General features: G+C 38.2%; 9 protein-coding genes and 2 long non-coding RNA genes across 18 annotated transcripts; 4 read left to right on the top strand and 7 right to left on the bottom strand.

Moving 5' to 3' along the window:
- The first annotated feature begins 5,415 nt into the window (after positions 1–5,415).
- Positions 5,416–6,075, top strand: LOC115970367. Its single transcript, XM_031090007.1, has 2 exons — positions 5,416–5,525; positions 5,574–6,075. Exons 1-2 carry the CDS (start codon positions 5,416–5,418, stop codon positions 6,073–6,075), a joined length of 612 nt encoding a protein of 203 aa, XP_030945867.1.
- Positions 6,076–27,877: 21,802 nt separating this feature from the next.
- On the bottom strand, positions 27,878–28,751 carry LOC115972155. The gene has a single exon (XM_031092331.1). The coding sequence runs from the start codon at positions 28,627–28,629 to the stop codon at positions 28,063–28,065; it is 567 nt and encodes a 188-aa protein (XP_030948191.1). The 5' UTR covers positions 28,630–28,751; the 3' UTR covers positions 27,878–28,062.
- A 2,130-nt stretch (positions 28,752–30,881) lies between these two features.
- Positions 30,882–31,683, bottom strand: LOC115971880. Its single transcript, XM_031091981.1, has one exon. The coding sequence runs from the start codon at positions 31,587–31,589 to the stop codon at positions 31,107–31,109; it is 483 nt and encodes a 160-aa protein (XP_030947841.1). The 5' UTR covers positions 31,590–31,683; the 3' UTR covers positions 30,882–31,106.
- A 16,224-nt stretch (positions 31,684–47,907) lies between these two features.
- On the bottom strand, positions 47,908–51,159 carry LOC115970366. The gene is made up of 5 exons (XM_031090006.1): positions 50,734–51,159; positions 49,498–50,628; positions 48,440–49,405; positions 48,084–48,311; positions 47,908–48,012 (listed from the first exon to the last, which is right to left on the bottom strand). Exons 1-5 carry the CDS (start codon positions 51,157–51,159, stop codon positions 47,908–47,910), a joined length of 2,856 nt encoding a protein of 951 aa, XP_030945866.1.
- Positions 51,160–53,600: 2,441 nt separating this feature from the next.
- LOC115971677 (GTP-binding protein SAR1A) lies at positions 53,601–57,043 on the bottom strand. Its single transcript, XM_031091683.1, has 3 exons — positions 56,666–57,043; positions 55,975–56,106; positions 53,601–54,291 (listed from the first exon to the last, which is right to left on the bottom strand). The coding sequence occupies exons 1-3, from the start codon at positions 56,792–56,794 to the stop codon at positions 53,971–53,973; spliced, it is 582 nt and encodes a 193-aa protein (XP_030947543.1). The 5' UTR covers positions 56,795–57,043; the 3' UTR covers positions 53,601–53,970.
- A 6,017-nt stretch (positions 57,044–63,060) lies between these two features.
- Positions 63,061–63,870, top strand: LOC115970365. The gene is made up of 2 exons (XM_031090005.1): positions 63,061–63,518; positions 63,609–63,870. The coding sequence occupies exons 1-2, from the start codon at positions 63,061–63,063 to the stop codon at positions 63,868–63,870; spliced, it is 720 nt and encodes a 239-aa protein (XP_030945865.1).
- Positions 63,871–76,356: 12,486 nt separating this feature from the next.
- Positions 76,357–77,814, bottom strand: LOC115970760 (universal stress protein A-like protein). The gene is made up of 4 exons (XM_031090364.1): positions 77,453–77,814; positions 77,153–77,262; positions 76,798–76,916; positions 76,357–76,652 (listed from the first exon to the last, which is right to left on the bottom strand). Exons 1-4 carry the CDS (start codon positions 77,634–77,636, stop codon positions 76,568–76,570), a joined length of 498 nt encoding a protein of 165 aa, XP_030946224.1. The 5' UTR covers positions 77,637–77,814; the 3' UTR covers positions 76,357–76,567.
- A 10,584-nt stretch (positions 77,815–88,398) lies between these two features.
- Positions 88,399–91,713, top strand: LOC115971907. 2 transcript variants are annotated; one of them, XM_031092009.1, is made up of 7 exons: positions 88,399–88,682; positions 88,902–88,973; positions 89,493–89,563; positions 89,971–90,109; positions 90,789–90,869; positions 90,979–91,089; positions 91,461–91,713. In XM_031092009.1, the coding sequence occupies exons 1-7, from the start codon at positions 88,548–88,550 to the stop codon at positions 91,530–91,532; spliced, it is 681 nt and encodes a 226-aa protein (XP_030947869.1). In that variant the 5' UTR covers positions 88,399–88,547; the 3' UTR covers positions 91,533–91,713. The 2 variants fall into 2 exon arrangements, with proteins under 2 accessions (XP_030947869.1, XP_030947868.1); XM_031092008.1 differs by having other exon boundaries at positions 90,979–91,104; positions 91,464–91,713.
- Positions 91,714–91,859: 146 nt separating this feature from the next.
- On the bottom strand, positions 91,860–102,461 carry LOC115971905 (DNA mismatch repair protein MSH6). Of its 4 annotated transcripts, none has more exons than XM_031092006.1 (21): positions 101,345–102,460; positions 100,731–100,827; positions 100,339–100,441; positions 100,188–100,241; positions 99,993–100,067; positions 99,648–99,716; positions 99,435–99,518; positions 98,764–98,958; positions 97,684–98,234; positions 97,471–97,600; positions 96,468–96,559; positions 96,177–96,355; positions 95,897–96,099; positions 95,683–95,784; positions 95,119–95,281; positions 94,463–94,752; positions 94,248–94,385; positions 93,714–93,799; positions 93,484–93,583; positions 93,091–93,220; positions 91,860–92,558 (listed from the first exon to the last, which is right to left on the bottom strand). In XM_031092006.1, exons 1-21 carry the CDS (start codon positions 102,174–102,176, stop codon positions 92,308–92,310), a joined length of 3,924 nt encoding a protein of 1,307 aa, XP_030947866.1. In that variant the 5' UTR covers positions 102,177–102,460; the 3' UTR covers positions 91,860–92,307. The 4 variants fall into 4 exon arrangements, 2 of the variants coding, with proteins under 2 accessions (XP_030947866.1, XP_030947867.1); XM_031092007.1 differs by having other exon boundaries at positions 93,720–93,799; positions 101,345–102,459; XR_004087361.1 differs by lacking the exons at positions 91,860–92,558; positions 93,091–93,220 and having other exon boundaries at positions 93,494–93,583; positions 93,720–93,799; positions 94,289–94,385; positions 101,345–102,461.
- A 2,052-nt stretch (positions 102,462–104,513) lies between these two features.
- LOC115971904 lies at positions 104,514–109,379 on the top strand. Its single transcript, XR_004087360.1, has 4 exons — positions 104,514–105,099; positions 105,818–105,866; positions 107,390–107,468; positions 109,229–109,379. It is a non-coding gene; the product is annotated as an uncharacterized LOC115971904 (long non-coding RNA).
- A 7,125-nt stretch (positions 109,380–116,504) lies between these two features.
- LOC115971903 lies at positions 116,505–122,902 on the bottom strand. 4 transcript variants are annotated; one of them, XR_004087359.1, is made up of 6 exons: positions 122,785–122,902; positions 121,227–121,382; positions 121,026–121,097; positions 117,551–117,594; positions 116,923–117,031; positions 116,505–116,745 (listed from the first exon to the last, which is right to left on the bottom strand). It is a non-coding gene; the product is annotated as an uncharacterized LOC115971903 (long non-coding RNA). The 4 variants fall into 4 exon arrangements; XR_004087357.1 differs by lacking the exon at positions 122,785–122,902 and adding an exon at positions 121,483–122,773; XR_004087358.1 differs by lacking the exon at positions 122,785–122,902 and adding an exon at positions 121,842–122,773 and having other exon boundaries at positions 121,227–121,568.
- Between the last annotated feature and the right edge of the window lie 20,983 nt (positions 122,903–143,885).

Raw genomic sequence — 143,885 nt, 5'->3', positions numbered from 1 at the left:
CTTGACCTAAAGATCCTTGCGAAGCACACGATCATGAATGAAGTGATAATCTACCTCAATATTCTTCGTTCTGGCATGAAACATAGGGTTGGAAGCAATTGCCAGAGCTAAGACATTGTCACACCAGAGTTTCGGAGGAGTAGAAAGGAAGATGCCTAAATCCTTCAATAATTGGTGCAGCCAACACAATTCCGCAGAGGTGGAAGCAAGAGCACGATACTCGACCTCTATGGAAGACCGAGAGACAGTAAGTTGCTTTTTAGCACTCTATGTAATGCGGCCATACCCTAAGTAAACCAAATAACCAGTTGTGGATCTCTTGTCATAAGGGTCACCAACCCAGTCCGAATCAGAGAAGGCGGAAAGAGAGAGGGGACTTGGTTAAAGGAAGATCCCAAAATCAATTGTGCCATTGAGATATCGAAGAATTCGTTTGGCAGCAATGAGATGAACATCAATGGGCTTAGCCATAAATTGGCAAACTTGATGAACAGTAAAGCTAAGATCAGGTCTCGTAAAAGTCAAATAATGCAAAGATCCCAAAAGGCTTTGAAAAGGATGAGGATCTGATAGGAGTTTCCCCTCATTAGGCACAAGTCTCAAAAAAGGAGTACAAGGAGATTTCGCAGGCTTAGAGGTGAGCATGTTATGCTTTACAAGAAGGTCATGGGCATACTTTGTTTGATTCAGAAACAAACCCTTAGCAGTCCCGGTGATTTGAAGTCCCAGAAAGTAATGGAGATCACCCAAGTCTTTAAGTTCAAAAGCCTAGCTGAGCTCCTTGACCAAAACATTAAGAAATTGGGGATTGTTCCCAGTGAGGACAATGTCATCCACATAAACAAGGAGATAGACCAGGGGTTTGCCATGTCTGAGAATGAAGAGAGAGGAGTTAGCAAGGGAAGCTTGAAATCCCAAGTGAATTAGCTGAGTAGAAAGTCTCTCATACCAAGCTCGAAGAGCCTGCTTCAAGCCATAAAGAGACTAATGAAGTTTACAGAAATAATTAGGATGAATGGGATCAATGTACCCAGGGGGCTGAAGCATGTGAACTTCCTCCTTGAGCACACCATGAAGGAAGGCATTCCTTACATCAAGCTGCCGTAGAGGCCAGTTGAACTGAACTGCCAATGACAAAATTATTCTCACAGTGGGTGGCTTGATCACAAGGCTGAAGGTTTCTTTAACATCAACACCAAACTGTTGGTGAAAGCCTTTAGCAACCAGCCTAGCCTTGTATTTTCTGATAGTGCCATCACTATTGTGTTTAAGCTTAAACACCCATTTGTAGCCAACAACATTTTAAGAGGGGGAAGGAGGGACCAAGGACCAGGTTCCTTGTCTCTTCAAAGCTTTAAACTCCTCGTCCATGGCAGTACACCATTGAGGAAATTGAGTAGCAATCTTGTAAGTGAGTGGCTTAGTCAAGGTATAGTCAATGGGAGAAGGTTTAGCAGCATAGGCCTTGGGTTTGAATATACTTGCCTTTGATCTAGTAACCATAGGATGTGTATTTGTGCAAGGAACAAGAGCAAGGTCAGTTGCGTATGTGGGAGAAATAGGTTCAAAGTCATCTATGGCTGTGGTATAGATAGGATTAGAATCAGATGTGATTGTGGCATGAGCAAGTGTAGGTTCAATGCCGGATGACTCGGGAGCAGGTATAGGGGCAGTAGGTTGTATAGTTAAGGGTGTAGGGATGGATGATGAATATTGTGGGGCAAATGTGGATATAGGGAGTAGTGATTAAGAAGTCTGTGTAGTAGTCATGTGAGGAGATGGTGATATGGATTGACCAAGAGTAGAATTAGAGTGATGTGGTGAAAGCGAAGGAGAAGTAGACATGTGAGGTGTAGAATTAGGTAGTGATGTGCAAGTAGGAGGTGGAGATGTGTGCAACATATAAGATAGCCAAGTAGGAAAGGTACAAAAAGGAGAGTCTTCGGCTAGAATTGAGGAACTAGTGGATAAAGAGGAACTCTCAGCACACAAAAACTCATTTTCATTAAAAAGAACATATCTAGAGATGTAAACCTGTGAGTGATAAGTTCAAGACAAATGTAGCCTTTTGAGAAGGCAAGATAGCTAAGAAAAATACAATGCTTAGTATGAGTTTGTAATTTGTGATCAATGTAAGGTTTAAGTAGAGGGAAGCATGTGCAACCAAAGACTCGAAGGTGAGTAAGATCAGGCATGGAATGAAACAAGAGTTCCCATGGTGATTGATTATGTAGATTAGATGAAGGAAGCCTATTGATGATATGGACTGCAATTGCTACTGAATATGACCAATAAGAAAGAGGTAGTTTTGAAAGAGATAACATAGTGAGAGAACACTCAATTAAGTGTCATGTTTTCTCTCTGCAACTCCATTCTGTTGTGGAGTATGTGGACAAGAAAACTGGTGTATAATGCCTTGTGAGGAGCAAAATTCATTTTAGAAGAAAATTCACCACCTCCATCAGATCTAAAAGTCTTGATTTTGAGATCAAGTTGATTTTCTATAGTTATTTTGAAGTGTTTGAAAATATTAAGAACATTAGAATTGAGTTTGAGCAAATATACCCAAGCAAACTTAGTAAAGTCATCAACAAGCATAAGGTAGTATCTAAAGTCATTAACAGACACAATAAGGGCAGGAACCCAAACATCAACATGAATGAGTTTAAGAGATGCTTTAGATTGAATACCAGATTTAACAAAAGGGAATTGGTGCATTTTGCCACCAAGGCAATGTTTACAATGTGTTACAACTGCATGATTGAACTTGAATACATTTGAAGGTTCAAGATTAGAAATAGCAGAATGTAATACATTGTCATTAGGATGTCCTAGTCTATGGTGCCAAAGCAACCATTTATTAGTCCTATTAACATTGAAACCTAAGGAAGAAGTTGTATGAGCAAACTTAGATGGAGCTTGTGTGAAAACAAAATTTCTTTGAGCAGGATTGAATGAAGAGTGTGTGAAGGCAGGACCTTTGGCTTGAAGTTTTGAGTAGATTGGATAGACTCCATTTTCACTCAAGCCCCTGCAAAAGGAGTTTCCCCGTAGGTATATCCTGGATTTTGAGCTCATTAGCATCAAAGTGACAAGAACAATTATTGTGTAAACAGAATTTGTGCATAGACAAGAGGTTCATAGAAATTTTAGGAACATGTAATACATTCCTAAGTATGAATTTGTGATATTTGGTATGGATAGAGGAATTACCTATGCCATTGATTGGAAGAGCTTGACCATTCCCCACAGTGACCTGATCTGTACCCTTATACTGAGTTGGAGTAGTCAAGTTGTTCAAGTTGGAAGTGAGATGATCAGATGTCCCTAAATTAGCCAACCATGGATCTTAGTTATTGGTGATAGCAGAATTGGAAGCAGTCACCATAGCAGCAAGCGTAGAAGGTGGATTCTTGCCTTGATAGGCAAAATCCATCCTATGGTAGCAATCAAGTGCTAGATGGCCATCTTTTCCACAATTTGGCATATAGGTCTACCAAACTCAGTTCTATAAGCTTGGTTGCTTGACTGAGAATTAGGCTGGTTTTGATACTCACCATTGCTGCTGTATGGGACCGGGCCCTAGGCCCATTGTTTTTAGGGTTCTAGGCTTGTGGTGCCGCACAGGGCAGGGCCCCAAGCCCGTTGGGCCTTGGGCCCTAGCCTTGTGATACAACATATGACCTTGTCCCTCTTGACCTATGGCTATGACCCGGATGCACCCCAAGGCCCAATCTGAGCCCAAAAACCGAAATGAGACCATTATGTCTTAAACGTCAAAAGTGAGCCTCTCCCGATCAACTTTGACCGGGAGTGTGATTGTTCAGAGATATAAGATCTCAGCTTCCTGGTATTGCCTTGGGGAATATCGCTGCCATTTCAGAGGCAGGAACTAGTTCTAATGCCATTACCGTTGTTCCCAACAGAACATCCACTTAGGACTTATGGAATTGGACTCCTATTCACACGATTGAGATCAGGAATTAATCATAACACCTCCACTTATCTCAAGCTATAAATAGGAGAATAAAGTGAGAAATGGGGGTTGGTAATTCTGAAGAGAACAGAGAGAGGAAAGGGAGCAGTTTTGCGATAGAAAATAGAAGGATTTGCAGAACAAGAGTGTGTGCAACTGGGTCTCCGAGCATGGGACTACCCACAGTAGGAAATCCAAAGCCCACAATATAAATAGATTGTGAGCCCAAGTATAGGTGGAGTCCATTAGCCTTATTTTGGGTGTGCACAATTGGCGTCGTCTGTGGGAATCTCCTACGTAGCTGTGGTTCTGCTGAGGCTCACACGGGGAAAATGTCTGATGGGTGGTCAGGGAATTACACTAAGAGCAGTTCTGGGAGATCTTCCCAGTGATCTACTTAGAGAGAAAGAAGGTAAAAGAGGTGTAAAGATAAGGAGCACGAGCAGGAGGAAGAGCAGTCCGGCCTTGGAGAAGGGTCGTATCAGACCCACTGAACAATATCAGGTGCTTCAGGGTGTGGGCACTTTGATGAGAGGGACAAGGAACTTGAACGTTTGCATAGATTGGTGAGAGATTTGGAGTTAGAAGCAAGAGGTAGGCATCGAAGGAGGGATCACAAGGAGCGTGCAGAAGGGTTAGCTAACGTGAGTGGATGTTAAAGAGAAAGGATTAATCCGGTTCCCATCGACATCGAGATCGGCCATAGGAATATGCAGACCGAGACTCGATTTTCTCGAAAAGGCGACGACCCTAAAACGCCACCATGGACGCTATGAGTCGTGCGTTATGAAGAGCTGCTCAATCGCCCTTTCAGGGGACATTGAACGAGCTCCTATGCTGAGCATATTCACCCAGCCTCCATTTAACTCTTATGATGGGAAAACGGATCCAGTATAGCATGTAAGCCATTATATCCAGATGATGTCATTACACACTCATAATGACACGCTGATGTGCAACGTGTTCCCTTCAAGTCTTAGGCCAACTACTTTGAGGTGGTTTAATGGATTGAGGAAAGGCTCTATTCACAGCTTTGCCAAGCTAATCCAAGAGTTCGACGTCCAATTTATGACCTGCAGCCGGTGGATGCGTTGCTATCTTTGAAAATAAGGGCCGGGGAAATCCTCTGTAGTTACACCAGCCGGTACTGGGAGCTGTACAACGAGATCGGCAGGGGCAATGAGAAAATCGTGACAAGCACCTTTCGATTAGGATTGCTCGAGGACTCCGAATTGCAAGACTCGTTGACAAGGAGGCCTCCCGAAGATATGAGGCAATTGATGAGGCGTATTGAAGAGTATAAAAGATTGGAAGATGACCGGCAGCAGAACAAAGGCAAGACTTCGATCATAAGTTAGCCACGGCAAGGGGGTTTTTAGTCAAGACCCCAGAAGGATTTGAGGATTCAGGAGCCAAGCGCTTAGGTGGGGGAAGTGAACATGACATTCAAGGAGTTGGTGCACAGGATTGTAGATCGAATCAAGAATGAGCAGTACTTTCGAAGGCCAAACAAGATGGGAAGGGACCCATCAAGGAGAAATCGGAACATGTACTGTACTTACCATAGAGATAAGGGGCATACCACTGAATAATGTAGGGTGTTGAAAGATCATTTAAAGCAGCTAGTAAAAGCGGGGTATTTGAAAATTTTCGTGGTGGACCCAAGGAATCAAGATGCCGAGCAGGGAACTCAACCCCAGGGGAACCCTCTCCCACCCCCATTGGGAGTGATAGAGGTCATCCACACAGCCTCAAGGGGTACCCTAGTGTCCAAAAGGAGAGGGGTACTAACCGTGGTGCCAATAGAGGGTTGCCTGGGTGAGCAGCCTTCTGAGAAGATGTTGAAGCCTACTCGGGAGCCCATCGCCTTCAATGATGATGACCTGGAAGGAACGATCCAAGCACACGACGATGCCTTGGTGGTCATGGCCCGAATAAATGGCTTTATAGTCAAGAAGGTGTTGATAGATCAAGGGAGTGGTGCTGAAGTGATGTATCCCGACCTATTCAACGGGCTTGGCTTGAAGAATGAGGACTTCTCTAAGTACGATACACCCCTGGTGGGGTTTGATGGTCAAATGGCGATCCTAGAGGGGTAGACTTCACTTCCCGTGAATATGGAAGGAAATGAGGTAATGGTGACTTTTATAGTGGTCGCTTCATTTTCTCCATATACGGTAATCCTTGGAAGGCCATGGATTTATGTGATGGGGGCGGTGCCATCCACTCTCCATTAGAAGGTCAAATTTTGTACCGAGCAAGGTATTGCTATAGTATGGGGAAACCTGCAAGTAGTCAGGCAGTGTTTGGTGGCCGCTGTTAACCAGGAGATTAAACAGAAGGAACCGGCCGAAGAGGTTCCCTTATAGCAATTACAGGAACCCCGGGGGGAGATGGGGGCTAGCGGCGCCAAGGACCTGATAAAAGTAAGGATACTACCGGACAATGATAAAAGTTTCCAGATTGAAGCAAGTATGAAGAACGAGGATAGGGTGGGGATGTTGTTGTTTCTTGTACAGAATGTGGACATATTTGCTTAGAGCCCATACGAGGAGCCCGGGGTAGACCCAGAATTCATTGTTCACAAGCTCAACGTGGACCCATTATTCCCTCCCAAGAAGCAGAAGCCGAGGAGATCAGCTAAGGAGCACATCGAAGTAGTTAGGCAATAGGTCAAGAAGTTGAAAGAGGCAGGGGCAGTAAAGGAGGTTTTTTTCCGAGAGTGGCTAGCAAATACCGTAGTGGTAAAGAAGAAGAACGACAAATGGAGGGTCTGTTTTGATTTTATTGATTTGAACCGAGCATGCCCAAAAGACCCATTCCCCATGCCAAAGATTGATCAATTAGTAGATGCCACGTATGGGCACTCGAGGTTGAGTTTTTTTGGATGCCTTCCAGGGTTATCATCAAATCGCCCTTGCCATCGAGGACCAGGAGAAAACAACTTTCATATCCCCTGATGCCAATTTCCACTATACCGTTTGCCGTTTGGGCTAAAGAATGTTGGAGCCACTTATTAGCAAATAATGACGAGAATGTTCAGAGATAAGATTGGGCGTATAGTGGAGGTGTATATTGTCAATATGGTGGTTAAGAGCAAACGGGAGGCGCAGCATATTGACGATCTTAGAGAGGTGTTCGAAGTGCTCCAGCAACACAAGCTGCGCCTCAATACCGACAAGTGTGTTTCCGAGGTGGGGGCTAGCAAGTTTCTAGGGTACATGATCACTAGCCAAGGAATAGAGGTCAACCTTGATCAGATTGAAGCTGTAGAGCGCCTCAAGCCACCAAGTAATCCAAAGGAAGTCCAAGTACTGATCCGTTTGTTAGCTGCGCTTAATCGGTTTATTTCTAAGTTTGCCGACCGCTGCTGTCCATTCTACTAGCTCTTAAAGAAGTGGAAGGGATTCTAATGGAACGAGGAGTGTGAAAAGGCTTTTCGAGATTTGAAGGAATATTTGGCGCGGGTGCCTATGTTAACGGCCCCAGAACCCAGGGTTGATTTGTTCATGTATCTCTCAGTGTTTGACCACACTGTAAGTGCCGTGCTTCTTAGGGATTAGGGAGTGCAACAACTAGTATATTATGTCAACAAGACCTTGGTTGATGCCGAGACGAGGTACTTACCTCTGGAAAAGTTGGTGTTAGCACTAGTGCATGCCACAAGGAAGCTACCTCATTATTTTCAAACTCACACCATCTATGTACTAACCGAGTATCCCTTGCAATCTTTATTGAAGAGATCCTACTATACGGGCAAAATAGTTAAGTGGGGAACTCAGCTAGGCTCTTTTGACATTAGGTACAGGCTAAGAACTTTGGTGAAGGGTTAGGTTCTGGCTGACTTTGTCGTGGAGTTCTCCCCTAGGAAGGAAATGGAAGTTGTTTGTCATGTGGAGGTTCACCCGTGGAAGGTGTTCGTGGACTATACATCTAGCGCCATGGAGGCTGGGGTCGAAATTGTTATCATTACCCTAGAAGGGATGAGATTAGAGCATTCTTTGAGATTGGGTTTTAGGGCCTCCAACAATGGAGCCGAGTACGAAGCTCTGCTTGCCAGATTAAAGGCTGTTCGGGATATGGGAGCTCTAGAAGTTGAGGTTTATTTAGATTCCTGATTGGTGGTTAATCAGGTGCAAGGCAGTTTTGAAGCTAGGGATCCCTGAATGATAGAGTACTTGCGAGTGGTAAGGCAGGTTATGAACCAATTTTCGAAGGCAAAGGTTATTTAAGTGGCCAGGGGGCAGAATCGACATGTGGACTCACTAGCCACTTTAGTGTCATCACTGACCAAGGAGGTACCACGGTTAATCAAAGTGGAGCTCGTGGCAGAACCAAGTATAAGTGCAAGGATAGATGTTGCAGTAATGGGGACATCCGAACCATGCTGGATGGACCTGACCGTTGACTTTTTGGCCGAGGAACTAGTGCCGGATGACAAAAAGGAAGCTAATCGGATGCACAGGGTAGCTCCTCAGTACTGGTTATCAGCGGACCGTAGGCTGTACTGGAGGTTCTTTGGGGGGTCGTACGTTCTATGCTTGCGCCCCAACATGTTAATGAGCTCTTGATCGAACTCCATGAGGGGGTGTGCGGCAGTTATATTGGGGGATGCTCATTGGCACACCGAGCAATGACCTAGGGATTCTGGTGGCCACAGATGCAAAAGGATGCTGCTGAATATGTGCGGAAATGCGAACAATGTCAAAAGCATGCCCCATTGATCCATCAGCCAGCAAGAAGTTTGAACCCTATCAGTAGCCCATGGCCCTTTGCACAATGGGGGCTAGACATTGTTGGTCCATTCCCCCGGGCTACGGGTAATCGCAAGTTTGTTTTAGTGGCCGTGGACTACTTCACTAAGTGGGCAGAGGCTGAGGCACTGGCTAATATCCGAGACATGGATGTTAAGAAGTTTGTGTGGAGAAACATAGTGACAAGATTTGGGGTGCCGGAGTCCTTAGTGTCTGACAATGGGTTGCAGTTTGATAGCAAAGCCTTTCAAAAAATTTGCAGCGATCTCGGTATCAAGAACAAGTATTCCACACCGGCATATCCGTAAAGTAATAGTCAAGTTGAAGCCACTAACAAAGCAATCGTAGGTAGGTTAAAGAAAAGATTGAAGGGCGCTAAGGATAGGTGGGCTGAGGAGCTACCCAACGTTTTGTGGGCATACCGGATAACTCCTAGAAGATCCATGAGAGAAACTCCATTTTCCCTTACATACAAAGCTGAAGCAGTCATATCGGCTGAGGTGAATTTGTGTAATGCTCGGGTTGCAGGATTCATCCCTGCTGAGAATGATAAATTAATGGTGAAGCATCTGACTAGTTAGAAGAGTGTCGGGAAATGGCTACCATACAACTAGCGGAGTACCAATTGAAGCTTGCCCAGAGGTATAACAGGGATTTGAAGAGGAGAGAATTTAGTGTGGGAGAGTTGGTACTTCGAAGGGCGGTAGGAAACACGCAGGAAAGCTAGCCCCGACCTGGGAGGGACCTTATAAGGTTACTGCCATTGCTGGCGCGACTGCGTACTATCTGGAGAACTTGGATGAAAGACCACTTCCCCGACCATGGAACATTCACAACTTGAAGAAGTTTTATCATTGACCATCAGTACATATGAGTATGAGTTAAGTACAATGTCATATGTATACAATATTGAGCAATATGAGAGCAATGTCTGTCCTTGCAGGTGTATTCATACTCTTGGCTCCATCATTATTAACTTTTATATCCCAGTCAACAAACGCGAATGACATTAAATTTCAAACTATTTTAAAGGCTAAAACCTGCTCCCGGTTCAATCCTAATCACTAAGCAAGTGGAAACCTTATATCGAATTCTTCTAAGGACTAAAACCTACTCCCGGTTCAATCCTAATCACTGAGCAGGTGGAAATCTTATATTAAATTATTCTAAGGACTAAAACCTACTCCTAATTCGATCCTAATCACCGAGCAAATGGAAACCTTATATCAAATTATTGTAAGGGCTGAAACCTGCTCCAGTTTGATCCTAATCACCGAGCAAGTTGAAACCTTATATCAAATTCTTCTAAGGACTAAAACCTGCTCCCGATTCGATCCCAATCACCGAGTAGGTGGAAACCTTATATCAAACTATTCTAGGGGTTTAAGCCTGCGCCCGGTTCGATCCTAATCACCGAGCAGGTGGAAACCTTATATCAAATTATTCTAAGGGCTAAAGCTTGCTCACGGTTCGATCCTAATCGCCGAGCAGGTGGAAACCTCATATCAAACTATTCTAAGGGCTGAAACTTGCCCCCGATTCGCTCCTAATCACTGAGTAAGCGGAATCTTTACGTCAAATTATTCTTAAGTCAAAAACCTGTTCCTCGGGCAGATGGACACCTTATAGTAAATTTACCTAGCAATAAAAATCCTATTTTCGACCAGGCCCAATAACTTATCAAGCGGGAACCTAACATCTAATTTCCTCAAGGACGGAAGCCGAGCATTCATTTTTAACACAAGCATGTGTCAAATTCAACCCTTAATGCTAGGTAGGCGCGAGCTTAGTGCTAATTCTTTTTTCTAGATACAGCAAACCTTTTTCAATTCGGCCCCGGTCACTGTACAAATAAAGATATAGCCTATCTATTCAAAGACAAGCGAGAATAATAATAACAATAATAATAAGGCGCAGCAGGAAAAAAATAACTTAGTAACAATGTGATGATCATTTATAAAAGTAGCTAAAGTAATTGTTTGGTTACTAATCAAATGAAGCAAACGGAAATAAAAGTTAAATAATTGTTCTGTTACCACAGCCCGGTGACTATGGGCAAACCAAACGAATAGAAGGAGAAATCAAACACAAGTAAAATAAATACAAAGGCAAGCTAAAAATTTGAGTATCAGACTGAAGGATCAGTGGGCGGGAACTGAACTCCGTCCTCGGCTTGTCATTCTAAGACATCCTTGATTGGCTGATCGGCGGAAGGTTGTTGGGCTTGTGCGCCTTCGACAGCATTGAGGTTGTTGGTAACCTCGAGATCAACAGTCTCCACATGGGTGTCAATTGTGTGCACCAGCTCCCTCATACTCGGGGTATCTTCTTCATTAAAGCACCAACTTGACTCTGAACGAGGGGAGGAGGAGCCGGGTATGGAATTTGCTCTGGGTTCCTCAATGGGGAATCTTCGGCCACTCCCATTGCTTGCAGTGCTACCAGTCACCCCTCCTCGAACCTATGAAGCTAGGCTTGATGAATAATAGGCTCCACGAAGTTTTCAGCATTCGCGAAGCCTTCATTGTACCACTTTTCCTCGCAGGCTTCAAGGGCCGCTTTCAAGTCAGCGATCTCATTAGCGTAGGCCAAATTTAGGCTTTCTGTCTCTGCCAGTTTAAGCTTTGTGCCCCCCAACCTTACCTCCATCTCGATCAACTTTTTCTCTGCCACCAACCGGGCTTTCTCCACAGACTGCACCTTCTTCTCGGTAGCCTTAGCAGCTTTGCCCTTCTCCTTTACCATGGCAACCACAACGTCCTTGAGAGCCTTCTCCCATTCGGCGACCTCAGCAGTTTCCTTCAACCTTTCGTCAATGACGTGGGTCAGTTGCGCGGCCTGATAATGCAACAGTAACAAGTACCGCCTAGCCAACGATTCCTTAGTCCCACCGAGAAGAAGTGGACATCCTCGGGTAATAGGAGGCCCTGCACCAAGCTCCGGGTGACCTGCCCCCCTTCGCCCTAGGCCCATGTCCTCATGCTGTCAGACAACGGCAGAGACTTGTCACCAAGTTTGAAGGTGGTCTGCCAACCCACCTCGATCTGAGAAGAGGACGCCATGTGGGTCCCAACCTAGGCAGTTGGTTGAGAACTACCAGCCGACTCCCGGATTATGATCCCGCCGGATACTCAGGAAGGAATCCGTAAGGGAGTGTTATTTGGAACTCTGGGTGGTTGGTTGGTAGTGCGTTGCCTTTTTCTAGCACGGCCGGTAAGAGGAGGGGGAGTCAGATCCCTGCCTTGGGGCTGTTAAGGCTGAGCTGTAAGGTGGGTACCGGGCAAAAACCATTTAATGATCATTGTACACTTAGTCACCATCTTGTCACCTTGACCGACCTCTGCTTTCGAAGAATTAACCGACTCGGCTGCTGCTGGCTCAGCTATTTAAATCGAGGCTTCGCGCTCTCCAATGTGTACTTGGACTCTGTAGTCCTGGGATACAAGATCAACTGAGGTATGCCTTACCAGTGCAAGAGAATCCGCGGTGGTATATCGGGGGCCGAGGTCCCGGGTTTCACCAACGGTTAGCTGAGGAGAAAGGAGATTGGCATGCCGTACGTCTATGTACGATAGCAAAGGGTTGTCCAACAACAAAGCTTGCCCAAAAGGCTGCCAAGTAGTGTAGACGGGAGTGCAGCCGAGTATGAGATGCGATGCTCAGAGTTGTTCGTCTGAATTCATAAATATTTCGGACCAAAGCACAAAGTTCAGATCCCTCACGTGCACTACTCTAATGTCCGGCCTAAACCTTCTGCCGTCTATAGCAAAATAATACAAGAAATGGTTAGTGCCTGTACTGACTAACTTCACGCGGTGATAATGGGCAGGGGAGCTTGTTGGCAAGCTAGTTGCCGCTCACCCTAACGTATTCCCCCGCTAACTTTCTGTTAGAATCGGGTAGGTATGAAATAAGTCATACCCATACATCCCTAGCCTTTAAGTAATAGTTAGACTTGAGATTGCCACACAAACCATACTTGAAGTTTATGTCGTGGTGGTTTAACTGTAACCTGTATATCTGATTCAACCTACTGATGCAACTTATGACCAGGTAAAAATTAGGGGGAAGTTGGTCTGGACATAAACCATAAAACCTAAGAGTATTAAGCAAGAGAGGGTTCACGAGAAACCTAACCCCCCCCCCCCTCTAGGATAGCCATCAAAGGGAAGAACACTGTATTAGACCTAGAACGTCGATGGAGAGCGATATCGCCCTCATGGCAATAAGCCACATCCACCTCCCTAGAGATGTTGAAAACCTCTCTAAAGTTAGCTAAGGACGTCTCAGTGGACAAAAGGTGGGAAAATCCCATTCTTAAACTCTAAAGCGAAAGGAAAAAATTGAAATAGGAAGGAGTAGAGAAACTTACTGTGGGCTCTAGGAAGGGGTGATCTTGATTGAAGGATTTGTGCACGGGAGAAGAATGCTGGGTAGAGAGAAAGTTTGGAGAATAGGAAAGCAAAAAGTGATCTGAGGAAGGAACAGGGACTATTTATAGGATGGGAGCATTTAATGGGGGAGAGAGGCGGGAAAAACCTTCTGAACTTTTTTTGTAATCCCCACACGCGCGACCTCGGTTCGCAAACCGCCAAGTTATGATGGCGGTTAATCCTGATAGCCTGGCGTAACGCCCCTTTCTAGAGCACATTAGTGACCATCCTATCCATTCAGTATCTGATGCTTGGGCTTCTCAAGAGATCCCTGGCGCTTGTCATCCTTGATTCGTTCCTAGGATCTTGACACGAATCAAGGGGGGGCTATTGTACAGTCTTGGGCCCATTGTTTTTAGGGTTCTAGGCTTGTGGTGCCGCACAAGGCAAGGCCCCAAGCCCGTTGGGCCTTAGGCCCTAGCCTTGTGATACAACGTATGACCCTATCTTTGTGGACTTATGGCCATGACCCAGATGCACCCCGAGGCTCGATCTGAGCCCAAAAACCGAAATAAAACCATTCTGTCTTAAACGTCAAGAGCAAGCCTCTCCTGATCAACTTTAACCTAATCGAGAGTGTGATTGCCCGGAGATATAAGATCTCGGCTTCCCAGTATTGCCTTAGGGAATATCGCTGCCGAGCAGCATTTCGGAGGCAGGAACCATTTCCAATGCCATTACCACTGTTCCCAACTAAACATCCACTTAGGACTAATGGAATTGGACCCCCATTCACACGAGTGAGATCAGGAATTAATCATAACACCTCCACTTATCTCAAGTTATAAATAGGAGAATAGAGTGAGAAGTGGGGGTTGGCAATTCTGGAGAGAACAGAGAGTGGAAAGGGAGTAGTTCTGTGAAAGAAAAGAGAAGGATTTGAAGAATAAGAGTGTGTGCAACTGGGTCTCCGAGCACAGGACTACCCATAGTAGGAAATCCAAAGCCCACAATATAAATAGATTGTGAGCCTGAGTATAGGTGGAGCTCGTTAACCTTATTTTGGGTGTGCACAGCTGCCATATTTGCCACCACCTCTTCCCCTATTGGATCCATTTCTTCCCCTTCCTCTTCCATTATCTTGATTCTGAGTGTTGCCTCTATTAGACTTAGAGCTAGAAGCAAACATAGCTAGAGATTGAGGAGTAGACTCAATGTTCTCTGTCATAGCCAATTCTTCACTTTGTAACATAATAGAAAGTTGCTCATAAGTGATTGGATAACTCCTAGTTCGTATAGCTGAACAGAAGTGAGAAAAATCCTTTGGTAAACCTCAAAGAACAATACAGATAAGTTCTTCATTATCAACCACAACACCTACAGCAAGAAGCTTGTCTCTTGCAATCTTGATCTTCTGCAAGAACACATTCACAGAATCACTCCCTTTCTTAAGACTTTGCAGCTTAAGCTTCAAATTCAGAATGTTAGCCCTTGAAGTGGAGGTTAACCTTTGCTCCAAAATGTTCCAGACCTCCCTAGAGCTTGTAATTCCAACCACAAGAGAGAAAACTTGTGTTGTCAGTGTGGAATTGATCAAAGACAGTAAAGCCTTATCTTTGATTCTCCAAGCAGAAAACTCAGGATTCATAGTAGAAATGCCTTGATCATCAAACATAAACTGACAAAGCTGTGGCACATTACCATTAATGTGATCAAACAATGAATAAGCTTCGAGAATAGTGACAAGTTGATGCCTTCATGATATATAGTTTGTGTAATCTAGCTTGATTGACATCAGATTTGACATATTAGAAAGGAGTAGTAATGGAGATGGTGGTGGTGGTGTGTGAGTCACAGTGGTTGTGTTAGAAGTAGAGGTTGTAGAAGCTGTGGAAGCCATGGATAATGGCTCTGATACCATGAAAGAAAAGCTAAAGCTTGAGAGAAAGAGAATGAAAAATAGAGATAAGAACTCTCTTGAAGTTGTATTAAATGATCTTTTTGAAGTATATACTGAGTATCTATTTGTAGGACTTCATAATAATACACGTGGATTAAATCCTAACAAACTTGTAACTAATCATTCTAACAGAATCTAAAGGAAGGAATAAATATATAGTTTGTTATAGGGAAAATATCTGAAACTAGATAAGGATAAGAATTTTGCATATTGTTCAGCAATGAAGACTTTTGAGCACAGGATCAGTGAAGAGCAAATGTTGAGTTAGTTACTAAAGCTGTGTTGGTTTAAGTAAAATGGCATTGTACTCTTTAAATGAAACGCTGTCGTCTTGACTAAATCAAAATAAGACCCATGCTTCACTAACTTTAATGGTGTCGTTGCACGTGCCTCACTAATTCAAAAAATTGACGTTGCTCAACTAGCCGTTGCAAGCACTATTTAGTTGTCTTCCTCTTTCAATTACATCTCCTTTTATAATACAAAAAGTCTTACATCTCTACATAGTAAGAATTGTAAAAATATGCAAGCAATTATAAAAGAGCGATTATTGGAGGAGATAATGTGATTGCTCCTTTAGAGGGCTTTAATAGTAATGGAGGTTAACAAAGACCAGATTTGGTATTAAGGGAGTGACTGCTTTGATTATATTGTGTGAATGTTTCTTTAGAAGATCCTGAAGAGCCACATTTGATCAGCGGACCTTCAGTGAATTTGGCCAACTAAGAGATTGCAGACTGTCAATAAAATAGGTCGTCTATAACACTAATGACCGTTACGCACATTAATGATCCGGCCCTAAATCCTTTCCTTAACTAGGTCTAAATGTTATAGGCTCCAGTAGAAAGTCTTAGACAACTAAGCTGACCGTTGTAAAACCATTACAAGACTTTAAACAAGGATATAATGGCATTCAACAAGCTATTCAAAGCCTCCAACATCTGGCACAATAAATACCCCAAGCATTTATTCACAGACATGCTATATAAAGCAAACAACAACAGGTAAGCAGGACATCTACGCATACACTTACACACTATACTCAGACTATCTCTGACATTATTCTATTTCTCAAGGAGATAAACTAACTTAAGTATCGAAGGCACCCCCGGGACCTCAGGTGCCCTCTTACATTGTTCCTTTGAAACAAGTACTGACGGTCATCCATATCATTGACAAGGAGCATACTGACAAGCTGCAATTTTTTGCTTCATCAATTTGGCGTCGTCTGTGGGGAATGATCGAGTTGCAATTCTTTCCGACAAGTCATTGTATCTCTATCGACAAAGTTCCTCGTGACACATGGACACTTTCACTTCATCACCTCCTATGGATTCAACCATTATGGCTGAGCAGATCCGAGCTTAAACATCTAATGTCCAAAAGTTGATGAAGCAAAACGTGAAATTCAAACAGCAAGAATGTCTCGAGAACCGAAGACATCCTAAGAACAGCAATGCTTTCTCTGGTGCGATGTAATCGGGACAATGGCGAAGACCACAGCCTAACCAGTAGTAAAGCCACCTCTAAACGAACTAGGCAAACCACACCCAATAAGGATCAGATGGTGGAAGCCATAAGAAAAGAGCTAGATGAGGTAAGGAGTGCTATGAAAACTGCCATAAACCCTGGTGGCATGCTTAAGAAGACAAGCTCACCTTTCACTACCAAGTTACTCGAGTGCCCTCTTCCCCTCAAGTTTAAACTTCCACAATTGGAGGTCTATGATGGCATGAAAGATCCTCTTGATCACGTTGGTGCATCCAAAACAATCCTAGACCTTCAGCAAACACCAAACATGGTAAAATGCAGATCCTTCCCAGCCACCCTTAGGGGGGTTTCTAGAGAATGGTTTAGCAAGTTACTAGCGACCTCAATTGATAACTTTAAGCAGTCAAGCGACTCTTTTGTTCGTCAATTCAATGGAGGCCAGCAGCACAAAAGGCTCACTTCATACTTGCTAACCATAAAGCAGCAAGAAGGAGAAACCCTAAGGGAATATGTAAGGTGCTTTAACGAGGCAGTGCTAGAGATTGACAAGGGTGATGACCAAGTTATAATGACGACCTTTTAAGCAGGGCAAGTCGATCTAGATCTTACTTCCTCTCTAGGAGAAACACACCAACGTCAATGACAAACCTGTTGTTCAAAATCTAGAAGTGTGTGAATGAGGAAGATGTCTTGGTCGTTAAGAGCCTAATAGGCAAGCGAAAGAACGACGAGGAGATTTATTTGTAGAACGGAAAGAAGGACCGTAAACTCAATCCTTCAGACAGCCAAACTAACAAGACTAGCCCAAAGACAATAAAGAAGAGATTGAACTTTACGCCTCTACTAATGCCTGTTGATAAGATTCTTATACAAATCAAGGACGACCCAACCCTGAAGTGGCCAAAGCCCTTAAGCTCGAGGCCAAAGGGTAGAAATTCTTGGAAGTACTGCCGATTCCACGAAGGTTATGGTCATTCCACTAACGAATGTCATGAATTGAAGGGGCAAATTGAGGAATTCATTCAGAGTGGCAAACTCCAGGAGTTCATAAAAAAGGATTATCAACCCAGACCAAATACAGACGGTGTGTCCAATGACAACCAGAAGGAAGAACGGGATTGATGATGCAAAGAAAATCAGTAGGTTGAATGCTCCGGGCTTCAATTGACTAGTAATTGCTTGGAAGGCCTGAAAAGAAAAACACACGATCAAAGGTAACCGGGGTTAACCGGCCAAGAACTTTCCGATGCTTAAGTTAGTTTCTCTCTTAAATTCTAGAGTTCCAACTTTTTAGAAGTTGTGAAAACTTACCTCCATTTGATGTGGAAGAGTGCTTATATAGTGTGCCTTTAAAGCAGTTAATTGTCTCATAACTTCCCCTATATTTGAGGAAGTCAGAAGGTTCAGGGTTAACTTCCACAACCGCTATAGGAGTTAGAATGTTCAATCTTATCTTCTACAATTGTCGTTGGAAGTTAAGTACTTAGTAGGAAGTTATAGTGATGAACCAAGATCTTGCTCATGCTTCAAAATAATAACACGTGGTTCGATTCACTAGCTTTTGTAGATAAATCTTTCTGGAACTTTCCCAAGTGTCGAGGGTTGTCCAGGTGCTTTCCTGATGGACAACCCTTGCCCATGGATGATCGTCCTACTAGGGATGACCATCCTTGTCTTCTTGACCTAGACGACTCTTATGGACGAATTGGAGTTGGTTTAATTTTCAATTCACCATCAGGGATCATCCAAAACCAACGGTAGGGGAACCCAGATGATTACTAGAGGACCATTTACTAGAGGTTCATACTAAAGGAAGCTTATCAGAGATAAGTCAACTACGTCCATGTGACTCGGCTAGTGTCGAAGTGTCGTTATGCAGATGACATTCCCTTCTCTAAACAAGATGCAAGAAAAGTTCGGCAACTATACAGTGATCTCCTTGTCACCATGTTAGCCTTTGAGGAATTCAATACAAAAAGGTATGGATGGATAACGAAGGATCTGTTGATATCATGTGTATGATGATCTACCAACGAATGAAGCTAGATCAGAAATGACTCCAGCCATTTGAAGTCTTAAGTCTACCCAAAGGACATCATCCCCTTATCCATCCCGACGAGCAGTTATCCAACGCAATTAATAAAGCAAGTAGATTTCTTGGCGATCAACTATCCTCCCATTTATAATGTCATCCTAGGACAACCAATTATCAATCATCTAAAAGCAGCAATCTCCACCCATTGCCTCAAAGTGAAATTCCCAACAGGATTAGAGAAATCAATGGAGGTTAACCCCTGGATAGAGAATGTTGTAATACAGTGTTGGTGTCCAAAGATAAACCATCCTTGAATAATAGAAGAAGAATCAGAGACGAACGTCTAAGAATCTAAGCCAGCGAAATTGATCCAATTTCCGTTGAAAGAAGGAATCACAAACTTCTTAAAGGAAAATTTAGATGTCTTTGCCAAGAGCTACAAAGACATGCATCGAATTGGAAGACGAGTAATTGAATACCGCTTGAATGTCCATCTGACCAAGAGGCCCGCTCAACAAAAACGACGAATATTGGCCCAAGAGCAAAACAAAGCAATAATAGAGAAGGTTACAATCAGGTACTCATGAGTGAGGAAGACCAAAAGAAGACCTCGTTAGTAACCAGCTGAGGTCTACTTTATTACAAAGCCATGCCCTTTAGCTTGAAGGATACAAGAGCTACATGCCAAAGGCTGGTAAGTCACATGTTCAGCAAGCAGATAGACAGAAACGTAGAAGTATATATGGACAACATGCTCGTAAAGAGCGCAAAGTCCCATCTTAACGACTTCCAGGAGACCTTCAATACTTTAAGGAGGTAGCAAATGAAGCTAAACCCAACCAAATATGTATTTAGAGTCTTTTCGAAAAAATTCCTCGGTTTCATGGTCTCTTAACAAGGGATTGAAGCAAAGCCAGAAAAGGTTTGTCTCTAAAGCTACAGATAAGTGCCTGCCTTTCTCTACAACCTTTAAGCAGGTCTTCCAGTGGACGGACGAGTGTGAAGCAGCCTTTCAAACCCTCAAGGAGTATTTAGCAAAACCTCCACTCTTGAGCCCATCAATGCAAGGAAAAGATCTGTTCTTGTACCTGATTGTATCCCAAACAACAATCAATTCAGCCTTGATTGGTGAAGAGAACAAGATCCAGCGGCCGGTCTACTACACAGGTCAAGATTTTCAAGGGGTTGAGATGGAATACCCAAGGATGGAGAAATTGGCACTTGCTTTGCTCGTCGCACCGAGGAAGCTTCATCCTCACTTTCAAACTCATGCCATCATTGTAATGAAGAGCCAGGCCGTTAAAAAGTCTATGAGTAGTCCCGATGCAGCAGGGCGCATGATTCGATGGGCGATCGAGCTCAATTAACTTGACATTGAGCACAAGCCGAAGATAACAGTCAAAGCTCAAGCTTAGGCAGACTTCAGTGTTGAAATCACGCTTCCAAAACGAGACCTTACGACGGAATACTGGATAGCATATGCAGAGTATGAGGTCGCCCTCACTAGCTTGAGAATAGCCAAAGTCCTGGGGGCAAAAGACTTCAAATTGAAAATCGACTCCAAGCTTGTCGTTGGACAGATGACCAACGAATACGAAAGGCGAAAGAGGAACGAATGCAAAAGTATTTAAGACTAAATCAATAATTGGTTGACTACTTTGATAATGTCAGGGTTGAACAGATCCCAAGGGAAAGCAACTTCGAAGTTGACAAAATTGGCTAGGCTGGCCTAATCTTGTAATGTCACAGACCATCAAGGAGTACACTTGGAAATACAAATGACCTCAAGCATGGAAGGACTACAAACTTTTCCAATTCAAGGAAGATTATTGTTTGCAGGTTAGGAATCCCAAGAGTGATCATCTCAGATAATGGTCGTCAGAAAATTCTGTGGAAATTTTGGCATCAAGAACCATTATTCGTCACCTGGGAACCCCCAAGTAAACAGTCAGACAGAAGTCACAAATCGAACTTCAATGTAGATCATCAAAGCTCGACTAGAGGGAGAAAATGGGGCTATGATGAGGCTTTCAACAACTAAAGCTAAAAACTGAATTGCCTACTTGAAGTCAGAAACGAGGAGTGGTTCGAGACCAGTAGAAGACGTCGAAACATCAGATAAGCAGAAATTTTATTAAAGCGCATTTCTTTTGAGCATTTCTTTTCAGTCAAGTTATTTCCCTTACAACCCCCTTATTAAGGTGAATGAAATAAAAGAGCTTCCAAGCTATTCAAGTACTTGATTGGTCAAAAGTAATATGAGCTCCAAGGACGATTAATCAAAGCTCCACTATCAAGCACAAAGCTTCAGTAGCAAGTCCATGATACAGATTCTATCGACGAGCATAAAGTTCAAGTAGTCAATCTACATCAAATCGTCGACACAGATTCTACTGACAAGTATCAACTCAAGTAGTCAATCTACATCAAGTCTTCGGTATAGATTCATCAGATAAGCATAAGCTTAGGTAGTCAATCTACATCGAACCAACGATACAAATTCTACTAAAGAGCATAAGCTCAAGCAATCAATCAACATCAAAATGGATACCATTGACGAGTATCAACTCAAGTCGAAAATCTAGGATACGAACTCTACTGCCAAGAACAACTCTGAGCTACAAAGCTTCACTACTATGAAAGAGCAAATCTTCAAGTAGCCAGTTTAAGCCTACACAGTGATACAAACTTTACTATCAAATCTTCAGTAGCCAGTCTACATCGTCTCAAAACTTTAAAATTCATTGACAAGCACAAATTCACACAGCCAACTCGTAACGTCCTTACAAAGCTTCAACAGCATGTTTTCACCACAATTGATGGTTCAAACTCAATTGCTAAGCTAAACTTTACGAACAAGCTTGAATTATGTCTTTTATTGACGAAATTAAAGCTCAAATACATGTCATCCCAACTCTATTTGATGAGTTTAAAGATGATTAAGCTTATGCTATCTCTATAAATTTTTTATAGCCTATTTGTAGCATAACATTGTTACAAACTCTAGTGATCACATGACAAACCTCAAAAGCTATAAAATTCCTAAGGAAATAATATCAAGTTTCAAACAGCAAGCTTTAGAGTGGAAATCATGATAGCAAACAAAGCACGAAATATAAGGGCCTCAAACAAAGAGGCAACCATTGTTTTTAAACAAAATATGCCTTAGGGCAGTTAGTATTGTCAAGCAAAGTAAGCCTCAAAACATAGAGGCAACCACTATTTGGAAACAAAAGCCTCAAAACAGGAGGAACCCATTGTTCATAACTTTGGAATAATGGAAATAAAAAAATAAAACAAAAAAACAACTAAGCTTGCTCTAAGGGAAGATCTGTAGAAGTAATGACGATCTGACTATCAGCACCCTCGTCAATAGCCTCACCTCCTCTAGCAGCAGCAACATCTACAGCAACAGTTTCAACTTCAACTTCAGCTTCAATATCAGCAAGGACAAAAGCAACCCCTTTAGTAGCTCAACTTTCCTCTTCCTTGGCTTCAATAACAATCATCTCTGTGTGACCAATTTCAAAATCCAAAGATGAGAAGTAAATGGCTTCCCCCTGATGCTTCAACATCCACCTACGTAGAAGCTCAAAGCCCTTGAAGTACTGGTGGAATAGAAGGTCAGAATAATGTTCGGACTCTTGGAACTAAGAAATCACCTCGTCCCTGGCCTCAGCAGTCCGAAGGAGAGCAGTTTGGAGTTCATCGTCCTTTTGAGCGATGAGTTTCTTCTCAACCTTTAAGGCCTTCTTAAGCTCATCTACCTTTTCTTTGGATTTCATGGCCTAGTCCATAGCTTCCACTAAATCCTTCCTCAGTCGTGAACTTTCAGCCTCAGCAGACTTGGCCTTAGATAGAGCGACAACCACTTTCTCTTCAACACTCAAGTAATCAGTTGTCAATCGTCAGTTGAAGGGATTCACCAAGGACCTAGAAGACAAAGACATGGCTAAAATCTCATATTTCTGCGGAATGAAATCCAAGGAGGAAAGAAAAGAAAAATAAACAACATACCTGCACCAACTTGTGGATATGACGATTGACGAGCTCGTGAGAAGGTACAGCAAAAAGGCCACTCAGCTCCTCGTCAATGATGACATTATGGGCTTGGCCAACGGCAATAGCTGGGTCCTCCCAAACACTCTTCCCGACCTTGCCCTTCCCTTTTGAACGAATGACAAGAGGAGCAACGACTGATGATGGAAGCACAAACACCACCTCTGAAGAAAGGGTTGGGGAAACAGGAGCCTAGAACAAGGCCAAAGGGGCAGGCCCTTCGAAATTTCCTTCGCCAAATCTACACCTCTTGGCATCAAGGGCCAACGAAGACAGAGACTCGTTTTTCATGCTTTTCAGACGAGCGTACTTATCCTTGCTTTGCCTAGTCGCCATCTCTACAAAAAACAAACACTCGTCATTATAAAAATACTTCCTCGTCATAAGAAGTGCATAATCGTCAATATAAGGAAAATTGCTCGTCATTCAAAAATAAAGAGAGAGAGAGAGAGAGAGCACTCCTTTCTTCAAGAGCAATTTTTTCCAGCACCAATTTAGAAGGTTCAGGTTTGAGACAACATTCGTATAACCGACGAGTACCTACAAGACTCTTAAAATCCTCAGACGAGAGAGTAAGAGCAAACCCTAGAGCAACTTCAATGCGTCCTTGGTATCGCTCCTCCAACTCAGGTCATTCAATAGCTACAAAGCAAATAAGAAAGAAGGTTAGAAAATCAAAAATGAGCAAAACAAAAAGAAAATAGAAACAAGAAGAGAAAAATAGCACACCAATAGTGGGTATTTTCCATCTTTGCAATAACCTCGAGACCTCACCCCAAAGGTCGTTGCTCAACGTCTTAAATTCTCCAGACACAAAAAAGTAACATGATTTCCAATCACGAAAGGAAGTAGGAAATTCATGGACTACCTTGGTCTGCTTATCCCAAGGAGAGAGTTTAAAGTACCCGTAATGGGTAAAAGGCTTCAACTTACACAAAAACAAAAATTCATTCAGGGTGATCATCTCCCCGTCATGAGCTATGAATCATATGGCCATACAACTGACGATCGTCCTCTAGACATTAGGAATGAGCTGCCCTGGAGCAATATTAAGATTGGATAGAAGATGGTGTATGAAAGGGTGAACAAGAAACCTCAATCCACAGAAGAAGGTAGCCTCGTAAAAGCTCACCTCCTCATGAGCAAAGCTACAAGCTTTCTCACCAGTATAAGGCAACCTAAAGACGACCTCACTAGGAATTTGGAATCTCCCCCTAATGGATTCCAAATCATCCAATACGCATTCTTCAGAAAGAGCATGAAATGGAGTCACAGATGAGAATGAAGAAGCTCGCAAAGAAGAGCGAGTACGTGAAGAATAAGTAGAAGACTTGGGAAGTTTAGAAGGAACTAAAGGTCTCAAAGAAGAGGATGGCTTCACTAGAGTGATTTCAAAAATAGAATCACTGCTAGAAGAGGAACTAGACTCGAATTCACTAACCCTAGTCTCAATTTCTTTATCACCCATCTCTACGTGATAAGAAATCAAGGGATGACGAATCAAGGGGTAAAAATCAAGAAGCATTGGCCTAAAAGCTACACAATCACGGGGAAGAAACGACCCAACTCGAGGACGTTTTCCACCAGACTTCTCAAGAAAAACTCCTAATCTAGCAAAGAAGAAGGAAACAGAAGTACACTCACGCCGAACCAAAGACAAATCAACCATAAATGGAGTACTAAGAAAGGAAAATCTTACCGAGATTTTGAGAAGTAAGGAGTTTTGATACTTCAGACCTCAAATATGGAACTAGTGCAGAAAAAGGAAGAAAGAAGATAAAGAGTTTTCTTTTCTAAAAAGGAAAACTTGGTTTATGGCGCCAAAAGCTCAAAACCCATAAAATCCCTCACACACACAACCAAGGCATATTCCACACGTGGCCGGTACTTGACAGAAAATCACGTCTCCATTAATGTGATGGGATGGGAATTTTGGGAAGAGGAAAAGCAATCAAAAAGCGCTAGAGTTATTCCTCTACTTGTCTCAAAGAAGGAACGACTAAGGAATAAGGGGGCAATTGAAGTGCCACATTCGATCAGAGTTATTCGATCAACGGACCTTCAGAGAATTTGGTCGACTAAGAGATTGCAGACCATCAATAAAATAGGTCGTTAGTAACATTGACGACCATTACACACATTAATGATCCGGCCCTAAATCCTTTCCTTAACAAGGTCTAAATGTTATAGGCTCTAGCAAAAAGCCTTTGTTAGGACATATGTGGAACATGTTATGAACACATGTCATTTGGAATTGGTTAATCATTTGTCAAAACGCACTTTACTTGTAATTAGGTAGATCTAGGATGTGTTTAATACTTCAAGGAATAAGAGTTCAAGTCCAAGTATTGAAGTCATGCAAATCTGTCCAAGAATCAAGTAAAGAAGTGCTATTCATTAAAGCTTGACAGATATCTCAACAGATGTATCTATCGAAATTTAATATTTGAAGCTCGACAGATAGCTTGACAGCTGTATCTATTGAGAATTACGAAATTCAAATTTTCAGATACGTTTTTCACGCATATCCAAGTTATTTGTGTAGAGTTTCTTTTCTCACAATCTTAGACATATATAAAGATTATTTTATGGGCCATCTCAGTTGATGCAAAGGTTGTTGCACTTGTTAACATGCATATTATGATTGGAGACAATCTGCCCTAGTTCATCTTTCTCTTGAAGAAGCTGCTGCGTTTGTACGCCGTAAGGTTTTGTATCCAATGAGTTTCTTAATCTTCATCGTGTGGATGAACTGAAAAACTTTGCAGCCAACATCCTTCCCAAGTTGGTGTGTTAGTTACGTACTGGGATCCGTGCATCGATTGGTTAGTCACGTACTTGGAGCCGTGCATTGAAAGGAGAGATTGTCACTACATTACAAGTCCAATTGTGTATTGGGGTAAGGGTTCAACTATAGGTTAATATAAGGTATTGGGATTTCTTTACTTGTAACCGTTTGTTTTGATAATAGTGGATTCTCGGGAGGAGTGACCTTAAATTCACCAGGTGGGGTTTTGCCTCGATGGTTTTCCCCATTCGTAAACAAATCACCCGTGTCAAATTTAATTTCCGTTGCATTTAGTTATTTGGTGATTTGTTTGTGCTACCATGCTCATTGCATGTAATTGAATCTAATTAATTTCACTTGGCTAAATTAATTGATTAAGTTATCAAAGAGGTCAATACATTCTTGGCCTATCAGCCTTAGACAGCTAAGCTGGCCGTTGTAAAACCGTTACAAGACTTTAAACAAGGATATAACGGCATTCAATAGGCTATTCAAAACCTCCAATGTCTGGCACAATAAATACCCCGAGCATTTATTCACAGACATGCTATATAAGGCAAATAACAACAGGTAAGCAAGACATCTATGCATACACTTACACACTATACTCAGACTGTCTCTTACATTATTCTGTTTCTCAAGGATATAAACTGACTTAAGTATCAGAGGCTCCGTCGAGACCTCAGGTGCCCTCTTACATTGTTCCTTTTAAACAAGTACTGACGGTCATCCATACCGTTGACGAGGAGCATACTGACAAGCTACAATTATCTGCTTCATCAAATCCTAATATTAAAGATGGTTAACTAGAGTCAAATATGTTAATCATGGTTCGATTTTGTATCTTACTTTGATTTTCGCTAATAGTAATATTATTAGTATTTTCATCTAAAATATATGATACGGATATGCTCGGTAGAGAAGGTCACGTCGTCTACTCAATTCATTAAGAAATCAGGTAACTAACACAGCCCAATCACAACAAAGTAATGCCTACTAGGTTCAACCCTTATAAGACCAGTCCATCAAATGACCTATTTGACATCAACCTACAACAGTGATCTCAACATGAGAAATCAATAAAGGCACAAACTAAATTATGCCCCAAGATCAGCACCAACGGATACAAGCCATGCCATTCGACACTAAAATTGAAGAAAATGGTTCTCTATCAATATCCACTTAGAACAACCTTAGGAAAATGACAAGAGAAGATACACATAAGCAAATCCCTTAAAAAAGTACTTTCTTTTCTTTTACGAAGAAAGCTTGATCTCTAATTTAAGCATCAGATTATCAATGTCATTTTGATGACTCTTTTTGTTGGAATCTGTTTTCCAAGTCACCTACCCAATTAGGAAAATTAGTACAGCCATTACTGCAATGTATTCCCTAGCCTTCTTTTGCAATGGATGGAGGCCCAATTCTATTTCCTACTAGCAGTTCTTTTAGTGCTGATAGGGGAAGGTGGGCCGACTTCTTCTTCTTTTTGTGAAATAAAACTCATTATTCAACTTTATAAAAAATTTAATCACAATATATATATATATATATAGTGTATAATTTAGTTCATAAACTTTCAATCACTGCATTTGAACTCTAATGTTTGGATTAAGTCAGAGTTCCACCTAAAATAAGTGTGTTTACATATGCGTGGGGCAAGTGACCCCTAGTGATTTCATTTAAAATCAAACTTTAGGATCAAAATGTAGTAATTGAAAAGTATGTCTACAGTCTTTGAAGTTTAAACACAACCAAAAGTTCAACAAAAGTGTGCACTCATACAAAAATTATTGCAACGGATGGCTAGCCTACTCCAAATTAATTAATAGAAGGAGAGATGGCATGAGAAGGTCAGCCCTTAATTTCCAGCTTGAGCACCACCAAAAATGCCTGCTAGTTTTCACTACAACAAAAATAGAAAATACGTGCTATACTATTAGTAAAGTTTCAAGATAATCATATCAGGAACGAAAATTCCTGATGTTTGTGGATGGAGATGACTATGTCCCATTTTATAGTTTACACGAAATTTTGTAATAATTTATGTCCTTCATTTTGGCATTGTTTGCCAACTTGGCTAATCTTATCATAACAACCAGCAAAAAAATGAAAGAGCTCTCTCTATGAATGAGGGGTCCTTCCAAAATAATACACCTAGTAATGATGTTGCTCATAATATTGCCCTTTTGACCTCTGCTAGTAATGTGGAAGGCTCCATTCCCATCATGTCAGTCTATCCCTACTACTTTGTTCTCTTATAGAGTAGATGGGCAGCCCATTTTTCTTCTTTTGTTTTCTTGCAAAAAAGTGTGTTTATTCTGCCCAAAAAAAAAAAATAATAGTGAAAATTTAACTCTATTTATTTGAGCATCTCTCTAATTAATTTTAATGGTATGAGATTAGCTTGCTTCTTTTGATTTAAATTGAATCAAAAGTACTTCCAAATTGAAAGATCCATAACTCCATGCATGAAAATAACAGCAACATCAGTTTTAACAGGTTTAGATTCTTTGACAAACTCATACTAGCATTCTTTAAGACATTTTTCCTAATTAATTTCGTACAATAAAATGCATTGCCATACATGGTACCGTTTCAAATTTCATGAACTTTGACAATATCTTCAAAACAACCACCGAGACAGCTTCTTCTTAACCTTCTTCTCCTTAATAGTATCTAAATTGGGTTTCCACCCCTTGCCTGATAATTCCCTACTCAAATATTCTGGTCTCCCATCTAATATCTCGGGCAAAAACTCCGGAACAAACCTCTCCTCTGTCCTCTCCACGTTTTCTTTCTTTTGTGACAAAAATTCTTGTTCATTGCCTACTCTGGCAGGGCACATCAGAGCAAACAAAGGGAGAAACTTTGATGAAGACAATAGAGATTTCGAATGTAAAACTGAATTCGCACTTAAAAGAAGGCGGCGAGCTTCTTCACTTGACAATGAGACCGGCTTCCCTCGTTTCATTGGAAGCATTATATAAGTCTTTTTCATCTCTAGATTCTTGTCAGCAGCCAATGGAGTTGGCCTTCTTTCATTCACAGCTGAGTGCAATTCAACCACAACTTGTTGTGGGTGCTCTAACATGAGCTCAGCCACGGTTAAAGGTTTATCAAATTCATGAACCGTGCCATCCCATAGAATAACTTTGGCATTAGATGGACGGTATGTTATATAGTTTCCCATGAAAAAAGAGAGGCTCAAAGAGATTTGAGGGCTTGAAATCTGTAATTAGGTACTTCACGAGAGCAATGTGAGGCTTGAGTGTACAAGATGAGTTTGTGTTGCATTTTATTAAGAAGTTGGGTGTGTAGAAATATTTAGGAGGTGTTTGTTTAACCGCTCCATTTTGTGACGGTCATAACATTGGACTTGAAATTAAACTTAGATGGGGTTGTTGGCTTTTGAGCTGAGATTAATAATTAGTGAAAGACATTGACATTGACCTACTCCTCATTGGCACTGATCCAATGTAATAAAGTCTGAGGTTTGATCTAACGGATGCTTTTGGATCTACGGGGTCCCATAATGTGGAGTGATCTACAAATTTTGTGTACCTAATAAGAAAAATAAGTGGTTCAACTGTAACTGTATTAACTAATCCTTAAACTATACACAATGAAGGTGTTGGATTGGACTCTCCAACTATATGCCTCCCATGTGCATTGTTTTTAAATCACATTCAAGGGAATACTATGTGTTTTTCATTTGTAATTGCTCTTTAATTAAAAATTCTTATCTGAAAAATAAGAGTTCTCACATTTTGTAATTAAAAGGCAACATTACGAGTTAGGATGACTTTGTGCTTATATGATTAATTATGGTGAGCAGATATATACACCTTAATTTTATGAATCAAGTGGTAGGTGTTTGATATCTTAGTCTATCAATTAGATTATTTGAATGAGAGTGGATGATAATAATATTTGAACAAAGACAATGAGAGATGCCATGAACAATTTTATAAGCAATTAACAATTTGATGATGTTCACCCAAACCAAATATTTTGTATATACTAGAGTGTTTTGTTGAAAGTAAGAAGGAATGTACTCAGGACAAGAGCAAGCATAAAAACAGAATTGAAGAAGAGTGTTGTGATCAAGCAACCAAAACACAGAGTGATTGGGCTAGTGCAGAGTTGCTAGACTTGATTGAAGCAGTCCCTTACCATGAACAGTTCAGTTCATTCACACATTTGAAGAAGCAATGCCACGTGGATAGAAGAGGCAGTTACAAAGTTTAGTCAATATACACGTGGTCTAATAGACAGCATATTTTGTAACAGATTTTCCCTCCAATTAACGAGTTAGTTACTTTCTTTACTTGCTTAGATTGTATATATAGGAGTAGTTATGTATTCTTTCATTCATTGGATTCTTTCATCAATCAATAAGATCAGAAGTTCTATTTAGAGAGAGAGAGAGTTCTAGAAATTTACACGTTTGCAATTGCAAGCAAAGTGGTGCAAAGAACCATTATCAAAACCCACTTTGCGTAGAACCATGCACGCACCTAGCCAGACAAACAAATATGGGCTTGAAAGTTGAAGCAAGCGAATCTGGGGCATTCCGGCCCATTGAATGCTAGCTTCAACCGAGGCTTGGACTGTTCCACTTTCATAATGTGACAAGTCTCTATTGCTCACTTGTTATTTATTTATTACTTTGACTATCCAGCCGTGGCTGGCGGTCCAGGTCCAACTTAGCAGTTAGCAAGCCAGACTCAGTAATGCTTGCTTCCCTGAGTAAGTAGACTAATTCGATCTACAATGACATTGTGTTTAATTTATTCAAAATCGGCTGACCATATACCCCCCAAAAGTCATGGATTGTTATTTGGATTTCAATAAGTCCATAGTCAACCAATTTTACAACTGAGGTGATAAGTTGTTAATCGTGTCTCGTGATTAATACAGTGATGGGTTCATGTGAGAATTAATAATAACCTCCCAATTTAACAATGGTGAAAAACTTAAAAGTTATTGTGTCCATAATATTACTTGAGTAATTGTTTGATCGTTATTGAAATAATTTATATCTTTTTTTTTTTTTTTTGTAACGAAATAATTAATATCGTTATAAGTGCATTACGCTTTGATATAGATTCATGATTCATCAACTATAACCGGTATATAGACATTACAAATAATTGCATACCAGACTAGCATTAGTTAAGTATTACTCCACTTCCATATTGCCATAAATTGTCAAAAACTTAGAAGAATTAATCAAACCACTTCCTCATGTCTCATTTGGGTTTCATAAAGTTATTTAACCATTAAGAAGACATTGCCTTGGTAAGGTTATTGACTTTCAACTGATATACAACCATGCTTTTATCCTATTCAGCTCATAATTCTATTAATTTTGTTCTATAGTTTGGAACAATCCTCTCCTTTCGAGCACTGGTTGTCTTGAAGGTACTTAAAAATATATACTTAAAAGAATCAATAAACGAATTGAATATGAAATTTATGAACAATTGGTGACGTACAAATATAACGAAATCCTCCATCGGTCTAATTTGAAGTCTTAAATATGCATATTTCCCACCAAGCTGGTTGCTCAGGAACACAAAAGTACACAAAAATAGCTTCAATTTGACCAAAATTCTTGTAAATCAGTATCATAACATTATCCAATTAACTCCAGAACTCAGTTTCTCAAAAAGACTCAAAAATAGGCTCCAAAGCAGGACTCCATTTCCTATGGCTCCCAAACTGGCAACCTGAAAGTCCAGTAAATTTCCCTCCCAAAACCTTAACCTCACCTTCTCCCTCCTCGCTCGACTCCACAGTCATAGCCGGTAAAACCTTAGAACCATTTGGTTTTACACTTCCTCTTTTCTTACAAGCCAAGTCTATGATTGCCATCTCCAACTCGGAGACCCTAGAGTTGACCTTACTGGAGTGAACCAGAACATAAACCTTTCCCACCAAAAGCTCATCGTCGGCTCGCATGGCTGACATGCGTCTACTTTGACGTAGCTCATCCACCCGAGTGATGAAATGGCCTGGTTGTTCAAGCATGAGCTCTGCAGCTTTTATAGGGAGATTGACTCGTTGTAGGTTACCTTGAGAATCAAAGAGCTTTGCTGTTTCAGCGTTTGAGGATCCAAAAAAGAAGCAAGAAGTATGGTTTCCCATCTGGGTTTTCAATAAGAGAGAGAGTTGTAGGTGTAATGAATATTTAGTTAGGCTAATGGGTGATGGGTAGTGAAGCTTGGGGTTTGGGATTATATATATATATATATATAGCTTTGGAATTGGAAAGAAAGGAAAGAAGTGTGTCCGTGTCAAAGTAAAAGTTAGGACTCATCAGGAGAGTTAGGACTGGTATTTGACGCGTGTAGAGAAATGGTGTTAGAAACGCGGATCCTTGTTGTCCATTTGGTGTTGGTCTGGGCGTGGATATGCCGCTGTGATTGTTGTGTGGGAAATTGTTGATGGTGACATATATGTCGGGGACTTTGATTCTTGGGTTTGCTTGTGTTGTGTTTGTGTGGTGTAGACTGTACTACGAGGTTGTAGTATAGGCTACACAAGGATTTGGTCTGGTGGGGGATGAGTATTGATTCCACAAAATGGATTTTAGTAGGGAACATAAAAACTTTATTATGCAGCAATAATATGATTACTAAGAGCATTCACACCAGTCCTTGCATAATTGTGTATAAATGTGTATTTTACACATTTTGGCTACTTTTACACATTTTGAACCAAAAAACACCCCACATCAGTCCGTTTAAAAATGTGTAAAATCGTCTAAATTTTTAAACGAGCTACAGTACCCGTGTAAATTTACACGGGCACTGTAGCCCGTGTATTTAGTTTTTTAAAGTTTTTTCTCTCTCCTTTCCACTGTCTCTCACCTCCCTCTCTGCGCTCTCTCACCTCCCTCTCTGCGCTCTCTCTTTCTCTCACAAAAAACCCACACAATCCTTTCATCCTCAGTTCTCTCTCCCTCTCTCACATCTCTCTCTCGTTCAAAGCATGCCACCGGAGTTCACAGCGTGGCGAGATCGGCGCGTGGCGTGTGGCGTGGTCTCGATGGTGGCGGTGTGGGTTTGGGTCGATGATCGATGGCGGCGACGTGGGGAGGTCTCGACGGTGGTTTAATCTGAGTTTATGGTGTGGGTTGGTCTTGGTTTGTGTGGGTTTGCTTGGTCTGGGTTGATTTGGGTTGTGGGTTGATCTAGGTATGTGTGGAGGCGTGGAGGCATGGAGACGATGGCGTTTTGATCGGCGTTGATTTTTCGTGTGGGTTGATCGGTGTTGGTTGATCTGATGTTGAATCTGATTTTTTGTGTAGGTTGATCGGTATGTGGGTTGATCGGATTTTTCTTTGGTTTCTGATGATTTTTCATGTGGGTTGATATCTGTTTTTTGTTTGGTTTTTGATGATGGTGGTGACGGTGGCTGGGTGGTGATGGTGGTGGTGATGGTGGCTATGAGTTTGTGAGAAAGAGGGATGATCGGATTTTTCTTTGGTTTCTGATGATTTTTCATGTGGGTTGATATCTGTTTTTTGTTTGGTTTCTGATGATGGTGGTGATGGTGGCCAGGTGGTGATGGTGGCTGTGAGTTTGTGAGAAAGAGGGACAGTGAGGGAGTGAATAATAAAAATTAGTAAAATAATGAATATTTTAATAAATAAATGTGTAGAATAGATAAACTGATGTGGGTGGTTTGTAAAAGTGGATGTGTAAAATAGAAAAAATAGGTTTTTTCATATAAAATAGACAGAAAATTTAGAAGAATTGATGTGAATGCTCTAATGTTTTTTGTGGTTGTGCTTTAAGGGATGACACAATATGGAATCCCACTATGATATTAATAATGTTGTGAGTAAGAGCCAAAAGGGAAGACTTTATTTATTTATTAATTTTTTTGTGAAATATTGGAGAACTTTATTTTTGGTCAAGAAGGCTTGGAGTCATTTAGTACAATATATCCACAGAATTATTTTTGGGAGAACAAACAATAAGTTATCATAAAAAGAAATCCAAGATTCAACGAATTCTAGGTATCTGTTAAGAGCACCTTGGACTAGCTTGCATTGTACTAAAATTCAACCATTTTGGCTTGTCCATCTAAAATTTGCATGTCAATCCCCAATATTGGGCTAGGTTACACATAGGCAAAAATGTATTTTAATTACCATTGATAAGTCCGACATATTTCCCTCAGGTAAGACCCTCGTCCATAGTGATCATCATTGGACGAGGGGAGGACCATTAAGCCACAATAAATGGAGGGGTGTTACACATCAGTAATAAGTATTCCAGCCATTGGAAGAAACGGGATCTTCTCATTCAAACCACACAGAAGCGTTACAGATTTAAGATTGATACCACCATTAAACACCTCCAACGGCTAGAAAGAAGACACATGTATATATATAAGTGCCTCAGGACCTTAGAGGAGGTACTGAATTTTTATCCCTACTCTCTAATACTCATCACTTGATACATCAAGCATTCTTTTGTCTCTTAGTTATCTAACTTTATCATCGGAGGCTCGGTGGCTGGCACCACACCGGTGACTTTCACCTCTTTCTCTTCCCACATTTTCCTTGCAGGTCTTTAGATGATCTTGAGCCATCCTCCTTCTGGACGATCACTTTGACTGACGATTTTGGCATCGTCAGTTTGGCACTATCTGTAGGAAGAAACGAAACGCTCCGATTAGAAGTGTAGCTCTACCCTCTATGACGCCGAGATGGAGTCCCATGCCTCTCAAGATCCAGTGGCCTTGGCCTTGCAAATCTAGGCACTCACAGCCAATGTGGAAGAGCTCGCCAGGCAGAATTAAGAGATGAGATCGCAGTTGCAGCAAGAGGGCAATCACGACATCAACAGGAATGAGGATGAAGAGAACAGCAACAGGAGGAATGGGTCAGGAAGAGCAAACCCGTCAGATAGAGACAACAACGACCTCTTGAAAAGCATGAGAAAGGAGATGGATGAGCTAAAAAATGCGATGAATGAAAAGACGGACAAAAACTTGGATGGGATGGTAAAAAGGACTGACTCTCCATTCATCATCAGAGTTTTGGAGTACCCTTTGCCGCCCAAGTTCCGCCTTCCCCAATTAGAGTCATTCAACAGTCTGAGAGATCCTATGGATCAAATAACCACTTTCAAGATGACCCTAAGCTTGCAACAAACCCCGATGAGATTTTGTGCAAATCAATCCTGACCAACCTCAAGGGGGCTGCCAGAGTGTAGTTTAGCAAGCTCACTAGATTGTCCATCAACGACTTCAAGCAACTTTGCAATTCCTTCGTCCGACACTTTGTTGGTAGACAGCATCAGAAAAGGCCAGCAGATCATCTCCTCACGATCAAGCAGGAAGAAAGAGAGTCGCTGAGGTCCTATGTGAAGAGGTTTAATAGGTAAGTGCTAGAGGTGGACGAAGTGGATGACAAAGTGCAGTTGACCACTTTTAAAGCTGGGTTGAAATCAAAGGATTTCGTGGTCGCACAAGCGAAAAGTCCCCCCAAGTCAATGGCAGAGATGTTATTGAAGGCATAAAAGTACATGAACGCTGAGAACGCTTTGACTGCGATCGAGCACAAAGGCTCACAAAGGAGGAACACTCGAGACAAACAAAAGTGCAAAAAAAGAGAAAGAAACTCCCCCTCATCCAGCAGAGACTTTGTCAAAAGAAAAGATGACAAGCCCTTGAAAACGGTAAAATTTACTCCTTTAGTCATGCCTGTTAACAAAATATTGATGCCAATCAAAGATGACCATGAACTTAAGTGGCCAAGACCACTGAACTCTTCACTTGATGTATGTGACAAAAGGAAGTATTGCCGGTTTCCACAAAGATCATGGTCCCTACACAGAGGATTGTAGGGATCTGAAGGAACAGATAGAAGAATTGATCAGGAAAGGAAAATTGTAGAGGTTCGTAAAGAAGGACGGGCCGGGGCAGACGACGCAAAATGTTCAGACAAAGTCAAGTGAGGAGCCTAGGAGTGAGGATCGTCTGAAAGACCATCCAGGGGATACTATAGGAGAAATAAGGATGATCAACGGAGGGCCCACAACAAGAGCATCGTTCAAGTCCCTAAAGAAAGCACAACAAAGAAAAGTGAACAGCGTTCATGCAATGCGTCAGTCCAAACACCAACAAAGGGAGAGCTCATGTATGGCTTTTTCGGAAAAAGATGCGCGGGGAATAAAGCAACCTCATGAAGACCCTTTGGTTATCATGCTCATGATAGAAGGTTTCAACATCAGGAGAATCTTGGTAGATAATAGGAGCTCAGCAGACATCATCAACCTCTCCGCTTTCCAGCAGCTGAAGGTAGACCCGAAGAGATTTAATCTGTTCGAATCTCCCCTTGTCAGTTTCAACGGAGATAAGGTGTACCTGAGGGGAATAGTAACATTGACGGTCACGATCGGCTCATACCCTTTCCAGGTAACTAATCAGCATACTTTCTTGGTAATGGATTCACCATCATCCTACAATATTATTATAGGGAGGCCCACTCTCAATCGTTGGAAAGTGACCACATCCACATATTGCTTGAAGGTGAAGTTCCCTACAGAACAGGGAATTGGAGAGATAAGGGGAGACCAAGTGTTAGCACAAGAATGCTACCAAGCGGTACTGTCATCAAAGGAAAACCATACATGGGTGATCAAAGAGAGGACCCCAGAAGTCATGGAAGCCCTAGAAACGATTGAGTTGGTGGAAGGAGACCCCACAAAGACCACCCAGGTAGGGTCGAACCTGGACCCCTGGACGAAGAAAGAAATCATAAGTTTTTTAAAAGACAACCTAGACGTGTTCGCATGGAGCCATGAGGACATGCCTGGCATACCAGCAAGCACCATCCAGAATCGCCTGAAGGTAGACCCTGAAAGAAAACCAATCTAGCAGAGAAGGAGAGTCTGCACCCCTAAACGAAATAGGGAAATTATGGTCGAGGTTGACAAGTTGCTCGTTGCTAACTTCATCAGGGAGGTTTATCATCCAGAATGGCTGGCCAACATCGTCATAGTCAAAAAGGCAAACGGAAAATGGATGACATGCATCGATTTCACAAATATGAATGGGGCCTACCCGAAAGACAGCTTCCCTTTACCTAGAATTAACCAGTTCGTAGATTCAAGGCAGGACACAAGCTCCTCACCTTCATGGATGCTTTCTCCGAGTACAACTAAATACAAATGGCCGAAAAATATCAAGAGAAGATTGCTTTCATTACCAGCCAGGGGCTCTATTGTTATTGAGTTATGCCCTTCAAGTTGAAAAACGTAGGGGTAATATACCAGAGGCTGGTAAACCAGATGCTCAGTAAACAAATTTGGAGGAACGCAGAAGTGTATGTGGACAACATGCTCATCAAAAGCAGAGAAGAGGAAAGTCATCTAGACGAGCTCAAGGAAATGTTCGACACGCTCAGGCGGTATAGCATGAAGCTGAATCCGACCAAGTGCGCATTTGGGGTCTCCTCAAGAAAATTCCTCAGCTTCATGGTGTTGCAAAGATGAATAGAGGCAAATCCAGAGAAGATAAGAGCCATTCTTGAGATTTCTTCCCCAAAAATGATCAAAGAGGTACAGTCACTCACAAAAAGGGTGGCAGCCCTCAACAGGTTCGTTTCTAAAGAGACAGACAAATGCCTTCCTTTCTTCAAAACTTTGAAACAGGCTTTCATTTGGACGGATGAGTGTGAGGTAGCATTCCAAGAACTAATGCGATACTTGAGCAATCCCCCGCTCCTGAATCTGTCCAAAGAAGGCAAGGACTTGTTCTTGTACTTGGCAGTATCCACAACCGCGGTGAGCGCGGCCTTAATTAAGGAAGAACAGAGGAAAGCCTAGTGTATTACATTAGCCAAGCTTTCCAAGGAGTTGAAGCCAGGTACCCGCGCATGGAGAAAATCATGTTCGCCCTGATGGTGGCCTCCTGGAAGCTTCGTCTGTACTTTCAGGCAAACCCAACCATAGTAATGACAGACCAGCCCATCAAGAAAGCCATGAACAAACCTGAAGCCATAGGACAGATGATAGAATGGGCCATTAAGCTTAGTCAGTTTGACATAAAGTATTGACCTAGGACAGCAATAAAAGTCCGAGCACTGGCAGATTTCATAGCAGAGTTCACCACACCCAAACACGAAGACAGCCAAGAAGAACCAAGTCTCTGGACGATCCATACAGATGGATTGTCAACACAGAAGAGATGAGGAGTGGGCATCATCATCACTACTCCGGAGACACCTTGAAGTACGAAGTCCAACTCCAATTTCCTATGACCAACAATGAAGCTGAGTACGAGGCCATACTAACAGGACTAAGGGTTGCCAAGGCACTTAGGGCCAAGATTGCCTTGCTGAGAAGCGATTCACAGCTCGTTATAGGGCAAGTCAATGGAGAGTTCAAAGCAAAGGAATCGAGGATGCAGAGGTATCTAAAATTAACAAATCAGTTGATTAGCAAATTTGATCGGGTAAGTTTTGCTTGAATCCCACGAGATCAAAATGCAGAAGCTGACGAAGTGGCCAAAAGCGTGTCATCCGACAATCAGGTAAAGTTGGTTGATTGGAAGTTGGAAGAACGGAATTCCCCCAGCATCGAAGAATTTCAAACCTTCCCGGTGCACACTCACGCTGGCTGGACGAGCCCAATTCTGTCCTACCTCAAAGATGGATGACTACCACCCAATCCAGACGAAGCCAGGAAGATCAAGAAATGAGCTGCCAGATTCACCGTGCTGAATGACAAGCTCTACAAAAGAGGCTTCTTTCAACCCTACTTAAGGTGTGTCGAAGAAAAGGAAGCCAAGTACATTCTGGAAGAAGTTCATGAGGGCATCTGTGGTGATCATATGGGAGCAAAGTCCCTGGTAAGGAAGATCATGAGGGCAGGCTATTTTTGGCCTACAATGCTGCAAGAAGCAACAGAGTTTGTTAGAAAGTGTGACAGCTGCCAAAGGTATGGAAACATCTAGCGAGTTTCAGGAGAAAAGATGACAACTATCACCTCGCCTTGGCCATTTACGTAGTGGGGAATCAACATCATAGGGCCTCTACCACAAGGTAAAAAGCAAGTGAAGTTCCTACTCGTTGCAATCAACTACTTCACGAAGTGGGTGGAGGCAGAAGCACTAGCCACAATCACGGAAGCGAAGATACGAAATTTTTTATGGAAGAACATTGTGTGCAGGTTCGGAATACCTCGGACGATCATCTCAGATAATGATCGTCAGTTCGACAGCTAGGGATTTCGTTCGTTCTACTCAAACCTCAGCATTAGAAACAAGTACTCCTCACCAGGACATCCTCAAGCCAACGGACAGACAAAAGTCACGAATCGAACATTGATGAAAATCATCAAGGCTGGATTAGTGGGGGCAAAAGGAGCATGGCCCGAGGAATTATCAAGTGTTTTATGGACTTATCGAACCACAGCAAGAACCCCAACAGGAGAAACACCTTTCAACCTCATGTATGGCACAGAAGCAGTCATCCCCATCGAAATAGGACTCACCAGCCTAAGGAAAGAGTTCTTCAGTGAAGACAGCAACAACGACCAATTAAAGCTGAACTTGGACTGCTTAGACGAAATCAGAGACCAAGCTTCTCAAAGAATGGCCAAGTACCAGTAGAAGATGACCGAGTACTACAACCAAAAGGTGAAGCTTAAGAGAGTTAGCATCAGAGATCTCGTCCTATAGAAAGTGACACCACAAAAAAAGACCCAGCTCAAGGCAAGTTAGGGCCAACATGGGAGGGCCCGTATCGAGTCATCCACTACTCTCAACGAGGAAGTTATCACCTAGAAGATCTAGACTAGAACAAGTTGCCTTATCCATGGAATGTTAAACACCTAAAAAGGTATTACAAATAGGAACTATAGCTCATTTGTAAGCGATTGATTATGTTTTATGATTTTTGAAGCAGATTAATAAACGTATTATTCAGTGCCTAACATACTTTGTCAATCCTTCTCCCCTCGTCCTTTACGAGCTCTTCTAACCAACTCCTTGACTGAATGCAAACCACTTAATGAAGTTAAAATGATAAAATTCCTTAAATGGATGTAAGTCATTTTAATCAAAACAAAAACGATAAGATTCCTTGGGTGGATGTACATCGTTCCAACAAAGTTAAAATGATAAGATTTCTTAAATGGATGTAAATCATTTTAACAAGGCAAAGACGATCAGATTCCTTAAATGGATGTAAATCATCCAAATAAAGCTAAGACAATTAGATTTCTTAAATGGATGTAAAATCGTCCAAATAAAACTAAGACGATAAGATTCCTTGAATGGATGTACATCGTTCCAACGGAGTTAAAATGATAAAATTCCCTTGATGGATGAAAGCCATTCTTTAACAAGACAAAAATGACAAGATTCCATAAATAGGTGTAAGTCATTTCGACAAGGCAAAAATAAGATTCCTAGAAAGGACGTGGATCATTTTTGACGAAATAATCTAAAGTCGTTGGGTAAATTCCCCAACAACTAGACGACCCTGCCTGCCATTCAGTATAAACGAAATAGAATATAAACAAGCAATATTCAAAGGCAACATAAACACGATGAAATGTTAGTATGCAAAAGGAGTTCCAATTTAAGATCGTTCAAAAGCCTCAAAACATGCAAGGCACCCAAAAATACACAAAAATAAAAACAAGGAAAAAGCATGGCAACTAAACCATAGGAGCATCATTCCCTCCTTTGTCAGGCTCTAAAGGGTTCTCGTCAGTAGCTACAGCAACCTATGCAGCCTCGTCAGCCTCTATCGTCAATGGCCTCAAAGTCCAGATCCTCCAAGTTCTTTTCTGGACCATTCTTCACCAAATATCTTCTCAGCAGCTTGAAACCCTTATAATACCAACCGAACAGGATTGAATTATATTTATCCGTGAGTTGGAAGGTATGGACGGCCTTGGTAGCCACGGACTTCACTTTCTGGTTGGTTGCCAAGAGCTGCTTATCTTTTTGTGTCACTAATAGCTTCTCCACTTTCAACTCCTCAGACAAAGCTTTGATTTTTTTTCCTTGGATGCGTTATTGTTGTCCATCATAGCTATAAGGTCCTTCCTCAAATGAGAACCCTCGGCCTCCAGCGCCTCTGCCTTAGAGTTCGCTACCACTACCTTCTCCTCATTTATCAAATACTGAGAGGTGATATGCATCGTCTCCCCCAACACCTGGCAACCAAACCATACAATGATCAAAATTAACCAAGGCCACTAAAATGTATGGACGAACAATAAATGATGAATGGAGATTACCTAGACGAGCTTATGGACATGGTGGCTTACCATCTCGTGGGAAGGTACCCCAAAAATCTCCTTCATTTCCTCGGGCATCATGACCTCGTGGGCCCTCGCTAGAGCCATCCCTGCGTCAGCCCAGACACTGGCTCCAACCTTCTCCTTCCCCTTATCCCTTGTCCAGCACTTCTTCAGACAAAGGGTAACCTCCTCAATAGAAATAGCCAGGGAAGCAGCCTGACCTTCCTCTAGGACAAGAGTGGACAAACCTTTCTCGGCCACCTCCTTCTCCATGACCTTCACCCTCCACTAACCAATGCTAGAGAGTGGCTCGTTCTTCTTTGCCTTGATACGAGCATACAGCTCCTGGTTGAATTTGGTCATCATCTTTACAAAGAAAGAGCAAAAACTTAAAAATAAATAAATAAATAAATAAAAAGGAGAGGGAAAGGAAGGAAGAACAGTTTCATCCTAGACCAACTCACTTTTCTCTTCTCTCCGTATAGCACAAGGGAGACGTAGTGAGAAGGCTTCGGACCCAAGCAATGACGAGCTAAGATTCGAGGGTCAACCAACTCGTCAAAATCGTCAATAGTACTCACGTATTCAACAGTCGCTTGAATACACCCTTCAAATTTGCTCTCAAGTTCAAGATGCTTCTTAACTACAAAACAAGTAGAAATATTCATAAGGTCAAAATAGAAAATCAAAGCAAGTAACGAAATTAATATTTTCTCACGAGAGGTGAACGCACCAAGTTGAGGGGTCTCCTAACAACACAACAGCCTAGGGACATTCCCCCAAAAGTCGTCGAAAAGGGTCTCCCAACTGTCACTCAAAGCAAAAAAAATACCTAGATTTCCAGTATCAGAAGGACGAAGGAAGATCGACGATGAGCCGAGACCTTTTATCCCAGGGCACAAGCTCATAGTACCCAAATTCCTTAGATTCTTTTAGACGATAAAGATGGACGAACTCATTAAGCCTAATCATGTCCCCGTCAGCTATGATCGTCCAAATCACCATACAGCTTATAACAATTCTCCACGAATTCGGCATAAGCTTTCTTGGAGCAATGTTTAGATAATGGAGAAGTTCCATTATGAAGGGATGGACAGGGAATCTGAGACCACACAAGAAGGCCGCCTCATAGAAACACACCTCACCATAGGTGAAGGCACAAGATTTCTCACCTAACCTAGAGAGAAGAATCCTAGTCTCCTCAGGGAATTGGAACCTATCCCTAAATCTACCAAGGGTCTCCTCATTTAGGAAACAATCCTCTTTGAGGGTGTGAAATGATCAGGGTGGTTGTGAAATAGAAGGTTGGGAAGACACGAGTATAGAGGTGGTAGTGTCCGTCTCGACCCCAGTCATACTAGCACTAGACAATAGCCCCGTCTCCAAAACACTCGATCTAACCTTAGAACCCATTCTCTCCCTCCTCAAAACTTCCCGCACAATCCTAAACCAATCCAAGGATCAGTGCAACAAAGGATACAAGTCACCCAACACTAAGCCTAAGCTACTATCACCCAAGACAAAATCCCCAACCCGCGGACAATGGCCAATAGAAGAATCTAAGGATGCTCCCAAACGAGCAAAGAAGAATGCGACAGAGGGGGAAATACTCCTAATGTCGGAGTAATCAACCATTAAGCACAAGAAAAAGGAGGAAATAAGAATTTCTAAATGGGAAAAGGGAGCAAAAAAAGGGCGTACCTGAGAGAAAGGAGGAAACTGAAAATCAAAGGAGTAGGCGCGTAGCAGAAAGAAGAAAAGTGAAGAGGAAAGAGGAGAAGGTGAGGATGCTTAAAAGGCCACCTTGAAAAACAAAAAAGTGCAGGAAAATGAAGGGTCTCATCGGAACAAAAACCCATCAACTAACTAGAGCACGACGTGTGGCCACGACAAGCACCACGCCGCCACTATGCAATAAATGCGGTAAGGGTGGAACCCCAGGTGCCACAACCGCCAAAAAAAAAAAAAAACAAAACAAAACAAAACAAAAAAATTTACATATTCCTGAGATCGTCCCCAATTGGATGACCTCGAAATAAGGGGGCAACTAATAAGGCCGACATATTTCCCTCAGGTAAGACCCTTGTCCATAGTGATCATCACTGGACAAAGGGAGGACCATCAAGCCACAATAAATGGAGGGCCGTTACACATCAGTAATAAGTATTCCAACCGTTGGAAGAAATGGGATCCTCTCATTCAAACCACACAGAAGCACTACAGATACAACATTGATACCACCATTAAACACCTCCAATGGCTAGAAAGGAGACGCATGTATGTATAGGTGCCTCAGAAGCTTGGAGTTGGTATTGAATTTTTATCCCTGCTCTCTAATACTCATCACTTGATACATCAAGCATTCTTTCCTCTCTTAGTTATCTAACTTTATCATCGAAGGCTCGATGGCTGGCACCACATCGGTGACTTTCACCTCTTTCTCTTCCCACATTTTCCTTGTAGGTCTTTTGACGATCTTGAGCCATCCTCCTTTTGGAGGATCACTTTGACTGAAGATTTTGGCATCATCAACCGTGATAAACTGATAATTCATGTTTTACTAGCAATGTAGCTTAAAATTTTGATTCTTTTTTTAAAAAAATAAAAATAAAATTTACGTTTATCCTCTCTCTCTCTCTCTCTCTCTCTCGGGCGCGGGGGGGAGGTTGGGGAATAGCCATTGATCTACACAAAGATAGCACCTTTGTTATCTCATGAGCAATCCAAAACTATATATCTTCGTCAAGGGGACAATGGGACTGTCCTCCATGAGCATGTTCTACAGCACCAATTGGGGACTTGGATTTCAATTTTGTTGTCTACAAAGTCAGGGCCAAAACAAAGCCTAAACAAAAAATTTCAAGTTTGAAATTCAAACGATTGAAAAGAGTTTCACAAATTTAAATTTGTATTGATGAATAAATTAGTACAATTCTCTATATTTAATTCTAATATAATAGAATAATCTTCTAATTCAATCTCCTTGAAAGATTCTTTGATTCAAATACAATTTTATTTTGATAACCAAAGTGTCCTTCAATTTGATTGGAAAATGGATCAAAAGATCTTTAAAACAAAATTACGATGAATCTCTAACTTGAGTATTCTTTGAATGTTCTTCGTCTTTGAAGATTTGGAGTGGAATTTCTTTGAGGCTTTAGAGACTTGAATTTGATGAAGTTTCAATGAAATATAGTCTTTGGGGTTTATGGAGGCTTTGAAACTTGATTTCAATAGAACCCTGAGACTTGGAATGATGATTTTGATGAATTTTCTTCGAATGTTCTTTGTATTTAAAGGTTTGATGTAGAAGTTCTTTAGGGCTTTGGAGTTTGATCTAAAAGATTTTCAAAGGTTGAAATTCTTAAAGTTCTCAAAGGCTTTGGTTCTTGATTCCTGTGAAAATGCCAGGCATGGAGGGACGAATGTTCTCTGTATTCGAAAATTTTGATGTGGAATTTCTTTAGGGCTTCAAAGCTTGAATCCGACAAAGTTTCAAAGTTTGAAGTTTTTGAAGTTCTTTGGAGTTTAGCTAAAAGTCTTATTCTAGTAAAGTTTCAAGACTTTTGAATGTCTCTACTAGATTGAGAAAAGGCTTTATTTATTTTTATTTATTTATTTTTTTTTTTTTTGCTGAAAAGAAAAGCCTCTATTTATAGAAGTCTTGAGAAGGTTTAATGACATATGATTGGTGACTTTTCATAATTTAAATGGAGGGACTAAACCTTATTCTCCAAGGGAGATATAACATCATTTGATTATCCAAAGTGTCTTAATTTAAAAAAGATTGGTAATATATAATTAGACTGGTTATATTATTTTAAATTAAATATTAAAATGCCTCAATGTGTGATTGACTTTTGAATATTCTTTATAATTTTTATTCAAATAATACTTGGAAAATTTTCCTTGGTCTTTGAATAACAACGACACTTTGTAATTGGCTGTTTTGAACATACTACATTAGATTTAGTTGTATAACACGATGAATTGTAATTGGAAAAATATCTACACCGAGGTTGAAACAAACGTTCCAACAAAAATTGGACGACAATTCTGATGTCTTCATCATGACACCTTTGTTTTGCGGTGTGTGAGTGGCTGAATGGACAATGGTATGTAGACTGTAGTGTGGTGTTAGGTTGTGGTGTGTGTTAGTAAAGGGAAAGAGAAATGGGAAGACTGAATAGCACACAATTAAAAATAATAATAAAAAAAGTAATATTTCAATATAAAGGAAGAAAAAAATATTTAGTAGGATGTGTTACGCATTTGAAACTAACTAAAATATTTATTATAAAAAAAATAATAAAAAAATAAAAAACTTATTAAGTTAGGATTTGCACATTCTCAAAAAAAAAAAAAAAAAGTTAGGATTTGCTTAAAATTTTGACTAGGCCAAAATAAATGCTCTAATAGTATAGCAACATGAGAAGAGAGTGATCTGACGGAAATTACATAACACCATTCATAAAGCGTCTGACATAAATTGCTTTAATCACAATAACTATCAAGAGAAATAGTTTAATCTGTACTAAAAATGTCGGTTAAAAAAAATATTAGAGAATTTTTTAATATGGAAATTGAATTGCACTAAATTGAGTTGGCTTTCTTTTCACTCAATCGTTAAAGTCTCTTTTCATTGAATAAGAGATTTGAGGAAGCAAAATTTGTGTTATAATAATTGCAAGTTGCAACTAGCATAGTTGTCAAAACGTGAATCATATCGTGAATCAATTTTTGATTTTTTTTGTATCGTATATCAAATATCGTATCATATATCGTAAGATACACAAACACTTAATAAAATCTATAAAAAAATTATAGATATACATATATAAAGGGTATATATTCATTATAAATTTTGAATATATTCAGCTAATGAGTAATTTATTCATCACTTATGTAATAATATTTAACAAGCTAACTAAATAAATCAAACTAGCATGTGTTTATAAAATACGCATTCAAATTGCTTAAATTCAAAAGTTATAATATATTACAAATGACCCAAAAAATTAATTTATTTTATCATATTCATCATATTGGCTAATCAACCCCGTCTAACTCAATGCTATCATCACGTTTATTATTTTGCAAATTTATTTCTTTATCGTCATTAACATTTACTATCTTTTCTTGTTCTTTTTATTTTAATAATTAAAAAAAATTCTTCTTGGCATTCTAGTTTCTAGGACTTATAACAATAATGAAAAAAATAAAAAATAATTATATTTTCAATTAATATCTTATTCATAGTATAGAAAATAAATTTGTAAATATTAAAATAAAGTGTAAGTGTATACTATGTAGTCCAAATTTTGTAAAAGAAAGAAAGGGAAAGAAATTTATGAATATGTTATTTTATTAGGTTAAATTAAGTACCCTAATGATTTTATGTTTAAAACAAGTCTAACAACTTGTTAGATTCAAATAAAAGTACAAATTTTGTAAAGTTGTGATTTACAACTATATTTTATGTTGGCTTTATTCTATGACAAAAAGTGTTGTAATTGCTTTAAGGGATAATTACACATAACCCACCTGTGGTTTGGGCGAAAATCACTTTGCCTACCCGTGGTTTGAAAAGTATCACTTAACCCACCTGAGGTGTGTTTCCATCACTCTCCGTAACCCACCTCGGTCTTTGCCGTTACAAAAACACCTTTTAACCCCAAAACAGAACATAACGCGAATCAAAACCCCCAAAACTCAAACACTTTTCGAGAGAGACACCTAAGGTGCAATCAGGCTTGTTCTTTGTGGTTTGGAGCATGTGGAGAGGGAGAAAACACTTGTTCTGCATCATCGAACCTGGGCAAGGTATGTGTGATGTTTTTTCATCTGCATTCGGGTCTGTTCCTGATTTAGGGTTTCAGATTTTGTTCAAGTGTGAACTTACTGTGTGAAAGTCTAAATTTGTACTTCCCAGGAATCATGTTATGTTGAGATGTCTTCATCAAGTGGTAATTTCTCGGGTTCATGTGGACATATGTGCAATGAGCAAACTTGTGTTTTGAGAACAAGTTTGAGTTTGCACAATTTTGGGAGGAGGTTCTTGGGTTGTAGCCATTATAAGGTTGGTCCTAAGTGTCCTTTCTTTGTTTGGATTGATAACCCAACCTGTCCTCGTGGGAATGAAACTGCACCTTTGGCTCTAGAGAAGATGTCTAGGCTTCAGACTGCTCTCCAACTTGCAAATGAGAGGGAAAGGACAGCTCTGGAAACGGTAGAAGAAGCTAGGCAAATGGCAGAAAAGGCTCTTGAAGAGGAAGCCAAAGCCAAGGAGAGGGAGAGAAAGGCTCGAGCTGTCTGTGCAAAAGTTAAGGAAAAAACCATTCTTGCTGAAGAGAAGCAAAGAATGTGGAAGTCTACATGCATTTTGTCATGAATCTTTTTTGTTATTGTTATGTTGTTGTGTTTTGGCTCAATTGAGTTCTCTGGAGTGAAGAGACCTAGATTGTTGCCCCTGAAGTAGTTAATTGGTTAGTAGAGATAGTTATGGCAATGGTGTTAATGAATTTGCATTGTAATAGCACTAGCCTACTGATGTAATGTTTTGATGTGTCAATGAATGAAGAATTGGTCAATTCTTGAGTATTTTGTGCATATCCTAACAACCATTCAATGGAAGAAGTAATGGTCAATTATCAATTTGGCTGTGCATACCATAACAACCATTCCACAATAAAAACTTTCATACACTGTATTAGAAAAATATACTTGGACATAATTTGTAGTAGCAATAAATAAACTTTCATATAATTTGGCTGTGCATATCATAACAACCATTCCACAATAAACACTTCCCATACACTCTATTAGAAAAATATACTTGGACACAATTTGTAGTAGCAATAAATAAACTTCCATATAATCTAGTTTGGACAAATATTGTTCCATACAAACTGTAATATCACAACTTCCATATAACAACCTGGAGTGTATTGTACCTTAATTACAAAAAAGCACATTCCAAGGCCAGCAGTGATTGTTTTTTTACACTAATTAGTAATTACAAAAAAGCACATTCCAAGGCCAGCAGTGACTGTTTTTTACACTAATTGATAATTACAAAAGGCCAACAGTAGTCTTCACAAAAAAAAAAAACCAAAAAGGCCCACATGTTCCCACTAGCTTTACTCCCAATGCTGGCATGCGTACCCACTAGCTTCATTCATTTCTTGCCTTTACTCTTTCCTCTTTCCACCCACTGGATTCATTTTTGGTGGCCTTTGTGCAGCAAGCTGTCCTCTAGTCCTCACACCACCAGTGCTCCCACTTGCATGTGAAGGCTACAAAATAAAAAATAGATCCACTTGTTAAAAAATATCCCAAGCTACACAACCATCCAGGACTAAGTTACCTGTGAAGACCTTGGTAAGGTATCCCAGGTCTCCCTAGGTGTGTGAAACTCTGGTTGTGAGGAAGAGAACCATCCTGCTCTCTTGTGAGATGGCCTAGGTTGATTTCCTTGCTGTGAGGATGAAGGCTGAGTGGCAGACATCATGTTGTAGGTCTGGGTAGGCTGCTGGGATGGTGGCTGAGGTGCAGGCTGAGGTGCAGATCTAGGTGCAGGCACCCCTTCCCTTGCCTGCAACAAAACCCAGTTTCAATACAGTGTGTATTGTAAGTTTAAAAACCCAGTTTTTTTGTTTTTTTGTAGGTCTGTAAGTTCTATACAGTGTCTATTCAATACAGTGTTTTTTTCCATTTACTTACAGCTTTTTCTCTTTGAAGTCTCTGTCTCCTCTGCCATGGTGTCTCCCCAGTGATGCCAGCCTTGCACCCTCTTGAGTTATGCCCTTCCTTTTTGCATTTCCCACATCTTACAGGTCTGTTCTGTCTACTTGCTTTGTAAGGGTTCCTAGGCTCATCAGAAGCCCTCTTTCTTTGCTTGGGTGGTCTGCCTGGTGGTTTGTATATGTGAGGTGCCAGGGGAGCAGGCTGTCCAGTCTCAGCCCATTCTGACTGGCCAGGCATGGGAGGAAGTACCTCCTTGTATATCTCCATGTAAGTTTCTTTGAAGTAGCATGGGTGGGTATAGTCTTCTGGTGTCTCAATGTTTGTATAAATGGCTGTTATGGCATGTTTGCAGGGAATGCCATTTAAATCCCAAGACCTACAGCTACATGTCTTCTTCACCAAATCAACTACATGCCTCTCATACTGACTGCCTACCTCATAAAGGAAACTACCAGCTGGGGTAGCACTAAATGCCTTACTTTCAACCTTCAATTTCTCCAACCTATCTTGTATGCTTGGACACAACTTTCCAGCATACTTCTGTATCCCTTCCCTTTTTGTGTAAAGCCTAGTCATAAGTCTAACCCTAATCCACTCCAACATTGCCAAGATAGGCTTGTCCCTAGACTTCAATATCATTGCATTAAAAGACTCACTCAAATTATTTACCAAACAATCTGTTAAGGCCCTAGGAGTGAAGTGTGACCTTGTCCACTGTGCAGGTGCAATGTTTGCAAGATACTCATATGCCTTTTCATCCAAATCCCTTATGTACTGCATGCATCTCTCAAACTCCCTTACTGTTGTGGCAGCAGCACACCTCCACAATGCATCCTTCAGCTCCAATCCCTTGTGATCAACTTTGAAATTGTTGTAGATGTGTTTCACACAGTATCTATGCTCCACGGTAGGGAATAGTGTCTCTATTGCAGGTATAAGCCCCTGTAAATAAGCAAACAAACAAACAAAACAAGTTAGTTCAGCAAACAAAGTCAACTATTCAAGTGTAACTGAACAAAACAAAACTTGCATACCTTTTGCCTATCAGAAATGAAGACCAACTGAAGCTCTTCTAGCCTCCCTATATCATTAGTAAAAATTTCCAAAAACCATATCCAAGACTCCCTGGTTTCTTGTTCCACAACAGCCATGGCTACTGGAAAAATGTTGTCATTTGCATCCTTGGCAGTGGCAGATAAGATTTGCCCACCAAATCTGTGCTTTATGTGACAACCATCTAAACCTATAAATGGCCTGCATCCACCTAAAAATCCTACCTTCTGAGCATTGAACCTAACATACATCCTCTTAAATTTTGGCTGGGAAGTCTCCTCAGCCATTTCTGTCTGCAGTATAACCCTACTCCCCTTATCTACAATGGTTATCATTTGTGCATAGTCCCTAAGGACACAATATTGCAGTTGCTCATCTCCATTTATCAAATCCTTTGCCTTTCTCTTTGACCTATACACTTGGTTTACACTTAGGTCAATAGATAAATTTTGCATCACATGGTTGTGTACACCACTCACCTCCCAATTTGGATTTTTGCTAAAATCCTCAATGAACCTCTTAGCAACATAAGCTGATGTTGCTTGGCTGTTTTTGAAAGACTTGGGACAAGTACAGTCATCAATCAAGGTCTTAATTTGAAATGTTAGCTTCCCACTTATTTGAGATGCATAACATCTCCACCCACACCCATTCTTGCAGTGAACTGATATCTTGGTCTTCTCATTAAGCTTAAATTTGATGTCAATAGGTTTTTTGATTGCATACTCCCTCAAAGCAGCTCTGAACACCTTTGCATTAGGGAACTTCATCTCCTTCAGTACAACATTTCTCATGTCACTCTTAACATTAAACTCTACTTGCTCAGGTACATGCTCATCATCAGACCCATCCATGCTTACCAGGTCACCCTCAAGGGCTGGCTCAGCCCACTCAGGGTCTGTGTGGGGTGCATTGCTTGATTCTAGGTTTGTATTGGGAGCAGAACCTTGTGGAGCTGAGTTTTGAGCAGCAAATACATCATCACCAAAGCCATCCCCCTCTAGGCCTTCATTTAGCCAATTATCATCATCATCATCATCATCTCCTTCAACATTCTGTTCTTCATCTCTTGCATCAATGTCAACATCCTCAACATCTTCTTCATCATCACTCTCATCATTATTCTCATCATCATTCTCATCATCATCATCATTCTCATCATCTTCATCATCATCACTATCCAATTCTATTTCAACCCTTGCTGCATCACCACTTACATCACCACCTGCATGACCACCTACACCATCTGCCACTCCTCCTGCATCACCACCTACACCACCATCTGCCACTCCCCCTGCATCAGGATACTCAACTGTCAATGGCTCTACATCTATGTCAGTATAGATTATGATTTTTTCAGCATACCATGCCTTATGAAGGTTAGTCATGTTTACGACATCTGTATCTGTTTCTATGTCTCTTAAATCATGCTGTAGATCACCATCAGGAATTAAATACTTATATCTACTGTGTTCCTTAGGAGCACCAACTAGATGGCATAAATCCCGAATTTCAAAGTAACTCAACTTGTCAGGGTCAATCTCTGTCAGTAAACGTACAGACCCACCCACATATTGTATGGTTAGCTCCTCCACAAAACATCCCCCAACATGAATTTCAAGGTCAAATGTGAAGTCATCCATCTGCAATTAAAATAAGTATTTTGTTTACACACACTGACATGCAGAAAGTGACAAGAAGCCAAAAGAGACAACAAGCCAACAAATTGACAACAACACACGGACAAAGGACCACATAAAGCACATGCAAAACCAGATTCCCAACAAATTCATAAGGACCACACTACTCACACTTCACAAACAAGTGTAATCATTGACAAATAAACTTGATTCCTTCAGGTATATACATTATAGAAACAACCATAGCAAAATGCATATCCTAAGCGATTCTACACATAAATAGTAAAATGCTAATTTAACATACAAAAAAAATTTTACTGTGTAGATGAACAGCAAAACCTAACTACGTGGGTGGGTCACCATAAAAAAATGACATCAAGAACCCAAATGCAGATGAAAAAACATCACACATACCTTGCCCAGGTTCGATGATGCAAAACAAGTGTTTTCTCCCTCTCCACACGCTCAAAACCACGAAGAACAAGCCTGATTGCACCTTGGGTGTCTCTCTCGAAAAGTGTTTGAGTTTTGGGGGTTTTGATTCGCGTTATGTTCTGTTTTGGGGTTAAAAAGTGTTTTTGTAACGGCAGAGACCGAGGTGGGTTACGGAGAGTGACGGAAACACACCTCAGGTGGGTTAAGTGATACTTTTCAAACCACGGGTAGGCAAAGTGATTTTCGCCCAAACCACAGGTGGGTTATGTGTAATTATCCCTTACTTTAATTTTGTTCCTTGTACTTTATGGGATTTTATTGTATTGTGTTTAGTATTAAGTTGGTGAAGACTCAAACTTAAATGAAGAATCAGTAGATTTCGCAAGAAGCTCACGAAAAGCTAAGCTGCGAAAAAGTCACGTGAGGAGCACATGACTGGAAGCTGATTAGTCGTGCCAGGCTGTTATTTTCGCGAGTGTCTCGCGGGTAAGGATTTCCCACGAGACAATCGCGAAACATTTTGCCTGGAGAATTTTTTAGTGTGACTTCCCTACTCTTCACCCATACTATATATATCCTTATTACCCACAAATGTAAAGAAGGTCATTCAAAGAGAAAAACCCTAGATAGGTTCTCTACAACACACACCCATCTTTTAGAGAGAGAGCTACTCATCCTTAGTGAGAAATCATTGTAGCCTCTTCTCCTTCCCTCTCCCATTATCATACCTTGAGAGGAAATTTGTACCCAAACACAACCCACACCTTTTCAGAGTGTAGTGAGTGTTTTTGGTGCTGCTGGGAAGTATTGGAAGAAGTTAAGGATGGCAGATGCAACATGGAACTTGTTGCGGGATTCGAAGAGTTAGACAAGACACGGTTCCGAGAAGTCTTGTTGGAGTAGGAGCTTGGAGGACTTAGATACATCGGGTAAATTAGGCTTGGAGGGTCTCTTGCTAACCCATGTATCCCAACTGATTGTCTAGTGGATCGATTACTGCTTGGAGGGCGGCAGAGAGGTTTTTTACCGAGTTCTTCGGTTTCTTCTTCGATAACACATCGGCGTGTTATCTAGTGTTTGCATTCTCTCTTCCCTTACTCTTGTGCTTTACTTTTAATGTTTGTTGTTCATGTTTACGCACCAGAGTAGTATCGGTTTATTGCGCTTCATTTACTCTTGTTTCCGCACTTAGATAAGTTAGAGTAAAAGCAATCTAGCCGTAATTTTAATTGGGGGTCTAAACAGCTCTTGTGTTTTTAACACATTTTCGAGCTTTCAAATTTTAACAAAAAAATATCATTTAAAAGCATTTGTCTATGATACGTTTCATACGATACACACACAGTACCATACGATTTATGAGAATTTACGATATGCCGGTACGATATGAAACTTTTTATACACGATACGATACGTATCGCATATCGTACGATACTAACAATTATGGCAACCAGTTAAATATTCATCCAAAGAAAAAAAAAAAGTACCAGTAAAGAATGATGCTCATCTCGACGGGCAAAGATTAAAATTTGAAACCAACTAACCTCAAGATGCCTTGTCACATGAGCCAGAGTAATTAAATTTAACCGAAATTGTGAGACTAGAATATATTATGATAATTACTATCTTGATAATTCCTAGCCAACTTTCAACGGAGACCGCAAGGTGAGTATATTGCAGAACTAAGTTGCTACCAAACTGCCACAGGATCTAGAGAGACCAAGTAAATTCCAACATCGCTGTGAGGAATTGAACGAGTATAACTCGTCCCATCGGACTATTTCATCCAGCTTTAAACCATACGCTGAAAAGAAAAATTATTGTCACGCCAAATTATACTACAGCCAAGGCTGAGAAAGGTTCATAGAAGAGCTGCTAAATAATAATAATTAGTCTCTCCTGCAATTCATGAGGAGACTACATACACACATGCATAACACGGTCCTGACTTTCATGAACCCCTCACACACTATTTTTTTGCTTGCAGTGATTCCAGATACGGCTAGAAATAACGAAGATGAAGTCAATTTTTTTTCAAACGTATCAATACATCATTCCAAATACAAAATATAATAACAAATGCAGTATCCTACCTTATGACTATCGCAACAAACATATAGCAGATGGCAAAGCTAAATAACAAACTAGAGTGCCAAGAAAGATTTGCTGCCACAAGTAAACTTACAGAACACTGACATTAAAACCTCCTTCCACACAGATCCAAACATAATACATCCAATTTAAAGCCAGTTTGGGGCCGAAACAAACAGGAATTGATACATTTTTTGGGTAGCGTGGGGTGTGGTTTGGAGGGATTTCCAGGTTCCGGGGGGGGGGGGGGGGGGGGGGGGGGGGGTGGTGATCTTGCTGACCATTACTCTATTTGATGTACTGAGAAAGCCACTTGAAACCATCACCATACCCCATTTTCCGTACAATGCTGCACATGAATACCTCTAATGGTCGGACATTTGAGTCTGCTAGGTTTACCTTCCCCTTTCCAGTAGTGAAGTTGGTCAGGCCAAGGTGGAATCGCAACTCATCCTCGGAGGCAGCATATGGGATATCAATCTTGTTTCCCAAAATAAGGAAAGGGACGTTAGCAAGGGCCTCATCAGAAAGGAGTGCATCCAATTCCTTTTTAGATTCTGCAAACCTCTCCTTGTCATATGCATCCACAAGGTACACCACAGCATCAACCTGCCACACGTAAAAACAAATACAAATTGCCAGCATATATTTATATTATATATTTTTTAAATGATTATATGTTTGTAGTATAATTAAGAAACAGATATTTCAAATTTTAAAAGCCCCTTGCAAGTGGGAAGGCACAACCCAGGTGTAAATCATGAGAAAAGTACATTCAACCACCTAAAGTACCAAGATCTGACATATCAATTTAATAAAGTGCTGCCACATATCTAACCAGGTAGAAAGAATGAAGGCTCAGACAAGTGCATGTAGGTAGTTGAAACATCATACGAAACCATAATAAGGAACTGAAATTTCAAACTTAAAGTTCCTAAGGAAGTGGGAAGGCACAACCCAGATGAAAAAAATAAGATAAGAATGTTCAACCATCTAAAGTATCAAGGTCCAACTCATCAACATGCTCTAACATATGTCTAGCCAATTAGAAAGAATGAGAGCCCAGACAAGAACGAGCTGCTGCTACCAAGGGATCTTGAAGAGGTACATAACCCTTTCTCATCCAAACCACTTTGAGATCAATGCACAGGTCCTAATCCGACCTAATATTTATTCTAATGAAATTCAATTTTTATACCAAACAAAAAAAAAAAAATTTCGATTTTGTTATTTTGGTTTTTATTTTCTACTGTTAAAAAGGATGTCTCTCACATAGATAAATAAAGAGAATACGATAAGTTTTTTTTTTTTTGGATAAGTAATAAGATTTATTGATATTAAAATAATAAAATAAAATAAAAAAGTACACCCCAGTACACAGGAAGTGTACTGGGGTCAATAAATCAAGTACAAAAATTACATAAATCAAGAATAGAAGAAAATGATTGGTTTCGCAAAGCTAACAACCAATCCAATAAGGTTCTAAAGAAAATAACGTGAGGTTTGGCATGGATCTATAAGATAAGATTCTTTTTTATAACTCAATTGCTACAAGTGGGGGAGGGGGCGATTCAAACCTTTGTTCTCCTAGTAAAGAAGGCCAATTGATGCTACTAAGGTACGAGACTCTTGGCTAAATATGATCTTTCCAAAAAAAGAGACTCTTGGCTAGATATGATAATTATACAAGTGGGAAAAGGTTATAAACAAGGTTTCAATCCCGAAAGAGGACCCAAAAATAAAATAAAAACTATTAAAGCGAAAGAGTAGTAAGGAAGACAAAGCCAACATGAAGTTATTTTTACAATTGAAGTGGAGAGACACTTTATTCCTAGATAGAGAAAGAACTAATAAACATGGTGCCTCAGAATATGAGTACATTTTGTATGGCAAAAACTGGAACTAACAAGTTATGTAAAATATCACCTGAAGCAACTATGTGACAAGACAAAAGTAGAGAATGTAAAGGTACTTGCAAGTACTGAGAAAGCAAGCATAAAGAGTTAATGCCAATGAAGAGTAGGAAGTCAAGTAATTTATAAATTATAGAAAGCATATGGCACAAAAAGCAATACATAACTATAGAAAGCAGGTTTTTCCCCCCTTATCTCAAATTTAAAGAACAATGAGAAACAGCAATAATGTGTAAGCATAGATATCTCCACAAATATCGATCGGCTTTACAATAACAACTGGGGACAGAACGTGGATCTGGATGAAAGAGAAGGTGCAAGAAAACTTTGCACAGATAACACAATACATAGGTACAAAACCAGCTTGCAAATGGCTTACCTTGGCATAGTAGTCCTTCCAGACTCTGCGAGCAATCTGATGACCTCCCAAATCAAATGCTTTGAACTTAATTTTCCCAATACTCAACTCCTCCGATGTAGGGTATTGTGTTGGCTGGTGCTGTACTAATCTCTGAAAATCAATCAAAGAAGGCTCAACATCACCCCGTGACACCGAAAAAAAATTGCCCAAATGGACATACGACAATGCAAGGATCATGATATTCCATAACAAATATCATCCCATTAATTTGAACCTTCATAATTCATAAAATTCACACACATTTTCAGCTTAACTAGGCCTTGCACAAAGAACATGATACATGCCGAGAGAGGCTTGAAGCTAAATTGGCACTTGCTATTGTTCCCAACCAGGTTCAAATCCCCAACTATAAAATTATCAAGCAAAAAAAAGAAGATATTCCAAAACAAATATCATCCACTAATTTAAATCTCGATACATATTCAGCTTAATAATTTACTGAGCTCTTAAGTTCATAGACATAATAATATATACATATAGAAACAGTTTCAAATTCCAAATTGAACCTCGAAATTTCAAAAAAAGTAAATGAGCAATCAATTCAACTGTATATGATAAAAAATAAAAACCAATCAGATCATTAATTTAAAATTAAGTAAAAAAAATTGACGCATATAATTATAATTATAATTTAGGAGAAAAGAGGAACCTCGTCTTTCAACATATGGAGCAAGGTAGTCTTGCCGGCATTATCGAGTCCTAGGAACAAGATCTTTGCCTCCTTCTGCCACAGACCCAACGACGCCAACACACCATAGAACCAGTCGAATAGAAACATCTCTCTGAATTATCGGATCCGAGTGAAAGGCGGATCGTCCGATTTGGATTCACAGCCTCACTCGCTCAAAGAGTCTCTCACCTCAGGCTCAGGCTCAGGCTCAGGGAGGCTCGCTGAGGTCGGGTAGGTCTTTCAGTTTTCTGGCTCCCTCACGAATGCGAATGAGACGGTACCGTTCTGTTTGTTTGTTTGTTATGTTAATTTTTATTTGGTTTGGTATTTTAGTCTTGTAGTCTTGTCATGTGGTTGTGGAGTAGTACTAGTTTTTTTTTTCTAAGTTAAACTTAAAAATATTTAGTTGGGCTCAGCTGGACCTGGTTTCCCATGGTGGGGCCCCACTCCGCTGTCTTGTGTAACAGTTTCGCTTTTGAGTTTTGACTATATCCAAAATACAACTATTACCGACAATTTTACTCTTTCTTTTAGGACCTGCGGCTGCGGGAAATAAATAAAATGGTAAATTTAACAAACTTAACCTAAGGTTTGTGATAATATCAATTAAGTCCAAAATATTTAAAATCTACCAATTTGATCCTCAATAGACAACTTTGTTCCTAACGAACCAGACACCATTTCTCTTCTGTCTTGTTCCTCTCCTCCTTTCTTCTCTAACTTCTCTCTCAAAACTCTCCCACAAAAACAAAAAACAAAAAAAAACAAAAAAAAAAAAAAGCACAAAAAATGAGGGAATACAGTCCAAACTTGCTGCACCAATTACCATATTGGAGATCCAACTTCGACTATGTACTCTATGGATCTATATATCCTATATGCATAGATAGAAAGGGAATCCAAACCCTAAATCCTAATTGATTTATTCTCTCTCTCATCTGAATACCCAACCCCTATTTTTTGAATAAATAAATAAAAATGAAATCAACATCTATGGATATGGAGGAGACTGGAGCTGGTTCATCAATGATGTCAGAAAGGGGAAAATGATGAATTTGAGATCATTTTCTGTTGTTATAATCCGGCCAAATCACGTGGTGTTTTAGAGACGAAGTGGTATCACATTAAGCTCTCAGACCAACATTGCCGTAGTTCATACCCACATCGCCGCAAAAAATCCAGCAAAAAGCCAACAAAAAATTCCAACCAAACAACACAGAAAATCAACACAACCCTAACTATAAACCTCATAAGAGAAACCAAAAAACATACCATATTATAAGAAGCACTAGCCAAATCTAAATCTAAAGGTCAGGCCACAATCCACTACGTCACCATGAAGAGGATGAGAGAGTCCGTTGAAGGTGAGATCTAGATTGAAGCACCACCACTACGTGGGTTCCGATTTGAGAGAGTGACGAGAGTTCTTTGACGGTGCTGATGACGTCAATCGTGCAATGGGAATCGGGATGACCCTTGCATGGTGGTGCTACTAAATGACCAAGATCATGGGTTTTGTCGTGACTGATGTTCGGTGAGAAAGAGAGAGAGAGTTCTGATAGAAAACTCAGAGAAGAGAGAATGAAAGAAGAGAAACGGTGTTTGTTCTGTTAAGGACAAAATTGTCTTTTGAGGACCAAATTAATGGGTTTTAAAATGTTTTGGACGTAGTTGGTATTATCACAAATCTCAGGGTAGGTTTGTGAAATTTACCCTAAATAAAAACAAAATTGTCAAAATTCTAAGTTAAACCCCTAGTATGTTTTGTTGAATTTTCAGTTTCATCCCTAAAGTTTAATCTTTGCCATTTTAATAAGTCTTTAGACTTTATCATTTTTGTCCATATTTGCTAATAACACTATTGTTAATTCTAGCAAAACAATATCATATCACAAAGAAGTGGAAATTTTACAAATTACAATAGACATAAAGACCAACTTGATTATAATGTTAAAATTTAAAGACAAAATTAAAAAAATAATAATAATAAAAGTAGCAAAAGAATAGTTGTTTTCCCTAATTCATGCCCCGTTCCTTAATTTCTATTAAAAAAACAGAAAGAGAAATTATCAACTTTGTAAATTTAGTTTGTTAAATTTTAGAAACAATTCAATTTTTGTTTTTATTCCTCTTTCTCTTCTAGAAATGTAGTAAATTTCATGAAATTATCTTAAGATCAAATAACTAAACTTGTAGTAAGCTTTAATCTTTATTAGTTAAAAAATAAAAGGTTTAAAAGAGACAAGATTGTATACAACTAACCTTTTTTTGATGAATGATTGTATTCAACTAACCTAATATCAAATAGAAATAAATGTAACATTGAACCCCCCCCCCCCCCTAAATCGCAAGACAAGATTGCTTTCTCTAGATTCCTATCACATTGTAGATTTTTTTTCTTTTCTAATTTTCCTTTTTTGGCTTAAACCGATGCTCTCACATGAGTTTCGAGGTTGTTCTATGTTGTCCATAGATGGCCTCCACATAGACTAGCACTTCAAACTTGTTCTGTGTTCCAACTTGAGTAACCCACAATCAAATCAATTTACCAATGGTTGCACACTACTAGAGTGATAAAAACTCTACCCATAGCTTAAGAGCATTACAACACACCATAAACACACTAAGTGTCCGTTTGGGAATAGCTTATTTAGCTGAAACTGAAAACTTTTTATTGAAAGTACTGTAGATAAAAGTAAAAGTTAGCTGAAATAGTACAGTGCGACCAATGAATAGTAGCAAAAATAAGCTGAATAGTAAAATAAGTTGACAAAAATAATCAATGTCAAACACACACTAAGAGAATGCAGAGCAAAAGAATGGAGTGGAGTAACGGTCTAAGGCTTTACTCCATTGAGTAACTCCTCTCCTGAACGTTACTCTTGGTGAGGTATACGAACGGGCATGCCCACTTTGGCATCCCTTTATATTCCTTAAACTTTCTAATACCATGATAACTCATAACCTCACTTTTTTAAGAGTAGTCCACTACTCACGTATAATATGCCACAGAAACTACAGAAGGACCAATCATGGTAGACTTCATTGCTTGAACAAGCATGTGAATAGCCCAAACAATGACCAACATTTTGGATAGCTTATTATTGGTAAATTTGGGACTTTTTATAAAAGTAGGCTTTGATGATTGTTTGAGGCTTCAAACACAATAATTAGAATTAGTGTGTTACATGCATGTTTATTTCATATGTACTCCTATGCTATGTTTGGATGTTGGGAGAAGGAGGGAGAGTAGAGTAGAGGAAGGGAGAGTAATTAAATTACCTTATTTGGATGTTTTTTAGGGAAAGAGGGGGAGGGATTTGGAGGGGTTTGAACTACTTCTAACCCATCATTTTTAATTCCCCCAAATTGGAGAGATTTGGAGGGAGAGTGGAGCATAAAAATGCTTAACCAAATGAATTACCAAATTTGCCATTACTATATTAACAAAATTACAAATGAAAAGACTAATTATTCCCTTCCCCTTACTTAATTTCAAAAACATCCAAATAAGGTGGAGAATAACCATTCCCCTCTACTCTCTTCTCCACTACTCTCTTTCTCTCTACTCTCCTCTCTCTCAAAACTTCCAAACATAGTGTTAAATTCAAACACAACTATGTTGTTTTTTTAGTGTGGAGCACGTTGGTGGGCTTTATAGGACATGGCATAAAATAATTTTTCCTGCCCAAGGCCTCCTCTGTAATGGCATAACCCTCTTCACTTTTCAGGCCCTAACCACCACCGACGACTTACAGTTATCATAACTTTTTACAAAACCACCATATTACAAAATACTAATACATGCATTGTGTTCATGGTTTTAACCTACGGTTTTTTTTTTGTTTTTTTTTTTTTTTTTGTGATATAGATAAATCCCAAGTTTTTAAGAAACCAAAGGTACTCAAGGAAGCACAACAAGATGAACGAAACGGTAGATCAGCAACTGAGGAGGAGTGGATGTTATAAAAAGAGGTATTATTATTAAAATGTAGTTGTGATAGTTCTGATTATCAATGAGAATTATGAGATAGTTTTTGTCAAATAATTCAATAAAGTTGTTAATTTTTTTTATGGAAAAAGTTTAGCTACAATGTAGCCTTAGGTTACAAAATTGGTTGTAGTAACCTTACTCAATATCTTTTTATTGAAAGTAAATTTTGATAGATCTATCATTGGATTACATCTTCTTCTTATATCCTCTGTGGGGATAAGGCCCAGAATGACATGTTGGGCCTTGGGCCTTTGTCCGGGAACGCTGGATTGTCCAAGGAGAAGCAAGCAGTTATTAGAAGCCTCCAGTGAAAGTCTTATAAATGAGGAACGAACGGAAGGTGATCCAAGGAGGAACTCCTCCTCAGATATGATGAATGCAGCTCAAGCATGCATTCCAGCAACTAAGGTAATCCTCCAAAAAACTCCAGCAATAGGAACGTGTCTCATGAACGTACAAGAAAGAAGGAAACTCAAATATCTAAGGGAAAGCTACTACCATCGCATTAAATGCACTATAACTACTTTTCTAGCCGCATTTATGTGGAGAAGACTTCTAAATAGTGCTGCCTTGGCAAAAGCAACTCACAGAAAGCCAAAGAGGTTGTCTGATGGGACAGGTACTCGAGTAAGGATTCAGATGATCAACAAGTGTAAGATCAAGATAGTTCAGGGAGGGCTATATAACGTGAAAGACCCTCCATGAAAGAGGGAGGGAAAAAACTGTAAACAAAATCTGTAATAAAGTTTTAAGAGCTAATATTCAAGAATCAATGTTCTTGGACCAATCCGAAAGCGTTATTCCTTAACCAACTCCTTTTATCTTTCTCTTTTTAAGCATTAAAATCTATTTTTCTATTATCTGGTTCACGAAGGCCCAATTTTCCAACCCATTCTCTACAAATTTATTGTTTTGGGCTGTTTTGAACCTAAGTCCATATACCCGTTAGGCTAGAAGTCCAAACCAGGTCCTTACAATTGGTGCCATTTGTGGGGAGGAATACTTGAGTGTTAGCGAGCTCAACGTTCAACCATGGCAGGTTCAAATCTACGATAGGCAAAATCCATAGAATCCCAATGTCAAAATCCTTTCGTTAACCTCGAGCGAAGAAAGGATTGAGAGGGGAGTGTACATAGTGCCCGGACTGAAAGAAACCAGTCACGGGGAAAGGGTCATCTCTCTCAAGAAGAGAATATCAGAGCACTGCAACTAGAAGTTGACCAATTGAAGAGAAAGTTGAGTCATGTACAGCAAAGGCAAGCCTCCTCTAGCCCGAACGCCTCCCCTGACGGTAAAAAGGATGGTAGCTACAGACGAAGGTCAAAGACCCCACCCAGTGAATCTTTCTCCTACGAAAAGGAGCACCACCGCAAATGTAGGCATAAGAGCCCTTTTCGAAAAGGTGTGGGAAACGACGCTATAGGTAAGGCGTTGGATCAAATCTCTAGGTCGCCTTTCACGTGAAGAATTGAGTGAGCAGAACTCCCCCGGCGGTTCAGTCAACCCACGTTTACCATGTATAATGGCAAAACAGACCCCATAGAGCATGTGAGCCACTTCAATTAGAGAATGGTCGTCCATTCCAGAGACGAAACCCTGATGTGCAAAGTCTTCTCATCCAACCTAGGACTCGTAGCAATGAGATGGTTTGACAGCTTGAAGGTTGATTCCATAAGCTCCTTTAAGGAGCTCACCCAGGCATTTGGTTCTTGCTTCATCACGTACAGCAGAGTCCCTCGACCCCTATCTTCCCTACTATCCTTGAGTATGAGAGAGGGAGAGACCCTGAAAACATACTCGGACAGATATTGGGAGATGTACAATGAGATGGACGGTAACTTAGAAGACATCGCCATCAGTACCTTCAAGAGCGGCCTCCCTACCCAGCATGGCTTAAGGAAGTCCCTAACGGGAAAACCTGTCACCAATCTGGCTAACTCATGGACCGTATTGACAAGTATAAAAGGGTCGAGGAAGACCAATAAATAGGTAAAAGAAAGGATAAGGTTATCCCTCAGGAGATGAGGGATTTCAGGTCAAACCGATATAATAACAGCTGGCCACGGAGAGATTTTGCTGGTCAATCAGGACCTACCAACACTCAGGCGGTCAATGCAGTGTTCCGAGAACCGGTGCACCAGGTTCTTGAGAAGGTTAAGAATGAACCGTTCTTCAAATGGCCAAAAAAAAGGATAAGGTTATCCCTCAGGAGATGAGAGATTTTAGGTTGGACCGATATAATAACAGCCGGCCACGGAGAGATTTTACTGGTCAATCAGGACCTACCAACACTCAGGCGGTCAATGTAGTGTTCCGAGAACCGATGCACTAGGTTCTGGAGAAGGTTAAGAACGAACCATTCTTCAAATGGCTAAACAAGATGGCTGGGAATCCCCTGAGACAAAACCAGAACCTTTATTGCCAGTACCATCAGGACCAAGGGCACACTACAGAGGATTGTAGGAATTTGTGGGACCATTTGGACCAGCTGGTCCGAGAAGGGAAGCTGAAACATCTGTTGCATCACTCCAATAGCCGAGGGGGCCAAACAAATTCAGAACCCAGGAGAGATGATTCTTCAAGACTGCCCTTGGGAAGGATCAATGCCATCTTCACTGCTCCCGGTAGGACCGGTTCCTACCTCTCCAGAGTAATGTCTGTAGCTCGACTTTCTACCAAGAGCAATAATCTGAAGCCTAAAAAAGCCAGAGTGGAAATCCGACCAGTTTTGGGCTTCTCGGACGAGGACAAGATCAGAACCATTCAACCCCACGATGATGCTCTAGTGGTCACACTCAAGATAGGAGGGTATGATGTGAAGAGTGTTAGTGGACCAAGGTAGCACTGTTGAGGTCATGTGCCCCGACCTGTACAAGGGACTAAGGTTAAAACCCGAGGACTTGACAACCTACAATTCCCTCTGATTAGTTTCGAGGGGAAGACTGTTATTCGAAAGGGTCAGATCAGATTACCTATACAGACTGGTTTGAAAGTGGTGGAGGTAAACTTCATTGTGATGGATGCCTATTCCCCCTACACGGCTATTGTGGCCAGACCCTGGCTCCATGCTCTGGAAGCCGTTTCATCCACCCTGCACCAGAAAGTAAAATACCCCTCGGGGGGCCGCGTCGAAGAAATTGTGGGAAATCAACCTGTGGCTCGGCAATGCCTTGTGGCCGCCATCTCATAGCAACATGTAACTAGCTCCTAGGCCACTGCCAAAAAGGACTTATAGCAATCAAAAACTCCGGAGTTGCCATCCCATGAACCAGCCGAAGAGCCCAAATGTGAGGATTTGAAAAAATTTGTCATAGGTGGTGATCCGGAGAAGTTCTTTCAGGTCAGGGCTCAACTACCCCCTCAAGAGAAGGAGGAACTATTGGTATTCCTTAAAAGAAACATTGATGTGTTTCCATGGGACGCTTATAAGGCTCCGGGGGTGGATCCAGATTTTATCTAACATCATTTAAACGTTAACCCATCCGTCATTCCCAAGAAGCAACCGCCCCGACACCCATCCAAAGAACATGCAAAAGCTGTCAGGGAAGAGGTGACGAAACTTAAAAAGGCAGGGGCTATCAAGGAGGTCTAATACCGTAGTAGTGAAGAAGAAGAGCGGGAAGTGGCAAGTATGTGTGGACTTCACAGATTTGAATAAGGCCTGCCCAAAAGATCCCTTCCCTATGCCTCAAATAGACCAATTGGTAGATGCAACGGTAGGCCATCCTCAGATGAGCTTCTTAGACGCCTTTCAAGGATATCATCAAATACCATTCGCCTTGGACGATCAAGAAAAAACAGTGTTTGTCACTCCCACTGGAAACTACCACTATAAGGTGATGTCATTCGGCTTAAAGAACGCAGGGTCAACCTATCAAAGGATGATGACAAGAATGTTTGAACCCCAGTTGGGCAAAAGCATTGAGGTCTACATAGATGACATGGTGGTGAAAAGTAAGGTGGTGTCCAAGCACGTTACAGACCTCAAGGGCATCTTTGAAATCCTGAGGAAACATAGGTTGCGCCTAAATCCTTCCAAGTGCTCATTTGGTATCAGATCAGGCAAGTTCCTGAGATACATAGTGACTCACCGGGGTATTGAGGTCAACCTCGATCAAATCAAAGCCATTAACAGTAGGCCATCCTCGGATGCAACGGTAGGCCATCCTCGGATGAGCTTCTTAGACACCTTTCAAGGATATCATCAAATACCATTCGCCTTGGACGATCAAGAAAAAACAACGTTTGTCACTCCCACTGGAAACTACCACTATAAGGTGATGCCATTCGGCTTAAAGAACGTAGGGTCAACCTATTAAAGGATGATGACAAGAATGTTTGAACCCCAGTTGGGCAAAAGCATTGAGGTCTACATAGACGACATGGTGGTGAAAAGTAAGGTGGTGTCCAAGCACGTTACAGACCTCGGGGGCATCTTTGAAATCCTGAGGAAACATAGGTTGCACCTAAACGCTTCCAAGTGCTCGTTTGGTATCGAATCAAGCAAGTTCCTGGGATACATAGTGACTCACCAAGGTATTGAGGTCAACCCCGATCAAATCAAAGTCATTAACAGTTTACAACCACCCCAGAATCCCAAAGAGGTTCAGAAGCTTATAGGAATGGCTGCTACCCTGAATCGGTTTATTTCTCGGTCGGCGAATAGGTGCAGACCTTTCTTCCTTTTGATGAAAATGTGGAAAGGATTTGAATGGACTAAAGAGTGTGCGTTGGCTTTCCAACAACTTAAAGAATACTTATCGCGGCCACCTATCATGTCTAGTCCTGAAGTGGATGAGGTCCTATTCGCATACATCGCCATAGCCCCTCACACTGTAAGTTTGGTATTGCTACAAGTTGATAATGGCGTACAACAGCCAGTTTACTATGTAAACAAATCACTACACGAGGCCGAGGTTCGGTATTTACCTCTAGAAAAGGCCGTCTTGGCGGTGGTGCTTGGCACACGAAAGCTTCCCCATTACTTCCAAGCGCATACAGTTGTCGTCCTGACTCAGCTCCCACTCAAAGCTATACTTTGAAATGCTGATTACACAAGGAGGATTGTTAAATGGGGCATGATCCTAGAAGTTTTTGATATCAAGTACATGCCTCGTACCTCTGTCAAGGGCCAGGTCCTCGTGGACCTAGTGACCAAGTTCGCCGAACCCCCATTAGAAGAAGTGACAGAAGCACAACACATGGATGGAAAATCGGTTGGCACGATCTCCCAGCAGGATCCACTATCCTGGAAAGTGTACGTCGATGGCACAGCAAACCAAAAGGGGTCCGGGGTGGGATTAGTACTAATATCCCCCAAGAAGATCACTATTGAGAAGTCACTAAGACTGGGACTCTCGGCCACAAATAACGAGGCTGAGTATGAGGCCCTACTAATGGGAATGACCATGGTTCAGAAAATGGGTGGGAAGGCAATAGAGATGTTGTCGGACTCAAGATTAGTTGTTGGCCAAGTAAAAGGAGAATTTGAGGCGAAAGACGAAAGAATGCAAAGGTACTTAAGTCAGGTGGGACACCTACGGTCAGGATTCGAATCTTTCAACTTGTTGCACATCCCCAGAAGTGGAAACACCCATGCTGACTCCCTGGCCATGCTTGCTACCTCTTCGGCACAAGGTCTTCCTCAGGTCATCCTTGTGGAAGATTTGTACAAACCAGCAGGGGTCGAGAAAGAAATGATCCATGTTCACTAAGTTAGGGTGCGGCCTAGCTGGATGGACCCCATAATATCATTCTTGAAGGACGACATCCTACTTGAGGAAAAATCAGAAGCAGTAAAGGTGCGTAGGAAGGCTCTTCGATTCTGGCTGTTTGAGAACCAAAAGTTATACAAATGCTCGTTTTCCAGGCCCCACTTGTTGTGCATACATCCTAAAGTAACAGAATTACTGCTAAAGGAGCTACACGAGGGGATCTATGGAAGCCACACCAGAGGTAGATCTTTGGCACACAAGGTCATCACTCAAAACTACCAGTGGCCAAAAATGCAAAAGGAAGCACAGGAATACGTAAAGAAATGCGATCAATGTCAAAGGTTCGCGCCAAACATGCATCAACCGGGAGGAGTCCTTAATCCTCTATATAGCCCTTGGCCATTCGTGCACTGGGGCTAAGACATCGTAAGCCTTTTCCCCAAAGAAGCAGGGAACAAGAGATACCTACTAGTCGGCACGGACTACTTCACCAAATGGGTAGAAGCTGAGCCCTTGGCAAACATCAGGGATGTGGATGCCAAGAAGTTTGTATAATTGTCACCCGATTCGGAGTCCCTCATACCCTTATCTCGGACAATGACCTTCAATTCGATAGCAAATCTTTCAGGAGATACTGGTGTGACTTGGGAATCAAGAACGGATACTTTACCCCAGTCTATCCCCAAGGGAATGGTCAAGCCGAGGCCATTAACAAGGTCATAGTGACTGGACTCAAGAAGAGATTAGACGATGCTAAGGGAAAATGGGTAGAAGAACTGTCACATGTCCTCTGGGCATACCGAACCACACCTCGCAGATCCACTGGGGAAACTCCCTTTTCAATGACATACGGCGCCGAGGCAGTTATTCCTCTAGAGAACAGCTTCCCTACACTAAGGACTAGCTCTTTCAATATGAGCAATAAAAGTGAATTACTAGAAAAGAGTTTAAACTTTATTGAAGAAAGAAGGGAGAACGCAATGGTTCAATTGGCATACTACCAACACAAGCTCAAGCAAGGATACGATGCCAACGTGAAGCTAAGGCCATTAGCGCCGGGTGACTTAGTATTAAGAAAGGTCCTAAGTACTGCAAAGAACCCAGCATGGGGAAAGCTAGGGCCCAATTGGAAAGGACCGTACCGCATCACCTTAGTGGCTGGTATAGGAGCGTATTTCTTAGAAGACTTAGATGAATATGTAATACCACGCCCTTAGAATGTAAACAACCTGAAAATGTACTATTATTAATGAAAGCTTTCTTTGTCAATACGTCCATTCATTGTATAAGTACGTTGTTCTTCCTTTATAAGTGTTTAAACAGAACCTTAGTCATGCCTGAAGTCCTCAGACCAGATGCTTTGGGGAAATTCACTATTACGTTTTTTACAAGTGTTTAAACAGAACCTTAGTCATGCCTGAAGTCCTTTGACCAGATGCTTTGGAAAAATTAATACACTATTACATTTTTTATAAGTGTTTAAATAGAACGCTATTGTATCAGGAGATGTGGTCAACTCGTATATGGCTAGTACTCAATTAGATCGGCCCAATAGTTACTAACGTATTGTTATCTGTTTTTAAGTATAAGGTAGCAATGACACAACGCTATTCATGATGGTGATAATCCTCAAAACATATAAAATAAAAGTGCAAGGGATTTCTGAGATAATAAAAAAATAAAAAATAAAAAATAAAAAAAGAGAAAGAAAGAAAGACATTTCTATTAAATAAGATGAGTACATTACATTCAGATAAAGTGTCACCACAAAATCCCTAAGTACTACAAAAAGTTCCTAAGTTCTAAGCCTTCGCCCTGGGAGCAGGAGGATCTTCTTGCTGGCCTAGCTGAGAGGAAGGAGCATCCTTGGCCTTATTACTAACTTCCTTAGTCCCGGCCTCTACTTCTTTTGCCTTAGCTGCAGCATCCTTGCCCTTGGCGGCATCTTTGACTTTGGAGGGGGACTTTTTCTCCTTACCCTTGCCCTAATCTTTAGGCCCCTCGACCCCTTATAATTGGTCACCGGCCAGGCTGGATCCTTGAGGAACCTCGGGAAGAAGGATTGCAGTTTGAGTAGTCAAAGGCTGCTCCAAAGACTCAGGGGCAAAGGTAGAAGGAAGTGGAAGGCCGCTCGGGATCACATGGATATCAGGGTGGTAAAAGGTCTTTCCCTGCTGCCTCCACTCTGAGTCTGCAAGAACTCCTGCAATGTTAAAGGTTTCAGCCCATGTGGCATCGCAGTAGTCCCTGTATGCCTCAGCCAGCTCCTCAGTTAGCCTGGCTTGTGTCTCCTCTACGCCAAGGTATATGCTGCTTGCTTCTCGGCCTCCAATGCCTCCTTTGCAGCTAAGCTGCCTCTCTGGCCTTCTGCAACTCCGCCTTCAAATCCAGCACAAGTTGCTTAGAAGTGGCTAGCTCTATCTCTATTTGATAAAGAAATTTACGCTGATCCTCGACTTGAGTCTCAGCATTCTTTAAACCAGCCAGGGCGCTATTCCGATCCCTCTCCGAAGCGGTCAGTTTAGTGGCCAAATCTTTATTCTCCTCCTTTGCGGCCCCCAAATCCTTATCGGTATCAAGACGAAGGTTAGCCTCATGCTTGGCATCGTTTCTAGCTCTGTTAACCCACTCCTTGGCCATATAAACCTCCTGGGTAATCTGCATAAGAACAATAATGTCATCCCTTGCAAACAGACGAGAACAATATCTACATACTAGTGCTAAAGTAAATAAAAAGGACGAGAATTTGGACTTACTAGAGCAAGGTCCCTTTTTAGGGATAAGAAAAGGTCGTGCTACTTCAGCTTCCTCAAGGCCTCCATATCCTTGGGCAAGAGAAGTGGCTGCTCCAAGGACTCAGCCACATGCACGAAATGACCTCTCTGATACTCCCTAACAGAGGCATTCCACAAAATCGCAACCCCGTCAACCTATAGTCGAGGCGACCACACACGCTATGCTAGGCGCACCTCGGCCTGGTTCTGCTCTTCTTGGCTGTCCACGGATGAGGACCTCTTATCCTTTGGATCCTTAGCAGTCTTTTGCTGTTTCGTGCCTTTCTGAAGGGGCAACTCTCCCTCCTCAATCTCTTGTAGCGGCCTTTTCTTCTTTAGGTCCCTCATCGCATGCAGGCCTAGATCGATAGGGAGAGGAGCGGGAAGGGGAGGAAGAGTTGCAGGAACTTGGGATTTGGGTACTTCTTGTGAAGTTGCCCCCTTATTCCTGAAGGCCATGAAGTCTCGCAGGCTTCTCCTCTTGTTTAAGGCCATTTCTTCTTCCTCGAATTCAAAGTCAATTTGAGTAACCACCAGACTTGGAGTGTTGGCTGCCAAAAGCCTGTCAATATCGGCCTCGGACTCCGAGAGTATTATCGGCCCGCCTGAAGCTTCACCTTCATCCTCAAGGCGAAACTGGTCTATCTCAGCCGAGAGGGACAAGTGTGCAAAATTTGTCCCTTCTCTTAGAGCAGTTACCTCCTGGGGAACACGCTGGATAGGCAATTGGACGGGTGGAAGATCTCCCCGAGCAAGAAATCCTAGCTTAGAGACGTCTATCCGGTTCAACCGAGGATCACCAACCTTTATTGCTTGACCTACGTCCTAAAATATACGAGATAGAGGCTCGTAGTCCAAAATTAAAGGAGCAACCCGTAGTTGTCCATCCTCGCTTATGAATACCTCAGATCTCAGCAGTTTGTTAAGGGCCAGTACGTTCACCAGACTTCGCCTAGAAGCGATGTGGTTTTTGTTTGCAAAAAAATCATCCGAGAAAGAAACGTTGGTTAGGACAACAAAACTATCATCCGAGAAGATGGAATATCAAGGAAACTAAACTGCGGGACCTAATCCTAATGCACCCCACCTGGATCCCTCGCCTGAGTTGGGCAGTGAAGACCGTCATGCCACTCCCCGAAGACTAGGAGGTAATTGTCCTTCATAACCTTGTTTGACTTAGGAAGGCACGATATCAGTCTGACGATGTCGGACCGGGACCTTAGGTAATACCCCATACCGGCGAGCTTATGGCACTCGTACAGGTGGACCACATCAAGCCACGTAAGCCCCAAGCCCATTTGCTCGTTGAGAGCATCTACATAACCCAAGACCCTAAAGAGGTTGGGGGCGCACTGGTAAGGAGTCAGCCTGTGGTTAATGAGGTAGTCCCTAGTTACCCTACCCATGGGTAGCGTCATTCCTCTCTCTAAGAAGGCAATCATCAGAATGACAACCTCACCTACTTCTCTATCAGTAAGAATTCGGTCTGGGGCACAATATTGCAGAGCTACTCCCTGCAGAATACGGTACTTGGCCCTGAAACCCTCCATAGCGGCCGGGGAGTCTACTAAGTACTCGAACCTACCCATCTAAGCAAACGCAAGGGGCACTAAAAAGTCTTTCGAAAGAAAAAAGAGCCGAGGAGAAAACAGTCTAAGGAAGAAGTGAAAACTTACGAAAAACGAATGAGCGATACTGCAGAGAGTTCTAGAGAAGTTGAAAGTTCTTGAAAATTTGAAAGCTTTTGTAAAATGAGGAGAGAGAAGTCCTTCAAGCGCCTTTTATAGGGGGAGAGATTAAATGGGAGTTATCCCGCTCGAACTTTGAAGAAAAAGGTCCACCGTTGGATATGCGCCTCACCATCAAATCTGGGGAACAAGGCGTCGTCTGGAGCAATCAATAACGCCTTACGAACTTCGAAACAACAGCAGCAATTATAAGGCACATTAAACTATACTCTCACACGTGTAAATCAAGGGATAAACTGACTTCATCTTTTGGGAATCAAAATCCCACATTTTCTCCTCGAATAAGAGGGAAAAACCAGGATTTTGAAGGGCTATTGTGAGAATAAGGCCCAGAATGACATGTTGGGCCTTGGGCCTTTGTTTGGGAACACTGGATAGTCCGAGGAGAAGCAAGCAGATATCAGAAGCCTCCAGTGAAAGTCTTATAAATGAGGAACGAACGGAAGGTGATCCAAAGAGGAACTCCTCTTCAGATATGATGAATGAAGCTCAAGCATGCATTCTAGCAACTAAGGTAATCCTCTAAAAAGCTCCAACAATAGGAACGTGTCTCATGAACGTGCAAGAAGGAAGAAAACTCAAAATATCTAAGGGAAAGTTGCTATCACCACATTAAATGCACTACATCTACTTTTCTGGCCGTATTTATGTGAAGAAGACCTCTAAACAGTGCTGCCTTGGCAAAAGCAACTCACAGAAAGTCAAAGAGGGTGTCTGATGGAACAGGTACTTAAGTAAGGGCTCAAATGATCAATAAGTGTAGGATCAAGATAGTCTAGTGAGGTCTATATAACGTGAAAGACCCTCCTTGAAAGAGGGAGGGAAAAAACTGTAAACAAAATCTGTAATAAAGTTTTAAGAGCTAATGTTCAAGAATCAGTGTTCTCGGACCAATCCGAAAGCGTTATTCCTTAACCAACTCCTTTTATCTTTCTCTTTTTAAGCATCAAAATCTATTTTTCTGTTATCTGGTTCACGAAGGCCCAGTTTTCCAACCCATTCTCTACAAATTTATTGTTTTGGGCTGTTTTGTGCCTAAACAGTGCTGCCTTGGCAAAAGCAACTCACAGAAAGACAAAGAGGGTGTCTGATGGGACAGGTACTTAAGTAAGGGCTCAAATGATTAACTACTGTAGGATCAAGATAGTCTAGTGAGGTCTATATAACGTGAAAGACCCTCCTTGAAAGAGGGAGGGAAAAAACTGTAAACAAAATCTGTAATAAAGTTTTAAGAGCTAATGTTCAAGAATCAGTGTTCTCGGACCAATCCGAAAGCATTATTCCTTAACCAACTCCTTTTATCTTTCTCTTTTTAAGCATCAAAATCTATTTTTCTGTTATCTGGTTCACGAAGGCCCAGTTTTCCAACCCATTCTCTACAAATTTATTGTTTTGGGCTGTTTTGTGCCTAAGTCCATATACCCGTTGGGTTAGGAGTCCAAACCAAGTCCTTACATCCTCCATGCTTGCAAAATTTCTAGAAAATTAAAGACCAATAGCTATGTCATCAATAAATTGTTTAAATTGCAAGTTTTTGTAATTTAAAATTATGCATAAAAGATAAGTTTATAAATCATAGAGTAAATAATATCCGATTGATACAAAACTTAGCACGTGTATTAAGAGCAAAAAGAACATGCAATTTAACAATTAGATTTCAAAATATGAAATAATATTTATTTTATTAAGTAAAGTTGTAACCTTAGGCTACAACCAATTTTGTAACTAAATTTTGTTTTTTTTTTTATTCCATATATGCAATTCTTTTATTTTTTTAGAATGCTCAACTAACAATATTCCTCTTTAAAGGTATTGTTGTTGGCAGTGACTTTCTCTATAGCATGATTCATTGTTTGCGTGCCTCTGAGAATTACCTAATAGGTCAATGTTAGCTAACCAAGTTATTAAGTTTTACTTTCTCAAAAAAAAAAAGAAAAAAAAAGTTATTAAATTTTGTAGGGACCTAGGGTCAATAACCAAGACTGACCCAGCATTGTTGGGATAGGCCTAGCCTAGTAACCGTAATTTGTGGACATAGGATCAGTACTCGGGGATAGCTAGTAGTTGTTGAACTGGGCTTGGCCCGATGTCAACAAAGGGGCTAGGTATGACTGAAGACTCACTAGTCAAATATGGGGTCGGTAGCTGAACACCATTAGTGCCTTGGGGGAATCCACTGTCGAACGCTGTTTGGTGTCTACTGTAAGTTTCAAGAAAATTTTCAAAATGGGTCAATTTACGAGGGATTCTGGGCAGAAGTGGGGGCCACGTGGGATAAGGTAGAGAAGTAATCAGTTGAGTCTCCACTAAGGGGAGACTATAAAAAAGAAGTGAGGAAGAGTGAAAAGGGGTTGACAAACACAAAGAGGAGTGTGAGATAACAAGAGAAAAAGAGAGAGAGAGGAGGAATCGAAGTGAGTAAGGATTAGGCTTATACAAAGAAGATTAGAGGATTGGGCTATTAAGGCAGCGTTTGAGACAATAACTAGTAGTAGTGTAAGGAAACCCACCAACAAATAAATTGGGAGTCTGAATTCTCCATCCCTAAAGGAAGGACCACTGGGTTTGGGTACCACAAGTTTTATTTTAGATTTGATTCTGAAAAAAGAAAAAAGTTTTGTATTAGATTTTGTAGAACTATATTTGCTAAATATGATACAAAAATGTATAGTTTTAGTAGTTTTTATGTTAAATATGTGACAAAAAAAAATTAAAAACTAGTTTATTTTTAAAAATATATAGTTTAGTTAATTAAAATTAATAAAATAAAAAATAAAAAAACAAAACTGAGAACAAAAGCAAAAGGCAAAAAGCTAAAAAAATTTTAGTTTGGTATAGCTTATTTTAGGACACTTATTTTTAAAAGTGGGTATGTTTTAAAAACCTGTATCTAAACAATAAATGAGATTTTAAAAAGTAGTACATTCTAGGCATTTTATATTAGATCTTGATAAATTAAGGTCTTCTTAGCTAGTATGAGCTGGGTTGATATTGTTGTCGGTTTTTTCTAATCCAGGGTCTTCCTAGTGCTTTCCCAAGTGATTTTATGGGGGAAAAGCTTCTTGGTTGATAGCACTAAGGAACATTGAGGTGAAGGTGCCACCACAATATGTCTTTGTAGTTGTTCTGCCACATCTAATAGAGTAATAGCGTTTAGATTGTGTCATGTAGCTTTTACATAGCAATCCACTATGCCACATTATTGTCCATGAATGTAACTAGTCATTGATAGGCACAATGGGCTAGTTGTTGATGACTTATTTTAAGCAAACCTTGTGTGGCCAAGGTCTCATGTCCAAAGCAATTAGGCAGGATTGGTTAGGAACCAAGACCTATGGCTGTAAGCAGCATCATACCAATGAAGAGGAGATTCGGTAATATGAACTACAAAAATAACACTGCCTCTCTGTCTTCTTCTTTTTTAATTGTAGTGTCTTGTTATTTTATTTTGAAACCTCCAATAAGTAAGATTCATGGTGGAAAGACTACATAGAAGATTAGTTTTAAGTTCACTTTTTTGAGTTTGTTTGAAGAACCATGTCTAAGGGATGCTTGCTATCAACTGAAGAATAGAGGTGTAGAGAGGCCCACAACACGAGTGCTTCATGGTTAATTCAACATGAATCTCTGTATAGTAATTGAAGTACTTAAACGAGGGATCTAGAGATCCCTCAAGAGTACTGGCTCTGTTTGTATATACGTGTTGGTGATAATGACCTCTTAGGCACTTATTAAGGGAGTCAAAAACCTTGTAGATTTTTGACCAATAAGCCATGGCTTAATTGGTACTTCCTCCTCCTCTCATAATAATGGGTTGGTGGCCAAGGTTTTGGGTTCAAGACCCATTGAGTGCATGTAATTTACCAATCCAAAAAAAAAAAAAAAACTTGGAGATGCTATGCCCATTGCTTTGCATACTATTCTTTTGAGGGTTACCCTGCTACCTTAGTAGTTACAATTGTCAGTGTGTTGAGGTTATTGTTTTGTATCTGGATCATCTTTGTTCAGAGGAAAAATGAAGCTGCCCTATGGAAATAATTGCCGAATACTCAAACCTAGTGGGTGGTCTTGGGAGTACAATGATTAAGGACATCGTATAGTGATGAAGTAGTGATTTGTTGTGCTACAAGTATTTGATTTTCCATCCAAAGGGTCCACTTCTACACTCCTGAATATATAAGGAATTGTGTATTAATGATCCTGTACAGCTGTTAGGCAATCAACCGGTTTGACTCAGTTTGGTAGCACCTCGAGTGTGTGCAGGTAGTCCTTCCTCCTAGCTTGTCTACTTTGTATTTGAGTATGGTTGACAGAGTTGAATGTTTGGTATAAACTAGTGACATTGTAGTGGAAATTTCCAATTTGTATATTTCTTTCTTTTTTTTTCTTTTTTCTTTTTTCTATTATTGTGGCCTTAATTTTGGTGGAAGTTGAAGCCTTCTGCTATGGCATTAGATAGGATTTGTTGCTTTATTTAGGCTTCGCTTTCTCATGTGAATTTTTAGTTGGAAAGTGAGAGAGGGGAGGAGAGATGCTCTTTCTGTCATGCCTTTTGATATTAAAGAATAATAAGAATGTACCTTTTCACCTGAAAGAAAACAAATAACAATTAGGACAAATTTTATCTCCAAACAAGTTTGGAGAAAAATACCTCAAACCTATTATATGGAGACTTGAACAACCATCCACTTATTTAATTAATTTAATGAATCATGTGATTAATACACATGGATGGTTTTATGAATCGCCACATAATGAATTTGAGGAAAATTTTGTCTTAAAGAACTACATTCTCTCTAATTTTTGTGTTTACATTACGTCAAAGAACAAAGGAAAGAATTCAAGATTCACATGTTATAGGTTGGTAGAGAGAATTGTATTAATAGCTACTGTACATTATAATGTATCATATTGTCCTTTGAGAGGTGGAAGAATATATTAATTTCTAGTATTGTTTAGATAACTGATTAGCTGAGCTGTTTAGATTGTAAACCAGTTGTTTTGGCAGTGTCTGCCAGTGGTATTGGGGCCTACTTTTGCATATAAACTTTGGTAATACCTTGTCTTGTTCTAATATTCTCTGCTAACATTTTTCAATTGATGTTCATTCTAATAAGAAAGTTGTCTTTAGCTAGAAATTTCATCTTGTCATGCATCCTTCTGGAGCTTAAAGTCAAAAGTTGATTTTCAAAAGGGTGAAATGAGAATATGATTCTGTAGAATTAGCAAACAGCTGTACCAATTCTCTTCAAAGTCTTAGCATTCTTGTTTCATTTAAGTAAATACTAGGAATCACATACCATAAACTTTATATCATTTCAGTTTTATTATTGGTGCATTTTTTCTATTGGGAACAAAGCATAATTTGCCATTCCCGTATCTTTCTTTTGATGCAACCACATCCTTTTATGCAATGTTGTGCTCTGTTTCTAGTAAGACATTAACATATAAAATTTTCTTATATATACAACTATATATGCTTATAGAAAACCAGAATAATCACTATTATTTCTTTTGTCTTTTTTTTTTTTTTTTTTTTCTGGCAAGATTTGGACAACTAAGCCTTAAGCCACTGATTACAATCACCAAGCCAAGTCTGGGTGGTGAATACTCATTCATAATCATAAGCTAAGAAAAGGACATCTAGAAACTCATTTATCATCTGTATGCTTCACGATCACCACAGGACACTTCACATGCTTAGCACAGTAGTCACTCACACTCCCAAGAAGAGCCCTGCTAATATAAAAAGAGAAGTCATTTCTTTGATCCTAATAGACAAAGAACCCAAAATAATAAGAATAAGGTAAGAGTTCTGAGTTAATTGAAAATGATCATCATCACTCAAACAATACCATAAACTTAATGTGTATTTTGGTACCTTTTAAAAAAGCCATATCCGTGGCTTCCCATTACTAGGGTGTCAGCCCCAAGTTTGTTCACAATACTACATATCACATCCTTGGCTTCTCCACTTCCAGTTATTTTCTCCACGTTTATCTGCAGAGAGTCCATCAATAACTGATCAATACTAGGAACACTTTTTCACAATATTTTTCATAACTTGATAAGGTGGTAAGTTGTCATTGAAACAATATCATTTTCATACAACCCCAACACTAAACAACTTTTATTAGAAACCAATCACAAGAATTTATTTAAGTAGTTATGAAATTGTTTATGTCCCTGTACTTTTTGAACTAAAAAGGCTGGTGTATCAAATAAGAGAGGATTACATTGGTGCCGTTGCTCCTGATGACAGATTCTGCTCTTGTCATCACTGAATTCACCAGGTCACTGCCATATTTTTCCAAGGCTGAAATAATATCACTTGAAAACACATACCCTGTAAAATCAAGTAATCTTTCTCTATTAATATGGATGCACTAAAAATTGGCCACAGAAATTACTTCTTGCAGACTAATTTTGTTGTTTCATTTCAGTTCAAATCGAGATTAAACTAAAACCATATAGTGACTTTATATTCAGTAATCAAGACTATAAAAACTTCTCTAAAGTAAGAAACAATTGCAAACCTGCAGCATCAAAGGAGGTGTATACAGGAGGTGGTGGTTTCACATAGAGAAGCACAAGGGTGTTCCTGCTATTATGAGAAACAAGGTTGCTGAGACACCATGACAAGGCATGCATGCTCTCCTTGCTCTCATCCACTGCCACCACAATCTTGCTCTCTGTGTTCTTCATATATGTTCCTTCCATTCTCTATGACCTTAAAAAAATAAAAAGAGTGTTTAGCCTCAAGTCTCTAATATATATGGCTCTTAGTAATTTCCCAGCCTTAAAATGTTGATAACAAAGAGAAAAGGAATCAACATTTATAGCTGTCAGTTGTTGTGGGCTTTGTTAGTCAGTGTCTTCCTGTTTTCAAGTTCTGTGGGAATTTTAGATTAATTTACATAAAATTTACAGTATTATTTGTCATGGGTTCGAAACTAAAAAGGCTGTCTGTTAGTCAAACATTAATGAAAATATAACAAAACAAGTGGAAAAACCTTTTTGGTTAGGATGAACATTACTAAACCAAAACCAATAGTCGTACCATGCTTTTTTTCTGGTACATCTAAAGGTCAACATCTTGCTGAGCAAAGCTTAGCCACAACCAAATATCTAACTAGCCAAGTGGAGCCTTTTTTTTTTTTTTGAGAGAAAGCCAAGTGGAGCTAAGCATACCTTATATGTTGCATTCATAAGCTGATCCAATAATCCACTAGCGGGTGACAGGTGTCACATTCTTCATGAATGATTTTATACTGTCTTATTCCTTGAGAGAGTAAGTACCAAGTTTCCCTGATAGATTCCAGAATTTGGGCTAGCCGTTTACCCGTTTGGATAATGGGCTTTTTTTCTTTTCCTTTCTTTTTTTTCTTTTTTGAGGAAGGATAATGGGCTAATGATACAACTAGATTCATTAAATTCACACACATAATTCAAGACCAAGACCCCTCAAATTGAACCATAGAAAGCGTCATTTTTGTTTTTTTTTGGACGATCAATTACTACGCCTAATAGGTTCTATCACAAATATCTCCTAATAAAATGAGTATAAATTGATGGAAAAAAAAAATGGAATTTCATCACAAATATCTCCAAATAAGATGATTATAAATTAAGGAAAGTTTTCTTGAAGAAAAACTCATCAAATTCCTCCTTTTTTTTTCTTTTTTTCTTTTTTTTACTGAATGTGAATTTTGAAAATCTAATCATTGAATTGCATGTTCTTATTATATTATTCATTCTTACAAAATTTAAAAAAAATCAAAGATCAATAGCAATGTTATCAATAAAAAATTAAAATTTCAAATTTTTGTAATTTAAAATTGTACATAAAAAATAAGTTTATTGATCGAACAATAGATAACATCTTATTTTAGCGAAATTTGACATGCGTGTTGAGAACATAAAAAACGTGCAATCCAACCTTTTGATTTTCAAAATTCACAACAAATAAAAAAATATATGATGAGTTTAAAAGGTTTCTTTCTATACTAGTTTGGAGAGAAACCTTGTAAAGAAATTAATGGGAAAATTTTGGAATTTCATATTTACCTTTTGATGAAGGTCAAACCAAATGAAACTATTGGGCTGCTTGGTTCATTGTAAAAAGCAGGAAATGGTCATTTTAAACACCCGAAAAATGCAAATAATTGAAATAAAACACTGGATAGTCCAAATTGGTTTCTGTCTTTGATATTACTTGTGCAACTTGAAATGAAAGGTGGTGTCATTTTCTATAGGGTATTAACTGCAAAGGAGGACCTCATTTCCTGATCCATTAGCGAGTGGTTTCAAAACCACGCTAATCCCTATAGCCTAAAACTATATTCTTAAATTTCCTTGCATGGAAAAGAATATTTTTGCTTAAGAGGTAAGGAAGGAACAGAAGAGTTCTTTTTCTTATTTAGATAATGACTGCTCGTTTAGAAGGCTACTCCTACTGCAGTGTGACAGCTTCAGCTGCTTGGGCTTGGCCCTCCTGTTGTTGGTAACGAATGAACTTGACACTTTGCCATCTAGAATGACAAATCAAAGACCAAACTAGCCATGACTAGTGACACTAATCCTTAGTGTAAAACGAGAAATAAACTTGACTACTTAATTCGGGTTCTTCTAATCCAAGTAAGATTTTTTTATTTTGGCATTCAATTCCCTAAGGGATAATTACAGTAAACCCACCTGTGGTTAGGCCCGTTTACACTGTACCTACCCGTGGTTCAAAACTTATCACTTTGCCCACTTGAGGTGCCTTTCGTTAGGGATCTGTTACCCACCTCTCCGTTTGCCGTTAGAAAAACACATTTTTAAAGAAAAACAAACATAACAAAGATCAAAAAGTAGGGTTTTTATTTCTTAAGAACTTCTATAAGAACAAAACATAGGAATAGCACAGATCAAATGCTCAATGAAATCCCTTTTAATCAGGAGGATCACGCAGAGGTGGAAGTATAGGACAATTCCTTCAATAAAGACTTCATCAAGTAGTTCCTAACAATCCAATTACATGCTCCACACTTGGAAAATCCATTGAAACGTGGATTAGGAAGCAATTACAGAACCCAAAAAAGAATTCACAAAAGAATTCACAAAAGAACCCAAACGTGGAAAACCCAATATTTTCTGGTGTTTGGAAAAGAATAAGGAAAACACAAATCCAGAAAAACACAAGCCACAACCCAGAAAAAAATCATCAACGTTCGCGATCTCGCGAACGGATCGCGATCTCGCCGGCACGATCTCGCGAAGGCGAGATCGCGATCAACGTCGCGATCTCACGACAACGCGATCTCACGAACGCAAGATCGCGGTCTTCGGACTGGTTGCAGAGAATGGATTTGGAATGGAGGACAAGGATCAACAGCAAAATATATTTCTCGTAATTTGTTTTCTGGGATTTGGAATTTTTTTTTTTTTTTTTTTGGGTTTGGTTTGGTTTGAATAAAAGTTGGAGAGATCTATAAAAAAAAACAAAAATAAAAAAAACAAATGCTCAATGAAATCACTTTTAATCAGGAATAGCATTTGATCTTTGCTATTCCTGTGTTTTGTTCTCAAAGAAGTTCTTAAGCAATAAAAAGTCCTAACTTTTTGATCTTTGTTATGTTTGTTTTTCTTTAAAAATGTGTTTTTCTAGCGGCAAATGGAGAGGTTGGTAACAGATCCCTAACGGAAGGCACCTCAGGTGGGCAAAGTGATAAGTTTTGAACCACGGGTAGGCACAGTGTAAACGAGCCTAACCCCAGGTGGGTTTACTGTAATTATCCCATTCCCTAAATATGAACCTAAACACAAAAATTTTAGGGTAAATACAGAAATTATCCTTAAAGTTTGGGCTAAGGCCAAGTACTACCAAAATTGTAAAAATATCCTATTTTCTCCCTAATCACAATTAGCTCTTTTTTTGTGTGGATAATTCGACAGTTTTGAGATGGAGTATTTGAATCCTAGATATTATTATTAAAAACATTAGGAGGTGTAAGTTGAACTATAAGGCCTCTATTTGTGGCGTTGGATGCACAATTAAGCAACAACTTAAAATCAGTTTATCTTGCTGCATGGTTTATAAGTCCGAGTCACATGTTTAGTAAAAGAAAAGAAAAAGACATCAATGGATTGGATGTTCTAACTGTATCAGGCTGGGCTTTACGCCTAGGCCTAATCCAAATGGACGTGACCTTTAAAGTAAGACTTTAATTAAGACTGGACCTAATAAAAACTTAAAAATATCGGGCCATGGCTTATTAAAATAAACATATTTAACCAAAAGTCATGGGCCACCTTATCTGAAAGTCCTTCTCTGCGATAGTAGTCCATAAATGAACTTTGAAGCTAAGGGTTCTTCAACCACTCTCATTCCTGGTCAGGTTGTTAAATTCACAATCATCCTTTGTCATAGACAAGTGGAGACTCGTCAAACTTTTATATCAGACCAACGCTAATGTTTCTCAAAGCGAGTACAGCTTTTACTTGATAGGCCTGTAATACTTTCGTGTGCCTAAGCAATTCATTTAATTTTTTTTTTTTTTTATTTAAATGCTCCCCCCCTACCCTTCCTTTTAAAGGAAAAAAGTATTTTAAGTACTCGTTTAATTGACATAAGTCTTGTAATTTAACTAGTTGACACATTTTAATATTTTCAAAAGAAAATTTTAGTATTCAACTAATTGACAATTCTTGAATTTATTTTTGTGTGTGTATATATATATATATAATGAGTGAGTTCTTAAAAAGTTGTATAGTAAAAAATGTATTATAAAAAAAATAAGCTTATTTAAACAGAATTTACTATGAATATCAATAAAAATACTCAAAACTTACTTTGATTTAATTATAAAAAGATTTGTTTCTTTGAATATGTGAATGTAGGGTGATAAATTATTTTTATTTTAAATTTGTACCTAGAAAGGATGCGGAATCAATCAATCACTAATGTATTTTTCTTTTTTAACAACATGTGTTATTATAAAGGTTAACGTGGTTCTATTAAAAACCATAAATTCACCATATTAAAATAATTTCAAAAAAAATTTAAAAAAAAATTATATTTTTTTCAAAAATTTTGATAATAGAATTTTAATCGAAATAGAATAGTATTTAATTTTAAAAAAAAAAAAAAAAAAAAAAAAAAAAAACTTTGATAATCAAGCTTACTAAACCACATGATCAAAGCACTTTGTGGCAAATGAGTGTAAATGATTTGAATTTCAAAATGTGTTCGTTTATGGTATTTTTGAATGAAAAAAAAAAAAAATATATATATATATATATACATATATATACACACACTTGATCTTTAGGTATGTGTGGGTGCTGACATCTGTGCTTATCCCTTCTTGTTCTTATCGCCTACCCTACAATTTTGGATTTGTCTAATTATATGCAAATCAAATGGCACAATCCAAAGGGATATTGCATTTGATTTTTGAACCTTTAAGCAAGTTGGTATGCCCTGTGCCTGTGGGGCCATTGATGTTAACATCGTCAACCTGATCTTACCCGTCCACTTATAATTAGGATTGCGCTGTCCACGTCTTTCATGGAAATTTTTTTTTATTTTTTTTTAACCAAAAAAAAAAGGAAATTTATTTTTTATATGCAAAATTAATATATTAATTAAGTGGGAAATAAAATAGTACGAGAAAACTACCATATATTATCTAATTATTTTGTTTGATCGTGCCGCTACAGGCCATGCTATCAACGCCACGTGTACTTACAAGAATTCTTTGTCTTTTTACGTGTCATCAATAGATTGGTTGTAATAAGCGTGATATTTATGCCATTTTCATAAAGCTAATCTCTTTTCTTTTCTTTTTTTAAATCATAAAGCTAATCTTAGTAATGAATAGTTGAAACATAAAATTATTTTGGAAAATAATAATAATAAATGATAACAAAACTAATAATATTAATAATGTGTCAGTAAAGATTTTTTTTGTTTTTCATCTCAGCTTTAAATAATAAAAATAAAAATAACAAAACTACCTTTTTAAAACTCAACCAATTTTTATAAAAACTATCAAAAATATATATTTTTTTATCTTATATTTAATAAATAAGTTATCAAAAATTATTGACACCAAATATTAATTCTACTTTAACTTATATTTGTCTTTGTAATCTTTAGATATTGTTAATAAAATAAAATAAAACATTGAGAGGGAGAAAAAATAGATAATTAGCGAGTGTGCCCAATAAATCACAGCTAGCTAGTGGCTACTCATACGGATACTTTTCGGTGACCGCGTTTTCTATTTTCTAATCTAAAAGTGGGGCCCAGAGTTTAAATTTTTTGAAGTTTAAATGATTTGGGCCGTTGATTGGAGATCGTAGGTTCTACATTCAAACCTGGAAAGGAGAATTTTGAAATGGCAACGAGGGACAAGAAAGGGTATAACAATTAAATATATATAAAATAAAAAGGTCATTTTCATTGCAATAATTTTCAGTCTGTCTAATGGAAAATATTAAATCTATGTGACAACTCTGCCCCTCTGTCCTTAATTGAAAATATCAAGGGCGAGCTTGAATTCAAATGAAAAAGCTACTTTATCTTACTATTAACTTTATTTTTACTATTATTTGTAGGCTTTATTATATTTTTTAATACTATTTATGTGTCTCATTATATTATTTTAAGTAACTTTTACCTTTATTTACAGTACTTCAGCAAAAAAAAATTCAGTTTTAGCAAAATAAGTAGATCTCAAACAGACCCTACGTATGCGTTTGGCTCCAAATTAAAAAACCAGCTTATTTTACTATTTAGCTTATTTTTGTTACTATTCATAGACCCTACTATACTTTTTGATACTATTTATGAGTTCCAATATACTATTTCAGCTAATTTTTACATTTATCTACAGTACTTTCATCAAAAAGTTTTTAGTTTCAGCAAAATAAACAAATCCCAAACAGACCCTAAAAAGAAGTTTATGACAAGGTGAGGCTTTTGTAAATAATAAATAAAAATACTAAATACACAAGTTTTAGTATTATTTTTCATAATAATCGGGTTAGCAAAAATCTTATTTGGATTCATCATTAATAATTTCTACCTACTGTTTACAACTTTACTTTGATAGTTGTAAAATTTTTGTGCCTCTACAGTTATTGATAATTTTTTTTTTAAATGATAAAGGCATATTTTTACAATCAATATTTTTTAATACCTTTAGTTAGGTTTTTTTTTATAGTAATTTTATCTTTCATGTCTTATTGGAGGATGTATGTACTATGTAGTTTTTTTTTTTTTTGGGAGAAAGAATGTAGTTTGATATTCATCTAGTCATTTTGCTTAAGCACAATACATGATTAGTGAGGTAGTGTAGCATCCTTATATAATAAAGGAAAAAAAATTGTCTCTTCCTTTCATACATGCGACAATTGATAAAATAATCTATGTATAGTTTTGGTGCACGACCTATTAAATGAATCATATGACTTATTCAAATAATGCATGTGAATGGTTTTTGAGTCATCACAAAATGGATTGGAATAGATTCCTCAAAAAAAAAAAAACTTTGTTATATTATAAAATTGAAATACTAAGAATATATAGGATATGCTTGGCATAACATGTTTTAAGTTTTATTTTTTTTTTTTTTTTTTTGGAGAATGTAACATGTTTTAAGTTAAGCTCTAAATAATACCTTCAAATAAATTCACTAATGTTGTAGGAATATTTGGGCTTTGAAAATTTCCCATCTATTCATGTTGATAAGCTTAGTAGTAATACTAGAGAGTACTTTTCAATAAATTTTCTAGTTAATGATGGTTAAATAAAAACTATCGACTTTAATTAAAAAAAAAAAGCGGTAATCATCATCTAGCTTCTAATTATTATAGTTGCCTGCATATGCTGATTACAAAAATGATTGTTTTTTATTACAAGTAAAAAAATTTATTTTGTGCAAAGTACTCAAGGCCTCAAGGGCAGTCTTTCTTAGAACTAATTTTGTAGCTAATGCAAAATTTTCATGAGAGTTCCAAATCAATCATGTTTGAGATCCTGAAAAGAAAAATTAGTGAGTTAATTTCACATTGAAAAATGAGTGTGAGTTAAAGAGGTTTAAAGTCTATAATGTATATCCAAGAGTTAGGCCATTTTGGATATATACCACTGTAAGTTTGTTTAAAAAAAATTTCTCCTCTCTTCCCGTATGTGTATTAAAAATACTTAGTATTCTAAAAAAAAAAAAAGTTTAAGATCATTATCACCATGAAAAAAATGCCCAATTTTGAAAGCGGCAATGATAATTTTAAACGAGAAGAAGATGATGCTTAGGGAAATAAAAGGTCCACATACTTCAAATTTTTTTTTTTCACCAAACCAATGAAAATAACTCTTTTCCAAATGAGTTCATGTTGGATTTTCATATTTGTTGCTCCTCTGGTTAGACCAAACACACAACTTCGAAACTTTCTAGCCTCTTAAGAAAGAAAAAAACAACAAAAATCTGAAGGAATATATATATATATATATATATATATATAAGTAGAAGTCAAGAGAAAGTTGATTCTTACCATTAAGGATGTTCTGCCATGTAGGAAAAAAGCCTACTTAAAACTTTACCATAAAGACAATTTAAATCACAAAAGCCTGACCGTTACACAATTTGAAAATACTTTAAACTTTATTGTTTTCATACCAAACATGCATGCTCAGTCCCAAACCTACATAATTATTCGTACAATTTGCAACCACACAGGATTGAAGCGAAGACCACCAAATTTATAGAATTTAAGGTGGTTTTTTTTTCCATTAAGGTTGATTCCGGTTTGTCCACATTTAAATTTTGCTTTTTGAGTATTTCTACATATAGAAATTGAAAGATTGTTTCTTTGTATCTATACATTGGAATTTTACCTTATATGATTACTGAATATGCTCTTCTTAGTTTTCTTGATTATTATAGATCTGCAGAAAGCATTTATTAAAGTTGTGTTTATCTCAATGAATTTTATAAATAGCATAATTACAAGTAGGACAAACGAATGGATGTACAACATTACCTGGGTGAATTTTAAAGTATTTTATCGTATTGTCATGTGTAGTTGATTGTATTTTAAATATGTAAAAAAGATTTGTTTGTTGCACTTGTTAAATGCTAGTATGTATATAAAATAAAGAGATTAGCAGATTGAAAAAAAAAAATATATATATATATATATATATAGAGAGAAGAACGTCAATGCAGTTCAACCTTAGCGCCTAAGTTATTGCATAAAACTTTAAATGGTTACATCTTTATTATTTGCTTTTGTTCATTATATTTATGTTTTAGTTATTCTTCAAAAAAAAGTTATACGTTTTCATTAAAAAGCTGTAGGGGTGAGAGCCTAAGATCGTATATTGGGCCTTAGGTTTTGTCCGAAAACGTTGATAGGTCTGAGGAGGAGCAAATAATTATTAGATATTTATAGTTAAAGTCTCATCGATAGGAAACAAATGAAAGATTGTCCGAGGACAAACTCCTCCTTGGACATTATGAATATAGTTCAAAATATGTACTCCAACAATTAGAGTGATCCTCCAAGAAACTCCAATGATATGGACATGCCTCATGAACATACGAGAAAGAATGAAATCTAAAAAAATCTAAAGGAAAGCTGTCACCACTGCATTAAATGCACTGCAGCTACTTTTCTGGCCGTATTTATGTGAAGAAGGCCTCTGAACAGTGCTACCTTGGCTACCAAAACTCACAGAAAACCAGAAAGGGTATTTGATGGGACATGTACTCATGTAAGGGCTCGGATGATCAACAAGTGTAGGATGAAGATGGTCTAAAAAAGGATATAGAATGTGAAAGACTCTTCATGGAGGGGAGACCGAGAAAAATAGAGAGAAAAAGAATGTAGCAATCTAAGTTATCTTTGTATCCATTTGTGATTAATTTATACAAGAGGGATCTCCTCGGACTGAAAATATATTAAGATCAAATCTTTTATCTGTGTTTGACAGTCATTCAAATTAAATCTATTCGTTGTTCAATTCATTAGAGTTTAGTTATTCAACCCACTCTACAAATTTATTGTACTGGGTTCATTAGGCCAACGTCCCATACGTTTTGGGCTTGGACTGTAAATCGAGACCCTACAAAAGCAAACATGGAAATATAGTATAAAAAAGTGATAATATCAAACCATTGTGATATTACAAAATCTATAGTATTTATGGTAATTATTATTTTATCAAATTTTTTAGATGAAATACAATTTCAATATAGAACAGAACTTATGTTCCATAACGTGTGAACCTCAAATTTCTTATTCAATTATAGCAAGTAGTAACAATGGAGTTATACTAATGTATTTTATCACTTAAAAAAAAAATCTATATGCACTTAAAAAAAAAAAAAAAAGATTCAAATAAAATTCCTAGAAAGTTATATTTTCTTAAAACTAGTGTGTAACTCAGTGCATAAGCACGGGTACAATTAAATAAATTACAATTATACAATTTAAATTATATATATTTTTTTAGAAGAGGTTCAAATTATACGTGGTATTAGTTTACACATTTTTTAAATCATACATTTCTAAAATATGTAATGGTTTCTTATTTATATATATATATATATGATTTAGAATTTAATTGAATTTATATTCTTTGGTTTTTGCATCTAATGATTCACTTGCTACAAAAATTTAAAAAATTATATGGATACATGGCACGAAATTGGATTCCAATTAAAATTCAATTTAAAATTTAATTGGATTTGAACTCTTAGATTTTTACTCTTAACTAATATGTAACCCTATGCATATGTGTATAGGTACAATTAAAAACAATCACAATTACACAGTTCAAATTATACATGACATTAGCTTACACTTTGAATTTAGACTCTTCAATTTTTACACTCAATAATTCACTTGGTACAAAAATTAAAAATTAAATAAAATATATGGTGCAAAATTGAGAATCCAATTGAAATCTAATTGAGTTTTCTCTGACTTTGGCTTTTAATATATAAGGTAAATTACAGATTACACTCCTAAAATTTAGGAGTGTTTAAATTTTACACTCAAAAGTTTCAGAATTTAAATTTTACCCCTGAAGTTTAAAGTTTAAAGTTTAAAGGTATTTGGATTTACATCATGACGTTTCAAAATTTAAATTTTACCTTTAAAAGTTTTAGGGTGTTTAGATTTTAGACCTTTAAATTCTAAAATTTCAAGATTTATAATTTAAATATCCTTAAACATAAACATTAAGGGTACAATTTACCCCGATATGTGGCACACTGAGGCATGTTTGACCCGAAGTTTAAGAAGCCTCTCATCTCTCGTGCCCAAATTTATTACGTCAAATGTCAATGATTTTCACTTCAAGTTTTTGATTTCTTCAAAACGCGTCTTGATCCAGCTTCCAAGTTCAGACAAACCTCATGCCTGCCCAACTCACAATTTAAAAACAAAAAAGTATTAAAACCAAAGCGAATGTTCATTTCCATTTTCCCATTTCAAAAAACAAGGGCAATTTTGTAACTCCAACTTCCTTCTGTTTTATTTAAAGTGCAAAACTCAATAGATGGAGACAGAGAGAGAAACAGAGAAAGGAATAAACAGAGAATTTTTGAAATAAGAGAGAGAAGGTTGTGAAAAAACATGGGAGATGTTGTAGTTTTTGTGGATGATTTGAAATCAAATTATGCATTTTCATACTGTAGAATTTGCCATGAAGAAGAATTACAGAGCTGCAAGAGCTTGGAAGCTCCTTGTGCTTGTTCAGGAACCGTTAAGGTAAAGAAAAAGCTTGTGTTTAGCAAAAAAAAAGGGAAAAAAAGCTTGTTCTATTTCTTTGTTCTTGTGGGCGTGTTTTAATCCTGGTAATATTAAACAAGGTTGTAACCTTTTTTATTTTTATTTTATTTATTTATTTATGTGGGTGTGTTTTAATCTTGCTTTTCAATTTGTTTTCCACAACAAAATTTCATCTTTCTTTTGTTTTCTTGTTTTCAGTTTGCACACAGGGATTGTATACAGAGGTGGTGTAACGAGAAGGGCAACACCACCTGTGAAATATGCCTCCAGGTTTGTATCTGAGTTTTGAGTTCTAAGTTTCTTTTTTAATGTTCTGTTTTTTCTGTTGTAGAAACTTTGTGTTTTTACAAATACCTTTTGTATTAAATGAATTCTTTCTTTTTCTTTTCTTGTAATTCAAACTCAAACTGGGTCTGTCTTTTTTAAGATTGAGTTGTTAAAATTAGTTTGCATCATCATCCTCTTATTCTGGTTTTAGAATTCGGGTATCTCAAATTTGTCGTTTGCCTAACTTTCCTTTATGTTTAAGTATCTTTTTGTCTCTCTCTTTTTATAATTATGAGAATTTGAAATGTCATTTGGTTTCACCGTGACATACAAAAACAAAACTCATTTTGTATTTTGAAAATTTTTATCATATTTCCTTAATAAAAACGAGAGAATAGAATTATCTTGCAGTAATATATCAGTTGGGGAATGTTTTAATTGCTGTCAATATCCATAGCTTTTATAAGTAAAGACGTGACAAGTTTTCCATTATTAATGAGAATGAAATGTGAATTTTCGCAGCAATATGAGCCAGGATACACAGCACCTTCTAAGAAGTCTCAGTCGTTGGTTGATGAAGCAGTAACCATTAGGTACTTTTTCCAATCCATTATTTGTTATTAGTTATTATTACACAACTTAGAAAGTAAGGGCGCATGAGCGTGACAAGTGGCTCGTTTTTAAATTCTAGTAAAAGTCACTTACCTTTATTTTCGTGTAGTTTATGATTGAAGTAATAATCCACAAAAGATAACATTCCACATTGCTAAAAAAAATAAAAATAAAAATAAAAAAGATAATATTCCATAAAACATGCCTTGCAACTAATTGTTTTTTTTTTTTTTTTTTTTTTTAACATGGGACATTTTTTTTTTTGGGTCAAATTATAGAGTAGGACCAGGAGCAACTTTAAAATGTGCAAACTTGGCCTTGACCCAAAACCCATTTTGGCATTTTTCGGTTTCATAATTAATTCAAGTATTTATGTTTTAATTAACAGTAACAGAGATGGCTTGCAAATTCCAAGAGGAGAAGAAGAGACAATAATAAGGCCAAGATTAGTAGCCATAAGTGAGTATCCCGAGTGTACATCCGCCGCACACAGAAGTGCATCTTGCTGTCGATCACTGGCTCTAACTGTAAGTTTGGCTGATTCAAATCCATTTTTACCTTATTTATAGGGTACCCCCATATTATAGTGACACCTTGCTTTGTGGTGTAATTTTTATCTTATATTAGCTAGTTGTTATTTGTTAATTAATCGAATCTTTTTTTTTTTTTTTTAAACAAACCAAAAAAAAAAAAAAAAATGATGATTAATTTAGTACAATTATTGTAAACACATGTTGTAATCAGATTATTTGGAAAATATGGATAGGATTACCAATATTGCGTACTTGGTTGACTATTTGTTTGCATGCGATTTGGCAGCCACATAGATTTAGGCTGTAAACTTAGTAACGTACATTGACCTTAAATATAAAAATAGAAATTTTTTAGTTGGATTTACTAAGTGTACAGTTGTTCTGTATTTGATAGTTTGTCTGCTAAGTATGTGTTCAAAGTTCAGACTGCCTACATTTTGGTTTGTTTTTACGGTTGGGGCCACAAACCCACAATCTTTTGAAAGGAAAATCAGTTATTAAGTTTCTTTTTTAGAAGCTAATGACTTTGTGGTTGAGTATTATTCAGTATTTTGGGAGTAATGCTCTGTCATCTCACATAATAGTAGATTTCAATTAATTAAATTTGTAACATGATCCACCACTTAGTTTGCATATCATTATATATGATTATTTGTTTGATTGAATTTTGCAGTTTACAGTGGTCTTGCTAATGAAACATATGTTTGCCGTGCTTCATGGTGGTACGGAAGATTACCCCTTCACACTTCTTACTGTAAGTCAGCCCCATTTCATTTTTCACCTGTGTTGTTCTGCAACTGGGATTCTGAACTAGATTCTTAATTCCGTATCATTTAATTTGATCATGTTCTTGTATTTTGCAGGTATTTATTCTAAGGGCTACTGGAATTATTTTCCCAATGTTGATATTGATGCGGACAATCACAGCAATTCAAAATAGTATCCGGAGGCAGTACCAGTACCAGTACCAGTACCAGTACCAGTACCAGGTTGGTGACCTTTTCTTACTCCAATAAAAAAATTTAAAAAAAAAAAAAAAAGAACAGAAAAAAGAGTGGCCCTAATTCAACTAACAGAGTGACCTTTTTAAATTCATGTTTTCAGTTTTTAAACAACATTACATATATTTTCACACTTTTTCACCCACACGTATTTCAAAAAAATACAAACAACATTACTCAAATTCTTCTACCAAACAGTCTCTAGATTCTACATTTTAAGTAAAACTTGGATGGGAATATGGGAATGATTGTGAGTTTTCATTTGTATTGTCAAGACATATTAGGAACACATGATTGAAACTATATGAAATGTATTGGAGCTTTACTGATTTTTATTGATTTATCAGGATTCTGATGATGACACCTCAAACTTTATTGGAGCCAATGAAGATGAAGAGCAGCATCATTCAGTCTAAGGCCAATCCTCCTAAAGTAGTCTATCATTATTTAAATTTGAATTAGAGCCTTGTATCAATGTTCACTGTCAAAATTCCCCCTTTTTGGGGAAAAAAAAAAATTCCTTCATGAAAAATTCAGATCAGGTAGATCCCTATTTGCATTTTGCACTATCAAGTTCGTGACATAACAGTTCTTATCCATCTCACCCTACTGACCCATCAATCCAAAAATTAAAAGCGAAAACCAAAAGTTAGTTTGAAACATTGTGAAAGCTACACCAGTTAGTTAGATGAACAACCTAATTTAACCCATATATATGTGTTAGCTTCAAAAACAAGTCAGTCGGATGAAAAGCCAAATTCATAGATTAAGGACAAAGCCAACAACTTTTGTTTTGTTGGTTGAAAGTTGATGCCACTATATCGAATGTGACATCCAACTGTAATTTACAGCAGCTACACTACTTACAATTCGGGCATAAAAAATTAGCCTAAAAAGTTCTCTCACAAATTACTATACAAAAATGTTGGTCACTCCCAACTTAAAAAGTGAGATTCTTACACAATAAAATTAGACTTGAGTGTCGTTCTATATAGCAAGTTCTGTCAAGCATGGCTGGATATTCACTTTTACACCCTCAGCTGGTCCTGAAAATATGAAAACTGTGCTTCAACACTATTGACAGTGACTGGGAAGTAGGCATGAGGAATCATGATAAACGGTTCTAAATTTACATCATTAACGGCTGAAGCTTGGCCACCCAAGTCTCACAAAGCAATACATTCAATCAGTTCAAATTTTCTGTAGAAGTATTTGTGCTCTATGTTGAAGTTCAGTCGGGAAGCTGGCACCAGTGCTCTCCGGAGACTTGTTGCAACTAAAATTTTCTGTAATGTCTATAAACTTTCTGACAAATTCTACCATTTCCCCAATCCAACTTTGATTATTCAAGTTATCTTCAAATGTCTTCAGGTGTTTACCATATGTAGTCTCAAATTCTCTGGACTTAGCAGCAGCTTTTTGAAGTACAGATTCGGGAAGTCCTGAAATAAATAATAGTAACTGGACTTCATGAGAAAGCAGTAATAATTACACCCAGTAACAAAATGGCAATCAATAAGAGGAGTTTTAGGCAAAATCTCTTTTGGTAATTAGTATTAGGCAAAGCCTTCATAAACAAAAACTGATAATTTGCAGGGGTAAGCATTTTTTTTTCCAAGTAGTTGTAAGGAGGGCATGAGGCCTATAAATGAGTTCTCATCTTTACCGTAAAAGTACCCTTAAGTCTTAACTCCTATAGTAGTAGCTTTGAAAAGCATAAAGGACATGGAAGCAAAGAGATCATTCCCAAAAAAAATGAGTTTCTTAACCATGCTACCATATCCACCTAATGAGCTTCTTAACTAAGGTAGCACATAAGTAATACCCTCAGGCCCAGGTCCTTATCTCTGAAAGCCTAATCGTTGTTAACAGTCTAAAATCACATAAACCAAATCATTGTACCTCAGCTACGTTTCTTCTGGTTAATGAAGAGAGCTTCTCAACAAAGAGGCAATAATACAAAAAGAATCTTACCAGCTAACCGTGCAACATTAACACCATAGCTTTTAGGGCATGCACCAGGTGTCAACCTATAAAGAAATGTAACTTCTTCCACATCTCCAACTCCATTCCCAACTCGGCATCCCATATGACAAAGCAAAACCTATTCCAAACATGAAGAAGAACAAATTAAACAATGTTCAGAATATTTGTGCCCATTGGTAGAGTGCCAATATCATGGCCTTTATGTCTAAACCATGATGAATCTAATGTAAACTATGATACCATTATATATGGTTATCACATGGCCAATCATGCTAAAAACTCATTTGTCTTGTTTTTTGAAGATTAAGAAGATACCCTTAGCTTGTGAATCAAAAGCATCTGTGATGAAATAGAAAAATAACAGAAAAAGCAGAGGTATACCTTAGGATCATTCTGATAGTCTACAGCTAATCGGTGATAATGAGTAGAAAACATTCCTCGACACTGCACCTTGTGGACAAAATGTTGTAGAACTGATTCACTGCAATGGATAGAGAACCAAAGTAGAAACAAAGGTCAACCAGATACAACCTTCAGAGAAAAGGAAAACTTGTAGAGAATTGATCATTAATATTGAATTCACTGAAAGACAGGTTAATCCAATAATTTACACATACGCAATCGCTTGCCCATCTGAAGTTGATGTTCCACGTCCAAGTTCATCCAATGCCACCAATGAATTACGAGTTGCAGAAGACTGCATCAAGTCATCAACCATCAAAAATATGTCAATGGCATGAAAATTATTCGATCATATTCATCTTAACTCATAAAATTTACATTTGCAAACTATTCTTTAAAAGTTCTAAAGCATAATGATCAAACAAGAGTGAGTTTTTCTTATGCAAGAAGAAACTTCTCATGAGATGAGATACAGGACAAATATGCAAGAATAATAAAATTTAGAATGTAACTGAGGAAATTCTTAGTATGACTCAACATAAAGTAACTGCGGAGAAATTTGTGATAGGCTTGTCCTTTGACAGTTAAGATCTAATTAATTATGCTAAAAATCAGAACCAATACAGACTAATCAATTTGTACATACTCAAGAACGTTGTCTTTGATTCTACAAATACTCTATAAAATCACAGGCAAAACAATAGTGTGCAATGAAAATCCTTTGATCCACTGACAAATCTCACCAGCATTAATGCAGTTTCTGAGAGTTCAGTTAAAAATGTACTTTGGCCTGCCATGATATGATCTTTGGCACCCATCCGAACAAAGATTCGGTCCACAGGTGACAACTCAAAACTGTCTGCAGGGACATCTGCCCCTACCTGAAAAGAACCTTTAAGGTGAAAACCACAAAATAATAAAACTCAGAGTTGCACAACAAAAACCACAAAAACATTACCTGGGCCAAAATCACAGCCAAGCAAACTTGGCGAAGAAGAGTTGATTTCCCCCCCATGTTAGGACCAGTGAGAAGGATGAAGCTAGGATGACCAGAACCACCAATCATAATTTCATTGGGAACAAAGGTACCATTGCCTAAAGAATCACTTCTAAGAACAGGATGTCCTAAACTTTTTGCAGAAAAGCACGGCACTTCATCCGAACTTGACGAGTCTAATATAATTGGTCGGCTTGTTGGCCCTTCATAATATTCACTTGCAATTGCTAGACCGATCAAAACATCCAACTCTGCAACATGTACCAATTTTAGCCATAGAAAATGAAATACATTTTGTATAATGTAAACTACTATATAATGTTGTTCTTTTGTTCATGAAAACATGAAATCTGACAATATGCCAGATAACTTAGTAACAAAATAAAATTCCAAGACATAAAGTTAAATTTTGAGATACCATAGAAGCAGACATTAATCCATCATGATCTGAAGATCTACTACCATTATTACCCCAAAAGAGGACTATGACAATGTGACATTTCCCCAAAAGAGAACTATGATCTTGTGACATCTCCACTCTTCTATATGCACAATCACACTTGTTTGCATGTATGTTTGAGTGTATCTGAAAGAGAAAAAGAGAAGGGTATGCATACCTGCAGTAGCAGAAACTAATTGCCTCCACTTATTATGATGCTCACAGAAACGTCCAATCAACCTCTGAAGAATGCTTTTCAGCATGGATTCCTTTTCAGACTCAGCTTGTGAAAGCTCTCCCAACAACTTCTTGATACTTGGAGTCCAATACCTAAAGAAGCCCTGAAAATGCCAGGCAAGAAACAGAATAAAAAATAGTTACGAGATATAAAACCCAAATTAATGTGCTGCTAAATAAGGCACTTTAGAATTATTTTAACCAGGGATTGAAACTGGCAAAGATAAAATCTTAACCAAAAGAATCAATAAATCCTGGTACTACTATAAACTATGCCATGTTATTCAACATGACAGAGATTACTTCATTGCATTATCACATTAAAATTCACAGTTCAATATTATTGTCATAATGAGTGTTCAATGTTTTCCATTAAGTTGCAATTAAGATAAGAAAGAGGCATTACACCTGGTTGTTAATTAGTCCAGGTATCTAAAATATGTTCAATTACAGGATCAAAAATAATCAGTGTAGCTACTTCATTCACCACAACTTTTGCTTTCACCTTTTTAGATGATCTTAACTCATAGTCACGAGGAATTCTCTCGCGCAAACTTTCTGGTACTTCTAAGAGATATGCCTCTTTTCCAATTGTGACATATGTAATCTGTTACAGATTGTTAAATAACAGAACTTGGTTATTGTTGTTGTGTATAAATAAACAAAGAAGTAGACTACTAAAAATTCAAAGACCAAACAGTTTGCAAAAAAATTCTTACTGATGCATCTCCAAGTAATTTTTGCTGATTCTTGAGGTGTTTTGTTAAACTAGACTCAACCTCCTTAACTTTTTTACAGGCAGAGTCATACTCCAGATCAACTCCTTCATGAGGTATGATACGTCCTGAATCATTGGCTTCTACCCAATCAAAAGCATCCTTGAAATGATTTATAACCGAATCAATGTTAGGGAGACCTACACCTGCATATATAAAAGATAAGACACCAAACTAGACTCTTTGAATAGCATATTGCTTAAAAAATCAAAGCTGCTCATACCAAGTGTTAACAAATGATGAAGGACTCTAGATTCAACATTTTCCAAAATAACACTAAGAGAGGAACATAATTGGGCCATTGATTCACAACCACGTAGCACTAATATAAACTCTTGGAGCTGTTTTTTTGCTGCATCCTCATATAGAACCACTTTGTTGGCATTCCTTCCATTAGCCTCACTGCATCAAATTAATGTCCATAAACATAAATCATCCTTCATAACCATCAATAGATTATGTATCTAATATATATTCTAATACAAACGTGTGTTCCTAGTCAGATTGGCTTTACCTGCTAGCAAAAACACGTGCAAGTAACCGCTCCATGTCTGGTAGCCTGGACAGTGCTTTTCTAAATTCAAGTGCAAAAGCTAGATTAACTCCCTAAAAAGAAAAGTAAATATCAAATGCTGCCAAAAAGCCTTGATGTCGAGTGAACGGCTGTGAAAACACTGCTAAAAAAATCTTCATGTCCTGCCTCATACAAGCATAGTATGATGTGTAACAGTAACAATTTATGTAGTCCATGTAGGTCATATATATATATATATATATATATATATATATATTTATATATATATATCATTGTTTAAGAATTAACAAAGAGCAACAGGCTCAGAGCATAACTTGGACTTATAATTTCAATGTTATTGTTAAATTACCGATTGTCCCAAAAGCTTAAGCTATTAGGAAATGGTGAATTTAATCACCTGACCATAAGTCTGACACTCCCCCTCACTTGTGGGCCTAAACTTTCCCTTAATAAGTGGGGGCCCAACAAGAGGGAATTTAACATTTAAAATGGGATGTAAAGTAAAGCCAGGGATTGAACTCAGGATCTCCTGCTCTAATACCATGTTAAATTACCGATTGTCCCAAAAGCTTAAACTATTAGGAAATGGTGAATTTAATCACTTAACCATAAGTCTAACAGTTATCATATGAATTATCAACCACTTAAAACCCTCCACCAAGAAATCACCCTTTCTCCCTCCCCAATTTAAAAGAAAAAAAAAAAATAAAGGCAAAAGTTGCAATCATTAGGATTTGAAATATGTTCTACTCTAATTAAGTTTTTTTTTTTTTTTTGATAAGTTCTCTATTTAAGAAGTCCATAAACATCAAAAGATAATTTAATAAAAACAAAATTGCTAACATATATCCTAAAAATGAAAATTTTAAGACCATAGCCAACAATATCATTTTGCTATAGCTTGAGGGATATGTCAAACCAAGAAACCTTGGAAGGAATTAATAATAGTGGAATATAAGAAGCATATCGATGTGGAACTCACCCGCAAACCTCCAACAGCATCCTGCCGTTCCCTAATTGACTCTGGATGATATAAAGGCCTTGCAAGCCATGTCTTGAGCAACCTCTTCCCAATTGATGTCACACAGTGGTTCAACTGGGCATAGAGCGTCCTTAAAAGAGGAAGGAAAAAACAATCAGAAGAAGGTGAAAATGGCAATAAAGATGTATGTATATGAGCATACATAAAGGTTACCCTGAAGAGTCTCCATTTCTGCTATTCTCAAAAATCTCAAGGTTCTCCAGGGCAGCTGCATCAAGAACCATGTATGGTTTTGAGACGATATTAGCAAAACCAGAGCATGGAAGTAACTCAAACTTTGCAAATCGAAGTAATGTCTCATCCAGGAAAGCCTGCTTAAGATAGAATATTGTGCCTCCAAGAGCAGAAAGTGCACAGCTGCCATTCTCGCCTGCCTTTACCAGATCTGACAGAACATCTGGTAGCCAGCCCATACCATTTTCCTCCACTTGAGACTGAAGACCATCCAAATTTGTTTCATTTAAAGATCCAGAAACTGATTGTTCAACAATACGGCTGTAGCTACTTTTGAATTCATGCACGGTTTTCTCAGCATCCCAGAATTCCAAGAGTGGAACCAAATCATTCACTAATGGATTTCTTGTATGTCTCAGCAGCACTCTCTCTGTTTCAGGACTGAGCTGTTTAGCAGGTTTTACAATTTCAACTGGCCTTAGCTCAGACAATAGACAACACAAGGCACTGCACTCTGCATCATCCCCAAACTGGTAGAGTAACATGCTTAGTCAAATAAACCACATCACACAAAAAATGCATGATTTAATCGAGCTATTAATGCAAAATCTGATATATCTACAGCAAAGTGCAGAGCATTGTCTATATGTAAAGACTTGTGATCATGACAACACTCAGAACTGAAGCTTAAAAAAGGGAATGCAATGGTCACCCGTCACAGCCAATTGTTAACAAAAGAATAAAACACACATAGACAACCAACAATCAATCCATAAGACCTTTTTCATAATATTAAAAATCATGCACATAGTCCCTAAGCAACCCCCAACTGGGCAGAGGGGCACAATCCAAAAAGGAGAAGAAAAAAAGAAAGGATCAGATGCATAAGAGTACTTCTCATTTGACAACTAATCAATCCAACCCAGCATACAGAACAAGAGTCTCAGTAAAATCATATTAGTCTGATTTTCCATAGCATACACCCGCATACATGTTATACCTGAGAACAGGAGATACACATGTAAGCTGTTGAACTTGAAGATTCTACTAGAATCATACCTGTCCAAGAATAATCCTGCTGGTTGTAACATCAACCACACAAACACCAAAAATGCGGTCTGCATTTTGGTTTGCCAATCTCTGACAGCCTTCAGTCACTGCCATTAGGTAAGAAGCATCAGGATTTGCTGACAGCATCTCTCCCTCAGTAAGTGTTCCTTTTGTAACCACTGCACATATTTCACGTTTCACAACCTATCAACACAAGGAAGAATGTCAAAAATGCTGAACATTTATTTTATCTTTATCTCTTTTTCTTTTTCTTTTATTCTTTTTTCATTTTCAAAAATCCACCATGGGATATTAAGATAGACACCAAACTAAGAAAATAATTACCATAAACAATCAAAGAGAGGAGTAACAAGATGATGACTCAACTATATATAATACTTTCTACCCATAATGATTCTTTAATCAACATCCTAAGCCATAAACCATTCTGAAAGGGTAGTATGATTATGACCATCACAAAATGCATTCAAACTTTCAGTTAATGCTATCAAGACAGAGGTCCACACTTCAGTTTAATAAATTAACAATCTAATTAATCTTTGAACAGGAATTTCCTAGATTGGACCTTACCATTAGACCACTAGAATCAGATTTTTACCTTTATACAAAATAATATTAGAATATCTACATATCTTCTCAGTAGTTTTAGGTACACAGACCTTATCCTTAGAACCTTTCTCTTTGCGACGAAGCTCTAGTTGTTCAGGGGTTTCTGTCTGCTCTACAACAAGAACCCGATAACCCTGCTATGTCAAGACAGCTTATATTAAATTTCATCTCCAGGGTACAAAAGGGGCTCATCAAAGAAATCTAAACAGCATGAACACGATAGAGACAACCAACTGGAAATAGAGATATATGAATGAGCCAACCTTTCTTGCCAATTTCTCCAAATTCATAGAGAAGTTCTTTTCTGGAAATCCACAATGCGGTTGTTCTCCCTACAAATGCAAGTAGTTGTCAATTATCAACTTACAAAAAAGGGGGAGGGGGGTTGCACATCATGAATATACTGAAACAAACATCAAAACTATGTTTGTTAGAATGAAAACACATCTTGTTATTTTTTCCCCTTTTCTTCTGACTATTTAGATGATGCAATACCCTCCAGGGTGAACAATAACTGATTTTTTTTTTTTTTTTGGGGGGGGGGGGGGTGGGTGGACATTGCACAAAAACAGAATATCGGTGTTGAATGCACCCAGTCTAATTAATACCTTCATATATTGCAAGTCAAGTTCCTTTGCTCCTATATGTGCATCCATTTCAAAAAGTTCATAAAATTTTCCCATCTGCTCCAGCAAAAATGAAATGATTATTACTTTATCAGTTTAACTGCAGTAACAACAATGACAACTTGGATAACAGAATCTAGCTTTGCTTAGTTAAAATCAGCTACATGTAATGTATACCTTGAAAAATAACACCTTGTCCATATGCTTTGACTTAAACTCCCACCATTGTCTCTGCACAAAAATAAAGGTCTCTAGATTAAAATACAAGGTGAAAATGACATAAAAGATCATTGAGCCACATATTGTCTGAAAGCAAATAAGCAATCACCTGGCCACCTGATAAACTCTTTAGAAAATCAGGAGGCAAGTAAAGTGTCCTCGGATCATAGTTTGCATCCCCAGGACGCCTTCTTTTTGCATCCCTGCGTTCTCTGTAGCAAGACTAACAGTTTCAGCATATATGAATGGTAAGGCTATCCACATTACTATCTGAATGCCACAAAAGCTATAAATAGAAATTTGAGCATAGTATTATTTCTATACTAAATCTTAGCATAACAATGCCTACTTCCATTTTCCCACTCAACACATTCCAATCCTGTCACACAATTACATATGGATGCAGTAGTAAAGAGAGGTATATTATTCCATAAAATAAGTGCAGTTATTGGACAAAAGATAATTGGAAAAAATTAGCTACAAAGATTATTGAGAACTCACTCCCCAAGGAAGCGAAACTTTACAGCTTCACGCGTACCAAACCTCTCTGTGGCATCACCCGTTAAGGCATTACCAAGTTCATTAGATGCCTTTCCACCTACAGAAAATGCAAGCTCAAGTTCAGTTCTCAATAAGATATAAATCGCAAATATCTGCTCCTGTAATTGTAACTTCCATTTTCACAGCATACATCAGAACCAAAAACAAGGAACAACTAAGGAAGGAAAACATACTAAGTGATAAATCATAAGAAAACAGTGAATACAGACACATTAATTTATAAATTAAGAACTAACTATAGCTTTCTATTTGATTAAAAAAAAAAAAAATACAAACATAGCAATTAAACTTTAGCACAAAATTTCCACATTTAGTGCAAAAACCCAATACAAAAAACATGGTTTATTCAAGAGGATTGCCATTGTAATAGATATATAAAGAAATAAAGAGGTCCACATAACAGCCCCCGCATATGAACTATAAATTATTCAAATAATACAGTTCCATTTGCAAGCTGTGCTATAACATAAAATACTATTTTCACCCTAACAATTCTTGTCTCCAAATACAAAACCAATGAGATACACGCAAATATAATACTCCAATTTACTTACTTTCAGCATTAATACTAGTAGGCTCCAGCAAGGAAAACTTGAAACCTCCCTTGTTCTTCTTAGCAGACCCCAACGCTTTCCTCTTCCTCGACCCACGCTTCCCTTTCGACCCCTTCCCCTTCACAACATCCTCTTCTTCCTCCTCATCCAAATCCATAACTTCCTCGACCGCCTCTTCCCCCACATTCTTCCCCCAATCTTCATCACTAGAATCATCCTCATCCTCAACAACGGCCTTCACGCCTCTCCGCCTCTGTACCGGCTTAATTTCCTTCACACCCTTCTCTTCCTCAACAATCTCCACCGCCTCACTCGAATCCAATGCACCCCGGCGCAACCGCTTGAAGTTCTTGAGGGTCTCTTGGACCCACTCAAATTTCTCCTTCTCCAAATCCAATAGCTCCTCCTCATCATCCTCGTACTGAACCAAATGCTTGTTAGCTACCTTATCAAAAGATTTCACAGTGCCTTCATACCACGCCTTATCCAAGGGCCAAAAAACCCTAATCCTCTTCCCCACAACATCATCACCGTACGATCTCTTATCGTTAGGAGTTAACGGTGATGCGGAGATGACTAAGAGGGGCTTGTTCTTGGACTTGGATTGGAAAGGAGAAGGGGTTGTAGGGCTTGGACTGGAATTGGGGGTGGGGGTAGAGCTAGGGTTAGGGTTAGGGACAGAACTAGAAAATTTGGAATTTTGCTTGGAAAGAGTGGGAGATGGAGATGGAGATGGAGAAGACGAGGTCGTTTTGGTGAAGAAGGCAGTGATTTGGCGCTGTTGGTTTACGATTGGGGATCGGCCATTGCTTTGGCGCCGTGACGATGCCATTGTGATTTGAATGAAAAATGCGTTTGATGAGAGAGTGTGAGAAATGAGAAGAAGAAAGTGAAAACAAAAAAAAAAGAAAAAGGTGAGTTTAGATTATAGAAATTCGGGAGTGTGAGTTTGGGTATGGCGGGAAAATTCCCGGGGTTTGGGGGTTTCGGTTTCTGTTTCGGAGATGGATAGATTGGCTTTGGCGGGAATTTTGGTTTGGGGAGTGTGAGTAGAAATGCTGCGCCGCGCGCATCCATCCTCTCGTTTTTTGTGACGCGCGAACCTGTCCTCTCTTTGTGTCTTCTTAACTGGATACAGTAGTTTTTTTAATACAAAGATATAAATTTTACTTTAAGCATAATTTTACTTTATATAAGTGTACGTGAGTCTCCCTTTTGAAGTATTAAACTTCGACATTTATCCTCCACACCTTACAATCACTTATATTTATAAACTGACCATCATTCTAAGAGTGTGTAGTAGTAATTCAGTAGTATTTTTTATTTAACGTACAAATTGTATAGTTTTTTTAAAAAAAAAAAAATACTAATTTCACAGCTACCATTAGAGAAAAGGGATTTGAATTAATATCACTAGAGTTCCAAAAATGGTAAGTTGAGTTAGTACTTGGTATTTTAACTTTATTTAAAACTTTATTTTATCACAACTTAAGTTTTTTGGCCAATTAATAATTTAATATGGTATATGTATGCGAGTCTCTTTCTTGGAGACTTAAATCCCGACCCTTACTCTCCACACCCTACAATCACTTATACTTGTGGAATGATTATCATACCAAGAGTGCGTAATAGTAATTCAGTAGTATTTTTTATTTAATGTACAAATTGCATAATTTTTTTAAAAAAAATACTAATTTCACAGCTACCATTAGAGAAAAGGGGTTTGAATTAATATCCCTAGAGTTCCAAAAATTGTAAGTTGAGTTAGTACTTGGTATTTTAAATTAATTTAAAACTTTATTTTATCATAACTCTCTCACGGGCTCTATCACCCCTCCTGCCAGTATCTGCAATTTGATCTCAGGGTCCTTACTTCAAGCTACTCGATCCAAGGAATGCTTATTTTCTGTTGTGCCACGGTGTGGTAATAAAGTAGCGCATGGGTTAGCCCAACACACTAAGTCTTTATCAAATTCTCTCATTTGGTTAGGAACTTGTCCTGCTTTTGTGGAGCAATTAGTGGCTTTTGAAGTAATGTTTTCTTCTTCTTAATAAATTTGTTGTAGTTCGCATCAAAATAATAATAATAATTTAATATGGCATCAAAGTATGAGGAATTCCCTATCTCCTCTACTATTGCTCAAAAATAACATGTTATAAAAAATAAAATAAAAAAGTAAAACCTCTCACTTTGGGGAAAAAGTAAACAAAAAAAAGGGAAAAAATACATCTTTTATAGGCCGATAGAAAGGAAAAAATACATCTTCAATTCGGCAATAGAATATCTTGTCTCTTTATGGTACAATGTAAACATTTTAATCAAAGCCCAAAATTTTAATAAATAACATTTAAAAAAATAATATACTCTTTTTTTATATTCAACATTTTGCTAATATTCCTTCAAAAAAGAAACATTTTATTAATATGTTTTATTATGTTTGTTGTAATCTAAGAAATCAAAAATTTTCAATCCTCCAAAAAATTTACTCTTTCTTTCTCTTTTATAAAAATTATAGTTATAATTAATAGCTTTTGAGACGAATTCATTACTGAAATTTATTATTCAATAACTAAAGTCAACGTTGCCAAGAGAGACTATAACTATCTAAAATATGATATTTATTATGATACTATTCTAAAATACATTTTATAAATATACGAAAATGGTCTAATTAATGTAATAAATTATATAAAAAGTGTTGTATTTTTTTTATAATTCAAGTATCACTTATAAAATATTAAATAAAAATACATTTTACACTTGCGCCTGGCCCTAAAATGTGTTAAGTCAGCCCTAGATTAGACTATATTTTTTAGGGCCGTAAATTTGAGCGAGATTTCAAAAGAATCTGTTTGAAATTGAATCAAGGTATCCAATAAAAATACACCATTTACAATTTACAAATCTTTAAAAATATATATTTAAATTTAAAATATTTTACATATATGAAAAATCTTCATATAAGTATGGTCATATTTGCATGAAGACATTTAACGTGCCAATAAAACAGTTAGTATTTCATGATTTCTGCATGATCATGGTTGTATTAGTACAAAGAAACCAATAAAGTTGTTAAAAAAAGAAAAAAAAAAAGAAAATATGAAATTGAAAGCTTTGCAAAAAAGTGTTAAACGAGTATCGTCATTAGGATATTGAAAGAAACTAATATCTCTTCATAAAATGCATCACTTTAAATTGTCGCATTAGATCACAAAATGTGTTGAGTTAGCATTGCTTAGACATCCCAACAATTAATAACCCCTCCAAGTCTCGTATAATCATTCTCACACCAATATTTTCCTCCCTAATTATCACACCATCAAAATTTACCTTAAACTACCCTTGACATTAAGCTATTTATTTTAGATTTGGGTGCCGTTGTTAAGTGTTGCTTGAACTCTCTATGATACTTAAGGTAGACATAGCGAGTTTTCAAGGATCTATTTTGTGGTTCTCAAATAACAATTTGTTGCATAAGGTCCAAATCAATGATCAATTTCTCTAAAACACGCCTTTCGTCCTTCTCCATAACCTGCCAAAACCAAATTGTGAGTTAAGCAAGCTATAATCCCAGTGATGCACATATCACCCACTTCAACCATAGTGACCCCATCAACACTAACTCATCATGTTGAGATAAATTGTGCAATGGCTTTGATTATAACTTCCCTACCGGTGTAGACATCGCATTTTGCACCCGTTAATAAATTTTAGTCCCTGGTCCCAATGATGAGCTTAACATGTCTACAAAAAGGTAATTGAAGTTATTTTGATAGTTTGGAAGTAATGACAACTCAAAAGTGCTCAAATCGCTTTGAAAACGATGCTAACAAATAACATTTTCTCATTATTTTGACCATAACTTTTGATCCACAAGGATTTTTTGAGTGAAATTTATTTCATTGGAAATTAGACATCCTGGGTTTCAATTTAAACACAAATTTTGTCTAATTTAGACTTATATTAAGTGAGTTATGACCGTTTGAAATCGGGCCAACTCAGCAGTCAAAATTAGGGTTTCTAGGGACACATGCATGCATGCGCATCCCTAAACCTGCATACGTAGGCTGATTTCCAAAAGCCCAAATTTCATTTTGTAGGGCCCAAAGCCTCCCTCTTTGATGGGCCCCGGCCCCTAGACCCTTTGGAACGTCTAAAACCCTTTAAATGAGTCTGAAAACCCTAGTTTAAACATATAAATACAACCTTATGCCTCCAAACTCAAACCCTAGCTAGAGAGAGTAGATTTTTGACCTAATATATTTCAAAAACTCTTTCTTTTCTCTGCATCTTTTGTACACAACCACCAAGCACATTTTTTAATCCTTAAAAAACCTCTTTTTAGTTAATTCTAAGGCAGAAACTTGTTCTCATTTGAATTTCTCAAACCCTTTTCAAAACTAATCTTATTTTAGAGTTGTGATTACAAATCTTCTATTTGATTTGATATCTTAGTGAATCTTGTTTTGTAGGCACTGAATGGCCGATTAAATATCAACCAAGTTGTGTTCCATAAGTAAGGTGAGTCTCTCTTCATGACTTTTCCTTGATTAGAGTTTTTATAACTTGTGTTCTTGTCGTTCTTAATTGACTTATATGTTATATATTCTTAAAAATATGCTTTTCTTTGTTTTTGATTTTGTTTTGTTGTATCTCATCATGTTTTGATTGGAGAGTTTAGTGATTGGATATATTGATGAACATGTTTTGATGTGTTAAGTATTGTTCTTGTCCGTTGTTAGATCCAATGCATATTTAGGAATAGATTTTGTTTTGGATATCTTTGTTTTAAGTTTAGGCTGTTTATTTTTTATTTTAGAAGCATGTTTAGGTTGTTAGTTTCTTTGTTTTAAGTTTCTGCTCTGTTTTTCTTTGCATTCTGGTGTCTGGGCTAGGGCTTTCTGGGCATGTATGCATATGCATACTTCTTGCATGCATACGTAAACTTGAAGTATGCATACACATACAACTAGGCTGCGTACGCAGACCTATGTATGTGCATATATACTCGTGCCCAGAAACCCTAATCCAAGTTTTTCTAGTTTTGTTTCCTTATTTCATTATATATGCTTCTGTTTTGACCATTCTTTTTGTTTTTGAGTCTTTGTTTCTTTGTTTGTTTACCTTTAACATGTTAGATTAGGTTTTTCTCCTAATGTTTTCCTTAGGCAGTGTTTTTTTTAGCGACGTATTTAAATTCGCCGCTACAAGTGGTATACTGTGACGTTTCTAAAAAATGCTACTAGAGAGTGAGCGTTAATTGATGTTTTTTAAAACGATAACGATGTTTTTGAAAATGCCGCAATAAATATAGTTTTAGCAGCGTTTTTCTAGTTTATAGTGACGTTTTAAGAAAACGTCATTGTAGGTATTAAAGAAGACTACCAACAAGTTGCAAAAGAAAAAGAAAAAAAAACTCTATAGCAACGTTTTGGAAACGTCGCTATAAATTCCCCCCATTTTTGACTTTTCCACACAAACTTTTGCCAACATTTCATTTCCCACACTTTTTTCCCTCCTTTTTTTTTTCCACTTTGTTTTTCTTTCTTTTCTTTTGTTCACCGTGTCCCACACTCCCACTTCTCTTTTTTCTTTTCTTTTTTCCTCCACTTTGTTTTTCTTTTGTTCACTTCGTGTCCCACACTCCCAGTTCTCTTAGTTCTATAGTCTTTCTTCTCCCACTTCTCTAATCTCCAAAGCAGCCACACCTCTTCTACCTTAAGCTGCCACACATCTTCTCTCCTCCCTTGCCACCCCTAGCCACCGCCATAGCAACCCCAAGCTACCGTTGACCCACCGTTTCTTTAAAGTGTAAGTCTTTGTTTTTGGCTTATGGGTTTGCTTTGATTTGGTTTTTCTTTAATGGGTCATGGAGCTTTTGTGCTAATTTTTTCTCTTTTTCTGCTTTGGTTGGAAAGTTTTTGTTGTTTAAGTTTCTTTAGAGTGTAAGTCTTTGTTTTTGGCTTATGAGTTTGCTTTGATTTGGTTTTTCTTTAATGGGTCATGGAGCTTTTGTGCTAATTTTGCTCTTTTTTTTGTTTTAGTTGGAAATTGGTATAGAAAGCTCTTATTCAGATGTGGCTTTTTGAGCAAAAGGACCTAAGGATCAAGGGCAGAATGATTGTAAGTTTATGTATAGGTTTGTAAATCTTGTATTTTTTTTTCTACTTAATTTTTTTATAGTTTGTAAATTTTGAATTTTTTGTTATTGGTTTTGTGGTTTAGCTAGCTTGAGATTAATTTTTAAAAAGAGCCCATTGCCCACTAATGGCCGCATACAGGGACTTGGACAATATGGATTCCTCAAGATTGGTGTATTGAGGAAGTAATATACTAATATCATAAGACATTAGTAAAAATAAAATTAGGTAGATGGTCTTCCAACAATAACAGAACCTATGCTTAGAATAACAACACCTATGCTTAGAAATAGATTATTCTTCCATAGCTTAAATATGTATTTGGTATCTATACTACAGTTATGAACGTATTGGTATGTTTTCCAATGTTGTATTATTGGAAACGACTACCTGTAGCTTGGAATGATAATGACTGATTTATCTTATACTAAGCAAGTCCAAATAACCAGCTCTTTATTGTTTGGACAAGGTTTTTAGTGTTTGATAAAAGTCAAATCATGTATTAAGAAGTTAAGGTAAGGTCCACATCCATATAATCCAATTTATATAGGCCTGCTTAATTCTTCCAACTGTGTATATGGGACCTATCTCTCATACGCTTGGAATTTATCTCAATAGTAAACTATGTACAAATTATGGCCTATATCTGTGTCAAGGTGAATATGTCCAAATGAATCATGTTAGTTTTTGTTTTTATGCTAAAAGCCAATTAGTTAATATGTCATAGGTGCTTTAGCAAAGCCAAAACAGGATCTTGTTAATTGTTATGCATTTTGCTTGCCCTATGTCAGTTTAAACTTGGAACTTTTACTCTATAAGTGTATATGGGGTTTTGTGGGCAAAGTGGTCCTTAATTTTTCTGCCTAATTGTACCAAGCCCTGACTCATTAAATTTTTTTTGCAATGGCACCCTTATTTGCCTTCCACATCATTTAAGTGTCCTCTTTTATACCTCCACTCATTTATTGTGATAAGTTTGGATTTTTTTTTTCTTTTTTGGAAAGGTGCATACTTGGTTTGAGCATGGTAAGTAGTTTTTGCTTAAAACTTTGTACTTGAGATGTTGATAATTGTGTTGGTGTGGATTGTTGAGTTAGAGCAAGCGGGTGGCTTGTATGGTGCTATAAGGCGACTTACATTCATATTGGAAGTGTTTATTATTTTTTGACAATTTGGATGGATATTTTTGAGTTATAATTGTTGATTATTTTTTGGACTTCAATACTTGTAAGCATTCTATATTTGTGATTATGATAATTGTATTGGGAGGATTATTGTGTTAGAGCAAACAGGTAGCTTGCATGGTGTTATAAGGTGGTTTACATTCATATTGTGAGTGTTTATTATTTTTTGAAAATTTGGATGTTTTTGAGTTATGTTTGTTGATTACTTTTCATATTTATGAAACTATGTGGTTTTGAATATGTTGTGTGCTATATATAAGTGTGTAATTCTACTTCCATGGTTTTTGCTTATGTTTGTAGAGTTTTAAGACTTAGTCCATTTATGTGAATGAGGATATTGATAGACTTGATATGGTTTGTTTAGTATATTTAAAATTATATGTAATCCTATTTGCATGTTTATGAAACTATGTAGTTTTGAATATGTTGTGCACTATATTTAAGTGTATGCGTAATTCTACTTCCATGGTGTTTAAATTTTTTAAGTATAGCAACTATTATTTTGTTACTCAAAATGATTTCTTTATGAGCTTATTAGATACTCTTAATTTGTATTTAGGGTGGTTTCGGTTTAGATCATCAATCTCCAACTCCTCATAGATTGCAAACTTCATCCCATCAAGAAACTAGCATATAACGGTAAATGCAGTATTTTAAGGACTCCATGGGTGTTACATAGTTGTTTTGAACAATCACGTTTAGTAGGTAGACAAGTGTTTTGTTACAACCACATTTATTTTGGAAGCGTTGTACTTTATTTTTATGCATAAATGCACTTTTAGTCCCTACATTTTGGCTTTTTTCCATTTTAATCCTTACATTTTAATTTTACCACTTTTAGTTCCTAAATCAATTAACGCATGCCATTTTGGTCATTTTTATTAGCCCACTACCGGAAATTGCTTAGGTGGCAGATGGAACTATTAAAATAATAATAATTTTTTTTATTTTACCATTAAAAATGACACATCAATTTATAAATTAAAAAATTTATTTATTAATTTTAACTAAATAAAAAAAATTAAAAACAGATCGTTTAAAAAAGAAATTCAATTAATTAAATTTTAAAAAAAAATTCTTTACATTATGTTCTTCCCAGTCATCATGAAGAACATGTTCATGTTTTTCCTCAAATAATATGTTTGGTTGCCGAGGAAATTAAAAAAATCAAGAACATGCCAACATGGAACACGTAAAATCAAAGGGCATAAATCTACAAAATACAAAGACCTTCAGAGATTCAAAACACAAAGAACACAAACCCAAACCCAACCTTCAATCTCTAGCAAACCTAGAACATCACATGAAAAATCAAACCCTCCATACAAACATCAAACCCAGAAACAAACCCATAAATTTCAAACCCAAATTTGAGAATCCCGTAAACAAACCCAGAAATGTTAAATCCACTGATCTAATAGAGACCCACTGATCTGTGAGAGATTGGAGGTAAACCACTGCCGACCTCAACCCCTCCACTATCACTGATCAGTCCATCAAGCCACTATAACCCATACCAACATCAAACCCATCCAACAATCCACCCCCACCGACCACTGGACCAACCACCACTTCACAACCATTGATCCGAGAGAGAGCTTTAGAGATTTTTCCGAATCCACGATCTAAGAAAGAGACTTTAGAGCTTTAAAGCTTTAAAAAGATGAAAGAGAGAGGGAGATTTTGATCTAAGAAAGAGTTTTTTAGATATTTTCGTTTGAGTAAGCAAACCCAGATCTACGATCTCTCTCTCTTCACCCAACCTCCAACCCAATCGCACTCCTCCTCACTTGAATTCGACCACAAATACTTCCCCACCGCGAGTCCGGCGTAGAACGAAAGAGATGCGTACTTTCTCAAACCTTAAAAACCCAATTCTACCTTTGTCCCCACCAACCTCCCCTTGCCCATTCTTCTCTTTTCACTCATTTGCTTTATCTTTGGCCTCGTCGACACTATCCTTGCCGTTTGTGCTCTCCGGCGACCTAGACCTGTGCCCATTTTCCGATGTGGCAAATTCGAAGACACTTTCTGGGCTTTCTACTCGAAAGGTGACAATGGTGGGGGCTTGGTGGAGCGGCCTAAGCTACTTGCGTTCGTTGGTATTCACACTAGGTTTGGATCCTCCGATCGTCACTTGGCTTTGAGGGAGACTTGGTTTCCTTTTTACCCAGATGGGCTTTTGAGGTATCTCAGCTTTTTATTTAGCTAAATTGTTGTTTTTTGGAAAATTGGTTGTGATCAGATTTGTGCGTTGGCATTGCAAATGGAAATCAATGGTGGGTTTTGCTTGCATGTGATTGTTTGTTCTTTGTTGATCTGAACTAAATTAAACGATCTGTTTTTAATTTTTTTTATTTAGTTAAAATTAATAAATTTTTTTTTTTAATTTATAAGCTAACGTGGCATTTTTAATAGTAAAATAAAAACTTTATTATTATTTTAATAGTTCTGTTTGCCACCTAAGCAATTTCCGGTAATGGGCTAACGGAAAGGACCAAAATGGAACGCATTAATTGATTTAGGGACTAAAAGTGGTAAAATTAAAATGTAGGGACTAAAATGGAAAAAAGCCAAAATGTAAGGACTAAAAATGCATTTACGCATTGTTTTTAAGATTGTCATAGTTTAGGTGGTTGTTCTTTTTGTGTATGTAGACAAGTGTTTTATTCAATTCAAGATGATACACGTATTGGTATTATATATATATATATATATATATTTGAATCTATGGTTAATGTGTTAGTTTGGGCATTTGTTATTGGGGAATATTGATGATCAATAGGTATATTTGATCTATTACAAGTTAATGTTAGTTATTGTTGAATTTTGAGTAGGTTTATATAGCATTTTTAATATTAAAAAAAAAAGCAGGTTTTAGCGACATTTTTAAAAATGTCGCAAATAATATGTCCTATAGCGACATTTTTAGAAACGTCCCTAAAAAGGATTTCCTCTTACTTTTTAGTGACGTTTTTGAAACGTCGCTATAGGTTTAACTATTTGTGGTGTTTTATAAACGTTGCTAAATGTATTTTTCTACATGACATCCAAAAATGTTATATTATTTATTGACGTTTTAGAAAACGCACTAAAAGTTTTTGAATGCTAGTAAAGAATCACATATAGCGACGTTTTTTGAAACGTCGCAAAAGACCTATAGCGACCACTCTATTGCGATGTTTTTTAACGTAAAAAAAAAGTCACTGTAGACCATTTGTGTCTATAGCGACGTTTTTTGGGTTTTTTGTGACGTTTTACAAACGTCTCCTAAACCTAGATTTCTTGTAGTGGCAGTAAAGTAAGTGAGGTAAATCATGCATCCACATGAGCGTGCATTTTTTATGATGAACACAATGAATATGTTTGTTTGATGCTTGAATGCTATGTTTAGATGTTTGACTTATATTTGATTTTAATACCTTGCTGCGATGTTTATGTTTTTGCCCTTATGATATCTTGTTTGTTGGCTTTATTAGATGAAATAATATTATATGCATGATAGATATAAGCTAGGTTTGATATGAGTTGCCATGATAGATGTATGTTAGAGTTTTGGGATGATTGATGCCATGTTGATTGCTAGATGTATGCTAGTGTGTGTGTTAGTATAGATAACAATATTGAATGAACCTTTAATGAGATTAAGATGTAAAACACAATGACTGGAAGCTGACCCACGGGTTGAGTGGAGTTGGGTGCCTTACACCTTCCCATCCCCATACCTAAACTCCGAACTCATATTTTGGTAATAAGATTAGTCATTCCATGTAAGGACACTATATTTATGGTTCCTAAATCTAATTTAGGTGGCAACTCCATCTTTTATCCACCCCAATCTACTCGGCCGAAGCATACTCCCCTTTCCTAAGAAGAAAACCGCTACGCCCATAACCAGCTTTTGATAGTAGTTTATCCTTTACTCTTAAAATTTTATTCCACATATTTCCTTTAGAGAACTAAAAACTTGACTCTTAGACCATCCAATTATGGATGGGATTCTCAAATATTTTTAATGAGATTGTATGACTTGGACCTTAATATAGTTTGGAATTGATTTTCATCCCTGTAGAAGGGTTGCTACTAAAATATATACTTTTGTTTTTGTTTTTTTCACGTTCATCTATTGAGCCGATTTTCTCAAAAAAAAAAAAAAAAATCTATTGAGCCGATGCACTCTCATGTATGGAAAGAATGGATTGGATTTTTTGATATTATGAAGGGGAGACGGTACAGAAAAGTAAGTTGTCATCCAGAGAAAAAAAGAAAAAGAAAAAGGGAAATATTTTTTCTTTGAAGTGGATTTTTTAAAGTTCAAGAGTAACTTTATGATGAAATTACTAAAATATTATCTATCAAATTTGAAATAAGTGGATTGACTTTTGTTATATCATCAATATTTAAACAAAGAGGAATGCTACAGATACAAACTATTTTACAACATTTTTACAAACTGCTGATATGGCTTTAGTAATTTTTAAATAATTATTGATAAACATAAATGTGCTGTTCGTAGTGGACCCATATTAGAATTAATAAGAATTTGTCACATCAATAGTTTGTGACTGTAACATTACTCTTAAACAAAATAATAAAGTTGCCATAAGAATTCTAGAACCCTTCACGTGGAATTCTTTCCCTAAAAAAAATTGGTGTAATTATTACTTTAATAAGTTTGTAAATGCATTAGTTTGGCAAGAAGTCTAAATACTAGTAAAAAACAATATGCAATTATTAACATATTAATACAGCATCCTCTTGGATTAAAATAGCATTACATTTATTGAGAAAAAAAAAAAAGTATCTATTACAACACTATTATCAATAGCCTTGTAGTTTAATTGTCACCTCCTCATAAACAAATACTTGGGGGTCTTGGGAAGAAATGGTTTGAATTGCAGATTAGCCGTATATTGTAACTATCTAAAAATAAAAATAAAAATCTGCCGCAATTCTATCATTTGAAAGCGACATGTGATGCTAAATAATCTCCATCTAGATGACAATTTCTTAATTATTTGATTGGAGTATTAAAAAAATGAATTTCACAGTATTAAATTTAAATAGCTATGTTTTAAATGGATATATAATGACCTAATAAATATTATATTATAAAACAAATTTTCTAAATATATATTTTGAATTAGTTTTATTTTTCTTTGGGACCTAGAGACACATATACAACCAGGGTGAACATTCTTATCTGAAAAATTAGAATGAGCATATTTGAGGACTCTATCACTTTAACATCTAAGCTAATATTCTTCTCCAAAAAAAAAATCTAAGCTAATACCAATAATTAATTTATAGTTAAAATAACACCTATTCACCTTAACAGTAAAAATGCTATTGGATGAAAATCATGAAATGAACATAAGAAACGCAATGCAGACAAATTTGTGATTTTCCTGTGTTCTAGTAATTCTAACTTTTTATTTAAAAAAAAAAAAAAAAATTAACTTTCTGAACTTATTGTTATGCTTTAATTTCAAACATCAGTATTATTTCAACTATTCATCATGTATAAATAAACTGTAAAATCTTTTAAAAGTAGTCATTGTTTATCCTTAAAAGAGGTGCGTAACTGCCGAGCTTATCTTAGATTTGAAAGATTTTTTAGAAGGAAAAACTAAAAACTATGTGCTGATTAACGTGTGGTAATATAACTCCTCAGTACTGGTTTTCCAGTTGACCTCCAAAAATTGTCATAGCTTTATTGTTTTGTTTACTCTTCATGGAGCCAATATAGCAATGCCAAATGCCAAAAAAGGTGCATTCTCAGCAAGAAACCATGATCTCCACCACGGTTTTTTTTTGCTTTTTGAAAAGCGTAATTATCTCTAAAAATTCCAAAATAGGGCACACTCTTTCAGTAAACTTTTTCCACAAGTTACCTATAAAAAAGTTGATTTTTTTCGAGGGTCAACCCTTGAAATATGTATGAAAAGCCCTCAAAAAAATTATTTTGAGGCTTAAGATGACCTTGATAACCTTTGAAACAAATTCCCTCGAAAGATAAATTCTGAAGGCCATCGTGACCCTCAAAACAGAAATTTCGAAGCCTTACATGACCCTTGAAACAATTGTTTTTTCTTTATGGAGGATTGGCGACCCCTGAAAAGTTTAAAAATAAATAAAAGTATAATAACCTTTTTTTAAGGGTCTCCCAACCCTCAAAATAAGGTTTTTCTCTTTATAAAAAAAAAAAAAAACCACAACCATGCACATAGACTTTAAAGAACCATATATTACAAAATCTGTATTATACCAAAACACAAATATTAAAACAAAATTCAATTTAAAAAAAAAAAATACCACAACCACGCAAATATACTTTAAAGAACTACATATCACAAAGTCCACTATAGTTCCAAAATCCTAAAATGATAAACTTTATGAGCACATTGATTGACAACAAGAATATGCGTGCGTTTATTTAAGCTTTTAGAAGCTAAAACGCGCTTTTTGAAACCAAAAATAAAAAAAAATGTGTGTTTGGTAAGGTTTTAGAAGTTGTTTTTTCTAAAAAGCTGCGTTTTGAAATGTGAAGGAAGAACACTTTAACAGTGGACAGCTTTCAGAGACTTTTGCAAAAGTCAATGCACGTTTCATAAATATTACCGTTGGAGGCAGTGTTCAATTACCAAATTGCCCAAATATTTTATTGAAAACCCAATTTTACCCTTTGATAAATCAAAAGATAACATCTCTCTAGAGCTCACCTCACGCCAGATTCCTCTCACCCAAATATGTCTTTTATATATATATATATATTTTTTTTTCACTCAATATTTACAACGGCTAACAACAAAATCATTTCAGATCTTTTCTCTCTCAAACATCTCTAAACTCAATCTCAATCAAAATACAAACTCAAACCACAATTTCAAAATTAGTCAAACAGAGAAAAAAAAAAAAAAATATTACCGTTGGAGGCAATGTTCAATTACCAAATTGCCCAAATATTTTATTGAAAACCCAATTTTACCCTTTGATAAATCAAAGGATAACATCTCTCTAGAGCTCACCTCACGCCAGATTCCTCTCACCCAAATATGTCTTTTATATATATATATATATATATATATTTTTTTTTTTTTTACTCAATATTTACAACGGCTAACAACAAAATCATTTCAGATCTTTTCTCTCTCAAACATCTCTAAACTCAATCTCAATCAAAATACAAACTCAAACCACAATTTCAAAATTAGTCAAACAGAGAAAAAAAAAAAAAAAAAAGACAAAGCAAATCTGACCCATCTGAGCCATGGTGGGGAGGAGGACAAGTAGTGGTGGAGAAGAGGACAGACATGCGTGAACATCTGCTTGCGATCTCTATGTGAGAGAGAGAGCTTTTGGTACTCATATGTTCTAGAGTGGACAATGGTAGAAAAGAAAAGCAAAAGCAAAAGTGAAGATAGAGAGTTACGAGTGTGGAGGAGAAAAAAAGAGGAAAAAAAAAAAAAAAAAAACGTGTGGATGAAAAAAAAAATTAAAGAGATAGGGAAAAATGAAATAAAGAATAAGAAATTAAAATTGAGAAATACTATTGTAATATTTTCACAATATTTTTACAATAAATCTTAAATGATTGGTTGTTACTAGTTAATATTGGTGAGAAAAATTAATTTAAGTGGTGTGTTAAAATTAAAATCTCTTATATATTTACTCAAAAATTGATTCTTGAGTAAGTATATGAAGTAGTTGATTTAAGTATGAAATAAACTCTCTTATATATATATTATTCTTTTTGGTAATTTGCCTCTCAAACTGCCACTTTTATAAGTGCTAGCCAAACACTCAATTTTTTTCAAAAAACACTTTTTAACAGCTTTTACCAAACACTCAGTTTTTACCAAAAACCCAGTTTCATATTGCACTTTTTAAAACCCCCACTAATGCTATAATTACAATATGTAACTTTTGAGCCGAATAACCCAATAACGCTATGTCTTGGTGTATAAGGTATGAAAAAAATTTCCGAGGAAAAAAGTGTAGAGTAGCAACTTGCTAAGCACATTGAGATGCAATCTTTCTTGATTTCATCTTCATGTCTTGTCAAACTATCAATACCTGCATTCAACACTTTCACTTTTTGAAAACAAATATTTTACCAAGTCCATGATAATTCCAAAATCCTGACATGATAAACTTAATACTTCTAAAAAAATATAACAAAAGACCACATATATGGTCTACAACAGTTCCAAAATCTTAACAAATTTTGTACATATAAGTAATATCCCATACCTTTGACCTTGGAGTAACTGCTTCAAAGGTGAGAAACTTTTGATTATCAAAGTTAGGAGGTTCCAGGATGATGTATGCCCCCTTAGTTTTTGCACCTCTCCTCTGTTGCCTGCAATGGCATATAAAAACAAGTATTATTTAGTTTAGGAACAAATTTCACTTTTTGTTTCTTGTGCCCCAAAGGTTTGAATGAAGTGGCTCAATAATTTCCAAATTTTGGACATTGCAATCGAATTTCAACTTTAAAATCTCTTGACAACAGATTATAAAATAGACCAGACCATTACCCACATCAACCAAATATTTATTTCAATAGAAGGTACCACTATTTAAAGGTGCAATAATACATGTATAATAAAAATTAAATATCCTATGCCTCAAGACAGTCAAATTCTACCATCAGATTGATGTGACAGTGATCCTTCCTGCAAATTCAAAACTCCTTACAATATAAGTTCAGACAACAAAGGAATGTAAATGTGGCATATTGGGTTTTGGCATACAGGTTCAGATAATTTTAAAAAGTGGTTTAAAACTTTAATCAAGAGAAGCAACACAAAATACCCAAAAGTAAGTACTTTGCCCCATACTACAAAAAGTCAGTCCCATAAATACTAGTGAAACATACCTTATAACACAAATCAGTACTTTGCCCCACTTTAGACATCTTCACTAGAAAAAAAGGGCCATAGAATGGATCAATTAGAAGGAAAACATTAAGAAAAGTAGCAGGATCTACCAAAAATCAACCAAGAAAAACAACATAAACAAACTAAAAAACTCATAATGCATATAATTTTTTAACTAAAAAACTGATAATAAGAGTAGGGAGAGAAAGAAGAGTTAATGGATCTGTACAGCGGCATTATAGACAGCATCACACTTAGCCATATCATTGTTTAACTCCCCCTCTTAACCCAAAAAAAAAGTGTAAGATCAACAGGCATGCAATATAAAACTTTCATCCAATGCCGTGTACTATAGCAAATTCATCTAGAGCTTACCCGCATCTATGGCATTACAATTAACACAGTAAATGCACCATAAGCTACTAAAATGTCTCTGAAAATTTTATCCATAATGGATATTACATAATGCTATCTATAATCAATAATCAGTTCAAAATGTATTTTAGGAATTGATAAAATTAAGCTGCAAATAAGACACATGCCCTTATGCTTGGTTGAATTGCTTTGAGCACAATGCATGAAGAACAACTTCCTAAATTACTTCACATAGGGCTGTAAACAAGCCAAGCTTTGTCAAGTAGTGCATGTTCATTCTTGGCTCATCAGGAAAAATCAAAAGCTAGAGCTTGTGACAAGCCTAAAAATAGTGTTTGAGCTTGAGCTCATGGGAAAGCCAAAAAGCTTAAGCTTGGCTTGGCTGGATTTGATAGGCCAAAAACTTAATTGACCCCTTGTGATTAAAATAATTGATTAATTAGCCAAGTTATTAATTAATCAAATTAACATGCAAACGCGTGGTAGCAGAAACAAATCACCAATAAACTAATTATGCAGCGGAAAATAAATAACACGATGATTTGTTTACGAATGGGGAAAACCTAATGGCAAAAATCCCACCGAGTGATTTTCAGGTCACCACTCCCGAAACTCCACTATTATCATAACAAGCGGTTATAAGTAAAGGAATCCCAAGTACCTTACCAACCTACAGTTGAACCCTTACCCCAATACCCAATTGGACTTGTTCTATAGTGACAGTTTCCCCCTTTTGATGCACGGCTCTCAAATACATGACTAACAAATTGCGTGGATCCCAGTACGCGACTTCAATCACCAACTAAGAAGGTTGTTGGCTGCAAAATTCTTCAGTTCATCCACACGATGAAGATCAAGAAGATACTTGGTTACAAACCCTACAATACACATACACAACAACTTCTTTAAGAGAAAGAGATGAACTAGGGTAAGAACTTCGTCTCTGGTCACAATTTGCTTGAACAGAGTTTGCTCAATGCTTGTGCAACTTGTGAACTACTTGACGACCCTTAAAATAATCCTTTTATATGTTTAGGGTTAGGAGAAAAGAAGGCCTAAACACATAATCACAAATTCCAAAAAATCAGATCAGAATTCTAAATTTCTTAAATCTCGACAGATAAGCTGTCGAGCAGGTGTTGAGCCACGGGTTGAACAGCTTTCTTAAACCTCGATAGATGCAACTGTCGAGACAGCTGTCAAGATTTAATGAATTTGCACTTCTCAGCTTGTTTCCTGGACAGACTTGATGACTTCAACACTTGATCTTGAAACCTTGTTTCTTGAAGTATTTGAACACATCCTAGAACTACCCAATTACAAGTAAAGTGCGTTTTGTTAAAGGATTAGTTAATTACATAAAATCATGACATATGTTCTTAACATGTGAACCATATATGTCCTAATAGGATTAATTAGTCAAGCGACGCTTCCTAAATTACTTCACATAGGGCTGTAAATGAGTCGAGCTTTGTCGAGTAGTGCATGTTTAAACTTGGCTTGTTAGGAAAAATCTAGAGCTTGTGACAAGCCTAAAAATAGTGTTTGAGCTTGAGCTCATGGGAAAACCAAAAAGCTTGAGCTTGGCTTGATTAGTCAAGTCAAACTCAAACTTAATATCAAGCTCAAACTCGAGCTCAGGTTAAGTTTTTGAGATTAAGATCTAAAAAAATTACATTATTAAATGCTTAAATCTCTAAAACTAGGAAAAAGAAAAAAGAAAATAGTATACTCATTTTATCATGCATCTAGTCTTACTTATGATTAGCTATTATTCAAATCAATAATTCATATAATTAAATTCATTTATTCATCATTCTTTGTCTACAGTTTCAGCAATTGTTCAAAATTCAAATTTTATATTCACATTAGATGGTGAAGGACTAGAAAAATACCTGTTTGTAATTATTATGAATGAGAAAATACTAACATGTTTCATAACTTTACTTTAGATCATTGATAATGAAGGATCATATGTGGCCTACTTATTTATTTATTTTCAAATGTAACTATAGTCTAAAATGATTCTTGATTAGTTTAAAGGGAAGGAAAAAATTACGGTAATATAGGTAGTGGTATCATCTTGGCCATGTCATTGTTAAGATATGTGTAATTAGTATATTTGGATAACATATATAAACTTATAAATGAGTCTATGCTTGAATTGTTATATATCAAGCTTAATAGCTCACGAGCTTGTTCATGAACAATTTTTTTTGCTTGGGCTTGACTAGTTTATTAAACGAGCCTAAAACTAAGGCTCAAGCTTGGCTTATTTATAAACAAACAAAAATGAACAAACTTTTTATCGAGCTGAGCCTGAGTTGTTCATGATTGGCTTGGTTCATTTATAGCCCTAAGTCTACACACATTCAACTTATCCTAACCACCTTGCATGACAAAGTCATGGTCCTTGATGAGTTAGAAGGAAATGTAATATAAGGCTACCATAAAAACTCTAGATGGTGATTCATATGATAACTTTTGTTCAGCGTAGGCCTCTGCTTGAGCTCTGCTCCTCTTGATTGATATCCCTAAACTCTTCCTAGAACTCCTCTAAACTTCCAAATTGCATTAAATTAGAAATCATACATTCAAGAAATGTTCATAATCAATTACTATAACATACCCTTAAGGAATCAAATGACTAAGAAGCATGCAACAAGTTATTGTAGTGAAAAATAAGCATATGAATTGCATTTTCACAGAGCCAATAATATATTAGTCATTGCATAGAGAAACAAACATATATTCCTATTCACTCCAATTCCAAGAACCACCAATTGCAGGTGAAATTAACCAAAAGTCTCCTTGTTGTAACATACTAATTATCAAATTAGCCAAACAAAAACATAGATTTTTCAAAATCAACATCAAACTCTCATATCAAAACCACAAAATTTGCATCAATACTAACTCATAAAATACATTGAGAGGCATCAATTTTAAAGAATTCAGAACCTTAGATACCACAATACACAAAAAATAAATCAAAACAGTACAGCATTCACTTTTTTTTTTCTTAGGAAACAAACAGAGTTAAAGAGAGAGGACCTGTAAACAAACAGAGTTAGGATCTGTCATGTTAATAATACTTACATCTCTTTCAGTTTTGAAAGTTTTCCAAACATATCACTTAACTAGTTATTCAGCGGACTGTTACCAAGATTTCTGCACCCATCAACAAAAAGAAAAAAAGAAAAGAAACAGAGTTGCTAAAAAACTAGAATAGTGAACATTATATCACTCATACTAGAATAATGAAGAAACATATTATTACACTTCTGCAGCAGACTATACCTCATAAATACTCTCTTTGAAAGAAATACATACTCCAAAAACGAGTTGATGCTTGAATCTTTGTGAGGTCTTCTATGGTAGCCTTCCCAGGTTTTTTGATTGGTATCCTTGCACCCATCTTATTAAAGTAATCAGCAATTTCCTTTGGTAAGTGGCCTGAAAAGACTTACCATTTAAGAGAGACATTTTTACGAAGATGAAAACTAAAGATTGCAATCCATAATCAGAAATTTGAAATCCACAAATATGATCAGACCTTGCCAAGAAGTTTCAGACTCATTGCAATGCTTTGCAAGTAAGATTCAAACATAAAGCTACACAAGTTTTCGCATTCTACTGAAACTACAAGATTCACAACAAGAACACATTTATTCCAATATCCAATGGACAATAGAATGCTACAATCAAAGATCGATTATTCAATAACAAACTATTCAGAGTTTTAATTCTTGTATTATATTTGTTCCTCTTTAATTTTCCTTTAATTTTCTAGGGTAAAATTGTTGCTCTTTCTGAAATCAAAGGCATATAGACATTAACCACCAAGCTTCAACATAAGCATGAAATTTTCATTCATTTTCTCAGTAAACAAACAGAGAAAAAGAGAAAAGTTACCTTGAGCAAAGTGAGTTCCCCCAAATTCATTGGCTCCACAGTGTAATTAACAAATGTAGAATTCACACAAAATTTTCTCAAATGTAATTAACAAATCTATTGAATTCACACAAAATTTTCTCAATTAAACTAGTAAATTAATAAACTAACAGAGAGTTAAATAGATCAGAGAGATCTGTAATCTGATGAAGAAGTGGCGGAGCTGAGATTGCTGACATTGCGCCTCTGCTAGTCGTTGGAGATGAGATAGTCGGTGAGATCATCGTCGAAGCTGATCGTCAACCACCGCGCCTCAGCTCTTTGAGTTTTCTCAGAGAGAGAAAGAGAGGGGGGAGAGCTAAAAATCAACAAAAATGAGTTTTCTCACTGAACAAAAACTCATTTTTATGCTTTGATTCTGAGCTTTGGCCTTTATTTCGAGGGTGAAATATTTAGGGACAATTATTTTGGGGTTGTGTTGAAGCTACATCAAAACATGTCAAGTTTGTTGTAGAAGAATGATTTCCATTGCTCCCTTCCATTTTTGATGTATGCAATTTCGCCTATATAAGACTAGGAGAGATTGAGAAAGCGCACTACCCTTTGACATAGACATCTAGGCATTGTTTGTTTTTGACAAGTTTCACCCTCTTCTCCATCAACCTTTGATTTCTAGCGTGCATGCTCTTTCAGGTACAATATATTCTTAGTTCAGTTTATTCTCTTTTGAAAAAAATTATACAAAACAACATTTGACAAATTCCCAAATCAACAATATCCCAATAAGGGGGAAAAATCCAAAAAGGAAAAAAATAATAATAAAAAAGATAAACAAATTCTTTGTCAATCAAGAATCCTCTTCCAATTAGAAGTACTCCTCATAATGAAAAAATAAGAAGGAAAAAAAAATATATATTCATGCTTTAACATAAATCTACCGTTGAAGGGAAAAAATAAACCTTACTTCTTCGTCGCCACCAGGAGCTGCTTCTAGCATCCACTCAGTGTTTGGCCCCGACTCTGTCCACATATCAATCGGCAGTAATGGTGTGCAGCCAACTTGCCAACCTGCCAAAACTGACCCGACCCGACCCAATCCGAACCCGAACCCGAACCCAACCCAACCCACCGGGTTGGGTTGGATCGGTTTTTAGGGCTTGATGAGTTGAGTTGGGTTACAATATATATATATATATATATATATATATTTTTTTTATAGCGGGTTGGGTTGGGTTTGGGTCATAAAATTCCAAACCCAACCCGACCCACCCATATATTTAATGTGCGTAGCCAATATAGGGTTAACGGGTTTTACCTCTAATTAGGCTCATAATCTATTTGTATTGTGGGCTTTGGGTTTCCTACTATGGGTGGTCCTTCGCCCGGAGACCTAGTCACTCACTCTTGTTTTTGCAAGCCCCCCTCTCTCCCAAAAAGCCACTCCCTTTTCTCTTGGAATAGTCCCTCTTCTCTCTATGTGTTCTCCCCAGAATTGCCAACACCTTCTTTCTCCTTTTATTCTCTAATTTATAGCCTGAGATAAGTGGAGGTGTCATGATTATTCCTGATTATTAGTGGGAATGGGGGTCCAATTCCATCGTTTCTAAGTGGGTGTTCCATTGGTAGAAGCAGTAATGGCATTGGAACTAGTTCCTACCTCCAAAAGGTTGTTTGGCATCGATATTCCAGAATGCAATGTCGGGCAACCGAGATATGGTTAACCCGAGCGATCGCATTCCCATCCAAGTCGCATTTAACCAGGGGAAGCCTGGATTGGGCCTCAAAGTGTGTTTGGGTCAAGATTATAGGTCCAACGGGCATTGGGTCAGTCGTTGCGGCACGAGGCTAGGGCCCACGGTCTAGCAGGCTTAGGGGCCTAGCCCCATACGAGGGGTTAATGTTATGGGCCATACCATAGGGCTGGGACCCAAGACCCAGGGCTCAGGGACCCCGTACCATACATTAGCCCCCCCTTGATTCGTGTCCGGCGACCAACAGCAAATCAAGGATGACAAGAGCTGGAGGCTTTTCGGGAAACCCAATAGTCAGTCACTAGACGGATAAGACGTTCACTAATGTGCTCTTGAAATGTGTGTCACGCTAGACTATTAGGTGTAACCATCATCATAACCTGACGGTTCATGAACAGAGGCGGTGCGCGTTGCAGTAACAAAAAGAATTCAGAAAGTTTTTCCGACCTCCCATTTTCATTAAATGCTCTTAACCCCCTTTGGGCCCTATAAATAGTTTCCTCTGATTTCTCACATCACTCTTTACATCCTCTCTTCCTCAAATTCCCTCTTTGCTAAGGATACCTCTCCCATGCATACATCCTCCATTCCAGATCATCATTCCTTAGAGCCCACTATAAGTTTTCTTTACTATTTCTTCTTCTTTCAGTTTTTCTTCACTCTTAGAATGGGTTACTCTCATCTCCTCTCTTCTGAAGCGTCCTTGGCTAGTTTTAGAGCAGCTTATGACATTCCTGGAGATGTAGATATCGCCTACTGTCACGAGGGTGATATCACTCTTTTGAGGCATTCTAACCCAAACGTAGCATTTTTTCCTTTGATGCCTATTCTTGAGGGTGGGGTTAGGTTTCCTGTGGACCTTCTTATTATAGGAACCCTTCAGTTTTACGGCCTATGCCCCGACCAACTCCTTCCCAATTTTTACCAAGTTGTGAGTTGCGTCAGTAGACTAAATCAAATATTCGAGCTACAACTAAACCATCATGACATCAATTTTATGTATAGTTTATATGGCAACATTAAGTTTGATTACTATATAAAAGTTAGGGATGTACGGGTACGGCTTATATCATGCCTCCCCGATTCCAATAGAAACTCGATGGGAGAATTTGTCTGGGTGAGCGGCAACTGGCTTACCGATGAGCTCCCCTGTCTACTTTCGCCGCGTGATGTTGGTTAGTACCGAGTACCTTTATTTGTTTTAAATTTGATGCTTTTACTCATTTCACTCATGTATGTACTAACCAGTCCTATTATTGATTTGTTGCAGAAGGGAAAAGATTCAAACCAAACCTTAAGGTCGTGCACTAAAGGATCTTAACTTCGTACTTAGGTCAGAGATCTTTGTGCACACAAACGGGCAGCGCCGGGCATCCCACCTGATACTCAGTTGCAACCCTGTGTATTCTACCTGGTAGCCGTTCAGCCAGGCTTTGTTGGTGGATAGCCCACTCCTTTCATATATTGACGTTCAACACGCCAATTTTTTCGCACCCTCCTTGACAGTTGGTAAAGCCCAGGACCTCGGCCCCAGATATACTACCGCAGAGGATCTTGCACCTGTGAAGGATGACTCGGTTGAACGTATGTCTCAAAGCCATAGAGCTCACGTACCCGTTGGAAAGCCTGAAGCTTTGGTTCAAATAGCCGAGCTTGCAGCGGCCGAATCAATCAACTCCTCGGAAGCGGGATCTGACCCTGATAAGGACGAGATGGTGACTAGACAGACGATGACCATTGGCCGCTTCATGCCTGGTGCTCGGCCAGGTTCACAATAGCAAGAACCCAGGGGTAGAGACCCGACTCCCTTTCCTCCTCCCCCCGACCGTTCTCGGAAGAGACAATGCACGGCCGAACAACCTACTGCAGGCTCAGGGGATGCGCCTTCAACGACTCCCCCCCCCCTCCTCCCGGGTATCTAGAGGGATCACTATCTGGGAGTCGACTGCCCAGGTTGGGACTAAAGTGGCGTCCTCCTCTCTATTAGAGGCGAGTTGTTAGCCCATCTTCAAGTTCGGTGACAAGGCCTTGCCTGCGTCTGCCAGTGTAAGGACATGGGCCCAGGGTGAAGGGTGGCAGGTTGTCCAGAGTTTGGTGTAGGGCTTTCTATTACCCGATGACATTCATGTTTTCTCGGATGGGATCGAGGAGTCTTTAGCTAGGCGGTTGTAGTGGCACACCATAGTGGTAATTTCTTATCCTTTTGTTTCTCATTTGTTTCAATGTGTGCGCATTCCCTTTGATTTCATACTTATTGTTGTTACGTTATTAGGTCGTGCAGCTGACCTACGTCCTAGATGGGAGGCTGAAGGAGCTCTTTGAGGATGCTAAGCGGGAGAAGGCTCTCCAAGGATGTTGAGCGGGAGAAGGCTCTCAAGGAGGTTGCTGTAGCTACCGCGAAGGAGAAGGTAAAAGCTGCTGAGGCCGTAGAGAAGAAGGCTGCTGTGTCCGAGAAGGCCAGGGTGTTGGCAGAAAAGAGGTCCACGGAGTTGGAGATGAAGTTGGGCAGCACCGAGCTTAAGCTGGCGGAGGCCGAGAGCCTAAACCTCGCACAAACTGATGAATTAGCTGACCTGAAGGTAGCTCTGGAAGTTTGCGAGAACAAATGGGGGTTTTGCTGATGCGAAAAACTCTGTAGAGCCAGTCATGCACCAAGCTTGGAGGCTCAAATTCGAGGAGGGGTGGTTGGCCACCCTACAAGCTATGGAGGTCCCTAAAGACTCTCCATTAAGGAACCCCGACCAGATCCCCTTCCCGAATCCTTCTCCTACCACCCAAAATCCTTCCGACGCTGTTGATGAAGAAGAGACTCCTAACATGAGGGAGTTGGTGCGGGCAATTGACTCCCACATGGAGTTAGTTGACCTGGAAGTCACTAACAACCTCCGTGCTAGCGATCATCTTGACAAGAATGTACAACTTTAGCTACCTCCATTAGCTCAGCCAATCGAGGATGTAATAGAACAACCATCCAAGGACGCAGCACTGCTTCAGCCCGCCGATCATTCAACGTAATACCCGGATTCAATTTTTGCTCTTTTACTTTTCTTTAGTTTAATTAAGTTCTTTAATTTTATTTGGTTTGCCTACAGTCATAGGGTTGTGGTGATAGAACAATGGTTTGATTCGTATTTTCCTAACTCTTATTTTCCTAGAGTCACCGGGTTGTGGTGACAAAACAATTTTGGCTTAATTTTTTATTCGTTTGCCTTATGTGATTGGTCATCTAGATGAATGTTTAACTCATTGCTACTAAGTTATTCTGTCATGTTTTGCTTGCCTCCCCCCTTTATTTTTATTATTATTATTATTTTTTTGGATGACCAGGTAGCCTAATTACGGTATGCTTTTGAACGATGATTGAGACCGTTTTCTCGTTTGTCTTCAAAAGAATAGATTATATCCGTGCATGTATAGTGACCAAAACTGGTCTAGAAGAGACTGCCTATATCTAGAAAGAATTGACTCCTCCGCAATAAGAACTGAATTTGACATGTTGGATTTTCTAGGAAAAATTAGTGTTAGGTAATTACCTTCCCCGTGATTTAGATTGAATCTGCGAGATTGGTTTCAGTCCCTTGAATGACTTGAGGTTACCTCCTGTTCGATGATTAAGATTGAACTGGGAACAGGTTTTAGTCAGATGAAATTTGAGACTAGGTTTCCACCTGTCTGGTGATGAGGATCGAACCGGGGACAAGTTTCTAGGCTTAGTCAAAATTTTGAGATTAGGTTTCTACTTGTCCGATGATGAAGATCAAACCGGGAATAGGTTTCTGTCCTTGCGTAGGCTTTGAGATTAGGTTTCCACCTGTTCAGTGATGAAGATCGAACCAGGAACAAGTTTCTGTCCTTGCGTAAGTTTTGAGATTAGGTTTCCACCTGTCCTGTGATGAAGATCGAACCGGGAACAAGTTTTTGTCCTTAGATAAAATTTGAGATTAGGTTTCCACTTGTCCGGTGATGAAAATCGAATCAGGAACAGGTTTCTGTCCTTGCGTAAACTTTGAGATTAGGTTTCCACCTGTCCGATGATAAAGATCGAACCGAGAACAGGTTTCAGTCCTTGGATAAAATTTGAGATCAGCTTTCCTTGCGTTTGTTGACTGAGGCTAATGAGCCAAAAATGATGGAATTTATAAGTACAAATACATCTACATGGACAAACATCACCTTTGTATTAATTAGTAATATGCACATATAACATTACACTCAATCCGTACCCCTATGCACTGATAATCAGTGGTAAAATTTCTTCAAATTGTGAGCATTTTATGGCTGGGGAAGTGGTCTTTCATCCAAATCTTCCAGATAGTACGCCCCTGCGCCTGTAATAGTGGTGACTCTATAAGGCCCCTCCCAAGTCAGCGTTAACTTCCCTACATTGACATCTCACGTATACCCTACTACCTTTCGAAGTACCAGGTCTTTTGCTAAAAACTCCATTTTCCTCACATCCCTGTTGCACCTCCGGGCAAGTTTTTGCTAATATTCTGCCAGCCGTATAGTCACCGATTCCCGGCATTCCTCCAATAAGTTCAACTATTTCAGCATTAATTCTGAATTCTTGGCGGGGGTGAATCCTGAAACCTGGGCACTACACAAGTTTATTTCTGCCAGTATGACCATTTCCACTCCATATGTTAAAGAGAATGGAGTTTCTCCCGTGGACCTCCTCGGAGTTGTTCGGTATGCCCACAGAACATTAGGCAACTCCTTTGCCCACCTACCCTCAGCATCTTCTAATCTCTTCTTCAATCCGCTCATAATGGCTTTGTTGGTGGCCTCGGCTTGATCGTTGCTTTGTGGATATGCCGGGGTGGAATACCGGTTTGTAATGCCAAGGCCGCTACAAAACTCACGGAAAGCTTTGCTGTCGAACTGTAGCCCGTTGTTTGATACTAGGGACTCCGGTACCTCAAACCTCGTCACTATGTTTCTCCATACAAACTTCTTAACATCCACATTCCGGATGTTCACCAACACCTCTGCCTTTGCCCACTTAGTGAAATAATCAACGGTCACTAGGACAAACCTTCGGTTTCCTATAGCCTGGCGGAATGAACCAACGATGTCTAGCCCCTATTGTGTAAAGGGCCAAGGGCTAGTAATGGGATTTAAGCTTCCTACCGGCTGGTGGATCATTAGGGCATGCTTCTGGCATCACTCACACTTCCATGCATATTCGGTAGCATCCCTTTTGCATTTGCGGCCACCAAAATCCCTGAGTCATTGCTTGGTGAGCTAAAGAACATCCCCTCACGTGACTGCCGCACACTCCCTTAGGTAGCTCGGCCAAGAGTTCTTCAATCTTGTTAGGGTGCAAACACTATAGGTAGGGCCTGTCAAAAGATCTTCAATATAGCTTACGATTAACTGATAACCAATACCGAGCAGCTGTTCGACATACTTTTTCTGCTTCCTTCTCATTAGCAGGCACTCGATCCTCGGTTAAAAAGTTGATGATTGGATCCATCCAACATGGCTCAACTGTTGTCACCAGTGAAACACTTACCCCTGCATTGATACTCTTCTATGCTACCAACTCTACTTTTATTAATCGAGGAATTTCCTCGGTTGATGATGATGCCAATGTGGCCAAAGAGTTAGTGTGCTGGTTTTGCCCCCTGGCTACCTAAACCACTCTAATGCTCAGAAAGCGGTCCATAGTTTGTTTCACCAACTGTAAGTACTCCATCATCTGGGGATCCTTGGCCTCGAAGCTTCCCTGCACCTGATTGACCACCAACTAAGAGTCCGAGTAGACCTCTACTTCCTTAGCACCTAGATCTAAAACAACCCTCAATCCGACAAGCAGGGCCTCATACTCGGCTTCGTTATTAGAGGCCTTAAAGCCTAACCTAAAGGAATGCTCCAATTTTATTCATTCTGGGGTGATGACTACGATTCCAGCCCCGGTTCTTAATGCGTTGGACGCACCGTCCACAAAATACCTTCCATGGGATTACCTTTACAGGGCAAACCATCTCCTTCCCCCCCTTGGGGAAAACTCTGCAACGAAATCGGCGAGGACTTGACCTTTCACCGAGCTTCTAGGCCTGTACCTAATGTCGAAAGAGCCCAACCGAGTCCCTCACTTAGCTATTCTTCCCGTAAAATCAAATCTTTTCAATAACGACTGTAGAGGATACTCAATCAATACGTAAATAGTATGAGCCTAAAAGTAGTGGGGTAGCTTCCTCGTGGCATGAACTAATGCCAACACCAACTTCTCTAAAGGCAAATACTTTATCTCGGCATCAACCAAGGTTTTGCTGATATAGTATATAGGCTATTGCACACCTTGATCTCTCAGCAGCATGACACTCATTGCATGTTCGGACACCGAGAGATACATGTATAAGTCCTCTCCAGGCTCTGGGGTTGTCAGCATAGGGGCCTATGTCAAATATTCCTTCAAACCTTGAAAAGCCCTTTCACACTCTTCATTCCATTGGAATCCTTTCCATTCTTTTAGAAGCTGGTAAAATGGACAGCACCGATCGACAAATTTGGAAATAAACCGATTAAGGGCAACTAACATGCAGTCAGTACTTGGACTTCCTTTGGATTGCTCAGCAATTTGAGGCTTTTTACTGCTTCAATTTGGTCGGGGTTGACTTCTATTCCTCGGTTAGTGATCAAATACCTTAGGAACTTGCCATCCCCCACTCCAAAAGCACACTTATCGGCATTGAGGCGCAGCTTGTGCCGTCGAAGTACTTCGAACACCCCTTTGAGATCATCAATATATTGCATCTCTCGTTTGTTTTTTACCACCATATCATCAATATACACCTCAACTGTGCACCCAATCTTATCTCTAAACATTCTTGTCATCATCCATTGATATGTGGCCCCGGCGTTCTTTAACCCAAACGGCATCACGGTATAATGATAGTTAGCATCAGGGGATATGAATGCTGTCTTCTCCTGATCCTTGGCAGCCAGGGAAATCTAATGATAACCCTGGAAAGAGTCTAGAAAGCTTATCATCAGGTGCCTATAGGTGGCATCTACCAGTTAATCAATCTTCGGCATGGGAAATGAATCCTTCGGACATGTTTGGTTCAGGTCAGCAAAGTCAACATAGACCTTCCATTTGCCTTTTTTTTACCACCACGGTATTCGTGAGCCACTCTGGGAAGAATATCTCCTTTATAGCCCCGACTTCCTTCAATCTCTTGACCTCTTGCCTGACAATCTCGACGTGCCTTTTAGCTGATCTCCTCAGCTTCTGCTTCTTGGGAGGGTACAAGGGATCCATGTTGAGCTTGTGAACTATGAACTCAGGGTCCACCTCGGGCACCTTATACGAGCTCCAAGCAAACACGTCTACATTCTACACAAGAAACAACAACATTTCTACCCTATCTTTGTCCTTCACACTTGCTCCTATCAGAAGACTCCTGTTATCATCCGGTAATATCCTTACTCTTACCAAGTCCTCGGTACAGCTAGCCCCCACTTCCTCTTGAGGTCCCTGTAATTGCTACAAGGGAGCCTCCTCGGTTGACTCCTTTTGCTTGATTTCCTGATCAATTGCGACTACCAAGCACTGTCTGGCCACTTGCTGATTGCCCCTTACTACGACAATACCTTGCTTGGTGTGAAACTTGACCTTTATATGCAGGGTGGACAGTACAGCCCCCATTGCATGAATCTACGGCCTTCTGAGGATCACCGTGTATAGAGAAAAAGAAGTGACCATTATGAATGTTACCATCACCTCCTTACCTTCCATACTTACGGGAAGTGAGATCTGCCCTTCTAGGATCACCATGCGACCATCAAACCCCATTAGGGGCGTACTATACTTGGAGAGATCTTCATTCTTCAGGCCGAGCCCTTTGAACAAGTTAGGATACATCACCTCAGCACCACTCCCCTGATCTATCAACACTCTCTTTACTATGAAACCTTTTATTCGGACTGTAACCACCAAAGCATCATCATGTGGTTGAGTGCCCTCCAGATCATCGTCATTGAAGGCAATGGGCTCCCGAGTGTACTTCAACTTCTTCTTGAAGGGTGGCCTACTTGCGCTACTTTTCGCCAGTACCACAGCCAACACCCCCCTCCTCTTGGACACTTGAGCGCACCTTGGGGCCACGTGGATGACTTCTATTACTCTCAATGGGGGTGGGAGAGGATTCCCACGAGGCCGAGCACCCTACTCGGCTTCTTGATTCCTAGGGTCCACCATGAACTCTTTCAAATACCCCGCCTTCACTAATTGCTCCAGATGCTCTTTTAACACTCTGCACTGTTCAGTGATGTGCCTCTTATCCCTATGGTAAGTACTATACAGGTTCTGATTCCTCCTTGAAGGGTCACCCCATCTTGTTTGGCCACCGGAAGTATGGCTCATTCTTGATTCAATCCACAATCCTGTGCACCGGCTCCTTGAAGGCTACATTCACTTCCCCCATCTGTGGCCCTGGCTCTTAAGTCCTTAAATCCTTCTGGGGCCTTAACTGTAAACCGCTCTGTCGAGGATGATTTATGATCGGGGCCTTACCTTTGTTCTGCAACCGATCATCCTCCAATCGTTTATATTCTTCAATACGCCTCATCAACTGCCTCATATCCTCAGGAGGCCTTCTTGTCAATGAGTCTCGTAATTCAGAATCCTTGGGTAATCCCATCTGAAAAGTACTAGCCGTGATTTTTTCATTACCTCCGCTAATCTCATTGTACAGCTCCCAGTACCGGTTAGCGTAGCTACGAAGGGTTTCCCTAGCCCCCATTTTCATTGATAGCAACGCATCCACGAGCTGTAAAACTCGGCTACAGGTCATGAATCAAACACCAAACTCTTGAATCAACTCGGAAAAATTGTTAATCGAGCCTTTCCTTAACCCATTGAACCACCTCAAAGCAATGGGACCAAGGTTCGAGGGAAATACCTTACACATCAGTGCATCATTATGAGTGTGCAAAGATATCATTTGAATATAATGGCTTACATGTTCTACTGGGTCTATCTTTCCATCGTAAGAATTGAACGGCAGCCGTGTAAATCTACTCGGCATAGGGGCCCATTCAATGTCCCTCGAAAATGGTGATCGGGTAGCTCGGCGTAATGCGCGGCTCATAGCGTCCATGACAGCATTTCGAGGTCATCGCTCCTCCAGGGAAATCGAATCCCGGTCTGTATATTACCACAAGCGATCTCGGTGCCAATGAGATCCGGATTGATGGGACCCTGCTCCATAGTGACCCCCCACACTAGCCGACCTTTCTCCTCGCTCCTCATGGTCCCTTCTCTGACACCTACCCTCGCTTCCAACTCCAAATCCCTCACTAACCTACGTAGATGCTCAAGTTCCTCATCCCTTCGTTCAAGCTCTTCATCCTTTTTGTCGAAATGATTGCGCCTCGAAACACTGGATGTTGTCCTGTACGTTTGAAACGACCCTTCTCCAAGGCCAGACTGCCCTTGCTCCTTATACTCCCTATCTTCGCATCCCTTCTGCCTTCTTTCTCTCCAAGTGGATCCCCGAGAAGATCTCCCAGAGCCACTTTTGACATAGCTCCCTGATTGTCCTCTATGCATTTTCCCGTGCGCGTCCTAGCAGAACCACAGCTTCGTAGGAGTTCCCTACAGATGGCGCCAATTATGCGTACCCAATATTGGGTTAACGGGCTCTACCTCTAATTGGACTCACAATCTATTTGTGTTGTGGGCTTTGGGTTTCCTACTATGGGTGGTCTTTCGCCCGGAGACCCAGTCACTCGTTCTTGTTTTTGCAAACCCCTCTCTCTCCCAAAAAGTCACTCCCCCTTCTCTTGGAATAGTCCCTATTCTCTTTGTGTGTTCTCCCCAGAATTGCCAACCCCTTCTTTCTCCTTTTATTCTCTTATTTATAGCCTGAGATAAGTGGAGGTGTCATGATTATTCCTGATTATTAATGGGAATGGGGGTCCAATTCCATCGTTTCTAAGTGGGTGTTCCATTGGTAGAAGTAGTAATGGCATTGGAATTGGTTCCCACCTCCAAAAGGTTGTTCGGCAGCGATATTCCAAAATGCAATGCCAGGCAATCGAGATATGGTTAACCCGAGCAATCACATTCCCATCCAAGCCACATTTGATCGGGAGAAGCCCAGATTAGGCCTCAAAGTGTGCCCGGGTCAAAATTATAGGTCCAACGGGCATTGGGTCAGTCGTTGCAATGCGAGGCTAGGGCCCACGGTCTAGCGGGCCTAGGGGCCCAGCCCCAGCCCCGTACGAAGGGTTGATGTTATGGGCCGTACCATAGGGCCGGGGCCTTAGACCCAGGGCTCGGGGACCCCGTACCATACACTTAATATATATATATATATATTTAAAATATATTATATAATTAATAAATTTTTTAAAATAACTAGCTCTTCCTATCATATATAAAAACCAATTAGTTCACACAAACTCTAGTAAATTATTATTGTTGTTTAGTCATTAGTGTTATTTACCTTTAAAGAGGTTTTTTTAATATATTTATATTTATATTTTTTTCTACTCAATTTAATAATAATAATAATAATAATAAAAAATTTGTCCAACCTATGGGTTCAACCTGACCCAACCTAACCCATGTGGGTTGGGTTGGACTTATGTGATGAGTTGGGTTGGGTTGAATTTTTTTTAATCCACCATGGTGAGTTAGGTCAAAAATTCCCCTAAATCCAACCCAACCTGACCCATGCACACCCCTAATCGGCACTAGTATCTCTCTCTCTCACTCTCTTTCTTTGTCCCTCTTTGTATTTGACTCCTTATTTATGTTTAAGGTGAATAGCTGTGTATACTCTATGCGAAAACCTATATAAATGAATTTTGATAACTATGCATTGATTTGTGCTGCACAATTTGCTAGCACTTATAATGTTTAAAAAATATTAAATGTATAAGTGTTTTGTTTTGTTTGCTTTTCTTTTTTTGTTGGACGTCTAGACTGTTTAATGTTTTTGCAACCATTTGTGATTTACAACTGAATTTTAAGGTTTTATTAATTTATTTCAAAATTAGTTTTTACTTATATGGTTTGTTCTAAGGAGTTTTACAAATCATGTATCTGTTTCCTTAAGAAAATTATCTAAATTTTTTTCTTTTAAATAACTTTTCTTCTCCGCCTTCTTTTTTGATAAATGATTACATCTATCTTACATCTTTCGTTATTATTGATCCTTGGAAAAATCGTTTGCAAGTAGGAGAATCAGAGAAAGGAAAAATGCATAAAAAGTGAACATGCAGGTCAAATTTTTAATTGGCACAAATGATTTGTTGTGAAAGGTATCATCAACCAAAATCTAAATGAAATTAGCCTTAAATCATTTGTTTGGCCTTCCTTTTTTCCTTTCCCTTGTTCTCTAATTATTATGATTTCAAGGCTTATGGCTACAAAACTTTGCAAATCTTGATAGATCAAGAGATATTAAAACTTTTGGAAAATTGGAACTGTGGGAGATGGAGGAAGAGTAGAGAAGGTAGTTGGAATACACTAACATTTAAGGCTCCGCTTGGGAGTTCATAAGGGAATGGAATGAGATGGTCATAAGGGAATGGAAAGGAATTGAATGGAATGGAATGTATTTAAGTAAGGGAAAGGAATGGAAAAGAATGGAATGAAATTGAATTAAGTAACCTTGATTGGATGTTTTAAAATAAAGGAATGGAAAGGAATGAAAATGAATGGAATGTAAGTAATCCTGTTTGGGAGCAACATGGAGAGAATGGAATGGAATTATTTTATGATAATATTACTATTAGACCTCTATTTTAAAATAAAAGGTTGAATATATAGGGGTATTTTGGGAGTTTTAGTAAAAAAATCATCAAATATAATTTCATTCCCTCCCATTCCTCCCAATTTCAGGGGGAATGAAAATTTGAGGTTTTAAGGGAATAGAGAGGAATGAGTGTTCCCTCCTACCCATTCCATTCCCTCTCACTTAAACTCCCAAACAAAGGAATGAACTTTCCATTCCCTCCATTAAAACTCCCAAACAAGAGAAGGGAAGAATATTCTAAAATTATTCTTTTTATTTCTTTCCATTCCCTCCTCCCAAGCGGAGCAGTGCGTTCCAGTCACCTTTCATTGCTCTCCCCTCTTTTCCCCATTCTCCTCTCTTCTTCTCTCCATGCCCTTTCCTTCATCCAAATACTGTAAGGAAAATAAATTTAAATATCTTTCTTTCCTGCGTTATTCTGTCATTGTCAAATCTTGCATATTTTTAAATTAAAAAGCATTTATACCTCTCTCCTCTCATCTTTTCCTTATTTATCTCTCCTTTTATCTTCCCACCTTTCCATTCATCCAAATATAGGATAAAGAAAATAAATATAAATATTTTTCTTTCATGCGTCATTTTGTCATTGTCAAATCCTGCGTATTTTTAAATTAAAAACCATTTATACCTCTTTTCTCTCCTCTTCTCTTCCCGCCTTTACCTTCATCCAAATATAGGATAAAGAAAATAAATTTAATCTCTTTCTTTCCCGCGTCATTTTGTCATTATCAAATCCGGTGTATTTTTAAATTAAAAACCATTTATACCTTTCACTCTTTATAATCATCCAAGCTTTATTTATATAAGGAAGGTAGTGACTTGGATAGAAAAGGCTACTCTTAGGTGCATCTCCCTCTTTTTAAGAATAATGTTTAAGCCTCAATCCATAATATACTGTTGGTTCAATGTAAAGTAGGGATGTTAAAAATGATCTGCCATATCCTACATCATCCAAAGCAAATTTTTTCCACTCCAAATAGGTGACGGAGTAGGGATGGGTTTTTCCTGCCTCATCCTAAATATATATATATATATATATATTTTATTTAATATATATTATATTATTTATACATATAATTTAATATGTTATATACATGTCCTAGTTATAATATATATTTTATAAATATTCTATTACCATCTTTAAAACTCTTGATTGTCTTTTAGATATACATAGTCTTAACTCTAAATCTATGCCGTACATATTATATCTCCCAAAAAATTAAAGACAAAGTTAAGTTTCAAACCAATTTGGATAAATTTCTTCTAACTTATTATGTAGTGATCTATAAGACTATTCATGTGTATTATTTTTTTTAAAAAAAACACATGACTCATTAAAAAGTAATGTAAATAAAACTACACATGGATAATCTCTTCAATCGCCACATTTGGAGGGAGATAGCCCCAACTAGTTTGGAGTATTTAATTTTTGGAGTTGAGGAAACATAATTGAATTTAATAAGAAGTAAAAATACAACTAATTGAATCATTAGTAACATTTATTTTAAGTTAGGAGAACTACAATAATTAGTAAAAAGCAACTCATATGATTATAAAAACTCAAGTCGTGTTTGTTGTTGATTTGGTTGCATTCCCCCTTACATGTATATTCCGTGCAACTCAAATGGAAAATTGTTCAATATTCTAGGAGTTCAAATCTTCTGTCTTTATACTCCACAAATAAAAACATGCCACATAATTATTTATTTAAGTAAAATGCTAGATTTATGCCATTTTATCATTTCAGTTTCCTGAGATAAATAAAAGGCGAAAATGCACTTTTGGTCCCTACATTTTGGGCCTTGTTACAATTTGGTCCCTAAATTGATTTAGGTCCTAGGTCAGTCCTTGATTTTTAAAAATCGTTTTTAAAATAATCCCTACCGTTAACCCAGTGACAGAAAATGCTGAGGTGGCAAACGAAATACATTGTTTGCTGACGTGGCTAATAAAAATATATATATATATATATATATTTAAATGCCATGTTAGCATTTTTTTGAATTAAAAAGGCCATGTCAGTTTAATTAAAAAAATAAAAATAATTTATATTTTTCAATTTCAATTTAATTCAAACTAAATTAAAAAAAAAAAAACTTTTAAATCTAATTTTATTATTATTATTATTATTATTATTATTATTTTCATTATTTTTTAGGTTAGGAGGTAAGATCACAAGAACTTATTCTTCATGTTCTTCCTAAACTCAAGAACAATCAAACCCAGAACATCAAACCAGAACAATGCAAAATTTCATACAAAATCCCTATCCTCCATCGAAACCTCCAGAACATGAAAAAATCATCTAACCCAAACCCACATGAGAAAACCAATCCAGAAAAATCATCAAACCCAGAAACCTCCAACCCAGAACATGAACTTCATTCTTCATGTTTTTCTCCAAATCAAGACAAACCCAATAAACTAACCCACTCAAAATCAATCTCAGCACAAAAAATACATACTCACAAACTGAAACCACCACCAACAACCAAAACAACCACCACAATCACCCACACCACCAACCACAACAACCACAAATCACCAAAAAAAAAAAAAAAACCAAATAATGAAAGCAAAACAGATCCAACACTTGCGGCGGCCCATGGCGAGCAAAACCATAGCCACCCACAAGCACCAACGGCCCCACGCTAGCCCACAGCGATCTGAATCCCACCCACGGCGAGCCACGACCACTGAAATGCCACTACTCAACCAGAAATCACCGATTCAGAGAGAGGGAGACCAACCCAGAGGCGCTTGAGCCAATGGCTGCGTCATCATTGTTGAAGGAAGAGGAGGAGGAAGAGGCGGCGGAGCTACCACTGGCCTCACCAAAACCTGCGGAGGCTGGCTCTGAGCCGCAACCGCCACTATAACCGTCACAGTCTGAGTTTGTGGGTGTTCTGGCAAAACCACAGTAGCGGAGGCACTGGAGTCAAAAGTCGTGAAATTAAGTTGCCTCGCGAGCTTCTTAGCCGCCGGAGCCTCCGTCGTAGACGAGCAGGCCGCCGATCCGTCTGATTGAGCTTTCTTCGGAGGGAAATCGCTTCCCTCACCTTCCCCCATGAAATTCAACAAAACTCAATTCCAAAAAAATATTATTATTATATATTTAAACTCAAATAAATAATCACCGAAATTCCTCAAATTGACATAGTTTCAGATCCAAAACTGAATCGGAAAGCCACTGAAACATAGAGAGTGTGAGGATTTTTTTTTAAGCTGATGAGGTTAACCAAAAACAAAAACAAAAAGAATTAAAGCAATTATGAATTTTTATTTTTTAAGAAATGATTTTAGTTTAAATTAGATTTAAGGTTTTTAAAAAAAATTTAATTTACATTTTTTTTTAAATTTTCTTAGGGATGGCTTTTTTTATTAATTTAAATGCTGACATGGCATTTAAAAAATGTTAAATATATATATTTTTTATTTTATTAGCCACGTCAGCAAATAGTGTATTCCGTTTGCCACCTCAGTATTTTCTGTCACTGGGTTGACGGTAGGGACTATTTTAAAAACGATTTTTGAAAATCAAGGACTGACTTAGGACCTAAATCAATTTAGGGACCAAATTGTAACAAGGCCCAAAATGTAGGGACCTAAAGTGCATTTTCACCTAAATAAAAATATAAAAAAACCCAACGTATTCCTTCATCACCAGATTCACCACCAACCTTCTTCGAAGCCACTATCAAGAGCTTGCCGACACCATCAACACCTCCGGGTATGGCTCCAGTCATTTTGTCCCTCTCAAACCCATGAAAAAAACTGGTGATTGGCTCAGGTTCCACATCGAAGTTAGCTTTTGAAAAAACCTAGAAAACTTCAATCTTTGAATTGAAAGATTGGAAAATTCTAAACTTTGCTATTCAATCACTGAGAATCTGAATGCAATTTACAGAGTGAGGATGTGTTGTCATCGATGTTAATGAAGAAGCCTTGGCACATAAGCTTGTTGTACAAGGTAAGTCCAATCAAGAGCTGTTTCTGGGTTTAGAGTTTGGGATTGAAGGGATTCATTTTGGAGTACTATAAGGCTGGTTTGAAGGCTTGAAAAATATGAATGGGACACCTTAATAGAACGTTCATTCTAGTGCTGGGTGGATTTTTTTTTCTTGGGTATGAGAGGGACAAAGTGGTGGGTTTCATCGGTAGCAGTGAAATTGGTTTGAAATTAAAGAGGACAGTGACCGGTGGTATTAGCTTGGCGGCAGCAATTAACAGTGACTGGAAGCGTTAATGGCATTGATGGACAGCCACTCCGGTGAAGTTGGTGGTGATGGCGGTGGGAATATGAATGAGTTTTCTTTTAATTAAATGCTCATCTAAATTTAAATAATAAAAAATTTGAAATAAGAAAATAGCATAAATCTAGCATTTTAATTAAATTAATGGACATGTAGCAAGTTTTTATTGATGGAGTATAAAGTGAAGTAGGAAGTGTGAGATAGAAGATTTGGACTCGTATTCTAGTAGCAATGTTTCACTCATCTCGAAATGAATAGGTACTATCATAAATTTAATGATCAAAAGTAGAACACAAACAACAATACACCCCCTTCTCAAAAAAAAAAAAACAATACTCCCATATTTTAGGGGCAAATAGAATTACTCTAAAGGCTATCATTGATAAATATTTTTATTAGAGAAAATTATATGAATCATATATAACTAGCTTAAAAAAATGAATTTATATATAATTAAATATAATAATAAAAAATTTGGTATAGACAGTTGGTATGAGTGTTCGGACAAGCTTCTTTATCATTTTGCCAATTTCTTTTGGCATAATTAACAATGGGAATTTTTTATTTTTATTTTTGGGTCTAATAACTATAATTTTAACACTGTCTCCCCCATTATACACGATTCAACACATAAGGTGGCAAGCACTTTATGTTAAAAAAATTTAAAGATAAAATATTGTCAAGAATATTTAAGGAAATAAATCAAATTAATTATAAATCATTTGCATAGTTAAAACTATAATTAAAATGACAGAAATATTTTCAGTAATAACTCAAATTGATTTGGATTGTTAATCACAAATCAGCTATCATGATTAAGTGCTCCGTTATAGAAATCATTTAAATTGATTGTATATAGTCAAATACTTATTTTTAGAAATTTAATTATTATCGTGATTATGTAATTGCAGGATTTGTACCATATATCCTTTTTCTTTCTTTCTTTTTTTGTTTTGTTTTGAGAATCAATATCTTAGTATATACACACACTTGTTTTTAAATTTTTTTAATTTTGATGGATTGTATGTATATATATACACACACAATACAATAAATAAAAGTGACAAGCCATTTTCCTACTATCATTTTCTTCACATAGTATCAAAGCCATCTGTGGGGCACAAGAATTTAAATAAGGTACTTGTGCCACGTGTCGTATCCATGGCCGAGGAGTCCATTATCAACCTGAGGAGGCCCCACGCTCGGATAGTAAGGCCACGTCATGGCACGTTACTAGAGGAGGTCATACTATAGAGAAAGAGTTTCGGGGAAGGGGTTAGTCTTGACATGACTGAAGGGATGGTGTCTACCACCACATTTAATGCATCCCACCAAACCTCCTGACTGCATTTATGTGGAGAAGACTCTTGAACAGTGCTGCCTTGGCTGCTCCAACTCACAAGGGGCTTGGGAAGGCGTCTGATAGGACAAGTACTTAAGTAGTGGCCTGGACGATCAACAAACGGAGGGCCAAGATCATCTAAAAGGAGCTATATAATGTAAAAGACCCTCCAGGAAGAGGGGATCAGAAAAATCTATAGAGAACACATTGTAGCAACAAGAGCTAAAATTGTATCCAAGTCCAAAAGAACTAAATTTAAGAATCATTCTCCTCGAACTTTGCCGAGGAAGGATTTCCTTGCTTTAAACTTGTCTTTCTTTGCTATCTTAATATCTCTGATCCATTGTGTGCGTTGCCTGATTCATTGAGGCCTACCTTTTAAACACATTCTCTACAAATTCATTGTGTGGGGCTCTTTGGGCCTTAACCCATTCATCATTTAGGCTTAGGAGCCAAAAACATACCCCTACAATTGTCGCCGTCTGTGGGGAGGCTTGAGCTTCAATAAGGCTAGCATCCAACCATTGTAGGATCAAGGCAAGACCAGGAGAAGTCCATTGGTTCCCAATGTCAGGACTAGTTCCTCAACCTTGAGCGAAGAAGGGACCGTGAAATTAGTGTGCACACCACGCATACTAGCAGGAGCTAGTCTCGAGGCAGGAGTTACATCTCTCATGAGGAAAATACCAGAAGTATGCAGTTGGAGATTGATCGTCTTTGTAGGAAGCTGTGCTGTAAACGGTGGAGAAGGACTCCCTCAAATTCTAACCCCTCCTCTGATGATGATGGAGATGGTAGCTACAGGTCCAGGTCCAAGACTCCCTCCAGTGAGTCTTTTTCATATGATGGGGGCTGTCATTACAAGCGGAGGAGTAAGAGTCCATCTTACAAAGGTACGGGTAATGATGCTATGAGCAAGGCTCTTAACCAGATCTCTAAATCACCGTTTACGCACAGAAATGAAGGGGGAAAACTTCCTCGGTGGTTCACTCAGCCAGCATTCACCATGTATAATGGTAGAACGGACCCTGTGGAGCACGTTAGCCACTTCAACCAGAGAATGGTCGTCCACTCCAAGAATGAAGCCTTGATGTGTCAAGTGTTCCCTTCCAGTTTGGGGCCCGTGGTGATGAGATGGTTCAACTGTCTGAAAGAAGTTTCTATTAGCTCATTCAAGGAGCTTACTAGGGCCTTCGAGGCTTGTTTCATAACTTGCAGTAGGGTTCCTCGGTCCTTGGATTCCCTGCTATCTATGACTATGCGGGAGGGGGAGACCCTGAAGACGTATTCCGACAGGTATTGGGAGATGTTCAACTAGATAGAAAGGGACTTTGATGACGTGGCTATAAGGACTTTCAAGGTCAGCTTACCCGCCGAGTATGATTTGAGAAAGTCTTTAACCAAGAAACTGGTTAGGAGTGTGCGTCAGCTCATGGACCATATTGATGAGTATAAGCAGGTCGAGGAGGACCAACAACAGGGAAAGGGAAAAGTTGAAGTGGTCCCTCAAGATAGAAGGGATTTCAGGTCGAATAGGTACAATAACAATCGACCTCAGAGAGATTTTACGAGGCACTCTGGATCTACTACTACTCAGGTAGTCAGCACCGTGTTCCAAGAGCCAGTGCACCAAATCCTGGAGAAAATTAAGAATGAGCCATACTTTCAATTGCCAAACAAGATGGGAGGAGACCCCACAAAGTGCAACCATAGCCTTCACTGCCAACACCATAAGGAGCAGAGGCACACTACTGAAGATTGTAGGACATTGTGGAGTCACTTGGAGCAGTTGGTCAAAATTGGAATGTTAAAGCAATTCTTGTATCAGCCCAGCGGGCAGGGTGGTCAAGTAGGGTCGGGAGCTCATAGAGACGCTTCTATAAGATCACATTTAGGTACAATTAATGTCATTCTTGCTGCTCCAGGAAGGACTGGTTCTCGGCCATCCAGGGTGTTGTTTATAGCTCAACCATTTATCGAAGACTCGCCCCTTGATTCAAAAAGGAGTAGAGTGGGGGTCTAACCAGCTCTAAGCTTTTCTGATGAGGATAAAGTTGGGACCTTGCAGCCATACGATGATACTTTAGTAGTTACTCTCAGGATAGGAGGGTATAATGTGAAGAGAGTGCTAGTAGACTAAGGGCGCAGAGGTCATGTATCCTAATCTATTTAGGGGATTGAAGTTGAGGCCTGAGGACCTAACCTGCTATGACTCTCCTATGATAGGGTTTGATGGGAAGATTGTCTTTCTGAGGGGCCAGATTAGGTTGCTTGTTTAGGCAAGGTCAGAAGTCGTGGAAGTGAACTTCATCGATGTAGATGCCTACTCCCCCTATACTGCTATTATGGCAAGACCTTAGCTTCATGCCATGGGAGCCGTGTTTTCCACCCTTCACTTGAAAGTGAAGTACCCATCGGGGGACCCGATTGAGGAGCTAGATGGAAGCCAGTCTATGGCTAGGCAGTGCTTGGTAGCCGCAATTAGACATCAGGCTGGAGGTGAATCCTCGGTTTTTGCTGAGTAGGACTTATAGCAATCAAAGGTGCTAGTGTTGTCTATAGAGGCCATGACAGAAGGGGCTAAGTGTGAGCAACTGGAAAAAGTTGTTATTGGCAATGACGAAGAAAAATTCTTCCAGGTCAGAGTTTAATTGCCTCCTCGAGAGAAGGAAGAACTGATAGATTTTCTCAGAAAAAATATTGATGTATTTGCATGGAGTGCTTACAAGGCCCCTAGGGTGGATTTGGACTTCATTTGTCACCATTTAAACGTTAATCCATCTGTAGTCCCTAAAAAGCAACCACTTCGGCACTCATCCAAAGAACATTCTGATGCTGTCAAGGAAGAAGTGCTCAAACTTAAACGGGCTGGGGCCATAAAGGAGGTGTTTACCCTGAGTGGTTAGCCAACACGGTGGTGGTGAAGAAGAAAAGTGGAAAATGGC

The sequence above is a fragment of the Quercus lobata genome, chromosome 12 (assembly GCF_001633185.2).
Source record: "Quercus lobata isolate SW786 chromosome 12, ValleyOak3.0 Primary Assembly, whole genome shotgun sequence".
Taxonomy (NCBI): Eukaryota; Viridiplantae; Streptophyta; class Magnoliopsida; order Fagales; family Fagaceae; genus Quercus; species Quercus lobata.
Note: the sequence above shows the minus strand (reverse complement) of the source record. Positions and strands in the feature narration are given on the sequence as shown.

Bases quoted from the DNA above. Each gene is read 5' to 3' on its own strand.
- LOC115970367 (XM_031090007.1), top strand. From the start codon at position 5,416: ATGACATTCAAGGAGTTGGTGCACAGGATTGTAGATCGAATCAAGAAT. The intron at 5,526-5,573 runs GTACTGTACTTA...TGAATAATGTAG, and splicing joins TCAAGGAGAAATCGGAACAT to GGTGTTGAAAGATCATTTAA.
- LOC115972155 (XM_031092331.1), bottom strand. From the start codon at position 28,629: ATGGGAAACTATATAACATACCGTCCATCTAATGCCAAAGTTATTCTA.
- LOC115971880 (XM_031091981.1), bottom strand. From the start codon at position 31,589: ATGGGAAACCATACTTCTTGCTTCTTTTTTGGATCCTCAAACGCTGAA.
- LOC115970366 (XM_031090006.1), bottom strand. From the start codon at position 51,159: ATGGATGACTTCACATTTGACCTTGAAATTCATGTTGGGGGATGTTTT. The intron at 50,629-50,733 runs GTAAGTGGTGAT...AATAATGATGAG, and splicing joins GTGGTCATGCAGGTGGTGAT to AGTGATGATGAAGAAGATGT. The intron at 49,406-49,497 runs GTATGCAAGTTT...GCTTATTTACAG, and splicing joins TCATTTCTGATAGGCAAAAG to GGGCTTATACCTGCAATAGA.
- LOC115971677 (XM_031091683.1), bottom strand. From the start codon at position 56,794: ATGTTTCTATTCGACTGGTTCTATGGTGTGTTGGCGTCGTTGGGTCTG. The intron at 56,107-56,665 runs GTTCCTCTTTTC...ATTGATTTTCAG, and splicing joins TCCATATGTTGAAAGACGAG to AGATTAGTACAGCACCAGCC. The intron at 54,292-55,974 runs GTAAGCCATTTG...TACGTGTGGCAG, and splicing joins GGAAGGACTACTATGCCAAG to GTTGATGCTGTGGTGTACCT.
- LOC115970365 (XM_031090005.1), top strand. From the start codon at position 63,061: ATGGCTGGGAATCCCCTGAGACAAAACCAGAACCTTTATTGCCAGTAC. The intron at 63,519-63,608 runs GTAGCACTGTTG...CCCTCTGATTAG, and splicing joins AAGAGTGTTAGTGGACCAAG to TTTCGAGGGGAAGACTGTTA.
- LOC115970760 (XM_031090364.1), bottom strand. From the start codon at position 77,636: ATGGAAGGAACATATATGAAGAACACAGAGAGCAAGATTGTGGTGGCA. The intron at 77,263-77,452 runs GTTTGCAATTGT...TTGATTTTACAG, and splicing joins CACCTCCTTTGATGCTGCAG to GGTATGTGTTTTCAAGTGAT. The intron at 76,917-77,152 runs GTAATCCTCTCT...GACTCTCTGCAG, and splicing joins TCAGGAGCAACGGCACCAAT to ATAAACGTGGAGAAAATAAC.
- LOC115971907 (XM_031092008.1), top strand. From the start codon at position 88,548: ATGGGAGATGTTGTAGTTTTTGTGGATGATTTGAAATCAAATTATGCA. The intron at 90,110-90,788 runs GTAAGTTTGGCT...TGAATTTTGCAG, and splicing joins GTCGATCACTGGCTCTAACT to TTTACAGTGGTCTTGCTAAT. The intron at 91,105-91,463 runs GTTGGTGACCTT...TTGATTTATCAG, and splicing joins AGTACCAGTACCAGTACCAG to GATTCTGATGATGACACCTC.
- LOC115971905 (XM_031092006.1), bottom strand. From the start codon at position 102,176: ATGGCATCGTCACGGCGCCAAAGCAATGGCCGATCCCCAATCGTAAAC. The intron at 100,828-101,344 runs GTAAGTAAATTG...CATTTTCTGTAG, and splicing joins TACTAGTATTAATGCTGAAA to GTGGAAAGGCATCTAATGAA. The intron at 98,959-99,434 runs GTCTGTGTACCT...TTGTGTTGATAG, and splicing joins AGAAAGGTTCTAAGGATAAG to GTTGTGAAACGTGAAATATG.